This window comes from Hypanus sabinus, chromosome 10 (assembly GCF_030144855.1).
Source record: "Hypanus sabinus isolate sHypSab1 chromosome 10, sHypSab1.hap1, whole genome shotgun sequence".
Lineage (NCBI taxonomy): Eukaryota > Metazoa > Chordata > Chondrichthyes > Myliobatiformes > Dasyatidae > Hypanus > Hypanus sabinus.
The window spans coordinates 45,626,945-45,748,840 of NC_082715.1; the positions used below are offsets into that span (position 1 = coordinate 45,626,945).

The window sequence follows — 121,896 nt, forward strand, 5'->3', positions numbered from 1 at the left end:
TAACCAATCTAATAAGAGTTTTTGTGAAAGTTACGAAGGCAGTTGATGTTGTCTACATGCACTTTAGCAAGGCATTTGACAAGGTTTTACAATAAGTTGAAGAAAAGTTGAAGAAATCTATTCAATAGCTTGGCGTTCAAGATGAGGTAGTAATTTCGATTAGACATTGACTTTCTAGGAGACGCCAAAGAGCAATAGTAGATGGTTGCCTCTCTGACCGGAAACTTGCGACTAATGGAGTGCCAAAGTGATCAGTAATGGGCTCATTGTTGTTTGTCACCTATATCAATGATCTGGATAATAATACGGTTAACTGGACAATGAAATTTGCGGATGACAACAAGAAGGGTATCATTGCTTGCAAAGGGATCAGCATCAGCTAAAAAAATGGGCTAAAAATGGCAGGTGGAATTTAATGCAGACGAGTGCGAGGTGTTGCATTTCAGTTGAAACAAGCAGGATAGTCTTACACAGTGAACAGTAGGGCACTGAGAAGGTGTGTTAAAATACACAGGACCACATTGAAAGTGGTGTCACAGGTAGATAGGGTTGTACAGAATGCTTTTGGCACATTCTCCTTCATAAATCAACGTATTGAGAACAGGAGTCTCACACAAAATGCTGGAGGAACTTGATAGGCCAGGCAGGATCTATGGAAAAGAGTAAACAGTTGACTTTTTGGGCCAAGTCCCTACCATAAGATCATAAGTCCATAAGACATAGGAGCAGAATTAGGCTATTCGGCTCTTCAAGTTGCTCCACCATTTCATCATGGCTGATCCAATTTTTCTCTCAGCCCCAGTCTTCTTCCTTCTCCCCAAATCCCTTCATGCCATGACCAATCAAGAATCTAAGAGACCTTCAAAGGGTCTCAGCCCAAAACAGCACAATCATTAACTGCATTGAGCTTAATGCCTTGAGCTGTCTGAAATAAATTGACATTAGATCATTCACCCATTTATTCTTTTTAACTACTTAAGCAACCATCCAGTTTTTGGCATGCTACTTTTCAAGTTAAGTCAAGGCAAATCACCTTTTATTGTCATTTTGACTATAACTGCTGGTACAGTACACAGTAAAAATGAGGCAATGTTTTTCAGGACCATGGTGCTACAGGAAACAATACAAAAACTACACTAAACTATGTAAAACAAAACAAGAACTACACTAGACTACAGACCTACCCAGGACTGCATAAAGTGCACAAAACAGTGCAGGCATTACGATAAATAATAAACAGGACAATAGGCACAGTAGAGGGCAGTATGTTGGTGTCAGTCCAGTCTCTGGGTATTGAGGAGTCTGATAGCTTGGGGGAAGAAACTGTTACACAATCTGGTCGTGACAGCCCGAATGCTTTGGTGCCTTTTGCCAGACGGCAGGAGGGAGAAGAGTTCATATGAGGGGTGTGTGGGGTCCTTCATAATGCTGTTTGCTTTGTGAATGCAGCATGTGGTGTAAATGCCTGTAATGGCGGGAAGAGAGAACCCGATGATCTTCTCAGCTGTCCTCACTATCCGCTGCAGGGTCTTGCGATCCGAGTTGGTGCAATTTCCAAACCAGGCAGTGATGCAGCTGCTCAGGATGCTCTCAATACAACCCCTGCAGAATGTGATAACGATGGGGGGTAGGAGATGGACTTTCCTCAGCCTTCGCAGAAAGTGGAGATGCAGCCGGACTTTCTTTGCTATGGAGCTGGTGGTGAGGGACCAGGTGAGATTCTCCACCAGGTGAACATCAAGAAATTTGGTGCTCTTAACGATCTCTACTGAGGAGCCATCGATGTTCAGCGGAGAATGCTCGCTCCGTGCCCTCCTGAAGTCAACAACCATCTCTTTTGTTTTGTTCACATTCAGAGACAGGTTGTTGGCTCTGCACCAGTCCGTTAGCTGCTGCACCTCCTCTCTGTAAGCTGACTGGTCATTCCTGCTGATGAGACCCAGCATGGTTGTGTCATCAGTGAAATTGATGATGTGCTTCGAGCTGTGTGTTGCAGCAGTCATGGGTCAGCAGAGTGAACAGCAGTGGACTGAGCACACAGTCCTGGGGGGTCCCTGTGCTCAGTGTGATGGTGTTGGAGATGCTGCCTCCGATCTTTACTGACTGAGGTCTCCCAGTCAGGAAATCTAGGATGTTCTCCGATGTTCTCAGATGTCGATCAGCAGGCAGATGTGTCTCTTCCACCAATTTATTTCAATGCCACTAATTTATAGCTACTCTGTCTAATTGGTCTACCTCAATTATATTCCTCCTGTCACAATGTTATTAAACACTGCACATCTTCCATGGTAATTCATAGCAGTTAAAAATACATTTCTTTTAACAGCAACAGATGTGATTTAACTTTTTTTGTATTTACAAAATCTTCTATATTTTTCATTTCATGTTCCTTGCTCATCTCTTTTTTTCCCACTTTCCAATCTCAATATCAAACTATGTCATAACTATTGATTACATTATGGTCACTGTTTACCAGAGATACTAGAAAAATAACCACAATGACAAATTTGATATGGTAATTGAATTATCAAAATAACTATAAATTTTAATTATAAGCCCATAAATATGGCATATCTCTCTTTCTGATGACATAGAAAACTTCTGTGAAAATTCTGATCTCCTTCTCACAACTACAACCAATCCACCACTGGTAGTTTTTAAGTCTACGGTCTATGCTCATTGCAGTTTCGTCTCACTAGAATGGAGTGATCAAAACTAAAGCTGTACTAAAACTGTTATTTGTTTTTGCCTCCAGAATATTATTTATGTTAAATAACAACTCAAGGTTTATTTCTAGGTGCTAACCTTTGTTCTGATCATGCTGCATAAATCATTATTTCATATGGGAACTCCTGCTAATCAGGCAGAAGTGCACTTTAAATTGCTGGGTCAGCAAGAAGCTTTTGTACATGACTGATCTCAGATCGCACATTAATTGCATTTCTTTTATAAAGCTGTCAAAATACTGTTAGAATAGCAAGCCTGCAAGACAGGGGTTGTAGAAGACTGCCAATAGATCTGGGAAATGCTATCTGTAATTCGGGGCAAGTTTAATAGTTCACCTCTGACTACAATCATGACCATCACGTGGTAGAACTAAGAGGGTTACAGGATAAATCTGTCCCTGAACCTTATGTAGGAACAAAGTAAAAACTGTCAAAGATTAGCAATTAACATACCTTATTTTGAATCAGACTTAATACCATAGTCAGTTTATTTTGACATATTTAAGCTTGAGCATAGTTTCCTTTAATTGGTATGGATGAAGTTCTGTTTGGCTATTCTCACTCATTTATAGGTTCCACGAGGAGTACTACATAAGTTTTCAGATGGGTCAAAGATAAAGTGATAATTCTCTTCTTCTAAATTCATGCATAAATCCTTACCAGCATGAAGTTCACACATATAGCACAATGGGGAATAAAAAAGGGTTTATGATAAGTGCTACAGGAACACCTACAAAAAATGGTGGAGACAACCCTGTCCATCACATGCAAAGCCTTTCCCAACATTGAGCACATCGACAAGAAAGCAGCATCTATCATCAAGGAGCCCACCTACACTTCCTTCTCATTGAAACCACTGGGAAGGAGACATTGGCCCGAGGTCCAACACCACCAGATCAGGAATAGTGATTACACTTTCAACCATCAGGCTCATGAACCAGCATGGATAACATCACTCACTTAAGGAGACTGAAGAAGTTCAGCATGAGCCCCCAAATACTCAAGACCATCTACATGGTCACCATTGAGAGCATCCTGACTGGATGTATCACTGACTGGAATGGGAACTGCACCAAGCTTGATCACTGGGTACTGCAGCGAGTGCTAGGGACAGCCCAGTGCATCCGTACACATGAACTTCCCTCCACTGAGGACATTTACAGCAGCAGGTGCACAAAGAAGGCCTGGAAGATCACTGGGGACACCACTCACCCCAACTGTTTCAGCTGCTTCCGTCTGGCAAACAGTATGGTAGCATAAAAGCCAGGATCAACAGGCTATGGGACAGTTTCCATCTACAAGCCATTAGACTTTATGAATTCGCGTGTCTATACATTGTGATGGAGTCATAACGCAAAGAATCTTACTTCCTCACATCGTGGGATGGATGTAAGATTTAAATAAATTCAAATCAATTCTAGTCTACAACTCATGTTCTCACTGTTATTTATTTGGTTAATATTTTTATTTGCAATTTGTTTTCTTTTTGCACATTCGTTGTTTGCAGTCTTTATGTGTTGTTTTTTTATTGATTCTATTGTATTTCTCTGTACCATTGCAAATGCCCACAGGAAATTGAGTCTCAAGGTGGCACATTGTAGTATATATACTTCGATAGTAGATTTACTTTGAACTTTAATTATCAAAACAAGGATTCATTGAAAGAAATGTGTCATTCTAATTTAAACAAAATTGATATAGACTAAGAATTGATTAATGGAGGGAAAGCCTTTCACGATGGAAGGTTATGACTAGTGACTGCTGCGGTTCATTTAAACTTACTGAACTCCAGTGGAGCTTAGTTGGGTTTTTGAGGGAATGATGCTTCCCCTGGCTGAGGAGGCAAGAGCAAGGTCACTAAGATGGGAGGCAATTTCTTCATCAAGAAGATAGAGAAGTCTTGGAGTTCTCCACACAAGAGCAAGATGCATGTTCAGTCTTAGACTGACAGATCTGGGTAATAAGAATTTCAAGAGACAGGTGGTTAATTCAGGAAAGTGACGCTCAATAAATGATCAGCAATGGATCTTATTGAATGGTACAAGAGATAAAAAGGACTCTCCCTGCTTCTGTTTATTATGTCCTGAAATACACAGTGCTTAACTTTAAATTTCATAAACTACTTGAGTGCGAACAAAGCACCATTTTTTAAATGGTTTATTCACTCAGCAATTTGCACATTGATTGACTCATGTAAGGTGTTAGTGCAAGTAACCAGAGTTTCAGCAGCTCCCGTGGCCGAGGCATGAATACCAATGGGGAGAAAGAACTAATTAAAATGTATTTACATGTTAGCTAAGCAGTGATGTGGAATTAAATGATTATGGATAATCTCTTACCAGAGAACGTAAAAAAAAGATCTGTTTTGAGCTACTTGATGTTGTATAAACAATTTATTGAACTGACATACTTGCTTTCGTAACGTCTAGCTATCACTGTAGATGACTTCATTTTACAATAAATACCTAAGAAGGTGTCAAAACGGCTGCCAAACTATTACATATGGTCAAAATGAAGAATAGTAATCAGAAAAAAATGTTCTCATTGCATCAGTGAAGCATCTGGAAATTAACTTAAGACCAGCATCTCCAACACTTGGCATTCATTATCTATATTTTGAACATAGAACTGCTACTGCTGAAAGCTTGAAATAATGCTAACACTGTTAAAAGAGAACCAGATTGGCAACAGGGCTGAAAAGTATAATTAGGGATGATCTTTCTTTTGTGTTAGTCACCAGGAATAGTCACATATGGATACTAATAACATCCAGGTGTAGCATGTTATTATTCAGGTGCCATTTGCTAGATGGTTTGGGATGTTCGTTTAGTTTGAAAAAAATTCTCATCAATGCAAACACTCTTGAGCAATTGAGATGGACAACATGAGAGGTCACCAGTGGGAAACTCGCACACAAACGGAAAAATTATGCTTTAAAATTCTCTCAAAGGCATACAATGTGATTTTAGTACTTTGGGTGATTGGGTTTAACTTGCATTATTATTTCAGAATTCATGTTACAATTATTATTGCAATTTTTGGAGGTCTGCAACATTGATAGTGTGCTATATTTTTTGATTAACTTGCAAGCCTCAAACTGTATGGTGCTAAACATGAGCACCAGAGAAATTTGTGGGAAATAACAGGAAAAGCCTTTCTCACTGCACTCACAACATTCTTTCTTTTGCCAGTTATGCCACTGATCCTAAACCTTATTACTTATTATTTAAACCTTTTGCTAATTCAGAACAATAGAAGCTGAATTCACCTTTGTGAATTCCTACTTTTTTCTCACGGAATTTCAGGAAAGTGGATTGACATTCACCACACCCATTGTACTCACTGGCATAACCACTGGGATACTCTCACAGCTGTGAATTGTAAAGCATTAGATCAAGGCTTTCCATTCAAAGGCTATGTAACCCCTAAAAAGCTAAGTAGGATCAAAATCTTAACTGTAAAATAAAAATACATCCCTATTCAAAAAATTCATCAAAGCTGTGCATTTTGAAGTAGACAGCGACAGAATTTTGTATTCTAAAGAATGATTTTCCCCATAGACTTCAGTTTATAATTCAGAAGTGAATCAAGGGAAGTGATTTTACCCTATCACCTAGACATTCAAATGAAAGAGGCAATAATGTATCTTTTAAGAAATTAATGTAAAGTACACCCACTTTGTTGATTTTTGTCTGAAAGTCATGAATTTACTTTAGAGAACTAAAGATCTTCCAATGAAATACAGTGTGAAAAAAAAACACCCATATGGTCTGAGTTGTAGAATACTGTAAGAGTTTCGAGCATCTTTGACTTTCTATTCCTCTTGCAGTATTCTGGTAAGTGTTTACATTCATCCTTGCATTCAATTTTCTAAGCCTCCTTGAGGTTTGGAGAACAGCTTTAACTAGGTGGCACTCACAATGCACTATGATTTTTGGACGCCTGGTTTCCTGACCAGAACAATCACTTATTGCTGCCTGCCACAATCTAGAGGGCTGCAAGAGACGGCTCTATCCTGTTATGTATTGAATGTGCCACACCAAAGAGCCAAGACCATGCTTTACTGGCAACAAGTTATTTCTATTCTTTTGAACTGAAGAAACGCATTGTTGTGAGAGAGACAATTTCCACACAACTTAGTCAGTATATTCCTTATAAATAAGCTCCGTAGCTATCACATTGTAAACCAACATGTGAATTTATAACAAACACCACCTCAAAATGTGCTTTTTAATGTTTGTTTTTATCAATTATATGCAGAAAACTCAATAGAACTTAGGAGAAATTGTATTGATAACCAGTACCAGAAAATTATAAACTGGGTTTCATGCAAATTAAATAATATAAAGAGACATAATTCACATTACGAAAGGGATGCTTCTGAAAATCTATGCTTTTTTTTTCAGACAAGACTTCACTTACTGTCATTGTTCTGCTGAGAAAGGGACATGAAATCTTTCCATAGTTTGTTACAGATATGCTGGAAATTTTCCTCCCATATTACAGCACAGAAGGAAATCGAAAGAAACTGGAATTTTTAGTTACAGTAAGAACATGCAAACTGTAAAGAGAGCATCCAAGGTCAGGATTGAACCCAATTCACTGGATCGCAAGGAACTCGTGCAATGTGTGAGAGAATGCATTTGTATCTGTTGCTCTGTTCCCTTCAAAGTTCAAAGCAACTTTATTACCAAACTACGTACACAGTTCGTCACCATATACAACCATGAGATGCATTTTCTTGTGAACATTCACAGTAAATTCAAAGAAAAACAATAGAATAAATGAAAAACTGTACACAAGATGGGCCATCAAGGAATGTGCAAAAGACAACAAACTTCAAATACAAAGAGAGAAAAAAATAATAATAAACAAGCAATAAATATTGAGAACATAAGATGAAGAGTCCTTGAAAGTGAGTCCATAGGTTGTGGGAACAGCTCCATTTTGGAGTGAGTGAAGTTAGGTAAAGATCAAAGATCGAAGTAAATTTATTATCAAAATACTTTATTGTCACCATATATAACCCTTCTTGCAGCATACTTAATCGATTCATAACAGATTAACAATTGTAATAGAATCAATGAAAGACCAGAGTAACTTAAGTTTTCAACCAGTGTGCAAAAGACAAATTGTGCAAATACAAAATGAAATAATAAAAAAAATAAGCAATAGACATCAAGAACATGAGATGACGAGTCCTTAAAAGTGAGTCTATAGGTTGTGGGAAAATTTTAATGTTAGGGCAGTTAATGTTGAATGAAGTTATCCCGTTTCAAGAGCCTGATGGCTGAGGGGTAGTAACTGTTCCTGAACCTGGTCCTGAGGTTGTGGGTCCTGAGGCTCCTTCATGATGGCAGTAGTAAGAAGAGAGCACATCCTGGTTGATGTATGTCGTTGATGATGGATCCTGATATCCCGCAACAGCACACCGTGTAGATGTGCTCAATGGCAGGAAGGCCTTTACCCATAATGGACTGGGCTATATCCATTACTTTTTGTAGGCTTTCTATTCTAGAACATTGGTGCTCCTTTACCATACCATGGTGCAAACAGTCAATATACTCTTCACCTCACATCTATACAAGTTTGCCAAAGTTTCAAATGACATGCCAAATCTTTGCAAACTTCTAAGAAAGTAGAGTCGTTGTCATGATTTCTTTGTAATGGCACTTGATGCTGGACACAGAATTAATAGCACTTTATTAATAATCTTTCTTTCATAAGTCGACTCAGGCCTAGGGAGCCAGCATCTGGCACAATGATGGTCTCTCCACTCCTCCCTCTCCCTCAGTTCATCTATATTAGCCGTGCCGCTATCTTCAAGGAGTGTATTGACCATAGTCTTGGGAGGGTGCCCAGGGTTCATCCTTCCATGCTTGGGCTCCCTTGTGATGACTAGGCTGGCAGGTAGCTCAGGGTGGTGTAGACAGTGCCCCCCCCACTAGTTGAGTCTTCTTGCCTCGATTTTAGTAGTGAGCATCGATGGGTCGTCATTGAGCTTGACGTTGGTCATGTGCTGTTGCCAACTCGTGTCAAGAGCCATCCGGAGCATTCGTGTATAGCAACCATCTAGTGACTTTTGCATTAATAATTATCAATAATTATTAATAATGATCACTGTTAACAATGAAGAGGCAAGCTGAGGTGAGGCAAGGTGAGTGGCGAAGGGGACGGAGACAAGACAGATTTGAGGGAAGCAGAGGTGTAGGCAGGTTCGAAGCAGAGCTGAGGCAGAGTTGAGGCATCCTTGAGAGTGAGGAGAGACCTGATGTTTGATTTATGTGCTGGGCCGAACTGGAACAGTCCAGTACGGGCTGAATCATGGTGGGTATAAGTGACTCATTTACTGTTCCATATACTGCTGAAGAAAGTAGCAAGGTAGTAGTTGAAAAATAAAGTGTTATAAAGCCTCTTGAATGAAATTTCTGTTCTTATTCTTCCAACAGATGATTTATAATTCTCCCAGAGTCATAATACTTCAGGAAGAGTACCCATATGAAGAAATACCAAGTTGTGTATCCCACGTACACTTAACATCAGAGAAGACGGCCAAATATCTGTTGTGAGTTTTGTATCCATTCACATTCTGATAATAGTTCTTATTTAAAAACAAACTTTGTCAATGACATATTTTATGGGATAGGTACAGAATATGTTAACTTTTACTTTCTTCACAACCCATGAAAAATATAGCTTTTAGAATCAGAATTAGAATCAGGTTTATTATCACCGGCGTGTGACGTGAAATCTGTTAACCCAGCAGCAGCATTCTGCTAACTTGAACTCTACATTCAATATTAGATGTTAGTACAATAAAAACATTCATGGAAGAGAAACATAATCACATTCTTGGTACCTAGACACCCAACATAAATGGGCAGTGCACATTTAATCAGAATCAGAATCAGAATCAATTGAAATGAAGCCTAAACCTTTCCACTGATGATCAGCAATTGGAAATATTTTAAAACCATATTGAACAACTACTTCAGTGACTGATTTACTGCATTCAAACTGCCACTAAGCTTTCCAAGACTAGCAGCAGATGTAATAAAAAGTGTCCCTAACAAAACTAACCAATTATCGGAAGTATATTTTCTGGGTGTACATACTTTATTTTTTGCCAACTACTGGCATTGTACTAGTTTCTGTCTCCCTCTATTGATGAAAGTCAAGCATTCTCAAACAACCTCCTGTTATGGCTAGAAAATAAGTAACAGGATATACTTATTTTGCATGTCTTTCTATCATCTCTGGCTATACTCACACATTATGAATTTTTATGTGAATGCAGAATTGCCATACCACCTGTGACTTCACCCATGTGGTTGGAGAAAGAAGGGAATTCTGCACCAAAAGAAAGATAAAGCCAAAATTTCCTGCCACCGAATTTTCCATAATGCCCAGTTAGCAGTTTTTAGAAGCACAGAATAATTACAATATAGAAGGTGGCCTTTTTTCTCAATGAATCTGCTTTGGTTCCCAAGTGAGCAATCCTTTCAGTCTCATTCTCCAAATGCAAATTGCAAGTGTCATTTCCAATCCCTAATGAAAGTACTAACTGATTTTGTTTCTAATATCCTTGCAAGGAATAAGTCATTCACAGTGAAAGTAAAAATGGATTTCCTCTTGAGCCCAATATTTTAAATGTACGTCTTCTCCTTCTTAAATTATTTGCTTATGGGAACACCTTTTTTTACCCTAGCCAAATCAGGTATTATCTTGTATACCTCTATCAATTCTTCTCCATATCTCTGCTCACAAGAGAACAATCCTAGCTTCTTCAGTCTAGCCTTAGAATAAGAAATACTCCTTCTTGGACTTATCAACATAAATTGTTTTCTTTTCCCAATGCATTTTGTTGTGCAAAATGGGACACACGTGGTGAAATAGGAAGGACTACGATGATATAGCTTACCAATTGTAGTGAATTTTTAAAAATTCATTAAATATAACAGCAATTTAAGAAAAGCCCAGTGATAAATTAGTTGAGTAACTTGACTTTTGTGTTTGTGGTTGGAATAGCAGGAGCTTAGTTGCCACATCATATTCTAAAGGTCAATGTTTATCATCACTGAGCTATCAGAGGTGGAGGGTGAGAGCAGCTTTAAATTCCTCGGTGTTATCATTTCAGAGGATCTCTCCTGGGTCCAGCAAGTAAGCGCATCATGAAAAAAGCACAGCTGCACCTCTACTTCCTTCAAAGTTTGCAAAGATTTGGCGTTCCATCTAAAACTTTGACAAACTTCTAGAGATGTGTGGTGGAGAGAATATTGACGGGCTGTATCAGCCACTTGAATGTTAAACCCTGCAAGAAGTAGAGGATCCGTCATGGATAAAGCCCTTCCCACCATTGAGCACATCTACTCTAAGTGCTGTGCAGAAGGCAGTGTCCAACAAGAACCCCCTACTACACAAGACCACGCTCTCTTCACAGTGCTACGATCAGGAAGCTACTGCATCAGAACCCACAATACCAGAGTCCGGAACAATTATTACCCTTCAACCATCAGGCTGTTGAACCAGTGGGGAAAACTTCACTTGCCCCATCACATAACTGTTCCCACAACTAACATACTCACTTTTAAGGACCCTCTTTCTCATGCTCTCAATATTTATTGCTTAATTATTTATTATGATTTCTTTTTTTTTCTTTTGTATTTGCATAATCTGTTGGCTTTTGCATCTTATTTCTTTGTCCAGCCTGATGGGTGCAGTCTTTCATTGATTCTATTATGTTTCTTGGATTTACTGAGTATGCCTGCAAGAAAACAAATCTCAGGGTTGTACATGCTGACATACATGTACTTTGATAATAAATGTACTTTGAACTTTGATATTCATATCTTAAAACTATAGCTATCAATGATAATCACTACAAATTTTGAATGAGATAAGGCGATTCATTTTCTTAACCCGTAACACCTCTTATCGTAAGACAATTTTATTGAGGCAATGACCCAAAATGTAAAATCATGCAAACAGAAAAAAAATATTACATAAGAGATAATGAGACTAAAGGCAGTGGAGAGTGAGAGAACATGGAAATGAAGTTCTTGCAAAACTCACCCATTCTAAAGTCAGATGATATCAGCAGTTACACTTTTCCCATCATTTGCTGCATCTGGCCAAGATCAGGTGACTCAGATACCTATAACAATGGGAACACAATGAACTGCAGATGCTGGAATTCTTTGGCAAAACAAAGAACCTGCTTGAGGAACACAACTGGTTGAGTAGCATCTGTGGAACTAAAGGAATTTTTGACATTTCAGGTCGAAACCTTACGTCAGGGCTGTCGGGAAATTTCAGGGCTTGGACCTGAATAGCCAACAATTCTTTTCATCCCACAGATGCCCCTCAACCCACTGGGTTCCTCCTGCTCCAGAGATCAGAGATGAAAGGGGGACCTCTTCTGCTTTCCACCCTTGAAAGGCAATCAAGACATCTGGAATGCTGCTCAGCAATTCCAAATATTGTTACATTCCTGATTTACACACGAAGCAAACTATCTGCTAATTCAAACTAATTCTTGAAACCAAGTTCCATAATTTCCAAAAGCCTTTCAATTACTGTACATTTAAATTTAGAAAGAATGGTCACATTACTGCACCAAGTTTGTAGAATTATTGTTATCATTTCAGTTGAAACTATATTACAATAAATACCCCATACCATGGGCAGAAATACATTTTGGTGATTAAAGGCAGTATCAGTGGTATACAACCTAAAGACTATCCATTGCAGTAAATATATTTCTTCCAGTCCTTCATTGAGCCCCAGACTGGTTCCATCCCCAATGCGGTCACGTCCAGATTTAATAAAACTAGTGCAGGTAATGACATCTTGAACAGCATAGCCTTTTTAAGTTCGTTGCAGCATTCCCACTGTTCTTACAGCTGTGAAAAGTTCAATAGGTTGTCAACATACACACTTCAAGGGGAGTTGAGTGGGAAGAAATATGCAAAGTCATTGGAAATAAAAATTATAAGTATTTTTAGGGTTTTGGGGCAAGCAGATAATTTGAATCAGATATTCAATATTTTTTTATATTTCTGAGATTCATAATCAGAGGAGAAGATGACACTAAGATGGATGGAAACCAATGAAGTCTACTAAAGGACTGCTCTGAGCATAAGTGCCTCTAACATTGATAACCCTTATAGAAAGAATACCTAGGACAGAATCTGATTCATGTCAAATTAAAGGAACTGGTTTGTGGCAATAATACAAAAGACTTTAATCCAAAAACATACATTTATGCAAGTGCACCCAATAACTAAATGGAAACAAATCCTTAATCAAAGAAAATCCAAAGAGTGCTGCTGAATCACTAATGGTGTTTCTCTTTCGAAAGATGCTCAGCATCTTCATGGACATGTGCTTGGGGTATAAGGCATTAATTTAATAACACAGGAATTGGCATAAGTATGCCAGTGTCAATGATCTGTAAGAAAACAAGGCATTTAACTATAAAAATGTCCTGGTATCACCCAATCTGAAATGGTGAAAAGGGGTTCACTTCCAAGGAATCATGGTATTTGGGAATTCCTACTTGCAATAATGAATATTGCACTGGATGACCTTGATAATTGGAATACTCCACTCCTGAGATTTCCTACACATGACACAAAATGTTCTTCCATTTTATTTACAATCCAGGTCTATCTTTTCCCAAATACTAACTACATCTACGGCTAACATAAAAAGTGTTAAATATTTTCAGCACTCACCAGCCATGTTTATAAACTGAAAAAATACAGATATGTTGAGAAGCTTGATGTCATGAACATCTATCTCAGTGACTGCTCACCTCATTCCCCCATTCCCATTTCCCTCTCTTACCTCATCTCCTTACCTGTCCATCACCTCCCTCCAGAGCTCCTCCCCCTTCCCTTCCCTTGCTTGGTGTTCTGTCTTCTCCTATCAGATTCCCTTTCTCCAGTCTGTTATTTCTTTCTCCAATCAACTTCCCAGCTCTTTACTTCACCCCACCCCCTCTCCCAGTTTCAGCTATCACCTACCACTTAGGACTTCTTTCTCCCCTCCCCAACCATCTTGCTCTGGCTTCTCATCTTTTTTCCCCAGTCCTGATGAAGAGTCTCGGCCCACAACATCCAGTTTACCCTTTTCCACAGATGCTGCCTGGCTTGCTGGGTTCCTCCAGCATTTTGTGTATGTTACAGATATATTGATTTTGATTTTTTTTTGACACAGGGACTTAGTGGGTTAGCTCCTTCACACGTGAAGGAATCAAAATATCCCTTTTTGTTCTTTTGACTTAGTGCTTTCTGGATTTCAAGAATGTTTGCCTCAAAGGGAAATCACAATCTTCACTTAAATGTTTTTTTATTAATGCACATAAATGCAATAAAATATCATCGAAAGTACTTTGAATGTATTTTAAGTTCATGTAGATAACCAGGTTATTCCAAAAATAATTGATACATTATTGAAAGATATTTTGTTCAAAACAGATCTAGTGAGTCAGTACTTGATGCCTCATTCTCCTGAATGTATTTCAGAATATCTAGTTCATTCATGGCAGCCACTGTGTTTTTTGAGGAACTGGATTCAGCTGCAGGACTGGTTCTCCTCATTTCAGAGGGGCAGGCAGGCTTCTTGGTCACAGTTGGCTTGGCTGGTACAGCTGGCTTCGCTGGCACAGTCGGCTTGGCTGGTTTTGCCTTATTACTGGAACTTAAGTTCAGTATTTTATCCAGGTCATCTTCAACTCTGGAAATATTAAAGGCACAAAATATACAATAATTGATGTTACTGTCATTTGACTACTAAGTGTACTTTGACTTACAGCCTTTGATTTACTACATGCATTTTGATGTACAGCATATGCCATTTGCAGCTGTTATCTATGTAATTGGAGACACTGAAGAATATGAAAAGCATTCAAAACTGGAATCCATCCTGCTTGAACAAAAGTGTATGAATAAATATATAATTGTTGCTCAAGAAGGAATGAATGCCATGTGCTTGGGATTTCACAGACCAGAAACATCAGTTTTCATAAACATTATTAACAGAAACTAAAAACTAATTCAGAGTAAGCCAATAGCACAATTTAATACATTTTACAATGTGTTGAGTTTTATTTAATATAAATTACAACTTCTTTCTTCCCAAGAGAATCATGGCACATTTTAAAAATGGATATAACAAAGTTAAGTTTAACTTGCTTTCAGCTGAATTGAGGAAATCCTGAAGTGCACATTGAGAGAGAAGTTGTTGAGTGAGATAAATTGTGGCATAGTGAAAGTGCTCCTAAAATTATAGTTTATAAATTCTTAAATTACTACAAAAATCAAAAATATAGAAGTCACTTACCAGAATAGAGCGGTTTTAAAATATTAAATGATTAATTTTTGTTTTTTTTAATAGCAGGTACAAAGAATGCAACAAGTAGATTCCCCACACAAAACAACATTCTTTATTTAATCACTCTTCTTAAAATAACTATCTCATTTTAACCATGACAGAAGAGCAGAATTAGGCCATTCAGCCCATTGAGTCTGCTAATTTATTATTTCCTCTCAATCCCATTCTCCCTCATTCTCCCCATTACTTTTAACATTCTTACTAATCAAGAACATATCAACACCCACTTTAAATTTACCTAATGACTGTGCCTGTGGTCATGAATTTGACAGATTGACCACCCTCTGGATGATGAAATTTCTCATCGTCTCTGTTGTAAAGTACGTCCTTTTGTCCTAAAGCTGAACTCTTCTGCTCCTAGATTGTTCAACTATTGGAAACATTCTCCATGTCCACTTCATACAAGTCTTTCAATTTTCAATAGGTTTCAGTGAGAATCACCCTCACCTCTCTCAACTCCAGAGAATACAGGCCCAGAGCCATCAAAGTCTCCTTATACATTAACCCTTTCATTCCCAGAATCATTCTTACAAACACTCTTTGGACCTTCTCCAATGCCAGCATATGCATTCTTTGATAAGGGGCTCAAAACTGTTCACAATACTTCAAATGGGGGCTGATGTATGCCTTATAAGCCTTCAGCATTACATCCTTGCTTTAATATTCTAGTCCCCTCAAAATGAGTACTAACATTCCATTTGCTTTCCTTCCTACCAATTCAGCCTGCAAGTTAAACTTCAGGGAATCCTGCACTAGGACTTCCAAGTTCTTTGCACCTCTGATTCTTGAATTTGCTTCATATTAGAAAATAATCTATGCCTTCATTCCTTCTACCAAATTGAATGACCGTAATCCTAAACCTAACTCAAGATCATGCATGTTCCTGCACTGTATTCCAACTGCACTCCTTTGCGTATTCTCCCAACCTGTGCAAGCTCTTCTGGAGATTCCTTGCCCCTCCTCCTGCCTTTGTATCATCCATACAGTTGGCCATAACGCCATCCATTCTGTCATCCTGATCATTTACGTATAACATGAACTGTAGTGGACCAAACACTGGCCCCCACGGAACACTAATAGACACTAGCAAGCCCCCTTTATTCCTACCCTTTGCATTCTATTAGTCAACCAATCTTCTAACTATGCTAGTACCTTTCCTGTAACGCCATAGGCCCCCATCTTGTTTAAGCAGGCTCATGTGTTCCATGTTGTCAAAAGCCTTTTTAAAGAACATGTAAACAACATCAACTGACTCTCCTTTATCTTCCCTGTTACTTCTTCAAATAATTCCAAAAGATTTCTCAGGCAAGATTTCCCCTCATGAAAACCGGCCTATTTTATAATGTGCTTCCAACTATCTACGAATCTCATCCTTAATAATGGACTCTAAAATCTTCCCAACCACTGAAGTCAGGCTAACTGGCCTATGATTTCCTGTCTTTAATCCCTCTCCTTTTTTCCAAAAGTGAAGAGACATTTATGAGTAGTCATTCCTCTAGAACCGTTCTTGACTTTAGTGATTTTTGAAAGATCACTATTAAAAACTCCACAAGCATAGCAGTTAGAGTGACACAATTACAGCTCAGGACATTCTGGAATTCACTTCTGGCACCGTCTATACTGTGTGCATGTGCCTATCAGTGTGTGTCTGTATGTATGCGTGTGTGGTTAGGTTAGATGAGCATTAAAAGTTGTCCTGTGATTAGGCTAGTGTTAAATAAGTGCGGCCGTTGGGCTGGAAGGGTCTGTTCCACGCTGGATCTCTAAATGCAATTAAATAAAATAAACAATCTCTTCAGCTTCCTCCAAGACCTTGGGGAGAATCTATCCACAGACCTTTCAGCTTCCCAATCACCCTCTCATTAGTAATCGTGATTATATCTAAGCCTGTCCCCTGACTCTTTTGAATTCCTGGTATGTGGCTGGTGTCTTCCACAGTGAAATCTGATGCAAAATACAATTCAATCCATTCACTATTTCTTTGTTCCCATTATGACTCCTCCAGCACCATTTTCCAGCGGTTCAATGTCCACTCTGGCCTCTCTTTTACTCTTTAGCTAGCTTAAAAAAAATCTTCTGCTATCCTCTTTTATATTATTGGTCAGCTTCTTATTCCAGCATTTTTCTCCTTATGGTAGTGATCTGCTTTCAGCCACAACTCTGGTGCCAACACAGTCATACAGTACCTGCCAATTTCTAAATGGGCAACAAACTCAATTTACCTTGTTTTGTATACTGTTTTGATTGCACCCTGGCTATAATTTTGCACTCAAATGACACCTATGCTTTGAACCCTGTTGTAATGCTGAATTTCTTCTAACATTGCTTGGTTTTGTTACCACATGGAAAACTTGGCCTCCCTCTGCAGTATTAAATTGACCAATGAAATTCTGACTTTGTTTGACAACCTTGGCCATGAACACCACCACTCTATCTAGTCAGTAAAGTCAGTGAGCCTACCGCTTACTCTGGAGCTGGTACTCTCAAGGACCTGGTTAGTCTCAACTCTCTTTTGGAATTTTCTGAGGCATCAATGAAGGAAACCCATCAAACAAGAGAAAATCTGCAGATGTTGGAAATCCGAGCAACACACACACAATGCTGGAGGAACTCAACAGGCCAGGCGGCATCTGTAGAAAAAAGTACAGTCGATGTTTCGGGCTGAAACCCTTTGGCAGGACTGGAGAAAAAAAAGTTGAGGAGCAGATTTAAAAGGTGGTGTGGGGGGAGGCATGAGGGAAACACCAGGTGACAGGTGAAACCTGAAGGGGGAAAGATGAAGTAAAGAGCTGGGAAATTGATTGGTGAAAGAGACAGAAAACCATGGATGAAAGAAAAGGGGGTGGGGAGAGGCACCAGAGAGAGGCGTTGGGCAGGGGATGGGGAATGGTGAAGTGGGGGGGGGGGGGGGGTGTCATTACCGGAAGTGTGAGAAATCGATGTTCGTGCCATCAGGTTGGAAACCTATCAATGTGTGTTTTCTGGAGCAACACACACAAAATGCTGGAGGGACTCAGCAGGCCAGCTGGCATTGATGGAAATGAATAAACAGTCGATGTTTCAGGCTAAGACTTCTCTTCATTCTCTTCAGGGCATTTCAGAATATATGTTTCTTCAGGATGAGTGTTGTCTGAAGCTGGCAGCTGACAGCAACTCAGAAAGGAGGTAATACACAGGACGTACTTGGGTGAGTAGGTAAATCAAAATGGATTTTTAACTGTATTGTGCTGTAGGTTTTCTATGTTTCTAAGATGAAGATGAGTATTAGAGTTGTATTGTTCATGCATACATTAACAAAATTAATTTTTGAACCTCTAGGAAGTACCACCTCTCTTGGGGTCCAGAATATCTAAAACTGATCAGAAATTTGCAACAGTAACTGGAAGCAAACATCAGAACTTTTGTTACAAAGACTCCTCCTTCCTGATGGCAGCAGCGAGTAGAGAGCATTTGTAACATCAAAACTTTTATCACAAAAAGGACTACTTTATTAACTAGTAAAATAACTACCTCAACAATTCTTCGGTGTCTTCATCAAGGTTTACAGTTATGGCATCACCTTTAAGCTCACAGTTAGATGGAATTAATAATGGGTCATTGCTTCGGACAGATCCGCCCAAGTCGGGGTCCTCAAACAACCTGCAATCAGCTGCAGAATGAGTTCACAGACTGGTTACTTCACAATATGTATTTTTCACATTATAACTCAGTTAATAACCAAAGTTTACTGCTTGTTGTCCATATGAGGGTTAGAATCTACAGGCAAACTTGTAGTTTCCATAAAACAAAATCCAATGTTATGCACAAAGCATCAAAAGTGTAGTTTGTTTAAGGTGAATTATTAACCTACTCAGTGATTCAGACACAGCTTCTTCCCCTCTGCCATCCAATTCTTAAATGGGCATTGAAGCTTTGGACACTATCTCACTTTTTAAAATAGACAGTACTTCTGTTTTTGCATATTTTAAATAATCTATTCAATATACAGAAATGGTTTATTTATTTATTATGTTTAATTTTATTATTATTATTATTTCTCTCTCTGCTAGATTATATATTGCATTGAACTGCTGCTGCTAAGTTAACAATTTTCACATCACATGCCGGTGATAATAAACCTGATTCTAATGTCAAATTTCTTGACTCTTTCCATTCCAGAAACCTTGAATTGCCCATTCGTTCTCTCAGTACAAATACTGAATGGTCTGTTGACAGCAGCCGAGATTTGATGCTTAGATTTCAGATTACACAGCAACTGTGTATTTATTTTGAATATTATTTAAAGTCATTAAATATTCCTTATAATACTTACTGCCTGTTATGCATATGGCATTTAGGGCAGAGTAGTAGAGGTCCTCCATTTTGGTCTGCCCATACCATCGCACACAGATAAAGAAGGATTCTTCATTGCTGGTGGCATAGCAAATTTTCTTTGACCAGTCAGGGTTGTCATCTCTGAGCTGATCCCTTATACTGGCTTAATTTAATTAATCAGATTTCCACTTCCCAAAGTGACTAAATTTGAATATATATGAAACATCAGATCCAACCACTAGATTATTGGTACAAGAAAATAATCAACAGTTTTAGTTTGGTAGGAAGATGGGATCCAAAGCACCTAGTCAGAAAGTGGATGAATGGAGAGGACGGTTGATGTCAGGGCCAGTAAAAACAGACAGGGTAAAGTAATCGGTATAATGGGATGGATAGTTTGAAATGTGTGTATTTTAATGCTGGGGATATTACTGATAAAAGTGATGAATTTAGATCATGTATCGGTACATGGAACTATGATGCTGAGGCCATTATGACTTGGTTGAGAAAGGGACAGAAATGGACGCTTAATGTCCCAGGATTTCAATGGATTAGAAAAATATAGAAAGGGAGGTAAAACAGGTGGGGGAGTTGCACTACTAATTAGTGACAATATCACAGCTGTACTCAGAGGGGAGATAAAGGATGCTCGACCACTGAGTCTATATGGGTAGTACTCAAAAATATGAAGGATACAATGACTCAGATGGGATTGTACTATAGACCCCCAATAGCTAACTGGGTATGCAGGCATATTACAGAAAACAGTAGGGTTGTTGTCCTGGGGGTCTTCAACTTTCTTAATATAAACTGGGACCTTCTTAATGTGAGTAGTTTAGATGTAGCTGAATTTGTTAGGGGCATTCAGGTGGGCTTCTTAAAATAATATATAGATAATCCAACTCTTTTATACAGAGAGTGGTGCGTGCCTGGAATGGACTGTCTGGGGTGGTGGTAGAGGCAGAAACATTATGGATCTTTAAGAAAGGTTTAGACAGACATGAATGAGAGGCTATGAACATTACGTAGACAGAAGACATTAGTTTAGTCAACCATTTCATTACTAATTTAATTGGTTTGGCACAATATTGTGGGGCCGAAGGCCTGTTCCTGTGATGTACTGTTCTATGTTCTATTAATACGGTAACATTCCCACCCCACACCAATGGCAAAAAAGACAGTAAATTAAAGAATAATATGTTAAGTTGTTTGCATTTGCAAAAGGTGGTAAATTTATGACAGATTTATATGTATTAAAACTTTATCAACTTCTAGCAAAAATGTTAAAGCATTGCAATCTTCAATGATTGTTGAAATGACCTAATGTGGGAATTATAATTACATCCAAAAGCCCAAATTGAAAACTGCCCTGGCATTCTTCCAAATTTGTGTAAGTAAACCTTGAACATCAAAAATACATCACTTAAATAGGACAAAATAACTTGTACCCCTGTTTTTAATTATTATCCTATTTACACTACTGTACAGATTTCTCAAATGAGAAAGAGAACAAGTCTTTCTAGGAATGGAGCAATGTAATCACTTTCCATGACAAAATACAATTGCTCTGTGTATTACAAATCAATCAACTGCAAGATAAAATCGTAAGTAGTGAAAATGAATGCGCATACAAGCTGTTATGGAAATATTATTAATTAATCAATACGAGGAACTAAGGAGAATTTAAATTAATGAAGGATAACTAACAGACAGCTGTATTCAACATCAGCAAGGTTTCACTTGGTTTTTTGCTACATCTTTGAGAATACCCCCAGAGAACCTGATTAAATGACTGAAAACTGCTCTATCTAATTTGCTACGGAGTATGGTTCTGCTTTTCCTATGCCAATTTATGACAGGGAATTAGTAAAATCACATTGGAAACCCAGGGCTGAATTTCCTTGAATAGCAACCAACACAAAATACCAGACAAAAAAAATGAAAGCATCCTTACCACTCCGTATTCATTTGACAAAATCCAATATTCAATATAAATGACTCATTTGAAATAGTGAGTGAAAGAGCGACATCTTGCAGGGATACAGTTATTTGAAAACTGCAGGTCTCGTCGGGAGTGTGTCACTGTTTGAGCCAATAAAAAGAAAGGAGGTGCAAATGGAGTGGTCATTGTGCAAGTGGGGCAGTGTTAGAGTGGTCCAGGATTGGTTCAACAAGCTTTGGTGAGTACAAGCTTGGGCAAGCAGAGACACAAGCTCTAAGTAAGTTTCCAGTAAGTATTCCTTTTCTGCAGTACATAGCTAGTGTGCTGATTATAGGCCCAGAGTTAGTGGTATGTTCCTTGTTTGAAATGCGGGGACTTTGGGAGAGCTCTAGCCTCCCTGATACCTACATCTGCACAAAGTGCACCAAGCTGCAGGCCCTTAGGGGCTGTGTTAAGAAACTGGTGCTGGAACTCGATGACAGTTGGCTCATACAGGGAAATGAGGAGGTGATGTACAGGAGCTACAGGGTCCCTAAGCTGCAGCTCCAAGTTGCAGGAGGCTGGTACCTGGGTAACTGTCACTAGGGGAAAAGTGAATAGGCCAATGCAGAGTATCCCTGTGGCTGTCCCCATCAATGGTAAGAATACCACTTTGGATACTGTGGGAGGGACGACCTACCGGAGAGAAGCTGCAGCGAGCACATCTCTGGCACTGCGTCTGGCTCTGTGGCTCAAAAGCAAAGGAGAGCGAAGGGAGAAGAGGTGAACTGTAGTGATAGGGAATTTGTGGTTAGGGGAACAGAAAAGGGGATCTGTGGATAAGAACAAGATTCACATATTGGTTGTTGCCTCCGGGGAGACACCTCAGATCAAGTCCACAGCACTCTTAAGTCAGCAGCTAGAGGTCATAGTCCATGGCATGAGTAGAATGGGTATCAATGGCATGAGTAGAATGGGTATCAATGGCATGAGTAGAATGGGTGACAAGGTCCCACAAAGTGAGTGCAGGGAGTTGGGTGCTAAGTTAAAGGACAGGACCTCCAGGGATGTGATCTCAGGATTGCTACCCATTCCAAATGCTAGTGAAGCCATATATAGGAAGATCGTGCAGTTCAACACGTGGCTAAGGAGTTGGTGCAGGAAGGAGGGTTTAATATTTTTGGATTATTGGGCTCTCTTCCAAGGAAGGTGGGACCTGTATAGAAGGGACAGTTTGCACCTGAACTGGAGAAGGACTATTATCCTAGTGGAAAGGTTTGCTTGTGCTGCACGGTGGGAGTTAAACTAGAGCTGCAGAGGGATGGGGACCAAAGCACCAGGACAGAGAGTGGAGTGGTTGTGGAGAAAGTTGTTGTTAAGCTGACATACAAGGTCGGGAATCAAAAGGTTGAACCTGGTAGGAATAAAGTTCTCAGCTGTGTATATTTCAATGCAAGGAATACCGTAGGAAAAGCTGATCAGTTTAGGGCATGGATCAGCACCATGCAGCCATCTGCTTCAATAATCTGGATGATAATGTGGTAAACTGGATCAGCAAATTTGCAGATGACACCGAGATTGGGGATGTAGTGAACAGTGAAGATGACTATCAAAGCCAGCAGCTGGATAAATAGGCTGAGAAATGACAAATGGAATTTAATGCGTGTTGCACTTTAGGAGGACCAACCAGGGTAGGGCACTGAGGACTGCGGTAGCACAGAGGGAACTAGGAATACAAGTCCATAATTTCAAGAAAGTGGTGCCACAGGTAGATGGAATTGTTAGGAAAGCTTTTGGCACATTGGCCTTCATAAATCAATGCATTGAGTGCAGGTGTTGAGATGATACATTGAAATCCTATAAGACTTTGGTGAAGCCTAATTTGGAGTATTGTGTACAGTTGGTCATTTACCTACAGGAAAGATGTAAATAAGGTTGAAAGAGTACAGAGAAAATTTACAAGGATGTTTCCAGGACTTGAGGAACAGAGCTATAGGAAAAAGTCAAAAAGGTTAGGACTTTATTCCCTAGAAGATAGAAGACAGAGGAGATTTGATAGAGGCATACAAAATTATTAAGGGTATAGGTAGGGTAAATGCAAGCAGGCTTTTTCCACTGAGATTGAATGAGCCTACAACTGGGGATCATGGGTAAAGAGTGAAAGGTGAATTGTTTAAGGGCAACATGAGGTGGAACTTCTTTACTCATGAGCTTGTGGAAAGATCTGCCAGCACAAGTGCTAGATGCAGGTCAACATGACTGGGCAGAGAACTAGTTTTGCAGAGACTAGATGGGCCAAAGGGCCTGTTTATGTGCTGTAGAGCTCTATGACTCTATTTAATTCTCAGCAGAAGAGACAAAATTAATTTTCTTTTCATTCAGATTCTGAACTGCGATTGATTCAATTGGCATCAGCATAACTGGGAAATCACCATTTTATTTCCGAAATGAGATAAGTTTATAATGACTTTCTTATGCCACTAGCAGCATAAATCGCAAGTTGAAATCTTACAATGGTAAGTTCTGAAGTTCAGTCAAACAAATCTTGTAATTTGAGCCAATGAAAATGGTAGGTTTTGACTAATGTCCAACAGTGCAACTCTCTTAAGGAAAGGGAATGAGGCAGCCCCAATGAATGTGGATAATATTATCTTAACACTACATTACGTGTTTCAGCCTTACAGTCAGCATGGGACAGTCAGTAAATACTGTCAGCTGCTATCACTCATGTATAAAGAGAGAAATGCTCTTATTACTACCTTCTGAAGCAGTACTCACCTTCTTGAAAAGGGGATTTCTTCAGAGCTGTTGTGGATGAACCTTTAACTGGTTCAAAAAGTCCAGCATCAGCATCCACCTCCTCAAAGAGAGTAAACTTGTGTTTCATCTTCTGCTGAGAAGGCTCAGTGCTCTTCACTTTATACCTGAAAAAGTGTACGTAACGTTTGTGCAATAGATCACACAGGGGGTGGTGGGGGTGGGGGTGGGGGGGGGAGTCACGTTCTAATGGTAACGCTGAAAACAGATCTTATTTCATCAGCTATCATTGGGCAACGGTGAACACTATTTTACAAGGCTTTCCAAGTATGATTACATCTGCTTAGAAATGCAATGTTATTCTCAAGTTACTTCACTGCTTCTTTTCATGGGAGAGTTCTGGCTGTGAAAACAGGAGTCAGATAGTACTTGCATTTAGTTCTGAGTGAGAGGTACAAATATTTCAGATGACAAACAGATGTACAATGCACTGAAAATATCCAATAGTTTCTGCCCAAAATGCACTAAATAAAGTCATGCAAGAAACAAGCCCTTTGACGTCTTTGTCCATCTATACTAATCCCATCGTATTCAGCATCTTGCCTACCTAAACACTCCTAAACATCGTGATTGTATCTGATTCCACCACCATCTCTGGCAGCAGATTCCCGACATCAACCACTGTGTAAAACACTTACCCTCAAATCCCCTTTAAAACTCCTGCCTCTCACTTTTAATTTAATGCTCTCTTGTCTTTCATACTCAAAACTAGTATTTTGCTGTGCCACCACCGAATTGGGTAGACATGGTTGGGATTAAAGGGATGAAATTAAAGGTTTAAGTACTCTTTAACAATGTGACATCTATTCATTGTTTCAGAGGGATTTCTCTGAAACCTATACATATGTACCATTAACTCTTCTTTGTTTCCCAGAGCATTGTTAACTTCCAGACTAATCTGTATCTACTCTCCCAGTCTCATATCATGAACGCTGACAAATGATAGCGTTCCCTTTATACAGAATACAGTGCAAGAGAGAATGATCCATTCCAAGTAGTGCGAAGCATTTTACATATTGTAATAATATAGCTTACAATATGTAACTGGTATATGCTGCATTCTCCTCACCACTAGAATAGCAAGGGCAGCAGGTACATCGGAAGATCACCGTTTGCATGATCTCCGCCATCACACACTACACTGATCTGGCAATCTCTGTTCCTTCAATACTACTGCAAGGCTCTGGGCCATCAGGGCTAGAAACATAGAAAACCTACAGCACACTACAGGCCCTTCGGCCCACAAAGCTCTGCTGAACATGTCTTACCTTAGAACCACCTAGGCTTACCCATAGCCCTCTATTTTTCTAAGCTCCATGTACCTATTGAGGAGTTTCTTAAAATACCCTATCGTTTCCGCCTCCATCACTGCTACCGGCAGCCTGTTCCACACACTCACCACTCTCTGAGTAAAAAATTACCCCTGACATCTCCTCTGTACCTACTACCAAGCAACTTAAAACTATGCTCTCTCGTGCTAGGCAGTTTAACCCTGGGAAAAAGCCTCTGACTATCCACACGATCAAAGCCTCTCATTATCTTGTACACCTCTATCAGGTCACCTCATCCTCCATCACTCCAAAGAAAAAAGGCCGAGTTCACTCAAGCTATTCTCATAAGGCATGCTCCCCAATCCAGGCAACATCCTTGTAAATCTCCTCTGCTCCCTTTCTATGGCTTCCACATCCTTCCTCTAGTGAGGCAAACAGAACTGAGCACAGTACCCCAAGTGAGGTCTGACCAGGGTCTTATACAGCTGCAGCATTACCTCTCAGCTCTCTTAAACACAATCCCATGATTGATGAAGGCCAATGCATCGTATGCCTTCTTAACCAGAGTCAATCTGCATAGCAGCTTTGAGTGTCCTATGGACTCGGACCCCAAGATCCCTCTGATCCTCCACACCGCCAAGAGTCTTACAATTCATGCTATATTCTGCCATCATATTCGACCTACCAAACTGAACCACCTTACAATTACCTGAGTTGAACTCCATCTGCCACTTCTCAGCCCAGTTTTGCATCCTATTAATGTCCTGCTGTAACCTCTGACAGCCCTCTACACTATCCACAACACCTCCAACCTTTGTGTCATCAGCAAATTTACTAACCCATCAATCCACTTCCTCATCCAGGTCATTAACAAAATTCACAAAGAGGAGAGGTCCCAGAACAAATCCCTGAGGCACACCACTGGTCACCAACCTCCTTGCAGAATATGACCCATTTACAACCTCTCTTTGCAGGTCAGTTCTGGATCCACAAAGCACAATGACCCCTTGGATCCCATGCCTCCTTACTTTCTCAATAAGCCTTGCATGGTGTACCTTTGGCTCTCGAATCAAAGAGGATAACTTCACTTGTCCCATCACTGTACAGTTCCATCACCCTATTGTATGGACTCATTTTCAAGGACTCTTCATCTCATGTTCTTGAAAATTATTGCTTAATTATTATGATTTCTTTTTTGTATTTGCACACTTGGTTGTCATTTGCACACTGGTTAAACGCCAAAGTTGGTGTGGTCTTTCCATGATTCTTTGATGGTTATTTTGGATTCATTGAGCATGCCTGTGGGAAAAATAATCTCGGGGTTGTGTATACGGTGACATATATTTACTTTGATAATAAATTAACTTTGAACTTGATCATTGAATTCTCAAACATTACTGTTACAGTAACTTCAACAGGACAGCAGTTCAAGAAAGAGGCACACCATCACTTTCTTAAAGACTTGTAGGGACTCGCAATAAATGGTGGCTTTCTCAGCAAAAGAATCCCAGAAATTAATTTTAAAATGTCACAATAAATGCATCAAAGTCCCTCCAAATATTAAAACAATATAAATTTATCCAAGTCTTTCAGTGTGAAAACACTGAATCATTACTAGAAACTTTTTTAACTATCTTACTTGAAATGGAGTTGGGATTACTCTTGAGAAATTTGCCTTACCCTTGGTTTTATTATTAGGGAAAAGACCCTTTCCTCCCCCCTTCCTGCAATTGCTTTCCACATGAAAGATGAAATCATCAGTACAGTATGTACAAGTCTAAAATGGAGCTGGCACTTTCCACCAGGAAGCATCTTTCTATTTTCTGACTGAAACTGTATTCCCTAATGGATTTTTCATGAGTATGTTTGTAAGAAAATACACAATTACTGAGAGGCCTATTTTAGAACAATGCAAACTTATTTAAAGAAGCAGGAAAGATAAAAAAAAAGGAAAATAGAAAAAATAGAATTATCAGCTTACAGACTATAATCACCTAGGCATAGAGTTATCACTGCCCTCACCATGTTATGGATCCCTGCTGTCCCAGCAGAGTCTACTGTGAATGTATTCTGCAATTTTTCAGTCATGCATTTCTTCAAGATGACTCTGGTTTTCCTACCTGCAGTTAGTGGGATTATTTTCCTCCTCCTGTGCTTTGGATAGTGCTTGAATGTAAATTTTTGGCAGCCTCCCACATCTCCTTAGATCTTTACTTCTTTCAACAACCTTAATTTATTTGGTGGGCAATTTAGTTCAAAGTGTCGTTGCCAATTAACTGGACTATCACAACTTTCACTTGCTTGCCTCTCTTACTTTATTTATTTGTGTACAGGGAGAACAGTTCAGCTGAAGGGTGATTGACTTGAAACATTAATTACTTATTTTATTTTTACAATAAAAAATAACCTTGAGGTGACACAATGGTATAGTATAGAATTCATGATACTTGTGATATGTTTGTGGAAGTCTCAATACATTGCTTTCTACTGTGGACTTATTGCATAAAACCAAAAGCACCAAAACCTTAAGAAAACACGGTTACTGCTTTGAAGTTCTGTCATGATACATGGAAGAGGATTTGACTTTTTTGGAAAATTGTGGCCGGTTGCAAAGAAATAACGATGAGTGTCTGCATAATTTTCAAACTTCTAGCAAATTTTCAATCCACACACTGAAGAGGCACTTATGGTTGAAGGGCTCTGCAGATGCCTTAGCTTTCAGGGTCAGTTTATCCCGGTGCTTGAAGCAAGTTTTGGGAGCTAACAAGGCTGCTGACTTTTACCAGTGTGAAAACTTTCCTGCCACACCATAATCATAAAGTGGGTATACAAATAAAGGTTTGAACTTGTAGTTTGACACAACACATCAATTAATCTTCATTATAGTACAAAGAACAAGTGTTTGTTTTGCTCAACTCAGAATGCAAAGTACATTTGGAAACTCGTGAAAGGATTGATTAAAATTAAGTACTGCTTTAAAAAATATTTAGTGAGACAGATTTACGTTTGAGTTCGACTAAGTGTTGAATATTATCTTTTGCTTCTCTCCTGGCTAGACGTTTAATTCCCCTTAGATGGAGAGATGTTGCCCCGCCCACGCATGCTCAATGGCTTAATGATATTATGTCCTGCTTAGACCTTGAAAAAATTCATTATTCAGTTCTTAATTCAGATATAAAGTTCCATAAGGTCTGGGAACCTTTTATTGAGTACTTTCATAACCTTCCTCTTAACTAAGGTTTTTTTTCAGTCCCTTGCTTTCAGCTCTTTTTTTTGGTAGTAGGCATTATTATCTTCTGTTGTTAAGTGTATTTACAGTTTTGGGGGTTTGAATGTCCTGATTTATATTCTCTATATTGTGTTGTGGTTGGTCTGGAGTTGCGGGGCTTGGGGAGGATACTAATTTTACATGTCTTCAATTTGGGTGCTTTCTCAATGATCTTTTTTGTATCATATTATTATTGTATGTTTATTTTTGCACTGTATTAATGTTCTTCATTTTGATCTGGGTTTTTTTCTATCTGTAGCAATGTAGAAAATGCATAAAAAACAAATAAAAAATATTTAAAGATACATGGGAATGATTTTGCACAGTGGTTATTAATTTATGCAGACCCCCTCCACCCCGCCAGCTGTCTGTAGGGAGTTCTTACGTTCACCCCATGACTGTGTGTGTTTTTTCTGGGTGTTCCAGATTCCTCAAGCTGTCCAAAGATGTACTGATTTGTAGGTTAATTAGTCATTGTAAACTGTCCCGTGATCAGGCTAGGGTTAAATTTAGGGTTGCTGAACGGTGTGGGTCGAAGGGCCGGAAGGGCCTGTTCTATACTGCGACTCAATAAAATAAAGTAACTTCCCATAGTCACTCTCCAGGGTATTTGGTTAGTATCCCACTATTAGTCACCATAAAAATTCAATTATTTATCAATTATGCTTCATCTGCCAAATATAAGTCAGCAAGGAATTGAAATTCATGAGTCAACCCTTTATGATTAAACCCTTTTGTTAAATGGGAATCTTGTGCAATTTAGATACTTTTGCAACTAACATTTTTCAGTATCTTGTAGAGATAAAATGGAGATGACACTAGCTTAAAAACATCAGTGATATAGCTGCTTGTGGCTTTAAAAAACATACCTGTACATCAATAATCTAATTTTCAAAAAAAAATCTTTAAAGTATTCAGATTAAAATCAATGGATTGATACCGAGCAGCATCCAAACTTGTGTCAGTTTAAAATAAAATGCACAACTTAGAGATGCCATTGATTTTGCCTTTCAGCAAATCATTCAATCCAACTGCTTTAAAAGCAGTCAGGTGACAATTTTACTCATAAACATATGTAGCTCCCAGTCTCAATTCCCCTCAGCTTTATCATCTACACGGTTTTCAATTCTACCTCAGACACAGTATACTATAAAGTCACCAACATGGATGCTATTGGTGGCTGATATTAATGCTACTAAACTGCAACATTTTTCAACATTTTTTAACTGTAAGCTGCAAAGCACCACACTATTGTGAGGACACAGAAAGCACACATCTTATCATTGCTGATACACGGTCTGTATCAGTGTTAAAGATGCACCATCACTTGCTTTGCAGGGACTTGGGCTAAATATATTTTTTGTTACTGTACGTTTTTTTTCCTGTTATCATAACTCAATGTGCCATGTACAGTGTGCTGTGATGATACCATGTTTTGTACCCTGGCCCTGGAGGAATGCTGTTTCGTTTAGCTGTATGCATGTGTATGGTTGAAAGACAATTAAACTTGAACTTATAAAAGCATCTTGACCACCTAATAAATCAGTGTAGTAATCATACTTTGTATCTGAAGCACTGGAACTGACGGTTAAATAATAGCAACCAAGCAATAACTGCATCACTGTCTGATATGGGGTATAGGCACGAAAGAAGCTGCAGAGGGCTGTAGATTTAGTCAACTCCATCTTGAGTACCAGCCGACAAAGTACCCAGGACATCTTTAGGGAGCAGAATCTCAGAAAGGCAGCATCCATTATTAAGGACCCCCAGCACCCAGACCATGCCCTTTTCTCACTGTTACCATCAGGTAGGAGGTACAGAAGCCTGAAGGCACACACTCAGTGAATCAGGAGCAGCTTTTTTTCCTCTCATCCGATTCCTAAATGGACTTTGAACCCATGAATACTACTTCATTTTTAAAATAAATATTATTTCTGGTTATTTTTGCATAATTTTAATCTATTCAATATACATATACTGTAATTGATTTTTTTCTCTCTTCTTCTATATTTTGCATTGCATTGAACTGCTGCTTCTGCTAAGTTAACAAATTTCATGGCACGTGCCAGTGATAATAAACCTGATTCTGATTCTGAAATGTATAGTTGAATACTTGGGAAGAATTTGTCAACAAACTGTAGTTTTGGTTATAATGCAAAGCTTTTGTAATATTACTATTCAGTAATTGGTCTAATCATTGTACCCAAATGAATTTTAAAACATACATTTTAAAATATTAATTTTAGCTTTATCTAAAGCGTAATAATTTCTTAACAAGGCAAGGTTGACAGCCAAAGCAAACTTCCAGCTGAAAAATCAAGCATTATTCACTGTCTAGACCAAGTAAGTTAGGATCAGCCAGCACGTAGAGAAGCATTGAAAGAGGAGCAATGCATCCTCTTACACACTTGATACTGTATCCTAAAGTGGGATATTTTCCTGGACTTGAGTTCTTGGATCATAACTGATTCCACAAACAGTCAAGTGACCAACTTTAAAGGAGAAATAACTCCCCAAGACTAAGAACTGGGCTGCAAATTCAAACTTAATTTTAAAAAGTAAGCTTTCACTTAGCACAGATTATTACTTCATTACATGCTCTATTGGGCAATAGTTTATAAGAATTGCTGCTATCTAGCTTTCAAGAAAGGCACTCAAGTGCTTTACATACTTAAACACTTAACTGTAACTCAAACAGAGAACAACACAGCTAATTATACTTTCTTCTTTACCTCATGCCTCTGGATAATGATATTATTAGATCGATGTTGAGTGCATTAATGAGGCTGCAATTGTAGGAGAGTTAAAAATAAACAATAGTTGCTATTATAAGTGCTTGCATTATTAATCTAATTTAGTCCACTTTAAAAAGATATATACAGAGAAATGAGGAGGTGATAGACAGGAGCTACAGGGAGGTAGCTGCCCTAGCTTGCTGGAGATGGGTAACTGGGTGACTGTCAGGAGAAGGAGGGGAAGTGAACAGGAGGTGCAGAGTACACAAGTGACTATTCCCCTCAATAACAAGTATATAACTTCAGATACTGTGCCTCTTGCGAAGATCTTTGCGTCATCAATAGGGATGGGAGAAGTACCGGAGGATTGGAGGGTTGAGGATGTTGTTCCTTTGTTCAAGAAAGGGAGTAGAGATAACCCAGGAAATTATAAACCAGCGAGTCTGACTTGAGTGGTGGGCAAGCTGTTGGAGAAGATCCTGACAGGCAGAATTAATGAGCATTTGGAGAGACATAATCTGATTAGGGAGTCAGCATGGCTTTGTCAAGGGCAGGTCGTGCCTCACGAGCCTAATTGAATTTTTTGAGGATGTAACAAAACACATTGATGAAGGTAGAGTAGCGGATGTAGAATATGGATTTCAGCAAGGCATTTGATAAGGTTCCCTATTCAAGGCTCCTTCAGAAAGTAAGGAGGCATGTGGATCCAGAATTGGCATGACCACAGAAGGCAAAAGGCAGTTGTAGATGGTTATATTCTGCATAGATGTCGGTGATCAGTAGTGTTCCATGGGGAACTGCTTCGGGACCCCTCCTTTTTGTGATTTTTTATAAATGACCTGAATAGAAGGGTGGGTTAGTAAGTTAAAACATAAAAATGCAACTGCAGATGCTGTGGATCAAAGAATACATACACAACGCTGGAAGAACTCAGCAGGTCAGGCAGCATCCGTGAGAAAAGAGTAGCCAATGTTTCGGGCCGAGACCCTTCATCAGGAATGGGGGGAAAGAGAGGACTGAAGCCCAGTAATAGAGATAGGGGAGGGGGTAGGGCCTAGAGGCACCAGGTGGAGAACCAATCGAGGAAAGATAAAGGGGGGAGGGGGAGGGAATCACCAGAAATTGGAGAATTCAATGTTCATGCCACCAGCCTGGATACTACCCAGATGGTATATGAGGTGTTGCTCCTCCAACCTGAGTTTAGCCTCATCATGGCAGTAGAGGAGGCCATGTATGGACATATCCAAATGGGAATGAAATAGACAGTCACAATAGACAGGACCTCCCGGTTGCCACCCACTTCAACTCTGCCTCTCATTCCCATCTAGATATGTCCATACATGGCTTCCTCTACTGCCATGATGAGGCCAAACTCAGGTTGGAGGAGCAACACCTCATATACCATCTGGGTAGCCTCCAGCCTGGTGGTATGAACATTGAATTCTCCAATTTCCGGTCATTCTCTCCCCCTCCCCCTTTCCCTATCCCAGGTCCCTCTCTGCCTCCCTGCCCTTTCACTTTTCTGCTTCTTTATCTCTACAGTTCTTTCATGCGTATCCCCTCCCCTCCCCCCTTTATCTTTCCTCTGATTGGTTCTCCACCTGGCGCCTCTAGGCCCTACCCCGTCCCCTATCTCCATTACTGGGCTTCAGTCCTCTCTTTCCCCCCCCATTCCTGATGAAGGGTCTCGGCCCGAAACGTTGGCTACTCTTTTCTCACGGATGCTGCCTGACCTGCTGAGTTCTTCCAGCATTGTGTTTGTATTCGTGGGTTAGTAATTTTGCTGATTGATGCACCATCAATAACTCTAGGAGACTGGAAGTGAACGATAGGCTTTTATTAACAGGGAAAAGGGAGCACGACCATGTTGAAGACTGAGGGAGGAGCAGTGCCCCAATCACCTTTATACAGGGGTCTGTGGGAGGAGCCACAGGAGCAGTCAGCAGAGAGGCGTGTCCAGACAGGTATACATAGTTTACCACACTGATGACACAAAAGTTAGGGCTGTTGTGACTAGTATGGAAGGTTGTCAGAGGCGACAGCGGGACATCGATAGGATGCAGAACTGGGCTGAGAAGCGGCAGATGGACTTCAAGCCGGATAAGTGTGAAGTGGTTCATTTTGGTAGGTCAAATTTGAAGACAGGATATTAGATTAATGGTAAGACTCTTAACAGTGTGGAGGATCACAGAGATCTTGGGGTCCATGTCCATAAGATACTCAAAGCTGCTGCACAGATTGACTCTGCGGTTAAGAAGGTGTTGGCATTCATCAACCATGGGATTGAGTTCAAGAGCCAAGAGGGAATGTTACAGCTATATAAGACCTTGGTCAGACCCCACTTGGAGTACTGTGCTCAGTTCTGGTCAGCTCACTACAGGAAGGATGTGGATACTATAGAGAGAGTGCAGAGGAGATTTACAAGGATGTTGTCTGGATTAGAGGGTGTACCTTATGAGAATAGGTTGAGTGAACTCGGCCTTTTCTCCTTGGAGCAACGGAGGATGAGAGGTGACCTTATAGAGGTGTACAAGATGATGAGAGGCATTGATCGTGTGGATAGTCAGAGGCTTTTCCCCAGGGCTGAAATGGATAACACAAGGGGACACCTGTTTAAGGTGCTTGGAAATAGGTGCTGAGGGGATGCCAGGGGTAAGTTTTTCCTACAGAGAGTGGTGGGTGCATGGAATGCACTGTTGGTGGTGGTGGTGGAAGTGGATGCAATAGGGCCTTTTAAGAGCCTTTTAGATAGGTAAATGGAGCTTAGAAAAATAGAGGGCTATGAGCTAGGGAAATTCTAGACAGTTTCCAGAGTAGGTTACATGGTCAGCACAACATTGTGGACCAAGGGGCCTGTAATGTGCTGTAGATTTCAATGTTAGATGTTCTATATTACTATTGAGGGGGACGACTTACCAGGGGAGCAACAGTGATTGGGTCTCTGGTATTAAGTCTGGTGCTTAATCTCTGGCTCAGAAGAGCAGAGAGATGACGAGGAATGCAGTGTTGATGGGAGATTCCTTAGAAAGAGGAACAGAAATGAGTTTCTACGGGCATTTAGAGACAACTGGATGGCGTGTTGCCTCCCTGGTGCCAGGATCAGGTCCATGGCATTCCCAAGGGTGAGGGTGAGCAGCCAGAAGACTGGGTACATATTGGCACCAATGACATAGGTAGACAAGGTGAGGAAGTCCCGAAGAGAGGCTTTAGAGAGCTAGGTAGAAAGCTGAGAAACAGGACCTCCAGAATAGTAATCTCTGGATTGCTGTCTGTGCCACGTGCCAGTGAGGGCAAGAATAGTATGATTTGGGAGGTGACTGCATGACTGAGAAACTGGTGCAGGGGGCAGGGGTTCAGAATCATTGGGACCTCTACTATATGCCCTGTACAAAAAGGATGGGCTATACCTGAACCAGAGGGAGTCCATTAACCTTGCGGGCAGGTTGGCTGGAGTTGTTCGGGTGGGTTTAAACTAATTTGGCAGGGGGACAAGAACCAGAATGACAATGCTGAAATGAGGTAGTTGGTTTACAAACAGAAGCAATGTGTAGTTAGACCCCTAGCAAGGAGAGGATGATGACAGGGCAAAATTGCAGTCAACAGGATGAGCTGGAATTAAAAAGGTGGACAAAATCGAAAAAGGTGAATACAATACTAAAGATAATATATTTGAATGCACGCAGTATACGGAATAAGGTCGATGAACTTGCAGCACAGTTACAGATCGGCAAGTATGGTGTTGTAGGCATCACTGAATCATGGCTGAAGGAAGATTATAACCGGGAGCATAATGTCCAAAGATACATAATATAGCGAAAGGACAGGCAGGAAGACAGAGAGGGTGGCATGGCTCTGTTGGCAAAAAATGAAATTAAATCATTAGAAAGAGCTGACAAAGGGTCAGAAGGTGTTGAATCATTGTAGTTAGAGCTAAGAAACTGTATGGGTAAAAAGACCCTGATGGGAGTTATGTATAAACTACCCCCAACAGTAGTAAATGTGTGGTCTACAAGTTACAACAGGATACAGAAAATACATGCCAAAAGGGCAGTGTTACGATAGTCATGGGGGATTTCAATACGCAGGTAGATTGGGAAAATCAGGTTGGTACAGGATTTCACGAGGGGAGATTTCTAGAATGCCCATTAGATGGCTTTTCAGAGCAGCTCATGGTTCAGCCCATGAGGGAATCAGATATTCCAGATTGGGTGCTGTGCAGAGGAACAGAATCGATTAGAGAGTTTAAGATAAAAGGGCAAATCATCATAATATAATCTAATTCACCCTGAAATTTGAGAAGGAGAAGCTAAAGACGTTTACAGCGGAGTAAAGTAAATTACAGAGGCATGAGAGAAGAGTTGGCAGAATTGACTGGAAAAGAACACTGGCAGGGATGACAGCAGAGCAGCAATGGCTGGAATTCCTGGAAGCAATTCTGAAGGCACAGGATATATACATTCCAAAGAGGAAGAGGTATTCTAAAGGCAAAATGACATGGCTAACAAGACAAGTCAGAGCCAAGAGGGCATACAAAAGAGCAAAAATTAGTGTGAATTTAGGGGATTGGGAAGCTTTTAAATACCAGCTGAAGGCAACTAAAAAAGTCATTAAGAAGGTAAAGATGGAATACAAAAGTAAGCTAGCCGATAATATGAAAGAGGATACAAAAGCTATTTCAATTTTGCATCACTATAAGTAGATACCTTCATATAATTTTTCCTCATTACAATGTACATGACCTATTCTTATTTATTTACTCATCATTCACTACCCATAACTCCTTCTTGCCTCTTGTGTATTCTTCTCACAGCTCGATTCCTCACCAAGATTTGTATCATTATCAAACATGGAAATGTACTTGGTTCCCTCCAACCAGGCATTAGCAGAAGATTTGTATATCTATGGCCTGAGAGCTTATCCCTCTGTCATTCCAATAGTCAATCCAAAATTAGTTTTGTTTTTTATTTTCTCTGTCCATTTTAACACTTGCTAATATATCATACCAAACCCATCATCTCCAACCATAAGTTCCATATATTCCAAAAACCCAAATGAGACCTCCATCCAACAGAGATGGCCATGGATATTGTGTCCTAGCTGTCTTGATATGCAAGCCTGGGCAGTACAATATAGAGAGACAACTGTTTCCCATGTAGCAAGCTCCCCCACTCCACGCAACTGATGAACCCGAAGGAAAGGCAGAGACCAAAATATTTTCTATCTATTGCTTCACTCTCGTCCACTTTGCAAGCTACAACCATCAAAACTCTTAATAGATTTGTTAAATCATGCCATTCCCCTCAGTACCACCTTTCTAATAATCAATTATAACCATCTTTCCTGCTATTGTTGGTCTAAATGGACTTTAGCCCCCTGCTTTCTCTATCCTAGATAAACAGGGAAATGGAAATTATTCCACCATGTTCCCAGTTAATGATTTGTAGATGATGGAAAGCCTTTGGGATGTCAGGGATATTAGCTACTCAATGCAAGACATCTATCCTGTTCTTGTTGTCGGTGTTTTCTGTGGCTGGTCCAGCTAGATTTCTGATCAATAGTCACCATTTCAACAATGATAACGGGGCACCCAGAATGTTGGAGATAGTCACTAAGTACTTGCTGTATGGAGGGAATTTTACCTGCAATGATCAGCCCATGCCTGAGTGTTGTCCTGTTGTCTCCCCTTTGATGCAGCTTTAGCACAAGGCTTTGATAATGCCTGGAGTGGAGTGGTTCTGGCAAAACCCAAATTGGTCATTAATAAATAGGTTTCAGGTCAATAATTCTCACTGGGAATGAAACCTTCCACTGCTTTGCTGATAATGGAAGAGGCATTTAAGAGGCACATGGTTAAGTGCACAGAGGAGAGAGGTTTGGAGGATTATGGGCCGAATGAGGCAAGTGGAACTAGAAGGGAGGATGCTGTAGTCAGCATGGACCAGATGGGCTGAGTGACCTGTTTCTGTGCTGTATCTCTCTAGGAATTTATGACTGAGAATAGACTGATAGGTTGGTAATTAGCTGGAGTTCACTGCCCACCTTTAATGTCCTTTTCAATGCACATAACACAAAGTACTCATTTAATTACTCTATCTTTTCATTCCCCATTTCTCTTCATTAGAGACCACATTCTCACCAACATGAATGCCACTTCCTGCTCTATTGCAAAGATTTCATAGTTCTAATATCTCTTCATCTGTGTTTTGAATAACTTCTCCACACCTTCTGGGGGTAGAGAATTCCAAAAAGTCACAAGCCTTTGAGAAAAAGAAATTCCTCCTCAGTGTGAAATGGATGGCTCCTTATTCTGAACCTATGTCTCCCAACTTGTAGAAACCCCCACCTAGAAGAAATATTCTCTCAACATTTTTGACATCGATTCACAACAGACTCTTCAATGTGACTGACTCTTATTTTTCTATACTCTGATGGCTATAGGCCCAAACTGCTCAACTTCCCATTAACAACTTTATTCCAGGAATCAGCTTAACGAACCTCGTCTGTACTATCATCAATACTTCCTTAACATAAAGACCTACTTATAATACTCTGGTTGTAGGCTCAATAGAGCTACATTAAAGCCTGTATTTATATTTATCACACTATCAATAAATGCCAATATTCCAATAAATTTCCTAATTACTTGATGAATCTGCCTGCTAACCCTGATTTTAGCTTCCCCAGATACCCTTGCTTAACATTTTGCAGTCTCAGCTCTTTTAAATTACATACTTTCCTTTTCATTCTTTCTTTCAATGTTCACAAAGCTCACATTTTCCCACGTTATACTCCATCTGTCAACTTCCTACTGAACTCACGCATCCTACCCATATCCCTTTGCAGCTTTCGCGTCCTTGGAACTTGCTAATCCCCCACTACTTTTGTATCCTCAGCAAATCTGGTTGCACTCAGTCTCTACATCAGTTTTCAGATGGGTTGTAAGTAGTATTGATCCCTGAAGCACCACACTAATTAACAATCCAAAAATAATCTGATTATCCCAACACAGTTTTCTGTTCATTATACTTTCTCCTATCCATGACAATATATTACTTCAAATGTATATTACTTCAAATGTATTACTTCTTATCTCTTGCTATAAAATTATACATAATTGAATGCTTTTGGGAAATCCATTTACACCAAATCTACTGACCATTTTATTTACCTCATTCTCTCAATCCTTAGAGAACGCCAAAACATTTGTTGAACGTGTAAAACATAATTGACTCTGCTTGACTGTTTCGTGACATTCTAAGTGTCATGCTGTTATGTCTTTAATGACAGATTTCAACATTCTGATGAAATCACAAACAAGAGACAATCTGCAGATGCCGGAAATCCGAGCAACACACACAAAGTTCTGGAGGAACTCAGCAGGCCAGGCAGCATCTATGGGAAAAAGGACAGTCAACATTTCAGGCTGAAACGCTTCAGTAGGTCTGGAGAAAAAACGCTGAGGAGTAGATTTAAAAGGTAGGGGGAGGGGAGAGAGAACCATCAGGTGATAGGCAAAACCTGGAGGGTGTGGGATGAAGTACAGAGCTGGTAAATTGGTTGGTGAGATGAGAGAGGGAGAAGGGGATGGGAAATGGTGAGGGACAGGGGTCTGGTGGGGCATTACCAGAAGTTTGAGGAATCGATGTTCATGCCATCAGGTTGGAGGTTATCCACATGGAATACAAGGTGTTGTTCTTCTAACCCAAGTGTTGCCTCATCAAGACAGTGGAGGAGGCCATGGATGGACATATGGGAATGGAAAGTGGAATTAAAATGGTAGGGTGGCGGGAGGATGGGGGTAAGAGCAGACGAGCGTGAAATGGAAGAGATTTGTTCTAGAATGAAAAGTTTCATCCTGAGAGTAGATGCAATGGAGGCTCTGCATTTTTTCCTCCAATCCTGCTGAAGGGTTTCGGCCCAAAACGTCCACTGAACTTTTTTTTCCATAGGTGCTACCTGACCTGCAGAGTTCCTCCAGCATTTTGTGTGTGTTGTTCTGATGATATCCACAGCTACAGGCTTTATGCTCTCTATCATCATACTGAATAGTGATGTGACATTACTGTGACATTGTCCTATTACTGTATTTAAATATTTTAAAATGGTTGTGTGCATGGTCTTAAGGATTTTTGTAAAGTTTTAGAAAGATACACTGTAAATAAGAAATCTTAAGAATTTCAATTTTGCATAAGCTCAGAAAATAAACCCTTCACTGAGCAATGTTAACATGAGAACTGTGGAAGGATGTGGTTAATGTTGAAATTCAGCCTCACATCAGAGTTCTGGTTTCTGTCAAATTTACCAACTATATTTCTTAGTTTTAATTTTGATGATACTATGTTGATTCAGCACACCCACTGCACAAGCAGTGTGGGCAGTAACCCAGGATACATTTTGTATACACTGCTTCTGACTCAGCCCCGGTCTTAAAAACCTAGGGAAGGAACATTTAAGAAATGAACAATCATATTACTCATATCCACCTTTTTTTTAAAAAAGGAAAGCATGGCTTGTTTTCCTTCAATAGCCCTACACAGCCAACAATGGTCCCATTTACCAATGTAGCTTTGAGACAAATCTCAAAGTGACTTACACCCATGAACCACAACATTGCTTATTCTTGGCAGCAGGTCAAGTTAAACTAGTCATATGCACACTACAGGAGTACAGAAAGTGGTTGTTCACCCAGCAGATCCATGTACCAAATTCAAGTTCAGTTTATTTTCATTCACCTGTACGCACATGTACGGTCAAATGAATCAATGTTCCTCCAGACCAAGGTGCACAACACAGAGTAATATTACCATAAATAAGTTAACATATAATGAGGCACATATACGATAGATTTAAAAAGTAAACTGTATAATGCTACTGGTGCTTCATACATGATGAGACCTATGATAAGTCACACATGGTGGCAGGGAGTTCAGTAGTCTTATGGCCTGGAGGAAGAAGTGGTTTTCCATCCTAACAGTTTTTGTCCTATTGCCATGGTACCTACTCCTGGTAGGGGATCAAAGAGATTATCAGATGGATAGGAGTGATCATTGATTATAAAGAGAGCCTTGCGTATGCAGTACTCCAGATAAGTATCTCTAACGGGTGGAAGGGAGACTCGGATGATCCTCTCAACATTCCTTGCAATCAGATAGATGCCCTGCAGTTCCTGTACCAGGTGGTGATGAAGCTGGTCAGGGCACTCTCAATGGTGCTCTAGTAAAAATGGTTAGAGTGAGAAGCCTCAATTGCCTCAATCTTCTCAGGAAGTGGAGGTGCTGCTATGCTTTCCTAACCAATGAGGTGATGCTGAGGAAGCAGGTGGGACTGTCCGTTACGTGGACTCCCAGAAACTTGGTGCTCTTAATTCTCTCCACAGAGGAGTCATGTTTAGTGCAGGGAGGAGTGGTCAGCCGGAACCTTCCTAAAGTCCACAATCACTTCTTTATTCTTGCTCATGTTGAGACTCAAGTTGTTGTGCTTACATCATTCTACCAGCTGCTCTACCCCATCTCTGTACACATTTTGTTGTCGAAGTTGACAAGGCCAATCCTGGTCGTGTCATCAGCGAACTTGATGATTCAATTTGAACTGGATCAAGCAATGTAGTCATGCATCAGTGTGGACAGCAGAGAGTTGAACGCGTAGTCCTGGGGAGTGTCAGTGCTCAACATGCTGGAGCTTGAGAAGATTCTGCCAACAATGGCTGACTTTCTGTCATCAAGTTCAGGATCTAGTTACAGTGAAGCATTGGGAAAATACATTTAGTCTCCACACTGGCTCCTGCTACTCTGTTTACTTCATCTCAACTTTATCAAAATCCAGTGAAGCTCTGTAATTTAGCACACTTGGTATTTTGACAGTGTTGGACTGGCAGATTTTATGCACTATTGGATATGGTTTTGTAATTGGATGCCTGTGACTAGTGATGGTCCACAAAGATTGGTGCTAGAACCCTTGACTTTTGTAATACACATGAATAATGTGGATGTGAATGTGGGAGGCAAGATCAGGAGTTCACAAATGACCCAATGATTATCAGCATTATTGATAATGTAGGAGGTAGGCAGTGTGATATTGATCTTCTGGTGAAATGGGCTAAAAATGGCAGACATTTAATCCAGACAAATGCGAGGTAATACATTTTGGGAGCACAAGTGACACTATGAATGGTAAGGCCTTAAGGAGTATTGAGACATAGACACCCCAAAGTACAATTCCATAGATCCTTAAAGGTGGCATGAGACAGGGCAATGAATACAGAATTAGGGACTCTATGCTCCAAATTTATAAAAGCTTAGTCAGAACTTGGCTAGAGTACTGTGTGCAGTTCTGCTCACTGAGGTACAGGAAAAATGTGGTAACACAGAAGAAGGTACAGGAAAAATGTGGTAACACAGAAGAAGGTACAAAGCTAAAATTAGAGGATATTGTCTTAGAAGGAAATATTTAGAGGGGATATAGGAGGGACTTTCTTAACTCAGAAAATGCCATGTACTTGGAATACTCAGAGTGATTGACAGCAGTTGAGTCTGGAGGAGCATTTAATTTTCTTGGGCAGGGAAGGCTATGGATCAAGTACAGGGCAATAGTTGTCATGGACATGTCAAAACAAGTGAGCCATTTCCACAATGTAAAATTATGGCCACTCCTATTAACGCAGCAAACACCACAGGAAAAAAAGGTATACATTTTCCAGTCAACCAAGTGAATTTAAAGGGCACATGGAAACAGGGTTCCATTGAGTTTGAAGGAAGTGGGGGAATGACGCCACAGTGAATTTAAAGAGAGAAAGTGTATGGGGCCTTGCTGAGTTCAAAGGGACATTGGAAACAATTAAGTCATCGATTATTGGAATTCTACTTTCTTTATTGTTTATACTCAGGCAGTCCTTCGTGGTCAGGGATGGCAGACTTGCAGTCTGGGTTTGTGGTTTGGAGGTGGGTAATAGCAAACTTTACCATAGGTAGGGCCAGTGGTAGCTCCTGATGTAGCTTCCACTCAAAGCACCAATGCCATTTATTTCAACTACTTCCTTTGGTAATACAACTCATATTAATACCACTCGTGGATACACATAATTCCCACAGATTCATCATTGGATCTATCTGTGATCATCTTACACACGAGGCCAAACCTAACTTTGAGTGCAAACATTTACTCTGTATGCACTCTAACAGGAAGGTCAAAATGGGCTCAGTGAGGCTGAAGAGAGTATTATTATGGTGCTCCAGTGTGTTTACAGAGAGCCTGGGAACTCGTCACTTCAAAAGGTACATGCAGTTATCTCTGTTCTTTCCTTCCTGGTGAGCCTGAGATGCTGGCACGGCCTTGCAAGTGTACATGGTATAATGCACAGGTGGGAAGCACATCTAGTCCCACCCTTCAAACATCTGGAATAAAAGCCGTGACAAGCAGCTCCATCTTTAGGGTCAGCACAACATTGTAGACTGAAGGGCCTGTACTACGCTGTAATGTTCTATGATCATAATGTTCTATAATAGGCAGCTATGAAACTAGATAATAAACTGGATTTTTTTTACTTCTTTTCAGGAACTTGAAAAATTCTTCAATTTCTGAGTGATTTCTGAAAGTTTTAAAAGTTAGTCTTTTTAAAATAGAGTAGTTAAAACATTTTATTAAGCTCAATCCATTGAGAAGTGTGTAATTTAAAAACTTCCCATAAGCTCTGCTTTAATTTGGGGCATGGCTTAACACTCTGTCAAAGATTTCCTCTGTTAATTTGTGGATAGGACTCCTACTGCCCATTCTCATCTGCCATGTATTCCCCCCTCCCTCTCCACTCCCTCCAGAAATTTCACAGGCAAGGTGCAATACACAAAATTTAAAGACAAAAAAGGAAAACACTATTCAAATGTTTATACAGAATACTGCTGTGCAGAGGTGTCAGAGCACCCCAGTACATGAAGAAGTTAGCATGAAAATTCGACAACTAATTAGGAAGGTAAATGGAACAGGCGTTATTACAAGAGAAATGGAGCACAAGGTTCAGCTGTACTGCTGGTTGACTCCTAAACTTGTAATCTGGAAGTTCAGACAAAGTTCACCTGGTTCCTGGGATGGGCAATTGTATGAGGAATGATTAAGCACATCTGGGTTTTACTCACAGCGTTTAGAAAAATGAAAGGTGAGCAAATTAAAACAAGGATTTTGAGGGGGAATGAAAAGATTGATGCTGAGCAGATATTCTCCGTTCATGTGGGAACCACAAGGGGCCACTTGGGTAATTCCTGTTCAATTTCAATGCCTTGTATTGCCCATTTTGTGCCAAAGTTTCTAGCCTGAATGCTGCGCTCTAGGGAACTCCTATGGCAGACTGGTTTTGGACATAAATTCTGTTCCTCCTGTGAAAATGGCTACATTTAGAAAATGACAGGTACACCTGGACACATCTTTCTGGAACTATTACCTCAGCCAAACATCATCACCCCCTTTACTGCTGTTGATCTTGAAAGGCCACTTTAACTTTACAAATATCAAATCAGTTAACTTACATCTTATTCCTAAAAACAGACAAATGCAGTATGCTATATATGCCATTCCACAGGACATTATTTATCTCCAAGGTTATTCTTTGAGTTTGAAATCTAGATTTTTACTTCTGGCAATCGAATGGAAAGTACACATCTTTAAGAGCCTGACTGGGAAGCAGACTGCTGTAGTCCAAAGGATAGAACAACTTACTCCCAAAGTAGGATGCACAAGGGAAGCAAAAGCATCATTTGGAATTTGCCCTCCTACTCATACATCATTCTGACTTGGAAATATCTCACTGCTGTCTCCTGGTCACTGCATCAAAATCCTGAAATTCTGTCCTTGACAGCACTGTGAGTATACAGCGTCCACACATCAATGACAGCAGAAGATCAAGGAGACAGCTCACCACCTCAGTCAGCAATTACAGCAGCTGGGTCATCTATATTGCTTGAAATAAAATAAAAAAGTATAATTTATCATTATCAGAGCCAATCAGATAACTAACCAAGCCTCTAATTTACTTAAAACCTGCACAAAAGTATCCCTGCCTGACTATCTGATACCCTCATGCACAGCAAGGAAGAAAAATAGAAATAAAATGAGAGCACCTCCCTTGAACATACAGCCCAGTGAAACTTCAAAGCACAGTTTAACAACATGCCTGCCTTTTAATTTTAAATCCAACATATCTTTAATTAGTTCCCTTTTCATTTCCTGATTTACTTTGGTCATTGTCTTTCATCTACGAGCTTGCTTCATAATTTACTGCTGGAGATTTGGGTAAGATCTACCACCACAGAAGCACACACTATAATTTTCATACACCAGTTGAGCTGATGAAATTGCACCATTTCAAATATGCTAAACTTGTATCCAGTTCAAAATGACTGAGCTACCACAATTCTATTAACAGCTGTTTGAACTTAGTCCACAAAAAGTTATGTTCTCATGCCAGTTTTTAAAAACTAAAAATGCAAGCTGTCTGGGAAGAGTGCTTTGAAATCAGACTGAAATTCATTGATTAGAATAAAATGCAGAGAAACAAGTCTTTTGGCTCAGCTGATGATCACATGTCATTTATAATCTGCTAATTTATGGAACATTTTTATCTTTTCTGTACCTTCTCTCAGACCTTCATGACCTTCTGTAAAATATGTGGTGGCCAGAAACAGACGCTGTGCTCCAGCTGTGGCCTACCCAGAGTTTTTATAAAGGTTCAATATAACCTTCACAAAATGTTCGAAGAACTAGGTAGGTCAGGCAGCATCTAGAAAAATGAATTAACGGTTGATATTTCGGCGATATTATACATAAATTTCTTTCCTGAGCAGCAATAAATTAATTGAAAGTTTTGGTGATGTAACCGAAATAAAAATAAATCACTGGAAGAGAGAAACATACATTCAGAAGACGTTAAGTAAGTGGTTTTCCAAAAGTCAAAGTCAAGAGATAGATTAGTCAAAAGACAATGTGGCATTTATTAAAATGTTAGCTACAATGGAGTGGCTTTTACTAGCTAAAATGTAATTCAACATCAACTCTTCAGTTTTCACGGTCATTAACATATTTCAATTCAAACCTCATTTCACTTATAATGAAGTACAATGTTCACATAATTAAGCAACACAAAATGTAAAATACTGTTTATCAAACAACTCCATCTGCATAACCTCAAAAATCAAGTGGGAAACATAAATGCTGAGTTAGCAGCTAAAGGAGAAAACATTCCTTCAATTATTTTCTCTAATTTACTATACTGTACTGAAAATAAAATCATGTTGATTAAACCAAAATGTGCTACACTTTTAGATCTGGATAAGACTGTAATCATGAGAATACCACTCTTAGAAAGTTGAGACCAAAGATTATCAAGCTGCAAGATCACAAGCAGATAATGTGGCTCATTAGTTATAACTCTAATGTATAGAAAAAAAACATTTAGGGAGCTTTGTGTTTTAAAATCACCACAAGGGGCATGGTTGTCACCAACAAGACCAGTATTGGGCATACCATTCCACTAATATTCCTTGTAACTAAGATCCATCTATTTTGACCAACTCTTCCCAAACTTTACCTCTTACCTATACTAGCAATCGTTTACAGTGGCAATTAACCTGCTAACCTGAATGTCTTTTGGATATGGAAGGAAATTTCAGCACCCACGAGTTTACAATGAGAAACATGCAAACAACAGAGGGCATGAGAGTTCACTATCTTTGTACCTCCCTCTGCAACTGGATCCTCAACTTCCTCACAGAAGACCACCGTCTGTGCAGATCGGAAATAACATCTCCACCTCACTGGTAATCAGCACTGGCACATCTCAGCAATGTGTACCTAGCCCACTGCTCTACTCTCTCTACACCCATGAATGTGTGGCTAGAGCCATCTACAAACTTACTAACACAAGTATTGTTGTCAGAATTTCAGATGGTGAGGAGAAGGCGTACAGGAGTGGTGCCTCAGCAACAACCTTGCACTCAACGCAAGACCAAAGAATTGACTGTGGACTTCAGAAAGGCAAAACAAGTGAAGCTAAGTCCTCAGAGGGATCAGAAATGCAAAAGGTGAGTAATTTCATGTGCCTGGGTGTCAACATCTCTGAGGATCTATCCTGGGCCCAACATATTGATGCAGTTACAAGGAAGCATGACAGCAGCTACATTTCATTAGGAGTTTGAGGAGAGTTGGTATGTCATCAAAGACACTCACAAATTTCTACAGATATACTGTGGAGAGCCTTCTAACTGGCTGCAACACTGTCCAGTGGGGGGGGGGGGGTGGGGTTACTGCACAGGATCGAAAGTTATAAACTCAGTCAGCTCCATCATGGGCATTAGCCTCCCCAGCATTCAGGACATCTTCAAGGAACGATGCCTCAAAAAGGTGGTATGAAGTGGACATTAATTTATGCTCCCAGTTTTCTTGCTGAACCTAATGCCCTTGAGAAGGTGGTGGTGAACCATCTTCTGGTGAAGGTGCTGTACAATGCTGTTGGATTCAGAGATCCAGAGCTCAGGCCCAGTGATAATGTAGTACCAGAGATGTACATCCAAGTCCTTATACCCTTCAGTCCTGACGAAGTGCCTCAGCCCGAAACATCGACTGTACTTCTTCCTAGAGGTACTGCCTGGCCTGGTGCGTTCCACCAACATTTTGTGTGTGTTGTTTGAAATTCCAGCATCTGCAGATTTCCTTGTGTTTGCGTTCTTATACATTTGCTGCCTTTGTTCTTCTAAGCACAGATTCTAGTTTTGGCAGATGTTCTCAGTGTTACGGTAGCATGCAAGGCTTTGCTTAACAAAAGGTTGTGTACAACAAAGGTCTCTATCTTTTTTAAAGAAAGGGTCAGTGATTATATCTTTAAAACAGACAAATCGTGATGCATGGAAAACAATTTTGGATTGTTCCTACACAGGGCTGGCACAGATATCACGGATTGAATAAGCTCCTTCTAAGCTGCAAATGGTTCACCGATAGTCTTCCTTCCAGGCCAATCCCAATCAAAGGGAATGTCTGTCGAAAACACTTCCTCAACTTGGACACTACCCAAATACAATAGAGAGAAAAAAATCAGAAACAGGGGTAGGATTGAAATGATACCACTCTGCCTGCAAGCAATTTTAACCACACATTTGTACTTAGAGTGGCTACTTTGCAAGAGCTCAATGTGCTTTTATTTTGTGTAGGGAGTTTGTTTCCTAATAATCTACTTGCTAAAGAGCTTTTCATGATTGTTTAACAAAAACAGATTGTGGCCAATCTCAGATCAGCACTCTAACTGCAGGGTAAATGGCTGCTGAGCAAAACAAATACATTTGGACTGGCCTGAAATATGAAGTGGACATTTAATTTATGCTCCCAGAATTAAAATTTTGACTTTGAAAAATAAAATGCCCTTAAATACTTGGTTTCAAATCACCATTTACAGCAGTCCATGTCCAAATAGAGTTGAGCAGGGTGTGCTTGAATACATCTGAATGCCTCAATAATTTCACAGCCCAAGCCCAGTCTTTTACATGAAAGGAAAACAAGCTTAGTTTATAGAAAAATCAGTTACTTCCTGCCCAATTTTGTGTTTAAAACTCTTTGCAGTTAACTGTGAATGGCAGAATTCAAAACCTTTTTCATCAGAAGCACAGATTTTCCTCCCTTTGACTTTAATTCTCAATTTCTAGAGTTGTGCTTTACAGAAACTTCAAAATTGGCATGCATGGATGTTAATGCTACACATATTAAACAAATAATCTGAAACCCAAAACTCCCACGAAGAAAAGGGATGAAGAATTCCATATGTCATAAAATCAAATTTCATTTGCAAAAAACATTTTACACTCAAATGTGTTACGTCCTTATCTTTTCCTATATTCAATTTTTAAGACTTACAGAATTCTCCTGTTCCTTTTTATCTTGGGACTTCAGAGATTGAATTGTTTATTTGGAAAGTTTCATTAACATTCACGCATGCTGGTTGACATTTAGAAGTTTCTTTAAAACCATAACACTGTTCTAACATTTAAAAGTGTTAATTTGTTTCAAATTCAAAAAAATATTTTTGAATAATCTGATTGATTTCACATGTGCAACCATAGGCCCATATTATTGTCAGCTTTTTAATACATTTAAAAATTCTTGACATTAATACTTTATTATTTAGTTTTATATATTTTGCCATTTACACCTTATTAGTTAATTATGTTCTAATAATCCAATAAAGAGAAAGGCAGCAAGCAAGTGACACTTACACAATTCACTGCAAAGAAATTTCAAATAACTGGAAATGACCAGACTTGTATTCCAAAATGGAAAGATTCACAGCAAGCTGCACGTATCCCAGGGTATAGCCACAATTGACACAGGCTACACCCTAGTGGTTGAAAAGTGAGAGTGAAAATGTGGATATTAGAACTTCCTAAAGTGCAACAAGAAAAAACCTTAAAAGTGTTTGGATACAATTATTTCTGATAGTGTCAGTGCATCTGGCATTGTTACTTACCTTTTATACAGAAATCATGACAACAAGCTGTAATTCTTCACTCCCTGATAAGCTAAACACTTTTTGTGAATGCTTTGAAAGTGAAAATAAAATTAAACCATAGATTATACTTGTGATATAATCTATAACTAATAATGCCATTTTTGAAAGACATGGGAAAATTAGTTTTCAGTTTCTCAAAAGATGAGCATATTGAATAACTACTATTACAGTGTTAATCATGAATAAATATTATCTTTTGAAATGGTTTGACTTTAACATTGGCTTTAAGTATGACCTAATTCATCTGTGTAAATTCCTGTAGCAACTAGTGACCTTGTAATTTCTGTCTCGAGAGGCCAACTTCAGAGCATCTTTCATGAGCGCAAACTCTCACGGTGTACCTGGTGGGGCCCGGAAAAACTGTGCTAAACAGCTGGCGGGAATGTTCAAGGCCACTTCAGCTTCTCACTGCAGCAGTCTGAGGTTCCCATCTGCTTCAAATGGCAATCATACCAGTGCCCAAGACGAGCAGGGTGAGCGGTCTCGACAACTGTCATCCAGTTGCACTAACATCTACTGTTATGAAGTGCTTTGAGAAGTTGTTCATGGCCAGAATCAGCTCCTGTCTAAGCATGGATCTGGACCCAGTGCAATTTGCCAATTGCCACAATAGGCCTACAGCAGATGCAGTCTCACTGGCTCTCCACACGATCTTGCATCGCCTGGATAATTACAACAATACCCATATCAGGCTGCTGTTTATTGAGTACAGCTCAGAATTCAACACCATCATGCCCTCAGTACTAATCAACAAGCTCGAAACCCTCAGCCTATATACCTCCCTCTACAAAAGGATTCTCGACTTCCTCATTGGGAGACCACAGGCAGTGCAGATTGGAAATAACATCTCCTCCCTGACAATCAACACTAGCACACCTCAAGGGTGTGTTTTAGCCCACTGCTTGACTCACTCTACATCCACCACTGTCTGACCAGCAGAGCTCAAATGCCATATGACAAAGACAACTATTGTTGTCAGATGCGTACATGAGTGAGAAAGATCAGCTGGCTGGTTGGTGTCACAACAACCTTGCACTCAATGTCAGTAAGACCAAGGAATTGATTGTGAACTTCAGGAAGGGGACGTCGAGGGAAACACATATCCGTTCTTTTCAAAGAATGCAGCAGTGGAAAGGGTGAGCTGTTTCATATTTCTGGGTGTTAACATATTCCTGGGTGTTAACATCTCTGCAGATCTATCCTGCAAGAAACATATTGATGCAATTACAAAGAAGGGACAGCAGTAGCTATATTTCATTAGTTTGAGGAGACTTGGTATGTCACCAAAGACTCTCACAAATTTCTACAGATGTTCTGTGAAGAGGCATTCGAACTGGCTGCACCACCTTCTGGTATGGAGGAGCCAGTGCAAAGGATCAGCAAAAGCTGCAGAGCGTTGCAAACTCAGACAACTCCATCGTGGTATGAGCATCTCCAGCATTGAGGACATCTTCAAAAGGCAGCATCCGCCATTAAGAATCCCCATCACCCAGGACTTGCCCTCTTCTCACTGCTACCATCAAGGAAGGGGGACAGGAGCCTGAAGACACACATACAATGTTTTAGGAACAGTTTCTTCCCCTTGGCCAAAAGATTTCAGAATGGACAATGAACCCAGGTAATTGAACCTCAGAATTTTTTTTCTCTTTTTGCACTGCTTATTTAAAATTTTATATATATTTCTTATTGTAATTCATTTATAGATTTTTAAATTATGTATTGAAATGTACGGCTGCCTCAAAAAAACATATTATATGACATACATTCCCAAACCAAAAATCTCCACCTCAGAGGCTGATGTTAGGCTGTCTTTAACGAGATTGAAGCCTCGCAAGGCGGAAGGTTCCAGTGGAGCATCTGGTAACACTCTGAAAACCTGTGCCAACCAACTAGTGGGAGTATTCAAGGACATTTTTGACCTCTCACTGCTACGGGCAGAAGTTCGCACTTGCTTCAAAAAAGCAACAATTATACCAGTGTCTTTTCTCACTGTTACCATCAGGTAGGAGGTACAGAAGCCTGAAGGCACACACTCAGCAGTTCAGGAACATCTTCTTCTCCTCTGCCATCCGATCCCTAAATGGACACTGAATCTTTGGAAACTACCTCACTTTTTAAAAAAAATACTCAGTATTTCTGTTTTTGAACATTTAAAAATAATTTATTCAATATATGTAATTATCTATTTATTATTCTGTCTATTTATTACTACTATTTTTATTTTTTTCTCTCTGCTAGATTATGTATTGCATTGAACTGCTGCTACTAAGTTAACAAATTTCACATCACATGCCAGTGACCTCTCACTGCTATGGGCAGAAGTTCCCACTTCGTTCAAAACAGCAAAAATTATACCAGTGTCTATTGTACCAGAAGATAAGCTGATTCTGACCATGAACAACTTCTCAAAGCACTTCATCACAGTAGATGTTAGTGCAACTGGATGACAGTTGTCAAGACAGCTCACCCTGCTCTTCTTGGGCACTGGTATGATTGCCATTTGGAGCAGGTGGGAACCTCAGACTGCTGCAGTGAGAAGCTGAAGTGGCATTGAACATTCCCGCCAGCTGTTTAGCACAGCTTTTCCGGGCCCCACCAGGTACAATTATACCAGAATAAACCTGATTCTGATTCCAACATATGCTAATAAACCTGATTCTGAATCTATTTTATTTTCTGTTCTCAATGCTTAATGTTAGTAGGCATATTTTGAAAGAAAAATTATTTTCAATATACTAGAGACTATATTACGTCATTTTCAGTGCCCCAGCAGAAGTGTAGAGTCAGAAATTTCTAGACTTAAACTCCAATCTGCAGTTTAAACACAAGGACCTAGACTGGTATTGTCGTTGGGCTGTACAATACTAGATGGTTTGAAGCTGAGTGACTTGTGAAATTCATACCATGTCTGTTTGCTTTTGTAGGGACACAGAAGATCTCAAGAGTACCATTTTAAAGAGCAGTGAAATATTCCTGGTGTCCCGGTCAGTAAATGTTGCTCGATTGAAACCACAAACAAATTATCCTGCCAGTACTGTGAGAGCTTGCCGCGGTGAATAAGCTGCCACATTTCAAATATTACCTTGCAACCATACTTAAAGTCTACTTCGCTGACTCAAAAGGTTGCAAATATGTCATATAAATGTAAGATTTCTTTTCAATGCCAACAACATCCCACATAAAATGCCATTCAACACTTATTGTATGTTTATTTCCAAACAAAACTGCTGTTGCGGCTGCTATGTGCAAACTATCCAGGTGAACAGAGTGGGACACAACAGGTAGAGCTCCTGCCTTAACTCTGGTGACCCAAGATCAACCCTGATCTCTGGTGCTGTCTATGTGGAGTTTTACACTTTTTCTGTGGCTGCATGGGTTTCCCCCACCCCAGAGATGTTCAAATTGGTAAATTAACGGGAGTCCGGGGAAAACAAAATGGGATTATTTAGTTTAACGTTCAAGTCAGCATGGACTCAGTGAGCCAAAGGACTACTTTCATAGTATGCCACCATGACTGCAATTCTACTGGTGACGAAGCCGACATTTATGGCAAAAGAAATACTTGTGTTCAAGAGTAAGCAGCTTCCATCAATTCATCCACACGTATGCTGACATTTAATATTTCTGAAAGCATGTGTGGAGTTACAATGTAAAAAGTAACACATGTGACTCAGAGTGTGGTGTGGGTGCCCGGTTTCCACCCCCAGTCCAAAGATGTACAGGTTGGTAGGCTAAGTGGTCATTGTAAATTGTCCGGTGATTAGGCTGGGGTTAAATCAGGGGTTGCTGGGTTTGAAGAGCCACACTGTGTCTCAGTAGATGAATCAAATAAATGAAGGTGGTAGCAGGCAGAACAGAACCTCAAATCACATTTTGTTTAAACATCACAGAACATTATTAAAATGTTAGGATCTGAGACTTCTTAAAGATGAGATGGTTATCAATTCCAACAGTGAGAACTTAATAAAGGGCTTTACTCAATAAACTCTGAAACACTTTATGAATTTTTCATGACCTTCACTGTCTATTCAAACCACTTTTGTTTTCTCCATTCACTTCAGAATAAACTATTTCCATTCTGAAATGGACTGAATGAATTGAGAAACAGGAGTGGACCCAAACATTAGCAAGCCCACATAATTTCTGCACTCAAGGCAAGACTACCCCAGCACTGGCCATTTCTCTGTTTCACTATTTTAATTACCAGGTTTAGACAAATCAAAAAGAATGAGCTGATGAGTATGTGAGTATGTGAAAAGTGTAGAAAATGTAGCATTGGTCATCTCTGGAGAAGTATATTTGCAGGTTCAGTCAAAAATATACTGTGACCAACCACAGAAAATTGTGGGTCCCAATTGTTAATTACTTCACCTTAGAAGCTATTTTATATGGATACAATATTCTAGGAGCTCTGGGTGGAGAATTAAAGTCATTGCAGCCACCTCATCCCCAGCTTCTGATAATAGTCATATGAAGTGCTTGTATTCATAATGTTTTTTCACAGACATGCAAATACCCATGAATATGTGTGAACGTGCTTCTTTGTTCGTTATTTTGAATGTGCTATTTAGTTTTTTTGCACCTTGGCTTCAAAGGAAGGCTGTTTCCTTTGCTGTGTCCATTACTGTTGAATGATAATTAAATTTCTTCTGATTCGATGAAATCAAGTTTAAGATTCTCCTCCCCAACCCCCACTAATGCACTCAAATCATTTTCATACCTCAGCTTTATACCTATAAGCATCTTTCAAAGCTGCAGTCGAAAGGTTAGCCTCAGCTCTCTCGATTTGAAGCTTTGCCTACAGGCCCAAAACTGTGAAGTTGTCTCCATCAAACCTGAGGGCCTCTCATCTTTTTCCTCCATTAACATTTCTTTAAAACTTACCTACTCGTCCATGAAAGCATGTACTACCAGGCTCAAGGGCAGCTTCTGTCCCGCCGTTACAAGACTCGTGAAAGGATGCCTCATGCAATAAAGATGAACTCTTCTCAGCTCTCAGTATACCTTGTTGTGGCCCTTGTACATTACTTGTCTCAAGCAACATACATACACACACACACACACACACAATGCTGGACAGAAAGAGAAATATACAGTTGATATTACAGGTTGAGACCCTTCATCAGGACTGTAAGGGAAGGGGGCAGAAGCAAGAATAAAGAAGGGGTAGTGGTGGAGTGCATGCTGTCTGGTGACAAGTGGCATCATTTGAGGAGAAAGTTGAGTGAGTGGGGGAGGAGGGGGGGATTATGTAAGAAGCAGGGAGGAGATAAGTGTAAGGACTTAAGAAAAAATTCAATAGGAGGGAGGTGTTGCAGGGTCATGGGGCAGCAGAGAAAAGAAGTGAGAGGACCACTATAATAAAGGAAAATGGAAAGGGACAGCAAGGAGTGGTTACCGGAAGTCAGAGTAATTGATATTCATGCCTTCACATTGGAGATTACCCAGACAGAATCTGAGATGATGCTCCTCCGACCTGAGTTTGGCTTCATCATGCTAGTAGAGATGGCCATGGACATACATGCTGGTATGGGAATGGCAAGTTGAATTGAAATGGGTGGCCACTAGGAGATCCTGGCTCTTATGGTAGATGGAGTGAAGGTGCTCGACTAAGCAGTCCCCCAACCTGCATCAGATCTCACCAATACCGAGAGGTAACACCAGCCTTATTTGTCTACTTGCACCACACTTCCTTCTGTAAATATAACACCATAACTCAGAGAGCACTTCAGCACAAAACAGGCCCTTCAGCCCATCTAATCTGTGCCAGCCTGTTCTGCCTAGTCCCATCCACACACAAACCATAATCCTTCATACCGCTTTCTTCCACTCTCTCATCAAAACTTTTAAACGTTCACAATTACCACTTCCACTGGCAGCTCATTCCAGACTCCCTTCACCCTATGAGAAATTCCCTCTCAGATCACCCTTAAATATTTCAGCCAAAACCTATTATCTCTAGATCTAGTCTCCCTCAACCTAAGGGAGATAGAGACTGCTTGTATTCATCCTACCTAAATCCCTCATAATACTATATATCTCTATAAAACCTCCCTCATTATCCTTTGCTCCAGAGAATAAAGTCTTGACCAATTCAACCTTTCCCTATAACTCAGGTTCTCAAGTCCAGACAACAACCTTGTAAACTTTCTCTGCACTCTTTCAAACTCAGTGATATATTTCAAGCTTACTAATATCTTTCCTACAGGTTGGTGACCAACAGACACAATATATGCTAATAATAAGCCATTTACCAATTAACCCTTTTAGCAACCATTTAACCTGTAAATTTACATTCTGGGACTCTTGCACGAGGACTCCAAAGTCCCTCTGCACCTCTGATGTTTCAACCTTCTTCCCTTTTAGATAATATTCCACACTATTGTCCCTTTTACTAAAATGCATTATCATACATTTCCCAACATTGTACTCCATCTGCCACTTTTTTGCCCATTTTCCCAATTTGTCTAAGTCCTGCTTCCTCAGCACTGCCTACCCTTCCACCTATCTCCGTATCGTCCGCAAACTTTGCCACAAAACCATCAATTCCATTACCTAAATCATTGACAAACAATGTGAAAAGTTGCCATCCCAATACTGACCCCTGAGGAACAGCACTAATCACTGGCAGCCAACCAGAAAAGGCCCCTTTATTCCCACTTGCTGTGTCCTGCCTGTCAGCCATGCCGGTATCCTTCCTGTAACGCCATAGGATTTTAGCTTGTTAAGCTGCCTCATGTGTGGCACCTTATCAAACACTTTCTGAAAATCCAAGTAAATGACATGCACTGCCTCTCCTTTGTCCACTCATGCATTAGGGTGAGAAGAACTCTTATCAGATTTGTCAGGGGAGATTTCCCTTTACAGAAACTATGCTGACTTTGACTTATTTTATCATTAGTCTAAAGTACCTCAAAACTTCATCCTTAATAATAAACTCCAACACTTTCCCAACCACTGAGGTTAGGCTACCTGGTCTACGATTTCTTTTCTTTTGCCTTCCTCCCTTCTTAAAGAGTGGAGTGACATCTGTAATTTTCCATTCCTCCGGGATCATGCCAGAATCAAGTGATTCGTGAATGATCATGACCAATGCATCTGTCATCTCTTCAGCAACCTCTCTCAGGACTCCGAAATCAGTCCATCAGGTCCAAGTGACCTATTCACGTTCAGTTTCCCTGGCACTTCTTTCTTTGTAATAGCAATGGCATTCACTCCAACTCCCTGACACAGACCTCTGGTACACTGCTAATGTCTTCCACAGTGAAGACAAATACAAATTACTCAGTAAATTCATTTGCTATTTCTTTGTCCCCCATTACTACCGCACCAACATCATTTTTCAGTGGTTCAATATTAATTCTCACCTCCTTTTTATTCTTTATATAACTGAAAAACCTTTTGGTATCCTGCTTTTTATTATTGGCTAGTCTGCCCTCATATTTCATCTGTTCCCTTCTTATAACTTCTTAGTTGCATTTTGCAAGCTTACCAATCATCCAACTTCTTTTGCTACCTTATATGCCCTTTCCTTGGCTTTTACGCAGCCCATTGTCAACAACAGTTGCCTTTTTTTGGTGTGCCAAACTCTACCAGAGCCTCGGTGACCACTTTTTTTTTAAAAGTGGTTGTCTTGGAGGAAAGATTCTGTGAGTGACCCCACGTCCTTCTCACAGCGCAGTTGTTTTTTTGTGAGCTCGACATGGATGGAAAGCGTGCCCGGGAGTGGCCCGACTGGGTTCAAACTCAGGAAGCTTTGCTCCGGAGTCCAGTGCTGATGTCACTGTGCCACCAGCCTAGTTGCCTACCCCTGCCATTTGAGAACTTCTTCCTCTGTGGAACATACCTATCATGTGCCTCATGAACTATTCCCAGAAACTTCAGCCATCTCTGATCTGCTGTCATCCCCACAAGTATCCCCTCCAATCCACCTGGGCAAGCTCCTCTCTCATGCCTCTTAATTCCCTTTATTCCATTGTGATACTGATACATGCGAGTTATGCTTCTCCCTCTCAATTTGCAGTATGAATTCCATCATATTACGATCACTACCCCCTAAGGGTTCCTTTACATTAAGCTCCCTAATAAGAACTGTGCTATTATACAGCACTCAATCTAAGATAACCTTTTCCCAAGTAAGCTCAAGCAGAAGCTGATCTAAAAAGCCATCTCACAGGCATTCAACAAATTCCCTCCCTTGCAATCCAACACCAACTTGGTTTTCCTAACCCCCTTGCATATTGAAGCCCCTCATTACAATTGTGTCATTGCTTGCATTTTCCAGCTCCCTTTGCAATCTCAACCCCATATTTTGGCTGCTATTTGGAGGTCTGTATATGATTCCCATAATTTTTTTTTTCCCTTGCAGTTTCTTAACTCCACCCACAAAGTTTTGACATTCTCTGACCTTATGCCACCTCTTTCTAAAGACGTAGTTCCATCTCCTATCAACAGAGCCACATCACTGCCAATGCCTTCATGCCTGTCTATCCTTTGATGTTAAACTCCCAACCATGGCCTTCTTTCAGCTGCGACTCAGTGATGAATTAAGAATTCGGAATGTGGGATCGAGTGTAGCAGATCTAAGTTTCTGATGACACTAAGTTGAGTGGAAAAGCACATTATACAGAGTCAGCACAGATATAGATAATGCTAAGTGAGCAGAGAAAGATCTGGCAGATAGAATGCAAATTGGTAAATGTGAGATCAGCCACTTAGGGTGCAAAAATAGAAGATCAGATTACTATTTAAGCAGTGCAAGATTGCAGCACCTATCATGCAGAAGGATCTGGTAGTACTTGTGCATGAATCGCAAAAGGTTGGTGTGCAGGTGCAACAGGCTGTCAAGAAGGCGAATAGCGTACTAGCCTTCATTGCAAGAGTGAGCAAATACAGCAACCAGGACAACATGCTGCAACTGTAGAGGGCACTGGTAAAGCTACACCTGGAGTACAGTATGCAGTTCTGGTCTCCTTACTCGAGAGATACACTGGCTTTGGATATGGTGATATGGTGTTGAAAGGGCTCACCTGGTTGATTCCAGAGATGAGGCTAGCCTACGAGGAGAAATCGAATCTCCTGGGACTAAACTCAAAGGAATACAGAAGAATGAGAGAGTATCTTATAGAAACATTAAAAAATTATGAAAGCCATAGTCAAGGTAGAGTCAGGAAGGTTGCCCCCACTGGTAGGAGAGTCTAGAACTAGAGGACACAGCCTCAAAATTTGTTCGAGTAGATTTATGATGAGAATGAGGAGGAACTCCTTTTCCCAGAGAGTAGCAAGTCTGTGGAATTCTCTGCCCAAAAGCAGTAGTACAGGCTACCTCATCGAGTATATTTAAGACACAGGTAGGGAACTAAGGATCATGGGGAAGACGCAGGTAAGTGTGGCTGAGCCCACGTTATCCATGATCTTATTGAATGGTGGAGTATGCTCGATGGACCTATTTCTGCTCCTATTTCTTATGTCATAAATAACCCCAAAATCATTGCCAGGAATTTGTGCATTTCAATATTACTTGTCATACATTCAATTTAGAGCAACTAAGTTGGAATGCTGAAACACTGCTTGTTTATATTCCTCAAGCTTGTATGCAAGTGACATTACTGGCAAAATAAACATAGTGTTCACACATGTAAATACTTTCAGGAAGCCCTAAGAAATAAATCTTCAGGATTGCCTCACAATTGTCTTCTTTTATCATGTACTGAAAATATTTAGACTCAATATGCAGTATTATTTACTTTCAATATGCAATATCATTTTTATGTTAATAAATGAAGCACTCAGAGTGATCAAACAGACAAGATGTGATGAATTGCTGGATTAGATGACTGCCCAGACACCCTGATTTCAGATGTGAAAAATAAAACAGAACATGTTTTTCTGTATTTGCTTTATCGAGATCACTTTGGAAAAAATATTTCCGTTATTCAGTTACTGCTTTTGCCCATGTACCATATATTCCAGAGTATAAGCCGACCCCAAATATAAGAAGACACCCCATTTTCAAGGTTAAAAAAGTGACTTTTTCATGTTACCTTTGTATAAGCCAACACCTTTTATAGAGGTTTTTGATTTAACCAGAAAAGATCATAAGATATCACATGCTGGTACTCAGCTTTGCCGGATCCAGACCCTGGAAGACAGGTCGTATTTATTGGCTGTTTTTGAGTCAAATTGGTTCCACTGTCGACGCATGAATTCTTTGGTTTGTTTAAGCTCACATCTCGTGGCTGGAGCACGGACATCAAACCACCGGGGATGACTGCAATGTCCGTATTTTCAGCTTTCAATGCTGCTTTTATCTCACCTGACAAGTGCACTTTGAACATGTTCCAGACAAGTAGCAACTTTTCCTTCCTGACACTTTCAGGACGTCGACGCCACACCACTTTAACCCACTTCAAGCAACCCGCTTCGTCCATCCAGCTTTGTGAACCTGTACCTGCTAAGAAAACAGGCCTACACATTGTACAGCGTTATAGGCAGATTCTTAATAAATAAATCAGGGAGAAAAATTTTGGATTAGGTTTCCAATGGAAAAGAATCCTCTGAAATGTAACCCCCGTGAAACCATTTAGCATCCATCACAATCTCGTTAAAACATAACACGGGTGGCGGGATCAATACGTGTACTCAGTATTGAGTTTGCGACCACCATGTACAAAAGATTAAAACAAATGCGATATGATGCTGGCTTCAAGCTGAAGGTTGTTGATTTTGCTAAAGGAATGAATAATTCTGCAGCTGCTAAGAAGTTTAATGTAAACGAGAGAGTGAGAGAGTGGAGAAAGGCAGAGGACACGCTGAGGGAAATGCCAAAGACGAAATGTGCAAACCACGGGAAAAAATGCCTGTGGCCAGAACTGGAAGAGAAAGTTTTAGAGTGGGTGAATCACCAGCTATCGTCCGGATACATTGTTACGAGAAATGATTCACGTTCAAGTGTTGAAATGGGACAAAAAACACCGTGAGGTCAGCGAAAATTTCAAAGCTACGTGAAGTTGGTGCACCCAATTTATGAATAGATGTGATCTTGCATTGAGACAAAAAACAAAGATTGCTCAGAAAGTTCCTGCAGGGTGTTGTTTACGTTCAAGAACACTGCTGGGTGTACGAAGCCGGTTGCTTGCAGTGGGTTAAAGTGGTGTGGCGTCGACATCCCGGAAGTGTCAGGAAGGAAAAGTCGCTATTTGTCTGTGACATGTTCAAAGTGCACTTGTCAGGTGAGATAAAAGCAACACTGAAAACTGAAAGTACGAACATTGCAGTCATCCCCGGTGGTTTGATGTCCGTGCTCCAGCCATGAGATGTGAGCTTAAACAAACCAAAGAATTCATGCGTCGACAGTGGAACCAATTTGACTCAAAAACAGCCAAAAATACCACCTGTCTTCCGAGTATTCGTTTTTCCGAAGTTGTCACCCTCTGTATAAGCCGACCCCCTAACTTTAGACCCAAAATTTAGGGCCAAATTCTCGGCTTATACACTGGAATTTATGGTAAGATAAATCTGTACTCACTGGATTGATATTCTTCAAACTGCTAATGTTGTCATGAAGCCCAATTATGTAACAAATGATATCCATACACAATGAAATACTAAATATAAGCTACGATACTCCAGGTGTACACTACGGCAGCACATAACAGATTTAGAAACTAGACTATATTCCTTAATATTGCACAAGATATGTCAAAGTCTTTTGTTGCTCCCATACCACAGCTTAACAAATTTACTTTATTAATTATTACTTACTGGAAAGATTGTCTTCAAAATGCTCATTTGGTCAGAAATGCTTCCGTTTCAGCCTGATTGTGAATGAAATTGAACACTGTCCAGTCAGCAATGATGGGAGAAAGGCCACTGTTAATGCAGTTGCAGGTTGTTGGACCTTGAACAGTGCACAGGGAATATCTGAGTCAATAGACCAGGACAAGGATGATCACATGCCTTAACTACTTTCTTTTGTTCCAGCTTTGGCTCCAGCTTGCAGAACACTTTTTCATTAGCTCCCATTAATCACTTTTTTTTAATATCACCCTCAGTTAAATGCCATCTTGATACCAGCAGCATTTTCTCCTCTTTAGCTTCTGGAATTCAGCTCTTTAATCCACATTTGGACCCACAGTTTCAGGCTAAACCCAGATTGAGCAGGATATTAGTAAACAACGACTGCAGCAGCCCACCTGATGCCACCTTCCATCAATGCCGGTGACTGGGGATAGACAGATTGGGAATGTGCTTCCTTCTGGGCAAGCTCCAGCCACTTACATTTAACCCAAATTACCTAAGAAATCATTTGCAAAAAATTGATTTTACCCAGTTTCTAACTTATTGCATCTTACTAATCCAGACCATAAATGCATATTTTAAAAAAATCTTGAACTAACAATGCAATTGTTTGGAAAACAAAACTTCACTCCACATTTTCAATAACATTTGCCCAGGAGGTTCCAGAAACTTCAATTCTCCTTCTACTGTGAGCACTATAGGCCACATCTCCCACCTTGCATTGCTATTAACAGGGAAAATATGAAGCCCAGGTGTCTCACGTGAATAGTGGGGATTGCATCTTCAAACCGGCTACAAATCAGTTATAAATAGCCATATAAATAGCAGAAATCAGATGATGGTTTCAACAGAGGTTTCCAGTTTGAAGTTGTAACTATTTCTTGTTCAGATTCACTTATGGTGATATATATCATTTACCATACCAGGCGAAAATGCAATCTATCTGAAGGCACTCATTCAGTGACTCCACTTTAAGGACAGGGATAGTCATTTGGCCTTTGCAGAGAGAAAATTTACAGAAAATCTGGTAAAGCATGAGAGATTAACCAGAAATTGCTGTAAAGTAACTGGCCATTCTACAAAGACCTTCTAGCACTTTGCATGCAAAACCATACAGAAGTTTGGAATACCATTAAAGCTTGCACAAACAACAGTTTCAGAATTAAGGATAACTTTTTAAAAACAGTTTCTAGGACTAAAATCAGCCTGTGTTGAGGTTTTTTAAACAATCATTTGACAAAGCTGATGTGGTTGCACGTGAGATCAAGGTTCAGGTTACAAAATGAATCTGTAAACTCACATGAAAGTGATTGATAGGTTAAATCTTAATTTGACTTTACTCCTCCTTAGAAAGTAAATCAGGATCAATTTTAGAGAATTTGCATTGACCTAATAAGCCCCCAGCAGTATTCAGACACTTCATAATCTTTACAACACAGCAAATTTTAAGTAGATTTAAACTCCCATTGTCCATTGGGAACATATATTTACATTCAAATTAGCATCCAGGGACTATAGCACTGCAGTTCTGCAAAAATCACAAGTGCAATTTTATGAAGGAAAATCCAGACACTGAAAATTAAACTTTAAGAATTTTGAAAGGAATTGGAAAACTAAGTCTGGCTAGTCGCAAGCCATCAATTTATTTTCAGACATTATTGCTATTAAAACAAGCTATCAGTGACCCAATTATAAAGGTAATAGATACTTTAAAAGGTGGTTTGTTAGGTAGTACATTTCCTATTTCTTAATGTATCACAGTGTAATGACTATCAAATCAACATTATATGTTTGCTTTCAAATGCAGAGTAACTTCAGTGAGGTTATTCTGCAGTGGTACTAATGGTTATTTAGCAGCCAGATATCCATGTTAAGCCAGCACAACAGTCTACCAAGCAAGTTATGGGAGTATCCAGAGGGATATCAAATGTGGACAATACACACTTTCCTTATGGGGCCTGTCCCTCTTACCCTAGAGCAGACACTGAAAGCAGCGATGATTTACGTGTTTCCCAGGTGTGTTGAAGTATGGCTGAAATGGCTCAGCTCAATTGCACAAAACGTGATCCACCTAGAGTTTGCTGTTCACTTCGAAGAAGCTACAAGTTGGAAACGTTTCCATACTGCATTACCAAGAGCTAAATGGCAAGAATTTAGCAGTAAGAAACAGCTGGCTCTTTAACCAATTCTCTGAATTACTCCAACCTCAGAGGATTAGCACAGCTCAAATAGTAAACATAGAGCATCGAAAACCTACAGCACAACACAGGCCCTTTGGCCCACAATGCTGTGCCAAAACATGTCCTAACCTTAGAAATTACCTAGGGTTACTCATAGCCCTCTATTTTTCTGAGCTCCATGTACCTGTCCAGGAACCTCTTGAAGGACCCTCACCACCCTCTGCGTAAAAAAACTTACCCCTGACTTCTCCTCTGTACCTACTCCCCAGCACCTTAAAACCAAGCCCTCTCATGTTAACCATTTCAGCCCTAGGAAAAAGCCTCTGACTATCCACAAGATCAATGCCTCTCATCATCTTGTACACCTCTATCAGGTCACCTCTCATCCTCTGTCACTCCAAGGAGAAAAGGCCGAGTTCACTCAACCTATTCTAATAAGGCATGCTCCCAATCCAGACAAAGTCCTTGTAAGTTGCCTATGCACCCTTTCTATGGTTTCCGCATCCTTCCTGTAGTGAGGCGACCAGAACTGAGCACAGTACTCCAACTGAGGTCTGACCAGGGTCCTATATAGCTGCAACATTACCTCTCAGTTCCCACGATTGATGAAAGCCAATGCACTGTATGCTTTCTAAACCACAAAGTCAACCTGCGCAGCAGCTTTGAGTGTCCTATGGACTCGGACCCCAAGATCCCTCTGATCCTCCGCACTGCCAAGAGTCTTACCATTAATACTATATCCTGCCTTTATATTTAACCTACCAAAATGAACCACCTCACACTTATCCAAGTTGAACTCCATCTGCCACTTCTCAGCCCACTTTTGCATCCTATCAATGTCCTGCTGTAACCTCTGACAGCCCTCCACACTATCCACAACACCCCCAACCTCTGTGTCATCAGCAAATTTACCAACCCAACCCTCCACTTCCTCATCCATTATCATCTTAAACTCCCAAACAACCATGCTTATCGTCCCTAAGCTCCCAGCAGTACAGCCACTAATTGATTAGTCAGGGCCAAATTTCAGCCTTTGACAGAATAAGGATTCCTCACACTAAACAGCAGATTATGAAATGAAATACTGCATACATTGTCAGCATCCAAACAACTACTTTCACAATACACAGGTCAGTCAATTTTCTACTGAGATCAACATGGCACTGCCAGCAGATATGCCCATAAATTATCGAGGGAGGAGACTACAGTGTAGCTTAATCTCAACAGAGCAGATTACTAATCACAGCAAGCCAAGACATGGGCCCAGTATTGCAGCACAGACTTCAAGCTTCAATTCCACACACTGTTAACCTAGAACAAGAATAGTGGGCCACCAAAATTATCTGCCTAGGTAAGAGACAAATTATGCTTCTTCTTTTAATTATGTTGGAGTAAATACGGTTGTTGATGTTAAGCATGTGTGTTTTGCCTCTTCTTTAAATAGGTATATCTTTTTTTTCTCCTTTTAATATAGGTGGACATAATAAACATAAGAACATAAGAAATAGGAGCAGGAGTAGGCCATCTGGCCCATTGTGCCTGCTCCACCATTCATTAAGATCAAGGCTGATCTGGCAATGGACTCAACGCCACCTACCTGCCTTCTCCTCATAACACTCAACCCCCCCCCCCATGCAAAAATCTAACCAAACTTGTCTTAAATACATTTACTGAGGTAGCCTCCACTGCTTCATTGGGCAGAGAATTCCACAGATGCACCACTCTCTGGGAATAGCAGTTCCTCCTCATCTCCACCCTAAATTTACTCCCCCAAATTTTGAGTCTATGTTCCCTAGTTCTAGTCTCACCTACCAGTGGAAACAACTTTCCTGCCTCTATCTTATCTATCCCTTTCATAATTTTATATGTCTCTATAAGATTTCCTCTCATCCTTCCGAATTTCAATGACTTATCCCAGGTGACACAATTTCACCCTGTAGTCTAATCCCCCTCATCTTTGGAATCAACCTGGTGAGTGTCCTGAATTTGCCAAACATTCAAGCAGCAGATTAGCCTGTTGACAGAATTTCACCTGCTGTTTTCTGGCAGTAAGACCATTGCAATGGGGGAAGCATTATACTGGTCTGAGAGCTGTGAACCTCCGGGAAAAAGTCTGTACTGTGGACCTTACTGAGAGACAGCACCTTCCAGGGTACAGGTAACAAGCAATGGTGATCCAGACCTCCATGTGCAATTGAAAAGAGCTGCAATTACCATTAAGCTTTGGCGACTGCTGTTGGGTCTTTGCAACTGATTCATCATAGCCACCAAATTTTGGACAATCTTCAAATTTTCTTTCATCTACCCTTTAAACGATGCCAGCCCAAAACAGGCTCTTCACTTGTCTAAAGTAAGCGTTAATCGGCACCACTTGCAACAAGCCAGTTATCTAGTTGTTTTAGACATTCATGTTACATGCTACTTGACAAACGTGAGTCTTTTGCTTCTTAAAGCAATCATGACCAACAGAAACACAAGCCAGTGTCAGTTCTGTTTCACTGTAAAATCGTGCAATATTATTGCAGTGGCTGTTGATCTTCTTGGCTTCAATATATTTCGCTACAAATTGTTGCTTTCAGCAGCTCAGGATGGTATACCTGCACAACGGAAGCAATAATGCAGCCTACACTTACAGTACCCTGAAACTTAAAACACACATCTACTGTCACTTCAACCTGTGTACATCGAAAAATTCACACATTTGAAACTGAAGCACTGAAATAAAGAAAATGCTAATGCTTACTTTAATTATTACATTCTGATGAAAGATGAGCTGAAATGTTAACACTTTCCTCTCCATAGGTGCGGCCTGAACTATTAAGTGGTTTCAATATTTTCTGTTGGTCATTTTGGATTTTCAATACCTGGAGATTTTTGATGTCTATATTTTCACTGGTTGGGCCACAGTTGGTGTGCTGTGAACAATAAGCACAACAGATCTTAAGAGAGACCTCTGGGTCCTACAGTGGATAAAGGGCAAGCTTAAAAAGTTAACAATAGGGATGAGGCAGTTTGAGGAACTGGAACAGTTCTACTCAGAAGTTCAGGGTAAAGAGATTCTCTTTCTTCATGGTTTATTTCCCCTGATAAATGGGTGGATATTTCACGAGGGGTGATAAATGTAAATAAGAAATGAGAACAGCAATAGCCATGTAGCCTTTCAAACAAAGAACAAGAGAAGTGAAAAGAAATCTCCTCATACAAATGGACGCTAAGCACTGCTTGAAAGGCTGCTGGAATCTGATTCCATGGCAACTTTTTAAAAGGCATTTGGGCATATACTTGAAGGATTAATTTTGTAGGATTTTTGGTGAAAAGATTTGTGTGTAACTAAACTCAACACCTTTCATAATGCATAATAAATGTGCTGACTATAGGCTATCTGGGCTATTGAATTTTATGGTCCAATGACAAACTAGGCGAAAGATAATTCATGCCCGATGTAAGTAAAAACAGCAATCTAGGACTCTATTCATGTAAATACCACATTATTATCAATTAAACTGTCAGGGTAAATTATATCAGATCTGAATCTTTTTTTCAGTTTCTTGAACAACAATGAAATGGTTACAGTTGTCTGGAGGCCAAGTCTTTCTACACTGTTTAGCTCCCATCTCTTTACAAGTCAGGAATACAATTTATCAACTACACTCCACTCTCCACATCCCTAGCCTCAAGCACAAAGAGTAGACTTATCTTGTAATTGACGGAGACCATCATTAAAAATGGCCAGACTGTCAAGCCTTGAGCACTATACGACAAGCCGCATAAAAGTCAAGGCAAGGCCAAGAATAGAAGCTTTCATCAGATACCAACTATTTAATAATGCAGAAGGCCTATAAATGCAAAAAAAGCATCGAGGTAAAATTAAAATGAAAAATTAAGCTGGCAAAGAGAAGATCTGAAAATATACTGTCAAGTACAATGAAAAATACAAAGGTGTTTTTATGACTGCATAAAACGAACAAGAACAATGAAGGGAACAGTTGGGAAGAAGGAAATACGCAGGAGAGTCAAAAGCTGTGATTTCTTAATTATCACTACTTCACAAAAGGGGGGGGCGATGGCAACATTGCACTTAAAGAAGAGCCTGAAAGATTGGGTAAAAGCTCCTTAAGTTCTTAGGGGTTGAACATTATTGAAAATGGATAAATAGCTAGGACCAAACAAATTCTGTCCCTGAAAGTAAGGAAAGAAGTTGTGAAAGAACAGATTAAATATAGACATAGAGCACTGATTAGTCAAGGGAATGTTTCACCTGACCAACAAATTGCACTTTTTGAGCAGATCAGAAGTATTGATAAGCAGTGTACTTGATGTAGTTGACATGGATTTTAAGCAAGGATTTTGATGAGTTTCTATGTGGCAGGCTGCTCAACAAGGAACAACTCCAAGAAGTCCAAGGGCGTATGGCAAATAGTATTAAAATCAATAGTAACAGAAAAGACAATGATTGATTTGTGATTCGTGGCTCAGTATCTGGCACCATGCTTTGTGGAATATATATTAATGTTTTGCTGTTGAATGCAAGGGGAAAGCATTAGACTGCCAAAAGGTCACAAGATCACAAGACAAAAGGAGCAGAAGCAGGCCATTCGGCCCATCGAGTCTGCTCCGCCACTCCACCATGAGATAAACTATTCTCCCATCTAGTTCCAATTTCCAGCTTTTTCCCCATATCCCTTGATACCCCGACTAATTAGATACCTATCAATTTCCTCCTTAAACACCCTCAATGATTGGGCCTCCACTGCTGTATGTGGCAACGAATTCCATAAATCCACAACCCTGTGGCTAAAAAAAATTTCTCCTCATTTCTGTTTTAAATGGGTACTCTCTAATTCTAAGACCGTGGCCTCTTGTCCTGGACTCGCCCACCAGGGGGAAAAAAGGTATCGATGCTCTGGTCAGTTGAGAAGCAGCCAATGGAATAATCCAGTGAAGTGTAAGGTAGTATACTGTGGAAGTTGCAAGACAATGAAGGAACACCTAATAAATAGAAGGATGAACAAAGGATCTATTTATCAAACTTCTTTGATGCAGTAAATGTGCAATGGAACTACTTAACATACTGAATTAAAGCTTAAAAAAGGAATTTGATAAGATACCACATTAAAGGCTATAATGTAAAATAAAATGTCTTTGTGCAGGAGGTAAAATTAGCTGATGAGCAGGAAACAGTAAAGACATAAATGGGTCTTTTCCGAGAGCATTTCGAGCCTGTTGCTAGACTACCAGCTGAAAATGGCCACTTGCCTGAAAAGGAAAGGTTAGACAGGTGGGGCTTGTTGCTGCAGGAATTGAAGAGTGAGAGGTGAAACATTTAAGATTCTGGGGGAGCAAACATCTGCTGAAAGAACTGATTAGGATGAGTAGCATCCGAGGGAGGAAAACGTTTTGACCCAAAACATCAACAATTCCTTTTCTCCCACAGATGCTACTTGACCACTGAATTCTTCGTTTGCTGCTCCAGATTCAGTATCTACAATCACTCGTGGCTCTAAACATTTGAGGATGGAAATGGAGAGGCATCACTATTTGAAAACATGGGATGCCATAACAATGTTAACAATGGGGAAGTTTGGATAGTAGGTAATAGAGGAGTGCAAGAGGATTTAACTGAAGTACATATTGTAATAAGTAGAAAAATAAGAAACACAGATTTCCTTCAGCGCAGGGGGTAAATACAAATGTAGGTAGATTTAAAGTCAATGGAGTACTGCCAGGGATATCTAAAAATTATGAGGACATTACAATTCAGAAGCACATGCTTGCTAAACAGTAAAAATAGATGTAATGGATAAAGCAAAGAAATGCCACAATCAATGGAACACATCAAAGCTTCGCAGTCCAACCAGGTCTAGTAGTGAATCATGGAGGGCAATTAAGACAGCCCCAGGATGTGCTAACTCCATGAGCATCTCCACCCTCAATGACAATGGGTCCAGCATGACAGTCCCAAAGACTGAAGCATTCATGAACACCTTCAGACAGAAGTGCCATATAGATGAACAGTCTCAGCTTCCACTTAAGATCTCCATCATCATAAAAACCAGTCTGCAGCCAATCTGACTGACTCCCTATGATGATAGGAAATGAGACCACAGGACACAGAAAAGGTTATAAAACCAGAAAACATCATGACTATAGTACTGAAGACCAGCACTCCAGCAAATACCCACAGATAATGCTCCAAACACTGCAGAGAATATTATGTAAACCTAAAACCATCTAAGCACCTTACAAAACCATTTACAGCCACAAAGTTATACTTGGGCCAAGTTTTTTTCCCCAGAAGCAACTCTTTCTAAATTTTCAATTTTGCTTAACCATGTTCCTGTAACTGAACTCAGAACATTTTACTAAATTAAGACGTTTCAGAGAGTGTAAATTATCACGGTCACCATCTTCTAAAGTTAATACAGCATTTCCACTGTAGCATCAGAATTTAGCAAGAAAATGCCAACATAATGCAGTGAAGGGAGTGGTTTTAATGGGACTGATATCTCATTTATTTGCTACAGAAGGGAAGAAAGGATCTTAAATTCGGTGCTCTAACAAATATACCATCAGATTTTAATTTACCTGCTAATATTGAAGGAGTATTTAGGACAAAAGGAAAACTACATAAATCTAGTTGGAGAACCTCTACTTTGTGATCATAAAACTGCTATAACTGAAATGGCTCATCATCAACATTTAAGATACAATAATCCCCTTCATCCAAACATTTCACTGAAACTTACTAAAACAAAATAGACTAAGTCACTTCTTAAACACAAGAAGGTCTGCAGATGCTGGAAGTCCAAAAGCAACATACACAACATGCTGGAGGAACTCAGAAAGTCAGGCAGCATCTATGTAAATGAACAAACAGTTGGCGTTTCAGGTCAAGACCCTTCTTCAAAGCTGGAAATGAGGGGGGTAAGATTTTAGAATAAAATGCTGGGTGAAGGGGAAGGAGGAGAGCTAGAAGGTAATTGGTGAAGCCAGGGGGGTGGGAAAGGTAAAGGACTGGAGATGAGGGAATCTGATAGAAGAGGAGAGTGGACTATAGGAGAAAGGGAAGGAGGGGAGGCACCAGGGGGAGATAATAGGCAGGTGAGAACTGGTAAGAGGCCTGAGTGGGAAGAAAGGGAGAGGAAAAAGTTCTTCACTGGAAGGAGAAATCAATGTTCATGCCATCAGGTTAGAGGTTACCCAGATGGAATACAAGGTGTTGCTCCTCCACCCTGAGTGTGGCCTAATTATAGCACAAGAGGAGGCCAGGGACCGACATGTTGGAACAGCAATGGGAATCTGAATTAAAATGTTTGGCCACAGGTGAATTCCACTTTAGGCATCTGGAGCTAAGGTGCTCGAATAAGTGGTCTTATAGAGGAAGCCGCATCGGGAGCACCAGGTACAGCAGATGCGTCAGAAATACACCAAATGAATTTGAGGGCAACTTCCACCCTGCCCATAAATTGACTTGGTCTATTTCTGTCATCTCTCTCCCCTTTCTCGATCTCTCTGTCTCCATCTCTGAAGCCAAACTGTCTAACGAAATCTTTTATACACCTACCAATTCCCCTGGCTATCTTGACAGTACCTCTTCCCACCCTGTCTCTTGTAAAAAGCTCAGTTCTTTTGTTTCTGCCAGATCTGTTCCCAGGATGAGGCATCACTTTCCAAGACATTCTCTGCATCCAGCACATCATTCTCTACATCTTCCATCATCTCCAAAAGGATCCTACAACCAAACACATGTTTACCTCCCCCCATCACATTCTCCGCAGCAATCCCTCCCTGTGATGTTTCAAATTACCTCTTGTTTGAAAGAAATCACCTTACCGAGTAACACCCAGAGGATCAGATATTTCTTCACATTTCTCTATACTTGGCAGAATGTTTTTTGATTCTCTTAAAATCTCTGTGTCTTGAGAAGTTTCTTGACCGAAGAAATCCCCTGAGTCACCATCATCATCTTTCAAATCATCAGCAGCACTTCCAGTTTTGTACTTTAGATCACCAAGCTCTTTAGTTTTTCCTCCTATTACAAGAAAAAAAAATGGCAGTTACTCTTGTTACACTCATCATCTAAAACACCTCGAAATAACTGTTTTCCCCCCAAAAACTACAGCAAAAAAAAATTAAAAAGACTTGAAAAACTTCCATGAGAGTTAGATGACTTTTTAAATCATAGTGTAATGTACAGCTGTATTTTATTAGTTTAAACTGAGAGTTTCATCTTCATAAAATGAAATAGAATAGTTCATTTAAAAAAAATTCTGATACCCTACTTTCAGTGTTTTGAAAGGAATCTCAAAAGCTTGTTCAAAAGATCTTGATGTCATATGGAAAATATATAAGCATATCAAAAAAGACTGGTATTATGTTCCCCAATGGCAATGTATGCCAATAGAAGAATTTCCTCCCAAACCTTCAACAGTTTCCTTCCATATTTCAAAGAGTTACCTAAAAACTCCAACAACTCAGGACTAGATGCCAACACTGTGTCCTTGGCAATACTTCTGAAGATTTCATCAAAAACAACTCTTCTTTCTTTTATGTCAGTCTCAGCTACAAATAAAACTTTCCTAGGCATGGAAGGTATTTTTGCCTTTGAGTACCGGGTGCTCAGCTTCTGACACAACTCATCAATTTCACTGTATTTCTTCGATACCTAAAAGAAAAGAGGAAGTTTAAAGTTACTATCTTACTTTTCAAATACTCTGCATTTAAGCAATTAACTGTCGCAATATATTATCTGTTCTGTACACAAGACTATGTTTGGTAGACAACTTTTTGTTTATTATGACGATTATAAAACACTGGGATATCACCAGACATGCTGCTCTTACCCCACATATAGGAACAGCAACTGACCCTCAGCATTGAGAGAAGGATGAGCTGAACAATGTAGGCAATTCCTGATAATTCATTTTGGGTTTTTCTTTGCCAGGATAGGAATGTTGGCCTCTTTTACACCATTACCAAAATAACCCAAAATTCCTTGGATCTTTTCATCTGGAACCAGTTACGGTTGCATTGCAGAAGCATAAACAGGATTTTAAAAAAAATCTACTTTGAAATATTAATTGATCAATCATGAACCTGAAAAACATAGTTAGTTTTTGATAAAAGTTGCAAAGTGAATGTATTTTAGTTGGCTTATAAATAACATTATTTTCCACATTTGTGCTCGAAAGGCAGCGAACCAGCCACTGTACATCCAGGGCAAAACACACCTTAACAACTTTGGTAGCATACCAGTCTAAAGTAACTTCTAATTCACACGGATTGTTCAGATCACCAGCACTTTTATGGACTGGGCTGGACAATAAGGTTCAGAATGAATAAGCATAAATACAAGCTGGGGATAGGTGGTTTAAGTTCCATATCAGTCAGCTGGTAAAGGATCTGAAGAAGTGAACTTTAAATTTTTTTAATACTTGGAAAAGAAATCTAATGGGAATATACTGTTGAGTAATTTCAATTCGCAGTCACTCCTCCACAACACATTACCATAATTACACTCAGCATTAGTATTCATTCATTTCTGTACATCATCCTAATTGCAAGCCATGTAGCTCCTCAAACCAGCTACAGAATTAAATATCTGTATCCCATCTCTCGAATTCCATGCATTAATCTTCGACACATCAACCTCAAGACTGATTTATAAAAAGATCAATTCCTCTTTGAAGTGTTTAAATTCACTTGCCATCCTTGATTCTGAGGGATGGGTGGGGTGCAGGAAATGAAACTTGATATTTTAGCTATCCCTAGCATGGAAAACATTGTTTCTGTCTACATCTACTTGGCCTAAATCAATTTTTTTTAGATGCCCAAGACAAACTTCAATGCATCTACTCTGTTATATCCTTTTATTAATTTAAAATACAAAAAAATAGACACTCCACCCATATAAACCAAGTACTTTCAAAGAGTCCCGATGAAGGCTTTCAACCATAATACAAGTGGTCCCCGTTTTCCAAACGTTCGCTTTACGACACCTCGCTTTTACGAAAGGCCTACATTAACTACCTGTTTTCGCTAACCAAAGAGTTTTCGCTTTTATGAAAAAAGGCAGCGCTCACTCTGAGCAGCTAAGCTCCTCCCCGGAACTGCATTCAGCATCAAGCTGCCATAGCTTAAACATGTATCTGTGAGCATCTGTGCTTTATCTCGATTTATTTTGTGCATCCATTAGCAAGATGTGTCCTAAGGTATTGGAAAAGCCTAAGAGAGCTCGTAAGGGTGTTACGCTTAGTGTAAAACTGGACGTAATTAAGCCTTTCGATTGTGGTCAATGAAGTAAGGACAATGTCCATGCATTGAACTTGCCTGCGTCCACCATTTGCACTATTTACACGCAGAAAGAAAGAATTTTGAAAGCTGCCGATGTTACTATTGGTTCTGCTCGTAGCAAAGTGGTCTCTTTTAGTCTTCTGGGAACTTTTCGGCAGCTGCATAGTTTAACGTTTACTGGAGAGAGTGCTTCGGCTGATACCGAAGCTGCCGAAAAGTTCCCAGCAGAACTGAAGAAAATAATTACAGGAGGTGGTTACTCACATAAGCAAGTGTTTAACTGTGACGAAACTGCGATTTATTGGAAAAAGTTGCAGAGCACCCCAACCTCCGAAGACTCAGCCTAACACACCATCATCAGTGTGTTCGCTGTCTTCCCAATTCCAGTAAGTGAAACTACATTGTACATACATTATTTCTACTTTATATAGGCTGTGTATTTTTATGTATTATTTGGTATGATTTGACAGTTTCATAGCTTAAAGGTTACTGGAGAGAGTGCTTCCGCTACACTAGTAGCACTACATAGTGAGATTTTCACTACGCTAGACAGTGCTGCAACGATTGCAGAAAAGTATTTCTACTTTATATTGGCTGTGTATTTATCATATCATTCCTGCTTTGTTACTGTTAATTTAGGTTTTATGTGTTATTTGGCATGACTTTGTAGGTTATTTTTTGGGTCTGGGAATGCTCTCAAATCTTTCCCATATTAACAACTGGTAATTGCTTATTTAATTTACGACATTCCGACTTACAAAACATTTCATAGGAACGCTCTACCTTCAGATAGTGGGGAAAACCTGTACTGCCATTTTGTTTTCTCCCATAAATTCTGTTTGAACTGCCATGCTCCTCCAGTACTTTGTTGCCCCATTGCATTTGAGGAAAGATGAACTGACCTTGATGTAACAGAGATTCAGCAGAACAATGTTTGCGTCTCCTTTAAATTCTACACCACAAGCCCAGACATTGTTCTGCTGAATCTCTGTTACATTCTATCAAGGTCAGTTCATCTTTCCTCAAATGCAATGGGGCACATTATTCTGGGCAAGTCTGACCAAGAGCTCAATGTGGGTGTACAGACCACATTTCATTCTGCTTTGTGTCTCTGCACTCACGTTGTTAACAATTATTAGACATGATAATTCAAATGCTTTCCTTCTCCAAACATTTAACCTCACAACATGAAATGATCATTGCGCACTTTCTCACTCCAATCTTAGTCCATACTAGACCGGATAATTTTGAAAAAGATTGTTTTGCGTAAAAACAATAGGTGTCCACACTATGTGTTTTAAAAAATATCTCTGTCCACATTGAAATGGATATTTTGGCGAATCCCCTCCTCCTGCGCATGCGCAGGACACATCTACTGAAAACAAGCGACATGTTTGGTGTCGAATCTCGCAGTGAAAGGTTTGGAGCATGTTTGTTCAGTTATAGACTGGAAAAACTTAAACGACGGACAGCTGTTGGCTCTCGCGCAGGAGGACTTAAAAGAAAAAAAAACAAACACTGGAGCTTACGGAGGCAACCGACAGGGAGTTCATGGACAGTATGACCTGGCTGATGATGAACATTGAAAAACTGACTAACTCTGTTGCATTAATAAAGCCCCTTGTTAAATGTATAAAACATTTCTGCATCAGTGTTATCTTGTATTTCCATACAATGTTACATTAGGCTGTTACACATCTATTGTCAGAGAAGTACTTGCATAAATAGGTAAACCACTTTCATATGAGCAAGGACAGAAAACAGGGCAAAGTGAGTATACTTACTTATTCAGTAAGTTATGGGTCTAAGTATTTGGTGAGTACATTTCTAACTCTTCTGGCTTCAGTCTCGTTGCCATCTGTTCTGAAATTGTTAGGTTGCGTTCAAGAAAACAATGAAATGGCGTGCTGCCATCACCATATGTTCCGGCACGTCATGACAGCATTTTTAGATTTCTCCGGTTACCCCATCCACATTGCTCCGGCCAAGTGGCGTTTTCAAAATTACACACTCTGGAGAGCGTTTCTGAAAATCTCTGGTTTCGGGGGATGAAAACGCAGTTTTAGTGCGAACGGAGGGTAAAAACCAAGAGAAAAAGCTTCAGTTATGGATTTACCCAGTGTAGTGTGGACGTAGCCTTATTCACAACTCACCAACAGTAGCTCTTTCTCTCAGCTGACTACATCTCCCAACTTGGTGTCATCCCTAAATTTGGATTAGCAAATCGACCTTCACAATGACCATGGAGAGAAAATGATACGAAATTTCCTGCCTTGAAACTAATGAGATTACCATGTCTTTGCATTAGAAAAGAGATGGAATTGAAACTTGATAAGGACAGTATTATGTCACAACACACTGGTGCTTCAACAAATTATGCAGTGTAAAAAATCTGCCCCAGAATAGGTGGAATATTCCAGCCCTGCTCTGTACAGCGGCAACTGCAACATTATTCTTAATTTATGCTCCATCTAACCAAAATATATCACAAACACAAAAAACTCTGCAGATGCTGGAAACCCAAAGCAATACACACAAAATGCTGGAGGAACTCAACAGGCCAGGCAGCATCCATGGAAAAGAGTAGTCAATGTTTCGGGCTGAGACCCTTCATCAGAACTAGAAAGAAAGAAAAGTCAGAGTAAGAAGGTGTGGGGAGGGAAGGGAGAAGTACAAGATAGTAAGTAACAGGTGAAACCAGGGGAGGGGTGGAGGTGGTCCGTAACCAAATTATATTTTTAGATAGAACATAAATCCAGTACATTGCAATTTTTGAAAATTGCAAAAAAAAATCACCAGAAGCTGGAAGTATAACACACACCAAAAGCATAAAATGTTGAAGATAGTAGATAATGCCACATCTGTGGGACAAGAAACAAGGCCAACATTTTTAATCCCTCCCACTCCCAGTGGAGAGTGCTCTCCAGTTTCAAACATCCACCATTATTCCTATACCTAAAAAGACCAAGGTAACATGTCTAAACAACTGGCATCCTGTCACACTCACCTCAATAATAAGCAATTGCTTCAAGAGGTTGGTCAAGAACTAAGTCTGCAGCTTGCTACCACCCAAACTGGTCCCCTTACAATTCGCCTACCGACACAACCAGTCAACAGATGATGCAATAGCCACTGCTTTACTACTGTCCTTACACATCTAGAGAAGAGGGATGCTTATGTGAGAATGCTGTTGTTGGACTACAGTTCAGCATTCAACACCATAATAACCTCCAAGCTCGACAAGAAGCTCAGAGACCTCTGCCTTCACCTTCCCTTGTGTTGCTGGATCCTGGACTTCCTGTCAGATTGCCGGCAGGTGGTAAGAGCAGGCTCCCTCACCTCTGACCCTCAACACAGGTGCCCCTTGGGGCTGTGTCCAAAACCCCCTCCTTTATTCTCTGTATACCCATGACTGTGTCGTCACCCCACAGGTCCAATCTGCTAATTAAATTTGCTGACAATGCTACATTGATTAGCCTAATTTCAAATAAAAATGAGGCAGCCTACAGAGAAGAAGTTATCACCCTAACAGAGTGGTGTCAAGAAAACAACCTCCCCCTCAATGTCACAAAAACAAGGGAGCTGATTGTGGACTACAGGAGGATTGGAGACAGGCTAAACTCTATAGACATCAATGTAGGATCAGTACTCGGAGCTATGACGTGGTGGCCATTACAGAGACATGGATGGCTCAGGGACAGCAATGGTTACTTCAAGTGCCGGGTTTTAGATGTTTCAGAAAGGACAGGGAGGGAGGCAAAAGAGGTGGGGGTGTGGCACTGTTGCTTAGAGTGTCACGGCTGCAGAAAAGGTGAAGACCATGGAGGGATTATCTACTGAGTCTCTGTGGGTGGAGGTTAGGAACAGGAAGGGGTCAGTAACTTTACTGGATGTTTTTTATAGGCCGCCCAATTGAAACAGGGATGTCTAGAAGCAGACAGGGAAACAGATCCTGGAAATGTGTAATAATAACAGAGTTGTCGTGATGGGAGGTTTTAATTTCCCAAATATCCGAATATTGGCATCTCCCTAGAGCAAAGAGCTTAGATGGGGTGGAGTTTGTTAGGTGTGTGCAGGAAGGCTTCTTGACACAATATGTATATAAGCCTACAAGAGGAGAAGCTGGACTTGATTTGGTATTGTGAAATGAACCTAGTCAGATGTCAAATCTCTCAGTGAGAGAGCATTTTGGAGGTAGTGATCATAATTCTATCTCCTTCACAATAGCATTGCAGAGAGATAGGAACAGACAAGTTAGAAAAGCGTTTAATTGGAGTAAGGGGAATTATGAGGCTATCAGGCAGGAAATTGGAAGCTTAATTTGGAAACAGATGTTCTCAGGGAAAAGTACGTAAGAAATATAGCAAATGTTCAGGGGATATTTGTGTGGAGTTCTGCATAGGTATGTTCCAAAGAGACAGGGTAGTTATGGTAGGGTACAGGAACCGTGGTGTACAAAGGCTATAATAAATCTAGTCAAGAAGAAAAGCTTACAAAAGGTTCAGAGAGCTAGGTAACGTTAGAGATCTAGAAGATTATAAGGCTAATAGGAAAAGTTATAAGGCTTACGAAGAAAATTAAGAGAACCAGAAGGGGCCATGAGAAAGCCTTGGCGGGTAGGATTAAGGAAAACCCTAAGGCATTCTACAAGTATATGAAGAGCAAGAGGATAAGACGTGAAAGAATAGGACCTATCAAGTGTGACAGTGGGAAAGTGTGTATGGAACCAGAGGAAATAGCAGAGGTACTTAATAAATATTTTACTTCAGTATTCACTATGCAAAAGGATCTTGGTGATTGTAGTGATGACTTGCAGCAGACTGAAAAGCTTGAGCATGTAGATATTAAGAAAGATCATCTGCTGGAGCTTTTGGAAAGCATCAAGTTGGATAAGTCACAGGGACCAGATGAGATGTACACCAGGCTGGTGAGGGAGAAGATTGCTGAGCCTCTGGCAATGATCTTTGCATCATTACTGGGGACAGGAGAGATTCCGGAGGATTGGAGGGTTGCGGATGTTGTTCCTTTATTCAAGAAAGGGAGTAGAGATAGCTCAGGAAATTATAGACCAGTGAATCTTAGTTCAGTGATTGGTAAGTTGAACGAGAAGATCCTGACCGGCAGGATTTATGAACATTTGGAGAGGTGTAATATGATTAGGAATAGTCAGCATGGCTTTGTCAAGGGCAGGGCATGCCTTACGAGCCCGATTGAATTTTTTGAGGACTAAACACATTGATGAAGGTAGAGAAGTAGATGTAGTGTATATGGATTTCAGCAAGGCATTTGATAAGGTACCCCATGCAAGCTTATTGAGAAAGTGATTCAAGTGGGCCTTGCTTTGTGGATCGAGAACAAAGCTCCATCATTCCGCTATGGCTGATTTATTATCCCTCTCAACCTCAGTCTCCTGCCTTCTCCTCGTAACCTTTGTCACGATAGACAATATACAATAGGTGCAGAAGTAGACCATTCGGCCCTTCGAGCCTGCACCGCCATTCTGAGATCATGGCTGATCATCTACTATCAATACCCAGTTCCTGCCTTGTCCCCACATCCCTTGATTCTCCTATCCATAAGATACCTATCTAGCTCCTTCTTGAAAGCATCCAGAGAATTGGCCTCAACTGCCATCCGAGGCAGTGCATTCCAGACCCTCACAACTCTCTGGGAGAAGAAGTTTTTCCTTAACTCTGTCCTAAATGACCTACCCCTTATTCTCAAACCATGCCCTCTGGTACTGGACTCTCCCAGCATCTGGAACAAGACTCTTGGCAATGTGGAGGATCAGAGGGATCTTTGGGTCCGAGTTCTTGGGATGCTCAAAGCAGCTGCGCAGGTTGACTCTGTGGCTAAGAAGGCAAATGGTGTATTGGCCTTCATCAATCGTGGGATTGAGCTTAGAAGCCGAGAGGTAATGTTGCAGCTACATAGGACCCTGGTCAGACCCCACTTGGAGTACTGTGCTCAGTTCTGGTCGCCTCACTACAGGAAGGATGTGGAAGCCATAGAAAGGGTGCAGAGAAGATTTACAAGGATTTTGCTTCGATTAGGGAGTATGCCTTATGAAAACAGGTTGAGTGAACTCAGCCTTTTCTCTTTGGAGCGATGGAGGATGAGAGGTGACCTGATAGAGGTGTATAAGTTGATGAGAAGCATTGATCGTGTGGATAGTCAGACTTTTTCCCAGGGCTGAAATGATTGCCACAAGAGGACACGGGTTTAAGGTGTTGGGCAGTAGGTACTGAGGAGATGTCAGGCGTAAGTTTTTTTTTACACAGAAAGTGGTGAGTGCGTGGAATGGGCTGCCGGCAACAGTGGTGAAGGCGGATATGATAGGGTCTTTTAAGAGACTTTTGAATAGGTACATGGAGCTTAGAAAAATAGAGGCCTAGTAATTTCTAAGGTAGGGCCATGTTTGGCACAGCTTTGTGGGCCAAAGGGCCTGTATTGTGCTGTAGGTTTTCTATGTTTCTATATATAAGGATGCAAGTAATAAAGTCAATTCAATATACTTTTTTGTTTGACTATCATCAGCTCAACTTTGCTTTTTCAGTCCATTTGGATCATGCTGACTTGTATGTGAATAACAATAAATTTGTCCATAACCAGTTGGCAATCTCAACTTGAAAATTTTCTACTGCGAGAATCTAGAGACTATTTTTTTTAAATAGGTTGCTCAGGCAAGGGAAGGTGCTGAGTTGATGCTACAATGAGATTGACATGGCCTGTATTCAGAGCAGACTTGAGAGACTGATTCATGTGTTTAATTGTTGCAATAGTACGTAAGCATCCACAGCTGTTTTCAGCATAAAAAGTTCCAGATTTCCACAAGCTGCCATGTGAAGAAATGCTTCTTGACATCAATGCCCTGGCATTAGTTTTAAAGTTACAGCTCCTTGTTCCAAATGCTCCCAGCTGAAAGAAAGTAGCTTTTATTCATTTAGCAATTCACTTAAATCACCTTAAAGCCTTTGAGCTTCCATAAATTCAAAGGAAGTTTTGATCGTATCATTATCACCTGATCCATAAGTTATTCACTAAAATTGCACTCTGTTCAAAACATCAGACTATCAGAGTTACTTGAAGATAAAAAGTTGTAATGAAAGCACTCTATCACTAAAATCCAGTTGTCTAGAGAGTATTTAACATAATTTTGTGCACAAGAGCTAGGTGCCAAAACAGCATGTGGAACATTCAGCGATTTCCTCAGAAATTGGCGAGACAGGTTGGCACTCCTTCAAGAAGCAGTCGTAATCAGATGTCATAAAGAGATAAGTACATAGTCACGCAAATAACAAGACAAAGCACAAAAAACTTCCAAATTCTTAAAGAAGCATTTATTTTGTCAAAATTTCATGAGCTGTTTTTACTTATTTTAACAACAAAAGGATTAGTTTATTCATAGCAAGTGGCATGCAATTTTTCCCTCTAATATCCATTCACCATTTCTCCACTTCACAATACATTATCCCTCAGCTCCACTGAGGATTTCCAAGTGTAAAAAGTATGAAGGACGGTATTATTACCACTAACATCAATCTAGCAAAATGAAACAGTTTGGTTTATTGATGGAAAGTTTATTCCACAAATTATGGGAGAAAACTGGTGACACAACTCCCTCATGAAAGTTCCCATAGCAACACCATTGACATGGAGAAGTTTAATGGGATTGAAAGAGCAATAGGTCAAAGTTCAAAAGTTTAAAGTAAATTTTTATTATCAGAGTACATATATGTCACCACATGCAACCCATGGATTCATCTACCTGCAAGCATACTCAGCAAATCTATAGAACAGCAACTATAACAGGATAAATGAAAGATCAACCAGGGTGCAGAAGACAACAAACCGTGCAAATGCAAATATAATAGCACTTAAAAATGAAAACATGAAATAATAAGATAAAGACTCCTTAAAGTGAGACCATTGGCTGTGGGAACATCTTAATGGATCGGCATGTGAGCATAGTTATCCCCTTTCGTTCAAGAGCTTGATGATTGCAGGGTAGTAAATGCTCTTGAACCTGATGCTGTGAGTCCTGAGGCTCTTGGAACCTACCTGATGGCAGCAGTGAGAAAAGAGCATGGCCTGGGTGGTGAGGATCCCTGATGATGGATGTTGCTTTACCACAGCAGTGTTTCATGTTGATATGCTCAATGGTTGTGGGGGGGGGGGGAGGGGGGAGCTTTACCTGTCATGTACTGGGCTGAGTCCACTATCTTTTCCATTCAAAGGCATTAGTGTCTCCTTACTAGGCAGTGACAATCAGTACTTCCGTGCAAGTATGACTTCAGCTGGGGAAGGGAGAGTGGTAGTGTCAGGGAACTGGGTGGACCTCCAATCAATCACAAGCCCTTCCAAATTTTGTTTTTAAATTTTGTATTTTCAGCATCTGCAGTTTATTTTTGCTCTGATGTGATTGGATTGAAGCTAAAAGGCATCAAAACTAGAGCCTGTGTTTTACATTGCCAAGGACACAGAAGAGCAGAATTCAGTAAAGACAGAACCCAATCTGTCAAGGTCTGTAAGACAATTATTTACCACTACTTTAATCACAATCAATGGTTTTGTTGACTTTCTATACCAATATTGTTGGCCCTTCGTTAATAATCTGGTTTCCCTGTTAAATTTTAATGGTCTAAAAGCAAATCCATTCCTCACTTTCTCTATCCCTTTACCTTCCTCCCACCCCCATCCCATCCATTTCAATAGTTGAAGTTCTTGTTAGTGACGAAGAGTGCTGTAGTGTTTCCCTCAAAACAAACCAAAACTGCCCAGACACTAAGCACGGGAGGGGTCTGACACTGTATGATGTGCACTAAGAATATCAAAGTTCTAAGTCCGAGAAAGTACGTTCGATTTTTCATTAAGAAACCAGCAAAGATAAGCAAACTGGTAATAAAAAAAGACTAATGAAATTACCACTAGTGACATAACAAAATGACTAGTCGAAGCACATTCAAATGTACTTAACCATCAGCAATTATAGTGTATTTAAAAGCTAGCATTAAACATAACTAAGTGAAGCAGTCAACAAAAAATCATTCCAAACGTACCCCCTGCTCTAACCAAACTAAAACTGACTAAAGACAAAGCATGAATACAGAACTATACTCTACATTTCTTCCACGCCCCAACCCACAACAAATTACCCATAATAAACAGGCAACACAAAACACAATACAGACAGAAAAAAGATACTTGGCTCCTACAACTGCATTTAGTTTTTAGACCTTTAAAACTTTACAATGCAACTGGGTTACATTAACGATGAGCCCAGAAATGAATAACAGTACAGAAAGTCACCAAAAGATAAATCAATTGAAACTTACAATAAATTTGAAAATTTTCTAGTTGGGGTTGTAAATATATCTAAATATGTATTTCATTCAAAATACATTTGTTATTAAAGTAAGTATGCAGTATACAAACCAGAGATTTGTCTTCTCCACAGATTGATACAAAACAAAGAAAAGCATGGAACCCCTTCCAACACACAAAAAATCAAATCACGTGAATGACAAGAATATCAATTCCCAACATGCGCAAATGGCAACAACATCAACAACCACCCCCCACACACAAAAAAACAAGATGAAAAACAAGAAAGAAGCGAAAACGCATAATATAAACCCAAAATGGAAAGAGTGCATATTCAGTTCAGCTCAGTGCTCTTTATCTGCAAACCACTGCGATTCACCAGCAGCGAGCAAGAGGCTGAACGCTCATTCACCTTCCGCACTCACCTAGAAGTTTTCAATCGTCCTCAATGCTTTAATTGGCAAGATGGGTGAGAAATGGAGGTGATAGGCTCACGCCCCATCTCTAAGAGTCATGGCCTTGAGGCCACCCACCTCAAGAAAACTTCTTGCACAACTGGCCCAGTAACACACTATCAGACTGTAAGCCACAGGCTCCAACAGTACCAGAACCACATTTGAAAGAAAAAGAAAAAGAAAATGTAAAAGGAGTGAAAGAAACAGTTTTCTGGACCATCTGGATGATGTTGCCCGTGGTAGCATTGTTCGCTGGCGTCATCTTCTTCCAGTATATAATCCTCAACATATCCAAACCACCAGTAATCTTAAACATAGTTTACAAAAGGGAATGAACTGAATTTAATAGGTAAAACCACAAAAAGATTTCAAGCAAATGTATCTTTCTTGGAAATATTTGTCTTTGATGCAATGTACCTCACAGCAAGAAAACAGAGGTAGAAAGCTGGTGTCTATCCAACAACCACCAAGCTCTTAAAGACAAAGCCATTGTTAACTAGGATTCAGACAATAATCTAATTCCTAACAAAATACATGAGATTAAGTACTCAATAATTAACTCCAAAGAGAGCCCTTCTCATTTATTGAAGCTGTTATTAAATAAATATCAATCCGAAAAGCACTTTCAAAGCATCTTTTAATAATAAAATCCGAACTCCTAAATTTAAACACTTGACACAGGTTATATAATTTGTTTAAAATAGCTGTTGTTCAGCATATGAGGCTGCAATATTCAAGGCATTGTCATAATACATTATAGAACATCAGCTCAGAAACAGAAACCAGTAATACCTCTGTATTCCTTAAAGCTGCAATTTTCCAAACATTTAATACTTTCCATCTTTTTTTTTAATTATAGGGCATTTAATAGGAACCCAAGACAAGGAAAAATAAATGCCTTTCATTTAGTGATTGCATAACCATACTCCATTTTGGAATAGTTTGAGAACTATTAAAATGGTCTGAAAAATTATTTATTATAGATGAGTACTTTGCTGCCATGCACTTTATATCTCCAGATGATTTGTGTTAAGAATCATTCTTCAGTATCAAGTATTATGCTCATTAGTTAATACAGGCAACATCATAACTTAATTGAGGGCAGTCCTATTTTCATGCTTTTGATATTGGCTATTTAGTTGCAACTGAAGCAGCTTGTAGCTTCAGTCAAACAGGAACTTGGATCCAAAAAAAAGTACGCAAAGACACCACTATCTTCTCCAAGTTCAGGGTTAAATATTAAAAGATCCACTGGAAATGCTTTTTGGATTGTTTGTTATTTAATTAGCAGCTTTAATGAATGAGACGGGCTGTCTTTAGAGTTAATTGCTGGAAGTCTTCGAATAGGGTTCTCAAAAGCTTTACTTGCAAGTTGAGTCGGTGGAGAGGAAGGCAAATGCAATGTCAACATTCATTTTGAGAGGTCTAGAATATAAAAGCAAAGATATAAGACTGTGTCTTTATCAGGCACTGGTGAAGCCTCACTTGGAGTACTGAGAGTAGTTTTGGGCTCCTTATATTACCATATGATATAGGAGCAGAATGAGGCCATTTGGCCATCAAGTCTGCTCATGGCTGATGCAATTTTACTCTCAGCCTCAATCTCCGGCTTTCTCCCGTATCCCTTCATGCCCTGACCAATCAAGAAACCATCAACTTCTGCCTTAAATATACATAAGGACTTGACTTCCACAGCTGCCTGTAGCAAAGAATTCCACAGATTCACCACTCTCTGGCTAAAGAAATTCCTCCTCATTTCTATTCTAAAAGGATGCCCCTCTATTCTGATGCTGTGTCCTCTGGTCTCAGATTCTCCTCTCCACATCCACTCTATCAAGGACTTTCAACATTCGATAGGTTTCAATGAGGTCACCCCTCATACTTCTGAATTCTAGGGAATACAGGACCAGAGCCGGAAGGCAGCGGAGGCCAATTCTCTGGATGCTTTCAAGGAGGAGTTAGATAGGATCTTATGGATAAGAGAATCAAGGGATATGGGGACAAGGCAGGAACCAGGTATTGATAGTAGATGATCAGCCATGATCTCAAAATGGTGGTGCAGGCTCAAAGGGCCGAATGGTCTACTTCTGCACCTGTTGTCTATTGTCTAAACCCTCTTCATATGACAAGCTATATTCAATCCTGGAATCATTTTTGTGAACCTTCTTTGAACCCTGTCCAGTTTCAGCACCTCCTTTCTAAGATAAGGGCCCAAAACTGCTCTGAATACTCCAAGTTAGGCCTCTCCAGTGCTTAACAAAATCTCAACATTGCATCCTTGCTTTTATATTCTAGTCCTCTTGAAATGGATGCCAACCTTGCATTTATCTTCCTCACAACAGACTCACCCTGCAAATTAACCTTCAGGGAATCCTGCACAAGGACTCCCAAGTCCCTCTGCATCTCAGTTTTTTGTATTTTCTCACCATTTAGAAAATAGTCAATGCTTTTATTTCTTCTACCAAAGTGCATGACCACACACTTCCCAACACTGTATTCTATCTGCCACTTCCTCATGCACTCTCCTTATCCAAGTCCTTCTGCAGCCTCTCTACTTCCTCAAAACTATGCCCCTCCAGCGATCTTCAAATCATCCGCAAATTTGCAACAAAGCCATCAATTCCATCATGCAAATCACTGACATATAACGTGAAAAGAATCAGTCCCAACACAGACCCCTGTGGAACACCACTAGTCACTGGCAGTCAGCCAGTAAAGGCTCCCTTTATTCCCACCCTTTGCCTCCCGCCAGTCAGCCAATGCTTTATCCATGCTAGAAACTTTCCTGTAACTTGTTAAGCAGCCTCATGAGTAGCACCTTGTCAAACGCCGTCTGAAAATCCCAGTGCACAACATCAACAAATTCTTCTTTGCCTACCCTCCTTGAAATTTCTTCAGAGAATTCCAACAGGTTTGTCAGGTAAGATTTTCCATTGAGAAAACCATGCTGACTACAGCCTATTTCTAAGTACCCTGATACCTCATCATTAATAACTGACTCCAACATCTTCCTCCAACCACAAGGTCAGACTAACTGGCATGAAGTTTCCTTTCTTCTGCCTCTCTCCCTTCTTGAAGAATGGAGTGACATTTGCGATTTTCCAGTCTTCCAGAACCTAGTGATTCTTGACAGATCATTACTAATGCCTCTACGATCTCTTCAGCCACCTCTCTCAGAACCCAGGGATGTATACCATCTGATCCAGGTGACTTTATTGATATTCAGACCTTTCAGCTTCCCCAAGAACCTTCTCTCTAGTTATGGTAACATCACACATTTCATGGCCCCTGACACCTGGAACTTCCACCATACTGCAAGTTCTTCCTCAGGGAAGACTGACGTAAAATCCTGGACCCTGGCACTCAGGAGGCAATATACCATCCAGGAATCTCGTTCATGCTCACAGAAGCTCCTGTCCATTTCCCTAATGAACAAATCCCCTATCACCACAGTGTGCCTCTTCTCCCCCTTCCCTTCTGAGTCACAGAGACAGGCTCAGTGCCAGAGACCCGACCACTGACTTTCCTGTGTTAGGTCATCCCCCCCCCCCCCCCCCACCCCCCAGCAGTATGTAAAGTGATATACTTGTCTTTGAAGGGGATAAGCACAAGGGTATTCTGCACTGGCCCCTCCAACCCTTCCCTCTTCCTGACTATCATCCAGTATCCTCGGTCCTGCACCTTGGGTAACTACTTCTCTATATGTCATACCTATCAAAACCCTCAGTCTCCCAAATGATCCAGATTTCATCCTGTTCCAGCTCCTATTCTTTAATGCAGACTGTTGCAAGCTGCAGCTGGATGCACTTCTCACAGTTGTAGTCTTCAGGGACACTGGAGGTCCCCCTGCCTTCCCACATCCCGCAAGAGAGGCATTTCACTATCCTGCCTGGCACCTCTACTGTCCTAGCTGAGTAGATATAAGGAAGGGAAGGAAACACTCTTAACCTTGAGCTTTTCTTTGACTTTTCTGACTGAAGCTTCTCTTTGCTGAAGCCTTGAAGAGCTAAAACCTTAAGATCACCACTCTGACTCTGTCCACTCAGATAACAGCCCCTGCCTTCCCTAATTTGCTCTTGCTATTCAATCCCAAATGCCGAACGGTCACTGGTTAAAGCTCTTTCTCGCTGCACCGACCTGCTGCTGTCTTTTGTATTCGGGCAGTGGACCTAACTGAAGTCCCCTCCTCTCAAAACTGCCAATGTCCGGATTGGCCACTGGACAAAGCTCTTTTTCAAAGAAAGGATGTGCTGGCATTGAAGAGGATTCAAAGGGTTCATGAAAATTTTTCCACGATTGAAAGGCATATCATAATACGAACAGTTGATGGCTCCGGGCCTGTACTCGTTGGAATTCAGAAGAATGAGGGGGGAGTCTCATTGTAACCTATTGAATGTTGAAAGGCCTCGATAGAGTGGATGTTGAGAGGATGCTTCCTATGGTGGGGGAGTCTAAGACCAGAGGACACAGCCCCAGAATAAAGAGATGTCCATTTAGAAAGGAGATGAAAAGGGATTTCTTTAGCCAGAGAGCAGTGAAAATGTAGATTTCTTTGCCACAGGTGGATGTGGAGGCCAAGTCATTGGGTATATTTAAGGCAGAGGTTGATAAGATTCTGGAGTAGTCAGGGCATGAAGGGATACTGGGAGAACGCAGGAGATTGGAGCCAAGAGGAAAATGGATAAGCCAAGATGAAATGACAGGGCAGACTTAATGGGCCAAATGGTCTAATTTTCCTCCTATATCTTATGGTCTAAGATTTAAAACTACCTCATTTATTGATCTAATCCTGATAGTGGATCTTTGACCTGAAAGGTTAACTCAGTTTTTCTTTCCAACAATGTTTCAGCATTTTCTGTTTGATCTGAAATTTCCAATAGTTGGAGTTCCTTTCCCACATAAAAGACAAAAATTTTCATTTAAAGGAGTTTTAAAATTCTTGGCCCCATTCTGTCATTTTGTTCTGAAGCCCCTTAGGAATCATACAATTTCAGCTTTGAAAGCTCCTTAAAACCTGGTGATGATTAATCAGTCAAATTGCTGCTGGCAGTGAGAAACATTTTATTTGATTTTGTGCCCATGAATTGCCTTGGGAAATTCTCTACATTAGCATCAACATACAAGACACAAACACAAGAAATTCTGCAGATGCTGGAAATCCAGAGTAGGACACAGAAAATGCTGGAGGGATTCAGCAAGTCAGGCAGCGTCTAGGGCAGGGGTGGGCAAACTTTTTGACTTGTGGGCCACAAAGGGTTCTAAAATTTGACAGGGGGGCCAGACCAGGAGCAGATGGACAGAGTGTTTTGGTAATACACCTCATAAGACAAAATAAAATATCATGGGATATGTAGAAAACATGTGCTTTAATTTCAATTGAAAATGAACAAATGCATTACAACAAAATATCTGTCTTTGAAGTCCCATGGTATTTAGCTATTTATTGAAATGACTTTTAAAACACTGAAAATTAAATGAATAAAATACAGCTTTTTTAATAGTAACAGTTATTATTTTAAAGCACTAAAAATTCTGTTATCCTTCAAGATATTATCATCATCACTCTCCTCCTGACTGTCTTTATTTCAAAAACGGTAGGAGATGCAGGTCTACTTGTCCTGCTCCTTCTTATTCAATTGTCCCCTGTGCCAAAACTCAACAACGACCAGCACAAGGAGAGAACAGTGACAACGCGCCAGTATGCGGAGCTCATTATTTGATCTGGAGCGCATTTTTTATTTTGAGAACGTACGTGCACCTGCGCACTACTCACGTCCATCACTTAACAGAAATGACATGTAACATGTAAGGCTTATTGAAAAAAATATTTTCAAATGCATTTTTTACATAACACAACGAAGAAACTTATTTTTAATTTCAGTGGGAACAGTGTTGTTGGTCTCCCTTTTTAGCCAGCGCATCAAAGTCTGGATTTAGTTTTGTTGTGGCGATTCTCAGGATGGATCTGAGGTGTTGGTCAGTTAACTTGGATCTGTGGCTGGCTTTGTTGATGTTCATGACGCTGAACACCTGTTCACACAAATAGGTCGAGCCGAACAAAGAGTAAAGCGCAAATGTGGAGTAATACGCTGCACCTCAACAAAGGTCAATGTGTAGCGGTGTGCTACATGCAGCGCTAAAATTACGACACGGAGTCGGTAACTGCAGTCGAAGAAAAAAACTTTATTCGAAATCCCCAGCCTCACTTTTAAGCCTCCCTCAACCTGCCTCCCTGCGCAGAGGCTCCAAAGCTCTGTGCTCGTAAATCCCCGCAGGCTATCTCCCGTAGCCGGAACGCTGGCAAATTGTGAGCCAGTTCGGATGTGCCAGGAAATGGGTTGCCACAAATGTATATGGAGTGCGTCATCTATTGGGAAAACGCCAGAATTGCGGGGAAAAAACGTTAACAAGGTTTATTAATATAATTTCATCAAGTTCTGCGGGCCGGATTAAAAACCTTAACGGGCCGCATATGGCCCGCGGGCTGTAGTTTGCCCATGCCTGGTCTAGGGAAAGGAATAAAGACTGAATGTTTCAGGTTGAGGTTCTTCATCAGATCAAAACATAAGTGGCTGTTGTCCAGATCACTGAGGATCCTATTCTTTCTCCCAATCAACTCAGTCACTGTGCGGCTTCTCCAGCAGCACTTCTCTTTGTTTAGCTGATATTTTCTGATATTCATACACCACCAACTCATTCTCCATCTCCACCCTCTCCTCCTACAAAATGTTCTGCCTCAAATTCAACCAGCACAGATCTGTTGAAATAACTTCATGTGTCTTCAATGTTGCTTAGACTTGGAGTTGATGCCAAATTTCTTGCTGTGTTGGTTGAGCCGAGAGTCCTGGATAGAGGAACTGAACTCCCGGAGACACGGGGCTTTGTTCTGTCTCCATCAGACTTGCTTCCCTCGCCAAGCCCACTTGGACATTCCACTGGTTCACTCTGAAATGCAACCCCATTGCTGCCTCTTCTTTCCCACAACCACTACCCATCTATCCTTTCAAGATTCTAGTGTCACTTTCTTTCCCTGAGAGATTTTTTGGACCACAGTAGAAAGATACCATTAGGTCAATGTTTACACTTTACCTTAGTCTCATATCTTGTCTAGGCTGTGAATGAAATCTCATGCTGCTCTTTGCTTCAGCCACTATTAAGTGAAAAAGAATTCATTCCTTTCATTTCCAAGGTAATTCAACCTCATGTTATGGATTTTACTGTTTCCATGTAAGATCAGCTTCTAAGACTCCAGTACTTTCATAAACTTCACCCTAAACAAATCTCAAATCTCTTCCTTTAAGACCCCCAGCTTGTTCAATTCTTACTGATAATTACACCAGTCTAGTACTGCAAGGGCCTGCTATCATATGGAGACCAGTAATACAAGTATCCCAGCTCTACAAACAAGCTACTGAGCAAGAAAAGTTCTTCCTTTGTTAAAATTTTCAATTTCAATTCATTTTTGTCTTAAAGGTGGCTAAAATTAATGCACAGAGAAAGCAAATATATCTAAGTAATTATTGCTAAATTTCCCACAGGAATACTATTGCTAAATTTCAGTTGGTACATGTGCAAAAGGAGCAGAGGGGACATTAGCTTGCAAAACTTCATTGCATTTCATACATAATTTCACTGGACTATGTCAGAAAGCAAACAAAAAGGCAAAAAATATTTGAAAGTCAGTTGAGCCACTAGATGAGAAAGTGAAGTTGGGCAGCCACAACACTTGCAGATGAAAGCGAATGAGCTGGAACATTGGTCATTCATTTTTGGGTCTAAGAAAGTCCATTTGGAATATTTTTTTCCACGGTGAAACACATGGAAAGATATATCTCTATCTTTCTCTCTCTCACACACACATACACACACTCTTTGTAAAATAATTCACATGAAATTAAACCAAATCCTGATCCTATGTACCATTAGGACATAGTTTCAACTCAGATGATTAATTTGTATTTTGTTCATCCCAAGATTAAGTAGCTGAAAATAGAGGCTCTAGAAAGGGGATTCAGCAATTGTTTAGTCTTGCCAGTGATTAATGACATAGATTCACTGTGCATATTGTAAACAATGACTAATTTAATGCCACACCCAAGATACTGAAGCTCCTAAACTGTACAAATTGTTACAAAGGACAAAAGATATAGTGCTTTTAAAGAGAAAGTGTACTAACACAGCGTAGCAGTACACATATGCCTTCACATTTCCTTCCAACATGGTTATGTGGCAGTTCTGAGACAATAGGTAATTGGTAGAGCAGCGTGGCTTCTGTTTTAGAGAAGTAAAAGAAAGCTCTCTAGCAGGAACACCAGTAACCTTTAAGATACATCAATTGTAATAGAATATAAAATGCAAAGTTTTTTTAAAAACAAACAGTACATAGTTAAAATTAGGTTATAACAAAAAGACATCATCCCCCTACCCATTCTCACCTATCACCTTTGAGCTTGTAGCCCTTTCCCACCCGCCACATTCTGCCCCGTTACAGTATGTACTGTCCAGCTCTGAAGAAGGATCTCAGCTGAAAACGTTGACTGTTGATTTGCCTGCCTGACCTGTTGTATTGCTCCAAAATTTTGTGTGTGTTGCTCAAGATTGTCCACTGCTGTTCACTCTGCTGACCCACGACTGTGCTGCAACACACAGCTCGAACCATATCATCGAGTTCGCCGATGACACTACTGTGGTGGATCTCATCAGCAAGAATGACGAGTCAGCTTACAGAGAGGAGGTGCAGCGGCTGACGGACTGGTGCAGAGCCAACAACCTGTCACTTAATGTGAACAAAACAAGAGATGGTTGTTGACTTCAGGAGGGCATGGAGTGACCACTCCCCGCTGAACATTGACGGCTCCTCGGTAGAGATCGTAAAGAGCACCAAATTTCCTGGTGTTCACCTGACGGAGAATCTCACCTGGTCCCTCAACACCAGCTCCATAGCAAAGAAAGCCCAGCAGCATCTCTACTTTCTGCGAAGGCTGAAGAAAGTCCATCTCCCACCCCCCCACCCCCCCATCCTCATCACATTCTACAGGGGTTGTATTGAGAGCATCCTGAGCAGCTGCATCACTGCCTGGTTTGGAAATTGCACCATCTCAGATCGCAAGACCCTGCAGTGGATAGTGAGGACAGCTGAGTAGATCATCGGGGTCTCTCTTTCCGCTATCATGGACATTTACACTACACACTGCATCAGCAAAGGAAACAGCATTATGAAGGACCCTATGCATCTCTCATACAATCTCTTCTCCCTCCTGCCGTCTGGGAAAAAGCTCTGAAGCATTCGGGCTCTCACAACCAGACTATGTAACAGTTTCTTCCCCCAGGCTATCAGACTCCTCAATACTCAAAGCCTGGACTGACACCTTGCCCTACTGTCCTGTTTATTATTTATTGTAATGCCTGCACTGTTTTTGTGCACTTTATGCAGTCCTGTGTGGGTCTGTAGTCTAGTGTAGCTTTCTCTGTGTTTTTTTTATTACATAGTTCAGTCTAGTTTTTTGTATTGTGTCATGTACACCATGGTCCTGAAAAACGTTGTCTCATTTTTACTATGCACTGTACCAGCAGTTATTGTCAAAATGACAATAAAAGTTGACTTGACTTGACTTGTCCTTGAGAGTTTGTGAAGATTCAGCATGACAGCTAAAACTCTGACAAACTTCCAAAGGTGTGGTGGAGAGTATACAGACTGGGTGTATCACAGCCTGTTATGGAAACAGCAATGCCCTATTGCCCAGTCCATCATCAGTGACCTCCACCACCCAGATCATGCTCTCTTCTTGCTGCTGCCACCAGGAAGAAGGTACAGAGCCCTCAGGACTCATACCACTAGGTTCAGGAACAGTTACTATCCCTCAATCATCAGGCTTTGAACCAAAGGGGATAACTTCAGTAAAGTAAAATTCACTTGCCGCATCTTTGATATGTTCCCACAACCTATGGACTCACTTCCAGGACTCTTTATCTCACATTCCCGATATTTTTTGCTAATTTATTTATTATCATTTCTCTTTGTATTTACACATCTTGTCATTTGCACACTGGTTTTACACTTAGATGGTGCTGTCTTTCTGATTCTATTATGGTTATTAGATGTATTGAGTATGCCTGCAAGAAAATGGATCTTTGATAATAAATTTACTTTGAACTTTGTAGCCATTAATGAAACTTGGTTGCAGAGGTGGGGGGGGCAGAATTGGCAGTTCAATGCTCTAGGATTCTGTTGCTCTGATGTGATAAGAGGGACAGGGGGGCATTACTCCATGACTGACTGGAGGGCTCATCTACTCAGGCTGTATGGGTGGAACTCAGGAATATAGAAAAGGGATGCCCATGTTGATGGGATTTTATTATGGACCACCCAATAGTAAGCAGGATTTGTAGGAACAACATTCAGAGAATTTAGCCAGGAATTGGCAAGACAGATTGGCTCTCCTTCAAAAAGCAATTCTAAAAGATGTCATAAAGAGATAAATTCAGAGTCACGCAAATATCAAGACAAAACACAAAAGCTTCCAAATCCTTAAAGGAGCTTATTTCATGGTCAGGGCTTTTATTTATTTTAACATCAAAACATTAGTCAAATCATAGCTCCACTGGCATGCAATGCCTTTCCTTCCAGCATCCATCCACCATTTCCCCACTTCACAATACCTCATCTATCCCCCACCCCAACTGGGGTTTTCCAAGCATAAAATGTATTATTACCACTAACATCAATCTAGCAAAATAAAACATATTGATGGAAGATGTTTAGAAATTAGGGGAGAAAACCCGTGACACAACTCCTTCATGCAGCTTCCCATAGCAACGCTATGGACATAGAGAAGATTAATGAAATTGAAAGAAAAATTGTTTGATATAAGTATGAGTTCAGCTGGTGAAAGGAGAGTGTTGATATTGAAATTCTTTGAGGAAATTAGAAGTAGGATAGATAAAGGGGATGCAATGGATGTTGTATATTTGGACTTTCAGAAGACCTGTGACAAGGTGCCACACATGAGGCTGCTTACCAAGTTAAGAGCCCATGGTATTACAAGAAAGTTACTAAGATGGTTAGAGCATTAGCTGATTAGAAAAAGGCAATCAGTGAGAATAAAATTATCTTGTCTGGTTGGCTGCCAGTGACTGAAGGTGTTCGGAAAGAGTCGGTTTTGGGACCACTTCTTTTTATGCTGTATATAAATGATTTAGATGATGAAATAGATTGCTTTGTTACCAAGTTTGCAGATGATACGAAGATTGGCAGAGGGGCAGGTAGTGTTGAGGAAACAGGTAAGATGAAGAAGGAGTTAGACAGATTAGGAGAATGGGTAAGAAAGTGGCAAATTAAATATAATGTTGGAAAATGCATGGCCATGCACTTTGGTAGTAGGAATAAGTATGTGGACTATTTTCTAAACAGGGAGAAAATCCAGAAATCTGAGATGCAAAGGGACTTGGGAGTCCTTGTGTAGAACACCCTGAAGGTTAACTTGTAGGTTGAGTCGGTGGTGAGGAAGGCAAATGCCATGTTAGCATTCATTTCAAGAGGTCCAAAATACAAGAACAGGGATGTGATGCTGAGGCTTTATAAGGCACTGGTGAGGCCTCACCTTGAGTAGTGTGAACAGTTTTGGGCTCCTCATTTTAGAGGAGATGTGGTGGCATTGGAGAGGGTCCCGAGGAGGTTCAAAAGAATGATTCCCGGAATAGAAGGGTTATCATACGAGGAACGTTTAATGACTGTACTTGCTAGAATTTAGAAGGATGGCGGGAGGGTGGGGGGGGGGGGGGGGGAATTTCATTGAAACCTTTTGACTGTTGAAAGGTCTAGACAGAGTAGATGTGGAAAGGATGTTTCCCTTGGTGGGAGAGTCTGGGATAAGAGGCCTAACGATAGAGGGGTATCCATTCAAAACAGATGTGAAGAAATTTCTTTCGGTAGAGGGTGGTGAATTTGTGCAACTTGTTGCCATGTGCAGCTGAGGAGGCCAAGTCGCTGGGTGTATTTAAGGCAGAGTGTGATTGAACATGCCATCAAAGGTAACGGGGAGAAGGCCAGGAAATGGGGCTGAGAAGGAGGGAAAAAAAAGGATCAGCCTTGATTGAAAGGCGGAGCAGGCTCAATGGGCCAAATGGCCTAATTCTGCTCCTATGTCTTATGGTGGAAGGGAACCGGTGGGGCATCCAATAGCTGCTTCCAAAATTTTCATTAAATTTTGGATTTTCAGTATCTTTAGTATTTTTTGTGCTGGTGTAACTTGCATGAAGTTGAAAAGCATCAAAATTGGAGACCATTTCATCCATGCAGGCAAAACTGTACCTTCTAACAAATACCAGCAAAGGCCTTGCATAAGGTTGCTAAATAAAGCATTTGACAATAAATGCTACTTTTATTTTTAAAAATTTCCTTCCTATCCTAGCATGAGTCTTTTGTTCACTGTCTCCATGGCTACATGGAGCTTAGAAAAATACAGGGCTATGGGTAAAGCCTTGGTAGTTCTAAGGTAAGGACATTTTTGGCACAGCTTTGTGGGCCAAAGGGCCTGCATTGTGCTGTAGTTTTTCGATGTTTCTATGTCTCATTGATAACTTTAACTCAGAAGTTGAATCTACATTTCCTACCTAGTAATGTGCAGCATCCATTTCCCAAAAAAAACTATGACTGAATGTTACTCTTTACTTTTATCTCATCCATCTGTCCTTACGAATTGTTCAATACTGAAACCAGATCCCTATTAATACAGTAAAAGTCAATCTGGCACACACAGGAAACTAGTGGTGCCAGATTAACAGATATTCTGACTTTTGTATGTTAACACACAACATGGGAGAACAGGATCCCACAGCCCCAGTTAAAAGACTGAACAATACAGCACAGCACAGGCCATTCAGCCCATTATGTTGTGCTGACCAATGTAAAACTACATGACCAATTCACCTCCTCCATCCCACATAGCCCACAACCTTCCATTTCCCTTTCATACATGTGCCAAGGAGATCCCTACATGCCCCTAATATATCAGCTTCAACCATCGCTTATCATTCTGTATATAAAAAAACACTACCTCTGACCACAATCTGTGCGGTTTGGTTCAAACATATCCTCTTCACTGACAATCAACATTGGCGCACCTTAGCCCACTGCTCTACAATCTGTATAGACATGACTGTGTGGTTCGGCATAGCTCAAATACCATTTGCTGACGATACAATCATTGTTGGTAGAATCTCAGATGGAGACGAGAGGGTGTACAGGAATGAGATATGCCAACTAGTGGACGGTGTCGCAGCAACAACCTGGCACTCAATGTCAGTAAGACGAAAGAGTTGATTGTGGACGTCAGGAAGGGCAAGATGAAGGAACACATGCCAATCCTCATAGAGGGATCAGGAGTGGAGAGAGTGAGCAGTTTCAAGTTCCTGGGTGTCAAGATCTCTGAGGATCTAACCTGGTCCCAACATATCGATGTAGTCATAAAGAAGGCAAGACAGCGGCTATACTTCATTAGGAGTTTGAAGGGATTTTGGCATATTAACAAATACACCAAAAACTTCTATAGATGCACCGTGGAGAGCATTCTGACAGACTGCATCACTGTCTGGTATGGGCGTAGGAGGCTACTGCACAGGACCAAAAGTAGCTGCAGAGGGTTGTAAATCAGGTCAGCTTCATTTTGGGTACTGGCCTACAAAGAACCAGGACATCTTCAAGGAGTGGTGTCTCAGAAAGGCAGCATCCATTATTAAGGACCTCCAGCACCCAGGGCATGCCCTTTTCTCACTGTTACCTTCAGGTAGGAGGTACAGAAGCCTGAAGGCACACACTCAGTGATTCAGGAACAGCTTCTTCCCCTCTGCCATCCGATCCCTAAATGGACACTGAATCTTTGGATGCTACCTCACTATTTTTTAAATATACAGTATTTCTGTTTTTGCAAGTTTAAAAAAAATCTAATCAATATATGTATACTGTAATTGTAATACTTGTTTATTTATTATTATTTTATTTATTATTTTTTTCTCTGCTAGATTATGTATCACATTAAACTGCTGCTGCTAAGTTAACTAATTTCACATCACATGTTGGTGATAATAAACCTGATTCTGATTCTGATACTGATTCCCTTAAACTTCCCTCCTTAAGATACTCTCTTGAACCACTGCAGTGCCAGGAAAAATGCATTGGCCATCCACACTACAAGACCATAAAACACAGGAGCAGAATTAGGCCATTCAGCCCATCTAGTCTGCTTCCCCATTTCATTATGGCTGATCCCCAATCCCATTGAACCCCATACACCTGCCCTCTCACATATCCATTGATGCCCCAACCAATCAGGAATCTATCAACTTCCTCTTTGAATATGCCCACAGACTTGGCCTTCACCGCGGTCTGTAGCAGAGCATTCCACAGATTCACCGCTCTTTGGCCCAAAAAAAATTCCTCCTTACTTCTGTTCTAAAAGGTCACCCATCAATTTTGAGGCTGCACCCTCTAATTTTGGATATCCCCAACTCAGGAAACATCCTCCCCACATCACCTTATGTAGTTCTTTCAGCAATGGGTTTATCTACCTATGCCTTCTATAATCTTATACACCTCTGTTAAGTCATCACTCATCCTCCTTCACACCAAAGAAAAAAGCCCCGTCTCTCTCAAACTCTCCTCAAAAGGCATGCTATTCAATTCAGGAAGCATCCTGGCAAATCTCTTCTCCAACTTCTCGAAAGCTTCCACATCCTTCCTATAATGAGACAACCAGAACTGAAAAGATTTCTCCAAGTGTGGTCTAACCGGAAAGAGTGGCAACATTACCTCACATCTTTGGATAAGACTTTGGCTTTGCGGGAGATGCAAGAGAATGGTAGTAGAGAGCTGCCTCTCTAACTGGAAGCCTTTGACTAATGGTGTGCTGCAGGGATCAGTGCTGGGTCTGTTGTTGTTTGTTTTCTATATCAATGAACTGGATGATAACGTAGTTAACAGAATCAGCAAATTCGCGGATAACAACAAGACGGGGTGGGTTAGTGGACAGTGAGAAAGACTTTCAAAGCTTGCACTGGGATCTGGATCAGCTGGACAAATGGGGAAAAATGGCAGATGGAACTTAACGCAGACAAGTGCAAGGTGTTGCACTTTGTTAAAACCAATCAGGATAGGTCTTACACAGTGAACGGCAGAGCACTGAGGAATGCAGTACAACAAAGATCTGGGAATAAAGGAGTACAGCTGCATAATTCACTGAAATTGGTGGCACAGGTGGATAGGGTCATAAAGAAATCTTTTGGCACACTGGTCTTCATAAATCAATGTGTATTGAGTTCAAGAGTTGGGATGTTATGTTGAAGTTGTATAAGGTGTTGTTGAAGTTTAATTTGGAGTATTGTGTGCAGTCTTGTAAATAAGATTGAAAATGTACAGAGAAAATTTACAAGGATGTTGCTGGAATTGGAGTAACTGAGTTATAAGGAAAGATTAAATAGGTTTGGTTAGAACTTTATTCCCTAGAACATAGAAGATTGCAGGGACATTTGATAGAGGTATACAAAATTATAAGGGGTATAGATAAAGTAAATATAAGCAGGCTTTTTCCAATGCGGTTGGGTGAGCCTACAACTAGAGGTCATGGGTTAAAACCAAAAGATACAGGAGCAGAATTAGGCCATTTGACCCATCAAGTCTGCTCTGCCTATTTCCTCAAAACTACCTGTCCCTCTGCCTATTTTCATATTGTCGGTAAAGCCATCAATTCCATCATCTATGGCAAAAGAATTGGTCCCAATACAGACCCTGTGGCACATACTAATCACTGCAGCCAACCAGAAAAGACCCCCTTTATTCCCAATCTATGCCTCTTGTCAACCACCCACTGCTTTATCCACACTAACATTTTTCCTGTAATACCATGGGCACGTAGATTGTTAAGCAGTCTTATGTGAGGCAACTAATAAAAGGCCTTCAGGAAATCAAGTATACAACATCCACCCATTGTCTATTGTGCTTGATATTTCTTCAAAGAATTCCAACAGATCTGGCAGGCAAGATTTTCCCTTCAGGAAACCATGCTGACTACAGCCTATTTTATCATGTGCCTACAAGTACCCTGAGACTTCATCCTTAATAATCAACTCCAACATCTTCTCAACCACTGAGATCAGATTAAATGGCCTAAAGTTTCCTTTCTTCAGCCTCTCTCCCTTCTTGAAGAATGGAATGTCACTTGCAATTTTCTATTTTTCCACAACCATTCCAGAATCTACTGCTTTCTGAAAGATCATTGTTAATATCTCCACGATCTCTTTGGCCACCAATTTCAGAACTTTGCGGTGTACACCATCTGGTCCAGATGACTTATCTATCTTCAGACTTTTCAGTTTCCCAAGAGCCTCCTCCCTAGTAATGGTAGCTTCACATACTCATGACTCCTGACACCTGAAATTTCCACCATACTGCTAGTGTCTTCCAAAGTGAAGACTGATGCAAAATACATATTCAGCTCGTCCACCATTTCCTTGTCTCTCCATTACTACCTCTCCAGCATCTTTCCCTACTGGTCCAATATCCACTCTCACCACTTTTACACTTCATGTATCTGAAAAAAACTTTGGGTACCCTCTTCAATATTATTAGCTAGCTTACCTTCATATTCAATCTTTACCTTCTTAATAACATTTTTGCTGCCTTCTGTTGGTTTTTAAAAGCTTCCCGATCTATGCTTTCTCTTTGGCTTTTAAATTGGCTTGGAATTCTCTTGTTAGAGGCAGTTGTGTCATCTTTCCTTCAGAATACTTCATCCTCTTTGGGATGTATATATCCTGTGCCTTCTGAATTGTTTCCAGAAATTCCAGCCATTGCTGCTCTGCCATCATTCCTGCCAGTGTCCTTTTCCAATCAATTCTAGCAACTACTCTCTCAAGCCTCTGTAATTTCCATTACTCCACCGTAATATTGGTATATCTGACTTTAGCTTCTCCTTCTCAAATTTCAAGGTGAATTTGATCATATTATGATCACTTTCCCTTAAGCTCTCTAATCAATTAGAGTTCATTGCATATCACCCAATCCAGAATAGCTCATCCCCTAGAGGGCTCAACCATGAGCTGCTCTAAAAGGCGTTTTCTTAGATATTCTAGAAATTACCCCTCATTGAATCCTGCACTAACCTGATTTTCCCAATCTACCTGCATATTGAAATTAAGGGTGAAACACAAAATGTTTAAAGGAAAACTTCCTCACTCAGAGGGTGGTGAGAGTGTGGAAAAAACAGCCAGTGCAAGTGGTGGATGAGATTTTGATGTCAACGCTTAAGAGCAGTTTGGTTAAGTACATGGATGGGAGGGTTATGAAGGGCTATGGACTGGGTGCAGTTCAATGGGACGAGGCAGTTTAAATGGTTTAGCACAGACTAGATGAGCTGAAAGGCCTGTTTCTGTACTGTAGTTTTTTTTATGACTCTCTGACTCGTAAACCTAATCCCGACTGATACGGGCCAACACAGCAGATGCCTTCTTAACCTCCCCATCAACACACGTGGCAACTTTGAGGGAGCTATGGACATGAACCCCAGAATCCCTCTGTTCCTCCACATGGCTAAGAGACCAGCCGTTAACCTTTGACTCTGACTTCAGGCTTGACCTTCCAAAGTGCATCGTTCCACATTTTTCTAGGTGGAACACCATCTGCCACCTCTAAGCCCAACTCTACAGCCTTTCAATGTCCTGTTGTAACCTGCAACAACCTTCTGCGATATCCACAAAACCATCAACCTTTATGTCATCTGAAAACTTACTAACCCACCCTTCCACCACTTCATTAGATTATAGGCTACCCAATCGTAAGCAGGATTTGGAAGAGCAAAATTATACAGAGGAAGCATATAGTTGCAAGAAAAATGATATTGTGATAGTAGTTGATTTTAACATTTCAACATATTGATTGGGACTTCCAAACTGTAAAAGGACTGGATGGGATACAGTTTGTCAAATGAGCTCATGGAAGTTTCTTTAATTAGCATGTATAGATCTCAACTAGAGAGAGAGCATGATATTGGATCTCCTATTGGTGAATGAGACAGGGTAGGGGACAGAGTGGTTTTTAGATTCAGATTATTGTCATTTAGAAACCACAAATGCAATGCAATTAAAAAATGAGATAATGTTCCCCCAGAATGATATCACAAAAGCATATGACAAAACAGACTACACCAGAAAATCCACGTAACAGTTGGCAATCGCCAATCCAGAGTCCGGAGAGGCTGCTGCGTATTAATATCACGCTACCGTCTTAGCGCGTTCCCCGGAAAAGAGCTCCAAATCCACCAGACAAACAAGACCAAAAACTAAAGCAACAAGATCTGCACAAAACCACATAATTACAACATATAGTTACAACAGTACAAACAATAGCATAATTGATTAAAAAAAACAGCCTATGGGCACAGTAAAAATAGTCCAAGATGTTAAAGTCCCTAGGGTCCTGACAGACTCGCCATCCCATGCTGGTGGCAGAAGGGAGTACCCCCGCTATGGACTTCCAAGATGCCGCCCAACTCAGCCTCACAGAAGCAGCACACAATAGAAGCTCCGTCGAAACCAGCCTCGCAGACGTAGCACACACCGAAAGCGACCTGAGTCTGTCGAAAAGACTCCGAGTCCGTCGAACCTCCGAGCCGACCATCCCCTCCGGCACAGCTTCTCTGAGCACCATCCTCTGCCGAGCGTATTAAGACAGCCCCGCCAACGGCCATCGGCAATGCGACCCCGAGGTCTGGGGGCCTGTTCTTCCCAGCAGAGTCCCGGACCTCACAGCAGCAGCAGCAACGAAGAAGGTCTTCCTGGAATTTCCCGATGCTTCTCCGTGCTTCCACGTCCGGTTTCAATCGATTATGATTACGCACGGCACCCCACTTCACAAATAACAGATAATCAGTTCCAGAGTGGCTGCTGCAAGCTGCGTTGCGCCACCATCTTGGTTGACTTAGGGAAGCAATCTAGATCTAGTAGCCATAACTATCAAACATGATCACAAGTACAGAACGGTGCCAGAAAATGACCAGTAACATCATGAAGGACCACACCCACCCAGCTCATGGACTGCTTGCCCCACTCTCATTAGGGAGGAGGCTACACACACAGACATACTTTATTGATCCCAAGGGAAACTGGGTTTCGTTACAGCCGCACCAACCAAGAATCCACACCAGGATCACCAGACTCAAAAACAGTTACGTTCCCCAAGCTGTAAAGCTGATCAACAGCTCCACCCACTAATCTAACCCTCCACACACCCCACCACCATTTTATCATTTCCTGTCAGAGTCACCTTATCTACAGATTCTCCTGTGCCTAGTGTTACTTTATGGATATACAATGAATGTATACATTTATTGTGATTTTATTATTACAACATTTAAAAATATTGTGTTTTTTTGTACCCTGCATTGGATCACTCTCCATTACACTTGTGTACTGGAAATTACATCACACAATCTTGAATCTAGAATCTGATTCCATTAGTTTCAAGATAATTACGGAGAAGGGTACTATTAGTCCTCAGGTTGAGATTCTATATTGGAGAAAGGCCAACTTTGATGGACTGTTTGAACTGCTTCCATCTGGTAGGCGCTTCAGATCCCTCCAGACTAAGACTAATAGGCACTGGAGAAGTTTTTTCCCTACTGCGGTCACTTTACTGAACAGTTAACTGCCGGTTAACTGTCGGCTAACTATTACTTGGATTGCACTACTTGTATGTATAATCTATATTTTCATTTATATTTATCATTATTATTGTTATGAGCAGAGAGACAACATCTGCCAGAAGTAAATTCCTTGTATGTGCACAAGTACTTGGCGATTAAAGTCTGATTCTGATTCTGATCAGAAAGAATCTGGAGGGTCATGGATCAGGATAGATTGTTTTCTGGCAAAGGGATGCTTGGTAGGTAAGAGGCCTTAAAAAGTGAAATAATGAGAGTACAGAGTTTTTATATTCCTATTAGAATAAAAGGCAAGCGTAACAGGTTTAGGGAACTGGTTTTCGTGGGATATTGAGAAAGAGGAGGAGGTGCATCACAAGTATAGTCAGAAACAAATGAATGGGGTACTTGAAGAGTAGAAGAAGTGCAAGAGAACTCTTAAAAGGAAAGTCAGGAGGGCCAAGATGAGGCATGAAGTTGCTCTAGTGGACAAGGTGAAGGAGAATCACAAGGGTTTCTACAGATAAATTAAGATCAAAAGAATAGCAAGGGACAAAATTGGTCCACTTGTTGATCAGCATGGAGCAGGAGGAGATGGGGAGACCTTTTGGAAAATCCAAAAAAGAATTTTTTTGAATCTGCATTCACTCAGGAGACAGACATTGAGTGTAGAACAAAACAGCAGCGGACTCATGGATCGCATTCAATTACAGAACAGAAGGTGCTTGCTGTCTTGAGGAAAATTACAATGATCAATTACCCAGGGCATGACAAGGTGTTCCCTTGGACCTTGTGGGTGACTAATGCAGAAAACGCAGGAGCCCTAGCAGAAATAATTTAAATGTCGTTCGTTACAGGTGAGGTGCCAGAAGATTGGAGGATGTTATTCCATTGTTCAAGAAAGACTCTAAGGATAAGATGGGAAATTGTAGACTGGTAAGCCTAATGAAATTACTGGAAGGTATTCTAAGGGACAAGGTACATAAGCATTTGGATAGACAGGGCCTCATTAGGGATGGTGAATGTCAGGAAGTATTCTGGATTTATGTAAATATCTTACTGCCAATTACATCATTGACACACAGAGCAGCAGTGAAGGTCTTTGTCTATTCTTGGCCATCTTCTCTATTGTGCCCCAAGTGTGGGTCAGGATCCTCATTTCTGCCTCTATGGTACAGTGCCAAGTTAATATAGCAGATTTTAATTCAGCAAGAACTGGTCTTCAGTTGTTAGACTGAGTGTCTCCAGAATTATGCCTGCTTGTTGTGCAGAATGAAGACTTCTATATCACCAGCTTCATTGTTGCTCTGGTAACATCGATCACAGTAACAACATCTGGGGGCTCATCTGGGATATGTCTGCGACCTACTGTGTAACCAGTCAGTTAAGAAGTCCAAGAGGGTGAGTACTTTTAAGAGTAGCACCCATGCTTAAATCCATTCAGGTCAACAAACAGAGCTTCACAAAGTTTTGAAGAACAGCGGAAAGCTGAACTGGCAAATATAAAAGTGTGGCGCATGTGCGTGTGCGTGTTTGTGTGAAGGACCAGCCATAGCAAAACAAAACAGGGCCACCAGTAGTGAAAGGTGGTTACTGACCATTCAGGTTGCCAGAGGGGTACGTATATTCTCATTTGGGATATTATATAGTAGTATACTTGCTTGAGAGTGCTTGTGTGTTTTAAGAATAATTGTGATACTTTGGGTAACAGACTTTTATTTGAAAGGGAATACAACAGGCATGAGTTCAGTAACAAAAAAGTGAAAGATTGCAGAGTATACATTCTGTAGTTTTATGTATGCACTGTTTAGTTTCTATCGATCACATATATTTTGCATTGTGTGGGAATTAGTGTGGAGATTTACGAGGAAGAGGTTATACTCAAGTACCTCAGTTGAGATGGCACCTATTGAAATCAGGCAACAGCAAGTTGAGAATCCTGTCGACCCCTTAAGACTGATTGCCACCAACAGCAAGCCCTTCCCCACTTCCCCCTTCCCCCTCTGGGGAGAAGCAGATCATTTCGTCAGAGTAGCCCTCACTTAAGGTTGTTTGTGGGAACTTCGAATTCATGCACAAGCTCAAAGTAGTTACTGAAATTCTCCGGATGCATCAAAAACATATACGTGCATTGGTAAAGGTGAAATACCCAAGGAATATGTGGGGCAGTATGGCCCAAGGAATGCAGGATGGTACATGGGCAACGGAATGCCAATAATGAAAGATATTTCTCTTTTTTTTTAAAAAAGGGGGAGGTGAAAATAACTGGGGATTGATAATGTAAGTGCCTTGGAGAACTGATGAGCCTGCCATGAATTAAGTAGAGTATAGACATCGAGCACATGAAGAATATTCAGGGTTGGACATCCCAGAAAAGGATGATCCAGTCTTCCTGAAAATGCTGAAGGCCTGAGCTCAACCCATCAGGAAGTGTTAGATTTGGGATAGCAGTGGGAATGATCTACCCAGCGATATCAATACGAGCTGGAGAAACGGATCATTGGAGGAGGAAGAAATGTCATAAGGTGGATACAGTGGATGTAGCTGCTGCGATGACACACAGGACTTGGTTTGTGTGCCAGCATTCAAGGCACCTAGCAAGGAGCTACATGAACAGACATAGAAAGGTGAAGGAGATGATTTGTTACAGCCGTGACCTCTCAGGTCATGGTTGAAGGCAGTTTCCAAAAAGAGAGAGGAAGGTGTGAGTCATCCACAAAAACAGACAGAAATGATGGCAGCACCCTCTCTGTCTGTTTTGACCTCCAACGAGATTACAGAGCTAGTGCTAGTCACAGAAACCGCTGGCAGCAGCCTCCATTGCCAGCACAGGACACCCACAGATGTACACCAAGGGTTTATTAGGATATTGTAAAGGTGTATAAGATGATGAGAAGAATTGATCGTGTGGATAGCCAGAGGCCTTTTCCCAGGGCTGAAATGGCTAACACAAGGGGGCATAGTTTTAAAATGTTTGGGAAATAGGTACTGTAGGGATATCAGGGTAAGTTTTCCACACAGGGAGCAGTGGGTGTATGGAATGCACTGCCAGTGGTGGTAGTGGAAGTGGATACAATAGGTTCTTTTAAGAGCCTCTTAGATAGGTACATGGAGCTTAGAAAAATAGAGGGCTATGGGCTAGCGAAATTCTAGGCAGTCTCTAAAGTAGGTTACATGGTTGGCACAACATTGTGAGCCACAGGACCTGCAATGTGCTGTAAATTTCAATTTTCTATGTAACGTTAGTGGACGCAGGGCCATCTGTGTCAATAACCAATCTATCCTTGCCCACTTCTGGGGAGGTGATGTACATTTCTGGAGCAGGGGGTGAAACATTGAGGGCAGAGGGAAGTCAGCCCTGGGTACTGGGTAATGAGTGAGGGCAGCTTCCTGTGGATTTTTGGGTGTTCCCAAACAATGAGTGTACACTCTTGGGGAAGACACACTAAGTAAAGCAGGTGCTATCAGAGACTGAGGAAAGGGAGAAATAACATGGACAAGATAGGAATAGCAAACATGCATGATTCCCCGAGCAACCAGAGAGACTGCAGCCCCATGAATCCATGCAGAAGCTGCTAGAAATCTTAAGCTCTCTAGCATTTAAGTTAAAAAAATATTAAGGTACCTGGCAATATGAATTATACAACTGAGACAACTCGGAAAGCACTTCAAAATAACTTAATGTGGCTTAGAATGAACAGTAGTAAATTGCTAACTTAAACAAGTTTGTCCCTTTGAGATACAGACTTTGGATCCCAAGGCAACAATCTAGACAGGGATTAATCAGATTTCAAGTCTCCATGACTGCCAAAACCTACTTTTCTTTTGAATTAATATAAAATAAGTGAGATGACACAAGGATCTTAGTTTAGCAAATGTAATGATGTAGCCAGGTTAGGTTTTTCATTTTGTTTTATAAAATTGTTCAATTCAAATCAAATAATTTTACAGGTTAACAGTATAATAGCAGCATCTGAACCCAAAAGAGCTGATGAGAGCGCCAATGCATTGAGAGTAGGACAAGAAGTCCCTAAGATACAAGAGCAGAATTATGCCATCTGGCCCATCAAATCTCCTCCACCATTTCATCATGGCCGATCCAAATTTACTCATAGTCCCAGTCTCCTGCCTTCTCCCTGTATTCCTTCATGCCCAGACCAATCAAGAATCTATCAACCTCTGCCTTAAATATATGCACAGATTTGGCCACCACAGCTGCAGATATTCTTGTGGTTTGTGTTTCAGCAGGTCAGGCAGTATCTATAAAAAAGAATAAACAGTTGACATTTCAGGTTTTGAGTACTGATGAAGGGTCTGGACCAGAAACATTGACTCATAATTCCTTTCCATAAATACTGCCTGACCTGCTGACTTCCTCCAGTATTTCATGTGTGTTACAATGAGTATAGGGTGTATTGTTGGCAGTTCATGCCCTCTAGTGGCCGCATCATAAAACAATTTCGAGAACATACTAATCGTTCAACTGTAGCTCATCTTCAAGATAGGTTGAAGTCACTTCCATAAACAAGTTTAGAGGAGAACAAAATAACTGTTACTCTGGATCTCATGCAGCACAAATAAAAACTCAGTTAGATAAAAAACACAATAATAAAAAACAATAAATATAAGGACATAACTTTGTAAATCCGTAAGGTGACACTGAGAGGAAATGATAAAGTACTGGTGCTGGGAAGATGTGCTGGAGTGGGTAAGTAGGTATAGCTGTTGATCAGACTTATTACTTGGGGAAAGTAACTGTTTTTGAGTCTGGTGGTCCTGGCGTGGATGCTAAGTAGATTCCTCTGTAATGGAAGTGACACAAACCATCCACGAACAGGGTAGGTGGGGTCCTTCATGATGTTACTGACCCTTTTCCAGCACTTTTCTCTGATCACAGTGATTCCAGTTAATTGACCACAAAACCGTAAGATATACGAGCAGAATTAGATCATTAGGTCCAGTGAGTCTCATCAGCCATTTCATCATGGCTGATCCAATTTTTCTCTCAGTCCTAATCTCCTGCCTTCTCCCCATATCCCTTCATACTCCACCAAACTAAGAATCTTATTAACCTCTGCCTTAAATATACATAAAGGCTTGAGCTCCACAGCTGTTTGTGGCAAAAAAATTCCACAGACTTGCCCCTCTCTGGCTAAAGAAATTCTTCCTCATCTCTGTTCTAAAAAGACACCCCTCTATTCTGAGTCCGTGTCCTCAGGCCTTAGACTCTTCCACCATCGGAAACAGTATCTCCACATCCACTCTATCAAGGACTTTCATCATCCATAGGTTTCGAAGAGAGCACTCCTCATCCTTTGAATTCTAGTTAATACAGGCCCAGAGCCATCAAACACTTTTCGTATGACAAGCCATTCAATCCTAGAATCATTTTCATTAATTTCCTTTGAACCCTCTCCAGTTTCAACACATCCTTTCTAAGAAAAGGGGCCCAATACTCCATGTGAAGCCTCACCCGTCCCTTATAAGGTTTCAACATTACATCCTTGCTTTATATTCTAGTCCTCTTGAAATGAATGCTAACATTGCATTTGCCTTCCTCACCACATCCTCAACATGAAATTTAACCTTTAGGGAATCCTGCACGAGAACTCCCAAGTCCGTTTGCGCCTGTGCTTTCTGTATTTTCTCTCCATTTAGAAAATAATCAACCCTTTCATTTCTTTTAACAATGTGCATGACCATACACTTCCAACATTATATTCTGCCATTTCTTTACCCATTCTCCTAATCTGTCCAAGTCATTTTGTAGCCCCTCTACTTCCTGAAAACTACCTGCTCCCACTTATCAGCTGCAAACTTTGCAACAAAAATCATCCAGATCATTGACCTGTAACGTGAAAAGAATCAGTCCATTCTGCACAGGCCTCACCTTCCCTGAAAGAGAGCCCTATGCCTTCCTACACAAACTTCTTAGCCACATATTAAACTGTATAATCTTCCTAGTTCTAGTCTCACTAGCACATGGCATGGATAGCAATCCCGAGATCACAGCCCTGGAGATCCTGCCCTTCAACTTACCCCTAACTCCTTGAACTCCCTATGTAAAGCCTCATCACTCAATCTACCCACGTCATTGGTACCTACACGGACCACAACTTCCGGTCGCTCATCCTCCTACTTAAGGATACTAAGGATTTGATCCAAGATATCCTGGACCACGGTACCCAGGAGGAAATGTACCATCTGGGTACCTTGTTCTTGCCCGCAGAATCTCCTGTCCATTCACCTAACTAATGAATCCGCTATCACCACCATGTGCCTCTTCTCCCCCCTTTCCTTCTGAGTCACAGAGGCAGACTCAATGCCAGAGACCCGACCATTCTGACCTTCCTCTGTTAGGTCATCCCCTCAACAGTATCCAAAGTGATATACCTGTTGTTGAGAGGGATGGCCACAGGGAAACTCTACACTGGCTTGTTTCTTAACTGGGACACATTGGGATCAGCAAATTGTGGCCCAATTAAGTGGCTGCTCCAATTAGCTGAAGTTTCATGGAAACAGTTAAAGGTATATAAAAAGACAAACTACCATTTAACTGAGTAATAATTTATGAAGTTCAATTAAATACAGAACAAATTGGAACACTACCAATATCTCTACAGTGCTATAAAACTGTAGTAGTTCCTAACAGGAGGAAGCTATCAGCTGTGTTCTTTTGATTGACATTAAATGAACAATTACTACAGATAATATTGCCTTCATATAATGCTTTAAACAACAGCATCCTCCGAATGTTAATTTTCACTAACATTCAAGATGATTTTAGATACCTTCAAATTCTTCGTAATTCCCAACTGAAGTCATGAAATTGCTTCATTTTCTACTGTTTCTGGCATCGCAATTCCTGAATGCTTGAAACCACGGTAAGCAAAACAGTTCCGCAGAGTTTCGCCAACTATCAGTGACAAAAATCGTTGCTTTTTGAACACAAACACATGCAGCTGATGCTATTTAAAAAATGATCGCACTAAGCACAATGTAGTGTCTGATGGCCACACAATTGTAAGTGACTGACACTGGTTCAAAACCACTCGGCAAAAGTCTCCTGCCCAAATTGACCGGCATAATGTCCCAGATAAACGAAGTGAACCCTGACTGTTTTCTCGATTTAGATTTTATTCTTTAAGAGTGTCCCAAGTAAACAGCTACCCTGATTAACTGATGGCCATATGCTCCCCTAAGTATGTAAAGAGTCATGGCAAAAAACCAAGCAACATAACTGCTCATCGTCAGACTCATGAAAGCAGTGACATGAACAAAGTGATGTACTGATACAGATTATACATTTCACAAACAAAATAAAATCTGCAGATGCTGGAAATCAAAGTAATAACACAAAATGCTGGAGGAAGTCAGCGTCTATGGAAACAAGTAAACAGTCGGCGTTTTGGGCCGAGACCCTTCATCAGGAAGAAGCTGGTGAAGGGTTTCTGCCCAAAGCATCTACTGCTTATTCTTTTCTATATACAGAATGCTGCCAGGCTTATTGAGTTCTTGCAGCATTTTGTATGTATTGTAGATGATACATTTCCTGATTTGTACTTTATGAAAAGGAAAGCAATGTCTTGAGTAAAAGATGAATTGCATTATGGGATACAAATTGATTTAGATTTTCCCAAATCAATCTTGCTTTAATAAATCACATCACCACCCAACACTGCCACTGTGTTTAATTCTAAGTTTATTTATGGATATTTATGTTTGCTGTTGACACCAGTGTTGCTGGAACTTCTCACTCAATGTCAGCAAAACCCAAGAGGTGATTCTTGACTGGCGAAGGAAGCCATAGATCCAAGGACCAGTCCTCATTAGGCGTTCGGAGGTGGAAAGGGTTAATAACTTTAAATTCCTTGCTGCTACCACATCAGAGGATCTATCCTTGGACTAGCACACAAGTGCCGTCACAAAGGTGGCACAACAATGCCCATATTTTCTTAGAAGTCTATGTAGATCTGGCATGTCATCCAAGACTTTGACAACTTCAGTAGATTCTTAGAATTGGACTAGTTCTATCAAGGACTGATATGGAAACAATCATGCCCAGGAATGGAAAATCTACAAAAAGTGATGGAAGCATCCAGTCCTTCACAAATAAAGCTGTTCCCATCACTGAGCACAATTATACGGAGCACTGGCACAAGAAAGCAGCATTCATCATCAATCCAGGCCATGCAGTCTTCTTGCTACTACCACTGGGCAGGAAATAGAGGAGCCTTGGCTCCCACTCCACCAGGTTCAGGAACAATTATTACCCTACAGTCATCAGGCTCCTGAACCAGCATGAAAAACTTCACTCACCTCAACACTGAATTGACTCTACATCCTATTGACTCATTTTCAAGGACTCCACAACTCATGGTCCCATATTATTTATTTACACTTTTTATTTATTGTTGGCACAATTTGTCTTCTTTTGCACATTGGATGTTTGTCAATCTTTGCATACAGTCGGCCCTCCTTATCCGCGGGGGATTGGTTCTATGACCCCCCACCCCCCCGCGGATACCAAAATTCACGGATGCTCAAGTCCCTTATTTAGCATGTATCGGTGCAATGGTCTTTGGGACCCAGCGGAACCCCGGACTTTATTTAACATGTTTCAGTATGGTGGACATTAGGACCTGGAGGCGCAGCTCTGAATCCGCAGAGCTTCTGTTCACGAAAATGATCACGATTGCGATTGAAAATAAGATGGATGTAGTAAAGCGAATGGAAAGAGGTGAAATGCCATCAGTCATTGGAAAAGCATTAGGCTACAGTCGGTCAACGATCCGAACAATTTTAATGGAGAATGTGAAAGGCCCTGCCCCGATGAAAGCTACAATTATTACTAAGCAATGCAGTGGTATGTTTCTTAATTGTTCTATATGCATAGAAAGGTAAAATATGTACTATATACTAAGAAAGACGTTTGACTGACGTTAAATAATACCGGATGTACCTGTTTCGACTTCAAATCCAACTTAAAGACGGACTCAGGAGTGGAACTCATTCATCACCTGGGCACTACCTGTACTTTTAAGTCATTTCTAGATTACTTATAATACCTAATACAATGTAAATGCTATGTAAATAGTTGTTATACTGTATCATTTAGGGAATAATGACAAGAAAAAAATAGTCTGTACATGCTCAAGCAATGAGTGCTGGAGAGAGAACTTCCGGGTTTTCCTGATCCGCGGTTGGCTGAATCTGCGGATAAGGAGAGCCGACTGTATATAGTTTTTCATGAACTATGATATTTTGTTATTTTCCTGTAAATGCCTCTGAGAAAATGCATTTCAAAGTAGCAAATGGTGACATGTATGTACCTTGGTAATAAATTTACTTTGAACTTTTGAATTCTAAATAGCAGGTTACAGCACTATTTTCCTGTAACCTTCCATCTTATCTGTCACATCAAACAGCTTATTAAACATTCATTTCTGATAAACCACAATTTCCTCTGAACACTGCAAAAAACAAGCTATGTTTTTTGATTTCCCCCACCACAAAACTTATTCTAGCCATTAATTATATTTGTATACATAGCAACGATTTGGATTGAACCAGAACGCCACAGGGCCCAAACCAGTTTTCAGGACTTGGTCTCTCCATCAAAAAGAGAGCATACTTCCACCCACCTGCAGCCAAGATTTACACTTATATTCTTGTTACCTGCAGATTTGACTGTTTTAATAATCACCTGGCTTGTCTTTATAATCTTCAAAACCTCTGCTACCTTTTAATTTTTCCCTCACCAAGTCTCAATGACTAACATTATAATCCAGTTATTTTACAAAACTGTAAAAGTTTATTTACACAGCAAATACACAGAGTACCCACATTCAGTATCTACAAGACAGTGAATAAATTCTAATTAAAATATGATTAAAACAGTCAATTCGCTGGGGGGGGGGCACCGTTCCCAGAAATCCCCCGCTGTACCCATTGTGCCTGCATGCTCCCCTCTCCAAGGGAACAGTCAGCTTAGCACAGTCCTCAACTTTCCGCCGCCTAGACCCGCGAATGGCCATCTCGGCCAGGCCAAGGAGCGAGCCCGCCAGTAGATCCTCCTCGCGACTCGCCCCCTCCCATACTGGATCCCCGTATACAAGGATCGCAGGGCTGAACTGCAACCAGAACACGAGCAGCAGCCTCTTCAGATAATCAAACCGGGACCACAACCTCTCACACCCCATATAAACTGACTCCTCCTGGCCACAAAGCCAACAGGTGAACCTGCTTAAAAACCTGTTGCATGGTACTGCCCTACGCAACACCTTCCTTCCACCTCAGGTCCCCTGTAAACAGGAAAGGGCCCCTCCTTAACGAGATTTCCACTGGGGACCTCCTTCACTGCCCGATGGTAAAACATACCGCCTGGGTGAGCTGAACTGGCAGACGAAGACAAGGTAGTGAAAGGTGTGCAGGAGTAGCTCACACAAGAAACACTTTGGAGCGTCACAGAAGGGCACGGCGGGGATCCCCATGAGATGGCTCTCATGATACGGGACCATCTCCTACGCGGTATTCCAAGGACCGGGGCCGACGAGCGCTTATGCTACAGCCGGAACCCCTTCAACTTCCCCGAACCCCTTCCGTACCCACCGTGATAGGATGGAGACCAGCTCCCCCACCAGCGCGAGAGCACCCTGTCTGGATACGGCTAGGCCCCGGACCCTCACCAGCTCTCAGAGGCCATTCCCTCAGAGCGGCATGGCCTATGCAGTGACCACGACACAGGGTCCTGAGGTGCAGAGCGGCCAATGACTAACTGCCCTCCGCAATCAGAAGGCACAGCAGAGACCCAATGCCACCCATTGCCCCAGAAGTCGTCCACCAGCCTCTGGAGATAAAAGCAGTGGACGGGACTGAAGTAAGCAGTTGGCGCCACATCATGGAGGTGACCAGTTGATTTATAACCAATGCCCTTCTGCGGTATGAAATTGCACGAAGGAGGCCTGACTGGAGTCCCAGCAGGGCAGAGATTTACGACTCCAAATCCGCCAGGCTCTTCCCTCGAGCTCAGGTAGGCCCCTAAGTAGAGGGGGTGGGTGGTGTTCCACGCAAAGGGTCTCAACCTCTCTGGTAAGGAGTCCACTTACCACTGACCCACCAAGAGGCCTGCACACCTTTCCTCATTGACCCTGGCAGAGGACACGGCTGAGAAGATCTGCCAGTAGTCTCGAATCCTCTGTGAGTCAACAGGGTCAGTGACCATGAGGAGGACGTCATCAGTGTAAGCCAAAAGGTTCGGCTCCATATCTGGTTCACATAGAAACAAACCCGTTAACCTCTTAAGGAGAAGGCACAAGAATAGTTCCACGTAAAGGGAGTACAACTGCTCCAACGTGGGCCACCCCTGACGCACAAGGGCATTGTCAAGGGCCCATTAACTTTAACAAGACAGTCCACAGCAGTGTACAGCAGTTGGACGTGGGCCACAGTCCTACAGAGTCTCAAATTTAACTTGGTCATCCTAGTTAATTCTCATCATAGTCTAAGGCAGTGCCATTTTTGTAACCCCTGCATGATTTTGAACACGCATGTTCATTAAACATTCGCTCTTTCACTAGGAAGCCTTCAGTCTACACTCCACAAGCTGTAATTAGGCTTTAGTTTCAAGACACTGACAGGCCAGCAGACATTATCCAAGAACATATACAGCCTTTATCAGTGTTTTGTCAGCTCAGAAAAATAAATGACACAGTGATATAGTACTATGAAATCCTAAGTGGATAGTCATTTCTAAAATTCTAAAATAGAGAAGTAATCTTCAGCCTAAAACATTGACTGTTTGTTCCTCTCCATAGATTCTGCCTGACCTGCAGAGTTTCTCCAGCATTTTGTTGGTATTACACAGCATTTTCAGCATCTGCAGAATCTCTTGTGTTTAGAGAAATAATCTTACCTGCATTTACTGGGAAAATCTACAGCACAACTTTAATTAGAGCACAAACAAGTCATTTGGCCTCTTGAGGAGGAGGGTTAAAGAACACAGATATACTGTAAAAAAAAACTGCTGAGAAGAGAAATATTTTACTTCAATTTCAAATGCACTGCTTGAAGTTGTCATTTTGAGGGGTTAAATAGTAATTTGCAAAAACAGCATTTAAAAACTATTTTTAAAAAACAAAAAGTTTGCAGAACAGGGAGGTGGTGGGAAAATGAGACTGATCTTGTAGAGTATGTACTTGCAGAATGTGTCCAATAACCTCATTCTAAGCTCCAAGCAAAGCAAACGTAACAGCTGCATTCAGCAGGTGGCGCAAATGAGCAAAAGGTGCACTCCAGTGACCCATTAATCCTGGAGTAAAGAAGAGAACCTTTACTTGCCCCGGATGTTCAGGGCAGTACCAAAACCTAGAAGTTGTCATGTTTTAAAGAGGAAAAAACCATTACTTGAATTTACAGAGGCAGCAATTTTCCCTACACCCACCATCATTAAATCATAAATCTGTCTCACTTTCAGTTTTATGTGGCACAGATTTAGTATAGATGGCTCTGACAGGCAAAAGGGCCTACTTCTGTGTGCTGTAAGATGATACAACTCCATGACAAATTCTAAGAACATAGCAATAGGAGCAATGGATGCTCCTGTTGCTGTGACTTGTTCTGTTGTTTCATTTGACACAACAGGCCGCAGAAGCGCTTTCCTGTCAGTTCCCCATTACCCTTCCTTTTGTCATAGTACAAACACTTAAATAAAGTAACTTAGCCATAATCAGCATGTGACTATCTCAAAGTAATTATTAAGTTCTTAAAAAAAATGTAAAATTCAGTGGCTGTGGGGAAGATGAGTGAATCTACATCTAGTGGATAGGCTTTTTCCATTGAGAGTAGGGGAGATTCAAACAAGAGGACATGAGTTGAGAGTTAGGGGGCAAAAGTTTAAGGGTAACACGAGGGGGAATTTTTTTACTCAGAGAGTGGTAGCTGTGTGGAACGAGCTTCCAGTAGAAGTGGTAGAGGCAGGTTCGGTATTGTCATTTAAAGTAAAATTGGATAGGTATATGGACAGGAAAGGAATGGAGGGTTATGGGCTGAGTGTGGGTCAGTGGGACTAGGCGAGAGTAAGCGTTCGGCACGGACCAGAAGGGCCGGGATGGCCTGTTTCCGTGCTGTAATTGTTATATGGTTATAGCGTGACAACAATCAGGTTACTCACATGACATTTATAAAGATATGGTCAAAGATTATTAGAGCTATTTAAACTCATTCTTGTTAACTGAATTGTACATTGCTTTTTATCCTAACTGATCTTTCCACACATTTAAGAGAAAAATCTTAACAGATGGGTTGTGAATTTTTCTTCTTCACTTACCACAAACTGGATAACATCTTTTGGTTTGTGCTTTGTGCTCTTGAAGGAAGCCAGATGAGTGACAACAACAATCTGATACTCCACATGGCCAGACATCATTTTTCCATGGATCTCCTGGTACTCTGGGACTGACAGGTCTATTCCAGTAGTCGCATTCTGGACTGTTCTACCATGAAAAAAAAAACTACAATTATGGATTCATTGTCAAAACCAATTAAGGGTATCACTTTAAAAAGACTCCTGATATTGTGCTGTGTAGACGATGTGCTGGGTTCAAGGCATTTTCAGCAGGAAGATAAGCTATGGTTAAGTACCACAGAACGGCATACAGTTTCATTCAATGCAATTGCTGAAAGTAACCCCTTTCCAATATTATACCAAAAGCTGAAGGCACTACAGTATTAAATGCAGTTTTTACCTTAATACAAACTCACTGCAATAAACTGTATGACTGAATCATTGCTCACATACTCGATAAAACTTTATTGCTTTGAAAAAGTATCCAAAACATCAGGAATTTTTCACTAGTAAATTTTTTTTTTGAAGATTAATAGTACTTCTGCTTTTGAAAATTGCAACGTGTCCACTGGTGCAGGCAGATAGAAACATAGAAAATAGATGGAGTAGGCCATTCGGCCCTTCGAGCCTGATCATAGATGATCATCCCACTCAGAACCCTGTACCTGCTTTCTCTCCATACCCCCTGATCCCTTTAGCCACAAGGGCCATATCTAACTCGCTCTTAAATATAGCCAATGAACCGGCCTCAACTGTTTCCTGTGGCAGAGAAAGCCACAGATTCACCACTCTCTGTGTGAAGAAGTTTTTCCTCATCTCGGTCCTAAAAGGCTTCCCCTTTATTCTTAAACTGTGACCCCTCGTTCTGGACTTCCCCAACGTCGGAAACAATCTTCCTGCTGAATGCTCTTACCCAATTACTTAGATGGCGAAAACCGTGTTAAGAATGACTTGCTTCTACCCCAGCTCTGTGGGATCCACAGGCTTTCTGTTGTAATTTTTATGTCTTGCACTGTACTGCTGTCACACGACAACAGATTTCACCCCAAACTCTATATCAGTGATAATGAACCAGATTCTGATTCAAACATAGGTGGGGCAACTGGTACTTGACAAGGGGGATATTATACTACTTGCTCATGGCCTCCCTGTGCTTCCATCATATACTCCACTTGCACAGTTCCTTCCTGACAGTTTCTACTCCCTTATGAGAAGCCTTAGGGATGGATCAGCACATGAAGATATAGCAACTTTTCAAGGGGACTTTTGGAATGTTCCTACGGTATTTTCTCCAACTCCTTGAAACCTGCAAGCGTACAAGAGCTCCAGCCTCCGGAGTCACATCATGGACAAGGATGATCTGGTCCACCAACCAAACCTGGTTGACGCATGGAATGCTGCCACATGGAAGACGGTCACATTGGCCTGCCAATCTTGCCAAAGGAATTCGAGGATTTAGAAGGGGAAGAGCAGGAGGCACTTGTCCAGTTCTTTGAACTGCACACTGTACCTTAGGCACATCTCTGATGCATTTAGGAGGATAGGGATTACCGATGTTTGGTAGACCACAAATTCGGGTTTGAATTCTTGCTCTCCGAATATTCTCCTCAGTTGGCCAAAGCCTAGCATAGCGGAAGTGCTAGTCGATCCATCTGTACTTACCTTTGCTAATTGGTGGCTCCAAAGATGTACAAATTATCTCAGTTTTCTACAGGCCTGGTTGTGCATCTTCACCATCCATACTCTCACTCACACACACCAACTTAGAACATCGAAAAAACCTATACAATGGCATAACCAATCCTCTCACCCTCACATTTAATTCTAGCATTTTCCCCTTCCTTCTCAGTCTTGAAGAGGAATGTCTGCCTGAAGCGTCAACCTTTTTATTTATTTCCATTGATGCTGCCTGACCTACTGAGTCCCTCCAGTATTTTGTGTGTTGCTTTCGACCTCCAGCATTCGCAGACTTTCTCGAGTTCATAAGCAATATTATTCATCATATAAAGTCAGATTAAAATAGGACCGGCAAGGGACTTCTTTCCAAGGTCAGTTTAAACTTTGATAAAAAATTTCATGCACCACTATTAAGCTCACAAAGGGAAAGGCTGCTCAATGCAAAACCTAGAAGATTACCCCCTACTGTAGAAATGTGGCATTTTCATGTTAATCTTCCGGCCTTGACTGTATTGCTGAAAAGAGTTGTTATGCACAGGCGCAGACGTCCAATAGCAAAACAACGTTCAATTCGCCAAATATATGGAGAAATGACAAACATATTTCTCTATTCCGCAGAGTTAAACTTCGATGAGTGCGTTCAAACTGCATTAAGGCCTCTCAATACTTATCGATTATCAGGATCAGATAGGGAAAGTGGCGAGAACGAGAGGTGTGGAGGTTTTTCTCTCGGAGGAGCGGCGGCGGTGTAGGGCGGACTCCAGCGTAGGCGGCGAGATGCCTCCCATTACCCCTACCTGGATGTGATCAGCCCCTCGGGCATGTTGTCGATGAAGTACAGGAACAAGAAGGGAGAATCTCACTGCGGGTGCCGAGCGGGGATTCCGCTGTAGCTCCGCTGCCTGCGAAAGTCACGGGACACTGGAAGTGGCCAACGAAGCCCAGCCCATTCCAGGGCGGAAAGTCGGGGCACCCGCACCCAGACACTTAAAAGCAGGCAATCCATTACAAAAATAACTAATGGTTATTAACTAATGGCCGCGGTATGGCCAAGATGAAGCATTTAATGGGAAATGTTTGTCTTTGATTCTTCGAAAAACATCGGTTATTAATAAAACGTAACCGTAGTCGGCAGGATTCGAACCTGCGCGGGGAGACCCCAATGGATTTCTAGTCCATCGCCTTAACCACTCGGCCACGACTACTTGGCAAACACAATTGCCTCCAATACTTCTTCCGAGGGATCTATGACACCTGACTGTGTTAGTTTTAATTTTCAGAAATAGTTTCTCATCTCAGTTTGTCTGTGAATTAGGAAATTACAGGGACTACGCCTAATCATTAACCAGTTCTGCTCAAATTTATCTCAATTTTTTAGATTAATTTCAAGATTACTTGCTTGTTATAATGTTTGCCGTTATCGATACATAATTATGTCTCTTAGAGCCCGGCTTGATATGCCTGTTAATACAAACGAAATTATTTTCATCCATTTTTTGTAGTTTTTAGATAAAGTTATCCATACAATTGAATAATCCATACAATTGTTATCATTACCCAAAACATGTTTTTTTTTATTAAGAAAAAGAAAATGCATTGAAGACCATAAGATATACGAGCAGAATTAGACCATTAGATCCATCAAGTCTGCTCCGCCATTCAGTCATAGCTGGTCCTTTTTTTCTCCTCCTCAACCCCATTTCCTGCCTTCTTGCCATAACCTTAGATGCCGTCCAATCAAGAACCTATCAATGTCTGCCTTAAATGGGCCAAATGACATATTTCTACATGGTTTAATGGTAAATACACCAAATGACCTGGCCTCCAGAGCTGCACGTGGCAACAAATTCCACAAGTTCACCATCCTCTGGCTAAAGAAGTTTCTCCACATCTCTGTTTTGAAAGGTTGCCCCTCTATCCTGAGGCTGTACCCTCTTGTCCTAGACTCTCCCACCATGGGAAACATCCTTTCCACATCTACTCTGTCTAGTCCTTTCAATATTCAAAAGATTTCAATGAGATCCCTCCCCATTCCAGCAAGTACAGACCCCAGCCATCAAATGTTTGTCATATGATAACCCTGTCATTCCTGGAATCAACCTCGTTAACTTCCTCTGGAACCTCTCCAATGCCATCACAGCTCTTCTAAGATGAGGAGCCCAAAACTGTACACAATATTCAAGATGAGGCCTCACCAGTGCCTCAGTCACTGAAGGTGAATGAGCAAGTGCAGCAGGCAGTGAAGAAGGCTAATTGAATGTTGGCCTTTATTACAAAGGGAATTGAGTACAAGAGCAAGGAAATCCTTTTACATTTGTACAGGGCCCTGGTGAGACCACACCTGGAGTATTGTGTACAGTTTTGGTCTCCAGAGTTAAGGAAGGACATCCTGGCTGTAGAGGAAGTGCAGCATAGATTCACAAGGTTAATTCCTGGGATGTCAGGACTGTCTTACGCAGAGAGGTTAGAGAGACTGGGCTTGTACACGCTGGAATTAAGGAGATTGAGAGGGGATCTGATTGCAACATATAAGATTATTAAGGGATTGGACAAGATAGAGGCAGGAAATATGTTCCAGATGCTGGGAGAGTCCAGTACCAGAGGACATGGTTTGAGAATAAGGGGTAGGTCATTTAGGACAGAGTTAAGGAAAAACTTCTTCTTCCAGAGAGTTGTGGGGGTCTGGAATGCACTGCCTCGGAAGGCAGTGGAGGCCAATTCTCTGGATGCTTTCAAGAAGGAGCTAGATAGGTATCTTATGGATAGGGGAATCTAGGTGATATTGGGGACAAGGCAGGAACCAGGTATTGATAGTAGATGATCAGCCATGATCTCAGAATGGCAGTGCAGGCTTGAAGGGCTGAATGGTCTACTCCTACACCTATTGTCTTTTGTCATAAAGATTCAGCATCATATCGCTGCTCTTGTATTCTAGACCTCTTGAAATGAATCCTAATATTGCATTTGCCTTTCACCACTGATTCAATCTGCAAGTTAACCTTTAGGGTGTTCTGCTCAAGGATTCCCAAGTCCCTTTGCAGCTCAGATTTTTGAATTTTCTCCCCATTTGGAAAATAGTCTGCACATTTATTTCTACTGCCAAAGTGCATAACCATTTTCAATGTTATATTTGATTTGCCCATTCTCCTAATCTGTCTAAGTCCTTCTGCATCCTACCTGTTTCCTCAATACTACCTGTGCCTCCACCAATCTTTGTATCAGCTGCAAGCTTGGCAACAAAGCCATCTATCCAGCATGTCAATCATTTAAATACAGCAAAAAAAGAAGTGGTCCCAACACCGACCCCTGCGGAACACTATTAGTCACTGGCAACCAACCAAACAAGGATCCTTTCATTCCCACTCACTGGCTTCTTCCAATCAGCCAATGTTCTAACCATCTTGGTAACTTTCCTGCAATACCACAGGCTCTTGGTAATCAGCATCATGTGTGGGACCTCGTCAAAGGCCTTCTGAAAGTCCAAATATACAACATCCACTGCATCCCCTTATTGATCCTACTTGCAGTCTCCTCAAAGAATTCCAACAGGTTCAACAGGCAGGATTTTCCCTTAAGGAAACCATGTTGACTTTGTCCTATCTTGTCCTGTGTCACCAAGTACTCCTCTTTTACTCCAATTGACTCTAGCATCTTCCCAACCACTAAAGTCAGGCTAACTGGTCTATAATTTCCTTTCTGCTGTCTTTCTCCTTTCTTAAAGACCAGGGTGACATTTGCTATTTTCCAGTCCTCTGACACCATTCCGGAGTCCAATGATTTTTGAAAGATCATTACTAATGCCGCCACAATCTTTAATGCTAGTTCTTTCAGAACCCTGGGGTGCAGTTCATCTGGTCTGGGTGACTTCTGTACTTTTAGGTCTTTCAGCTTTTTGAGCACCTTCTCCCTTGTAATAGTAGCTGCACCCACTTCTCTTTCTTCACACACTACAACATCTGGCACACAGTGAAGACTGATGCAAAATACTCATTTAGTTCATCTGCAGTCTCCTTGTCCCCCATTATTATTTCTCCTGCCTCATTTTCTAGCAGTCCTATATCCATTCTCATCTCTCTTTTATTTTTTTTACATCCTTGAACAAACTTCTACAATCCATTTCGATATTATTTGCTAGCTTGCTTTCATATTTCAAT

The 121,896-nt window shown here is 40.7% G+C and overlaps 1 protein-coding gene and 1 non-coding gene across 2 annotated transcripts; both read right to left on the reverse strand.

Annotated features, from left to right (window-relative positions):
* Nucleotides 1-7,017: 7,017 nt before the first annotated feature.
* On the reverse strand, nt 7,018-118,714 carry hs1bp3 (HCLS1 binding protein 3). Its single transcript, XM_059981794.1, has 7 exons — nt 118,540-118,714; nt 116,048-116,213; nt 71,418-71,625; nt 70,794-70,992; nt 24,136-24,281; nt 18,633-18,771; nt 7,018-14,465 (listed from the first exon to the last, which is right to left on the reverse strand). The coding sequence occupies exons 1-7, from the start codon at nt 118,563-118,565 to the stop codon at nt 14,198-14,200; spliced, it is 1,152 nt and encodes a 383-aa protein (XP_059837777.1). The 5' UTR covers nt 118,566-118,714; the 3' UTR covers nt 7,018-14,197.
* A 151-nt stretch (nt 118,715-118,865) lies between these two features.
* trnas-aga (transfer RNA serine (anticodon AGA)) lies at nt 118,866-118,947 on the reverse strand. Its single transcript has one exon. It is a non-coding gene; the product is annotated as a tRNA-Ser (tRNA).
* Between the last annotated feature and the right edge of the window lie 2,949 nt (nt 118,948-121,896).

What these genes read in the sequence shown, in the direction of transcription:
- hs1bp3 (XM_059981794.1), bottom strand. Translation starts at nt 118,565, where the DNA reads ATGCCCGAGGGGCTGATCACATCCAG. An exon ending in GAGGGGCTGATCACATCCAG is followed by an intron (nt 116,214 to 118,539) that starts GTAGGGGTAATG and finishes TTTTCATGGTAG; the next exon opens with AACAGTCCAGAATGCGACTA. An exon ending in TGAGTTGTTGGAGTTTTTAG is followed by an intron (nt 70,993 to 71,417) that starts GTAACTCTTTGA and finishes TTCTTGTAATAG; the next exon opens with GAGGAAAAACTAAAGAGCTT.